A 144,179-nucleotide genomic window follows, 5' to 3' on the forward strand; every position below is an offset into this window, starting at 1 on the left:
CATGGTGTATTGTTACGGGTGCAATGAGAAACCAGCTCCTATCAGCCCAAGCCAGCTTGGCCAATGGTGAGGGATGATGGGAGTTGCAGTCCCAACAACATCTGGAGGGCCATAGGTTCCACATCCCTGCAGTATGGTCACAATACTCTCATGTACACATGCAGCACCTTTGTCCCAAAGTGGTTTTTTTTTTCATTTCATCCCTGAGTATAAGCAGTGTGCACATTGAATCATGAAGGCATACGTTTGCACACACAGAACATTGGATTGCTTTGGTTATTTTTTTATAGGTATGACTGATGGTATTAAATTTTTCACAAAGATGAAAATGAACATACCTTGTAACTTTTGTGTGTAGGTTTTTTGGTTTACATTATCCCCTGTTTACATTGCTTTAAGATCTCTAAGATAACAGTCTGTAGGGCTCTTCCAATAAGTTCTGCTGTCACCCATTGGGATAGGGGAGGTACATGGATAAACGCTGCTCTTCCATTACCATAGTAAAGAGAGTTATAATAGATGTAATCACAAACGTACCTGCAGCATGGAGGAAAGGTATACTTAAAACTACACAATATGTATGCTTAATTATATACTTTTAACAGTTAACTCCATCTTGGTATTGAGGACTAGCTTTCAGACAACTCATCAGAAGAGGTAAGGTTGCTAACTACTTAAAAGCATCTCAGTACAGCAAACAATTTCAAGAATATTTGCACATCTGTGGTTTATCTAGCACCAGAAAATTTGCATTATAAAAATAGTATTATAATCACAGTAACCCAAATTCAGTGATGCATTAAGGCACAGAAGTGCCAGATACCATTCAATAAAAGATTCCCTACATCGTGGATGGAGAACCTTTGGCCCTCCAGATGTAGCTGGACTAAGATTCTCAATCCTGGCCATTGGCCATTCTGGCTGGGGACAATGGGAAGTCCAGTAACATCTGGAGGGCCACACGTTACCCACCCCTGTGCATTTAGGTTTGCTCCCAACTTTGAGACTAATGGAGAAGCTTCAAGAATCAGGTTCTCTGCATGCATGGGCCAAGGTGCTAACTTGAGAAAAAGCTGCATCAGATCCACCTTGTGGTTAAGTTGGGGTCCTAAAAGTTTAGATCATGTTCCATTAAGTATTGGCCGGTCTACACAGAAGATACTGTTTTCTCATATCTTTCCAAATTTTGATGTTTTTGTGTTTCGGGAATATTTCCTAGTTGAATCATGTCTCCCACAACTGACATGGTTTCTCAATACGGCAAGTAATTTACCTTCCTGCATCTCTGGAAAAAATTACATCCATCCCTTCCACCTGAACGTTTTTCCAGACACACTTCAAATTAATTGTAGAGTCTATTCTTTCCGGGCCTTCTAAGACACAACAACCTTTTTCTGGACAAAATCCACAAGCATCCTTTTCTTTATAGCCTTTGTTCTTCCCACACTGCTCCAGAATGATGATTGCTTTAGAAGTAGAAACCAGGCCAATATGAATCATAACCTGTAGGTTGCCCCAAAAGAGAGAAGTTGGGAAATAAGTTATGATATACAATATATAAGGAATCTGTGCCCTGGCCTTCTGTGAAATACAGACTTGCTATAAAGAACCTTGTCCCTGGAAATGTATGTTTCCACTGTGTTGGGGAGAAAGTTGTGGGTTTTTTTGTTTTTTTGTCTATTTATTTATTAATTCAAACTCTGTATGCTACTTTTTAGGGCCAGGCCCTCACAAAGTAGCATGCATGATATCAGACGCATTAAGGACATCAGATAGATATACAATTACTATGAAAAACACAAGTAATTAACACTCCTGAAGGGCAGCAGTGAAGAAAAAGTTTTTCTGAGCCCTGTTGCTGAAAAGATGAGATGTAAATTAATCAGAAGGAAGTTGAGTAAAGGGGAGGGGGGCTATGGGCAAGAAGGCAGAACACTGCATGTCTGCTAATGGGGGTATAGGTATATGGGTGAAAATTGTCCTGAAGGCAGAAATGGAGAGCCTGTGGCCCTCCAGTTGTTGGACTACAACTCCTATCGCTTCTTCCTGTTGGCCATGCTGGCTGGGACTGGTGTGAGTTATTTTCACTTACTTGGGGCTGAAGGGTTGCCCATGCTTGACAGACAATTTCTCTTGCTTTTTTGTAAGCCACTGGCAGTTCCATGATGTGTAGGTCTACATCACTTCCAAGACCAATTCTGGCCAGTTCCTGTGTTGGAGTGAACAACCTAAGTTGTGTTAAAAATATTTGATGTTTCAGAGGAAGCTGTACAGCTGAACTTTGTGGCCCAACTTCTTCTAAACCCCATTTCTTAGATATGGCTGATCAGCATGCAGAAGGAGGAGATGGCCTAAGCAACCATGCATTCATCATCCTTTTTAAATGCGTAAGAGCCTTGTCTGATAGAGCAGAGCTGTTCTCAGCCTTTGAAGGTAGACATAACCATGCTTGTATAAGTTAGCGATGCAATGTTTAGGAATTCCAAATGCGTAACAGAGAAACCCGCTCACCTGGGACTGCGGGTGAGCAGCCGTTGTCACATGGCACAGCTGCAGTGGATCCAGGGAGGCCGCCATCTTCTGGCACAGCCAGGGGAGGAAACTGCTGGCACTGCGAATCCTCCAGCTGCATCGGGCCCTTGGGTAAGGATGGGCAGTGCCCGCTCAGCCAATCAGAGCCAGGGGCTTGGGGGCTATGAGCAGCCCACCCCCAGCCTATTTAAGGGGGTGGCTAGGTGTTGGCCACCCTGTTGGCCAAATGTATGGGCCTCCAGGTGGTCTTGGAGGGTCATTGCTGGCTGGGACTGATGGGAGTTGCATTCCAAAAACCTATGGAGGGCCACAGGCTCCCCAACCTTGCCCTATGGGGAAGCTGCTGCCATTTCATCTTCCATGTTTCCACAATCTGTCTTTCCTGTGTACTAGCTACTAAAACTCTTGTCCAAGCTCTGTTGGCCCTGCCCCCCCCCAAAAAAAAACCTACTTCCTGTTTTGATGATTTAATGTGTGTCTTTTAAGGCACTTCCCAGGGACCTGTCCTTGTTTGGAAGGATCTGTATCTTCCTTTGCAAGTTGGAAGGTCCCAGTGTTTCATTTATTGCACAGAATCCAGGGTGGCACAGAAGGAGCCACAGACTTAAGATTTCCCTGGTACTGGTGTGTGAATGGGACAAGCTTGTTCTTGAAGGTCGGCTTCCTGAGTAAACTGTTACAATTTCCTTGTCAGCGGAAACATTGATTAGCTGTGCTCAATAAACTGTTTGACATAAACAAGCAAACAATTCTTGCAGGCGAAGTAAACACATTAGGAGAACACAGCCAGCTGTGTTTTTCCTGTGGCACGAATGGTCTTGGAGAGGCTCTTGCATCATCTTGCATAAGAATGCAGCATTGTGTGCCTGTTTTTTCCAAAAGTAGATCCATGCCAGCTTACAATTAGCATTTTATTTTCTCACACACATTTGAATTTCTTTGTGTTTAATGAGACACTCTTCTGTGACTGGTTAGGCCAGGGTCAGATGGCCGCATGTAACCTCCCCCCCTCCCCTTTTCCATGCAAGAAACAGAGGCCAAAGAATAGATTGGAAAGCTGCTGCTACTGTTTGCTGTCCATGGTAAGCAAGAAGAAAGGTTATTTGATAAAAAGCTGAGGACAGAAAATAATTTGTAAACTAGATACAACTTGAATGCTTCTACAGCAGGGGTCAGCAAACTTTTTCAGCAGAGGGCCGGTCCAATGTCCCTCAGACCTTGTGGGGGCCGGACTATTTTTTTTGGTGAGGTGAACAAATTCCTATGCCCCACAAATAACCCAGAGATGCATCTATATATATAAAAATGTAAGCATTGTGCATGCTAATGAAACAGCCTTTCTCTGTAACTGCTGAACCGTAATGTAACAAAGTTGGCCACAACGTTCCATGCCAATCAGGGAGGGATCTGGCATAATTTTTTCCCAAAAAAACCACACCTTTCACACCTAAAATAATGATTAAACACACAAAAAAGTGGCGCCCAAATTAGACGTCACCACCAGAAGCTCTGAAGACTCCAGCAGCTGCGCTGCCAGATGACATCACAAAATTCCACAACAACCAACTGAAAACAGTCCTTTTGCAGCAACAAGGCCCAGCTTTTTCAATAGGCCGCAGCATTTCCAAGCAGGGAAAAACAAACAGAATAGGGCCTTTCACAATTGGGGGGGGCACAGGGATGAGGCACAACAAAGGGAGGGGGAAAACACATAGCCATGGGGGGGGGGACCCTGAGTCAGCCAAAGCAGTGGGGGTGGGTGGGTTGGGACAGGGAAAACTGAGTAGGCCGACTGCCAAAACGGCCATTCCACCTCCAAAGCCCAAGCCCAAAGCCTCTCCCGGCGGCTGCATTAATAAACGCCTGGCAGCATTAGGCAGTCGTTCATCATTTCCCCTAACACGCACTTGGGGGCATGGTGAGGGGTTTTTGCTTTTTAATTTAGTGGGTGTTGTGTCACATGCAAGGCTACGGCGGCCATTTTAAGTAAGGGCAGTCGTGCCCCTTTTAACCATAGCTGCCAAGTTATCCCTTTTTTTAAGGGATTTTCCCTTATGCTGAATAGGCTTCCTCGCGAGAAAAGGGAAAACTTGGCAGCTATGCCCTTTTAACCCAGGCTTTATACTATGACTGATTGCCAGCCTCTGCGTCTTTAAAAACAAACAAACAACCATGCACTTTCTCTCCCCAGTTTAAGTCCTCAGGTATTTGCAGTGGCCAATCCCCCCCCCCCCGATTTACAACCCCCTACCTTCCCCTCACCACTTCCTGGGTTTTTTATGGAACCGAACAGCTCGGGCGCTTCAGAACGTGCCTTCTGTTGTGATTTTTAAAGTAGTTCTCTGGGTCCCAGGGTGCATCATCACCCCCGATACCCACCAAAATAAATGACAACCCCAAAAATAAACTTAAACAATAGTAACTTCTGCTTCTCATGTTCTTATTTCAAAAAAATAATAATCTCTATATATATAAATGTTCATGATGCGTGTGCAGTAGCCAATGTATGGAGATACAGGGGGGAGGGGACAACACTCCCCGGGGACAACAGAGGGCTCAGACAAAAGTAAATACTGGGAAATAGAACCCAGAAACTGACAGTTCCTTCTCCAAGGGTGGGGGCCAAAGTACCGGTAGGAAGATACCAGGGGGAGGGGCCAACACTCCCCAGGGACAACAGAGGGCTCAGACCAAAGTGCATGCTGGGAAATAGAACCCAGAAGCTGACAGTTCCTTCTCCAAGGGTGGGGGCCCAAGTATGGAAATACAGGGGGAGGGAGCAACACTCCCCGGAGACAACACAGGGCTCAGACAGGGGGTGGGGGAGGAGAGGGCTTGATAGCTCATGGGTTGGGACAGAGTGGGGCCAGTAAAATGGATGTGCCACGTGGGTGGGGAAAAAAGGGGGCTCAATAGCTCATAGGTCAGGACAGAGTGGGGGCAGTCACAGGGATGAACCGGGGGGTGGGGGAGGAGGGGGCAGGATAAGTCATGTGTCCGGACAGAGTGGGGGGAATCACAGGAAAGAACCACAGCAACGCATGGCCGGGCCAGCTAATTTTAAATAAAAAGGGCACATTCTATTCATGTAAAAACACTGGGCAGGCCCCACAAATAACCCAGAGATGCATTTTAAATGTAATGCATATTTAAATAATAAAGACACATTCTACTCATGTAAAAACACCCTGATTCCCAGACTGGATTTAGAAGGCGATTGGGCTGGATCTGCCTCCCCGTATTCTACAGTGTTCTCTCATCTCCAAAACATGCAGAACATAGTTATTAGCAGGCATAGAAATCTTGGTTTGCTTGGGACAAATATGGATGACATCAATATAAAGAGATAAGAGGTTAGGGTTGGTGTGTGTGTGTGTGTGTGTGTGTGTGTGTGTGTAAAAAACCCTATTATTTATGGAATCCGAACCTATCGAATTGTTTTTCAAGCCTGAATAAACCACTGCCTTAGTCCTCAACAAGGACCAACATCTTCAGCTACACTCAAAAGTAATTTTTTCAGCCAAAGAGGAAAGAGACTTTAATGTGTCTTCTACTGCAGGGCTTTGGCATGTTTAATGATATACCGCTTTCACTTATCTTATGTCATTTTTCAGCACTGCAAGAAACCAAAAATATTCTTCAAAGAAACCTCCCATACTCTATTTCATTAGTTTATTTTGGCTTTAGACTGCACTAATTTGCAAATAAATGACACTTAATTTTCCTCCTGTACTCTAAAATAGGGGCCAAACACTACCAGAAAACAATGTGTAGAGCTATTAAGTGATTCTTGTGGTTTCAGGCACATAGCAAGCTAGGGCTGGGATAAACAATTATTATTAATTTATTAGATTTCTTACCCACCCTTCACACCAAGGCCCCAAAGTGCATTACAACATTTTAAATACAATATTAAAATCAGTTAGAAGAAATTATAATCAAGAGAATAGGGTGGATCCTAAAATAAATATCTCAAGTGTCAAAAGCCAGGTTAAATAGAAGTGTCTTCAACATATGGCAAATAACCACATAATGAAGGTGCTAGGCTTTCTCTAGTCTATGGGGAGGAAATTCCACAGCTTATGGACTGCTACAAATAATGTGCCATTCTTGGTTGTCACCTGGAAGTACCACTGATCTTAACACCCAAGAGCATCTGTAGGGAAGGCGGCAGTCTTTCAGATATTTGAATCCTAAGTAGTTTTAGATCACTTGGATTGCTTGATCAGGATTGCTTGAAATATTTACAATTTAGTAAGGAACTTCTGGTTCAGTAATTTGGGTTATCTACTGCTTCAAAATTTCACTGGGTGTACAATAAATTTCCTATCTAGAACACCAAGTTCTTGTTATTATTTTTCCCATCTCTTTTCTAGTACCGTAGCTAATTTCTGAGAAACAAAACTTGTGTAAAATTTGGTCTGTGAGGGGAGGGAAATAATGATTCCAATTATCAAGAGCTTGCACTACATAAAAAACATACTTAAGTCTTTGATAACTATTCCTGTAACTCCATGATGTACCTGAAACCTCAAAGTAAATAATTTATTGTGCCTTAATAGAACTCTGAACTGATTATGCAATGCAGGCATCCCCTAACTTTGGCCCTCCAGATGTTTTGGACTACAATTCCCATCATCCCTGACCACTGGTCCTGTTAGCTAGGGATCATGGGAGTTGTAGGCCAAAACACCTGGAGGGCCGCAGTTTGGGGGTGCCTGATGTAATGCTTTATTAATACCATAATTTCCCCACTTAAAATTTCATACCTTTAAAATTTCATCAGTTTTTGCTTATGTTTTGATTACAAAGAAATAATTTCAGGTAGTGAAAAATATCCTACCTTTGAGAGCAAGAGAAACACAAAGCTAAACCTGAATATTGTTCCTTTTTGTACTTCAACATGAAGGGCATTCTTACCTTTGCTGCTTCCCAGCTAGAGTTAACAAGATGCTGACGAAAAGGACCAAAGCCTGAAAGCAAATAAGTATAATTGCAACCTTAAAATTCATAGGTTCCTGATCTTGTCACAATTTGTTCCCTTGGCTATCTTCTGCTGTCCGTTGTTTATTGAATAGTTATTGAGATTTTTACAGTAAAGGGTTCCCTTATCTCAGTTTCTCAATGACAATTAGTCTCTATTTCCTATGGTCTCCACAGACACCCTCACTTCAGGTTACAGGCATGTGTTCAAGTTCTGTGTCACACAAATTTAACTATTTACAATTAACACTTAGCTTAATCACTTAACTTTTGCTATTTTTTTCTGGTAATATTCCTGTAATATTCTTCATAGCAAATTCAAAGAATACAGTTAATACTGTAATTCTGTTCTGAACAAGAATTTGAATCTGAAAGCATGTTTTAGTTGCTGTATTTTAATAGTTGCTGTGTTTTATTGTTAGATTTTATGTTGTAAGCCACCCTAGGAGCATGAATTCATGAAGAGCTGGAATGGATGGATGAATAAAGAGATACAGAGGTGTAAGTAGTATAAGGAGAAGAGATCTATCCTCTACTCCACAATCCACATAGATGTGTAAGAAATGTGAAATTTATCCTTTTAATGTAGACTCTTTGTTCATGAACTGCAAAGATCTAAAAAGTATTTCACCCATTGATCCTCATTAGGAGACGTGCCCACTTTTCATTTGTGCAGGATTTAGCTATAGGCTTAATTTTGTATTGAACTGGTGGAAGGATTTTGTCCCTTCTACTCCAGGGATGGAGACCCTTTGCTCCTCCAGATGTTGAAGGACAACAACTCCCAGATTCCTGGTTGCTGACCATTCAAAGTAAGGCTGATGGGAGTTAAAAATCCAGCAATATCTGAAGGGCCACAGGTTCCCCTCCACTGTGCAATAAAAATAGAGTTGCAATAGTCAGAACCATTATCAATTATCTAGCAGCTTTTGAAATAATGCTAGTTTTAGTGCAAGACTCTATCAGGGAAGAAACCTAAGATGGTGTCTCTTCTGGTATGATACATAAATCCATCATCTAAAGACAAAGTGTGCTCCTTGCTTCAGAACTATGTTGTTGTTGTTTAGTCATTTAGTCGTGTCCGACTCTTCGTGACCCCATGGACCAGAGCATGCCAGGCACTCCTGACTTCCACTGCCTCCCGCAGTTTGGTCAGACTCATGTTGGTAGCTTCAAGAACACTGTCCAACCATCTCGGCCTCTGTCGTCCCCTTCTCCTTGTGCCCTCCATCTTTCCCAACATCAGGGTCTTTTCCAGGGAGTCTTCTCTTCTCATGAGGTGGCCAAAGTATTAGAGCCTCAGCTTCAGGATCTGTCCTTCCGGTGAGCACTCAGGGCTGATTTCCTTAAGAATGGATAGGTTTGATCTTCTTGCAGTCCATGGGACTCTCAAGAGTCTCCTCCAGCACCGTAATTCAAAAGCACCAATTTTTGGCAATCAGCCTTCTTTATGGTCCAGCTCTCACTTCCATACATCACTCCTGGAAAAACCATAGCTTTAACTATACACACCTTTGTCGCCAAGGTTATGTCTCTGCTTTTAAAGCTGCTGTCTAGGTTTGTCATTGCTTTTCTCCCAAGAAGCAGGCATCTTTTAATTTCGTGACTGCTGTCACCATCTGCAGTGATCATGGAACCCAATAAAGTAAAATCTCTCACTGCCTCCATTTCTTCCCCTTCTATTTGCCAGGAGTTGATGGGACCAGCGGCCATGATCTTAGTTTTTTTTTTATGTTGAGCTTCAGACCATATTTTGCGCTCTCCTCTTTCACCCTCATTTAAAGGTTCTTTACTTCCTCCTCACTTTCTGCCATCAACCTCAGCATATCTGAGGTTGTTGATATTTCTTCCGGCAGTCTAACAGAAAGATATGGGACACAAAACATCACGCTGCAGTGTGACGTTCTCCTGTTTAGGGTTTTACTGATTGGGCTGTTTGCCCTCCCCCCTTTTAGGTTTCCTTGGGGGGCAGTTTCCATATGCAAACCTTGGGGCTCCCCAGACCTGCTGATACCACCCCCTTCTGCATGGGTGGTACTGTTTTGGATTTTAATTTGTTGCTGGTTATTGTGGTTAAGGAAAAGGAGGAGGAGGAGAAGGTGATCTCAAAGAGCAAAGGTCTTGGCCTATAAGAAAGATCCCAAAGTCTATATTGGACTTTTCCGGTTCATAAAATAGCATGCAAGCTTTTGAGTTTTCCCCAGAGTCTTCCATCTTAAAACTTACCAGAATCAAACATGGGTGGCTTAAAAAACACCACCAGCCTTTTCTTTTCATGCAAGTTAAGGCTATTGATGACTACTAGCCATGATGGTGTCCTACCTCTACCTTCAGAGTCAGTGTGTATCTGAATACAGTGGTACCTTGGTTCTTGAACAGATTAGTTGTCAAACAAATCGGCTCCCAAATGCCGCAAACCTGGAAGTATTCCGGTTTGCGAATGTTTTTCGGAAGCCGAACGTCCAACATGGCTTCCGCTTGAGTGCAGGAAGCTCCTGCAGCCAATCAGAAGCTGCGCCTTGGTTTTTGAATGGTTTCGGGAGTTGAACGGACTCCCAGAACGGATTAAGTTCGAGAACCAAGGTACCACTGTACTAGTTGCTAGGAATCACAACTGGGAAGAGGGTTGTTGCATTCAAACCCTGCTTTGCAGGCTTCCATAGGTATAAATCTGGCTACTGTGGTAGCAGAATGCTAGACTCGATGGGCCTGTGGCCTGATCCAGCAGCGCTCTTCTTATTTTCTTATATTCTCTTCCCTATATGTTTTTTTAAAATCTAGTCTGATGTTTGCATACGATTTTATGACATTTTGGGTGGCCAAATAAATATATTGCCCTCATATGGACATTGAAAATGGATATGTATCCATCATGTATGATTTTGTTCAGATTATGGTAACACAGGGGGTTGGACTAGATGACCTTTGGGATCCCTTCCAACTCTACAGTTCTACGATTCTACACAAAGCTTAAGTGGCTTTGTCATTCCCACTTCCTCATCCAAGTCACCTAAAACTATGGAGCGTCTGGAATGTTTCTGCCTAGGATGCCTGGGAGCTATTTTAACAAACACAAAAATAATCTTAAATTGTATGCTAATTGAAAATGGCTAGATTCAGATTCTCTTTGATGCCACTTCATTCTCAGTCCTGTGTCCTCAGATGGCCTACAGTGGAAAACTATCCAGCAACTCACATGTCAAGCCTATACGTAATGATTGCCTTTAGAGCAGCTAGTGGCGTAACAGTGAGCAAGAGTGTGCAGTGGCATTCCAGGAGAGTTTCAACCTTTTAAAGCTCAGTCTCTCTCTCTCTTAACTGATTGCATCTTCACTGGTGATTCAGCATTAACTATAACTGAAAAGAAAATATCCAAAATTGGCTCCAGGGACTTGGATGTTCCAAAATGCTATTTCAACGCACTGTTGATATATTATAGTGTTGGGGTAATAAAACAATATGTGTTATTTCCTCTGATTTTTATCTCCTTGTTTTGAAACTGAGAAGTTGAAATTTGACATGTGTTGGCTCTAATTTTGGACCTTGGTGTGAAACCAGGAAGCAGTCTTGCTCTATAGCTGCTTTTTAGGCAACACTTTTCTAGTTTTACCCTAGAGGCTAAATATCCAGCACAGGAAAAGATATCAACAGATATTTTCGGAAGTGACAGGAATAATGACCGGCAAGCTTTCTTGGATTAAGGATAGCATGCATTTTCTTTTACCCCACTGACATACCATCTGATCTTTTTTAGCAAGTTGCAGCAGCGAGCTATTTTCCATTTGGAAATGTTGGTATGTCCAGTTGCTAGTTGTTTGTGTGTGTCTGTGTGCCTTTGGAGTTGTTTATGACAAAGAGCAGACCAATGTATGCACATTCCATGAATGGCTAAAATAGGACTAAAAAAATTGAGCCTTACCCGTGACAACCACCGTGTCAGAATTGATGTCCATTTAATTTAAATCCTTTACGTTCCAGACACCAATAACCACCTCACTCTTCAGTGGTAACATGCTTGATCACAGCTGACCTTATTATATTCTTTTACCATCTGTTCCAAAATGTCCATCTTCCTATTGGTCAGTGGAAAAACACTTCACCAAACTGGGACCGTTCTGGTTTCACATGATGTGGGATAATTTTAATTACACAAGCCCTGGAATATTGATAGTTACAAAGATCCTTATGCTTTTTCCCCTTTCAACTATGCAGAGTGACTTAACTACATAATCTTAGCTATTGATTTCAAATCTAACCTGATTAGAAATAATCCAATCACTTTTATTTTTGTATGTCTCTGTTGCATGGTGATGTTGAATTAATAAAATAAGTCTACCTATTACGTATAAATTTGGGCTTTTATAGTCTAATATATACTTTGTAGAAGCAATTTTAGTTATCTTTTATTTACCTATGTCTCTATATCTTGCTTTTCCAGGCAAATAGTCTTGTCAAAATGGCTTACAATATACAGTAACGTGCCTCTCTGAGGCTTTCATGCCCCTCTTCTTTGGATAGCAGGGTGGCATACCGTCATCATAAAATAACATCAAAATAACTTAAATCACAGTTAAAAAACCCACAAAGACACATAAAAATACAGTATAATAACAACCATTTTCCATTTTAAACTGAAGCATCTAGCTACTATAGCAGTGATGGGCAACCTCTTGAGCTTGGTGTGTCAAAATTCGCCAAAAAACCGAGCATAACTTGGGTGGGGGGTTCTTCTCTCTCCTCCAAGGGCCCCCTCCTCTCCCTTGAGGCGGGGGTGACGGGGACGGCAATGGAGCGAGCGGACCCGTTCTCCTTTGCCTTGTTTTTCTTTCTTTTCTCCCTCCTTTTCACGGCGGCAGCTGGGCCGGGGATTCCTTTTTCCTCCTCCGGCCTTTGAAGTGCCTCAAAACCATAAATCAGGTTCGCAGGGTGGGGGTGGGGTCCGGCAGCTCCCCAGTTGCTGCAGTAGTGGCCCCCAGTGTCCGGGCGGAGGCGGCAGCGGTTTTGGTAGCTCGGAAGCCTGCCCGGCAGCTCCTGCAACGCTGGTCACTTTCAGGAGCTCCGCGGCTCCGTGCCGACCACCATCTTGCCTCGCCGGAAGTCCACAAGGCCCCCAGAGATGCGTTGCCTGTGGCATTCCGCCGCCAGCCGGAAGTAAGGTCTCGGCATGCAGCCGCATGTCACCAAAAATGGCTATGTGTGTGAGTGCTGGCACGCGTGTCATAGGTTCGCCATCACTGTACTATAGGATTAGAACCAATGGTTGCAAATCCAATGAAGCAGATTTTGGCTAAACATTAGCAGAACTTTTCCAATGGACCTAAATTCAGCCTCGTCCTTTTTAAATGGGTCTTGTTGCATCTGGCTTAATTTGAAACCATAGTATCCCACCACGAGCCATCCCCATAATGCATCTGGTTGTACGTGGGTTATGGTATTGCTAATGACTCCTATCTGATGTATAGGGGACTAGAAGAAGCTACAGTGGTACCTCTACTTACGAATAACTCTACTTATGAATTTTTCTACTTACAAATGGAGCTCCGTCCGCCATCTTGGATGCGGTTTAGATAGGATTTTTTCTACTTACGAATTTTTAGATAGGGTTGCTTCTACTTACGAATTTTTTCTCCCAAAGCATTCCTATGGGATTCGACTTACAATTTTTTTCGACTTACAAATGTGCGTTCGGAACGCATTAAATTCATAAGTAGAGGTACCACTGTATTTTTTAAGAGCATAAGAAGAGCTTTTAAATCTGTTTTAGCTGTAAGCTTTTACTCTGTGGTTTGTGTTTCTTTGCCACAATATAAGAATACACCCCCCCACACACACACAAAAAAAATCCCTCCTAGTTTTGTCTCACCGGAGCCTATTTTGTGGTGAATACATGCAAACCTGTATGTATCTGCACATGTATATATTTATTTTTAAGCGTTTTTTTTGGGGTGGTGGTGGTGGTTTTGAATTAAAAGTCAAATACAGTACCAATAGATTTGTTTCGCAGGAGGGCATTTTGTGGGGAACATACACGGCTTCCCATCCAAGAGCCGGTAGATTTGTCGCAACTGTTTTTGAGAGGATTTATGGAGAATAGCAATTGCCTCACGGGAGGCTATTTACCCCGCTTCCCGCAGAAAACGCTAAGATAAAATACATGCACTCCGTGCGCTGTCTGAGATTTCGACGGTCGAAGTGGGTGTGAACGGCAGAAGCCATGAGGGAGAGGCAGGCGATGGGCGGCTCTGAGGGCCGGCAGAGGAGGAGCAGAAGGAAGGCTTTAGAGCCGCACCGCAGGAAGTGATGATGGCGGCTGCGGTGGCCCCTCAGAAGCGGGCGGGAAGCGCTGCCTCAGCCCGTGCGGGTAAGAGGGACTGCGAAGCGCTGGCTTTCGCTTCTCTCGGGGCTTCATTCTCATACGGCTTTCAGCTTCGGGAAAGGGGTGTTTTTGTTTTCGTGTTTTGATTTTTTTTCTTGAGGTGTGTGTGTTTCGTTGTGTGCATATTTTAATCCGTTTACAGCAAGGGCAGCGACTAAAAGCTCAGCGCACTTCCCTCTCCTTCTGCACTTGAGGAATCAAGACCGCAACTGCATGCCCAACCGTACGCTGAAAACATATAATCGCTCCCCCGCAAAGAACCATGGGTTCTGTAGTTTATCCACACCGGGAATAGTGCCTAGCGCCCTTAACAAACTACAATTCCCAGGGTTCTCTGCGTGAAAATATAGGTTTGTGTTTCACGCACAGAAATCTTGCGCCCCCTTCCCCCCCGCACCAGCTTCTCGGCTTGTAAATGCTGAAAACCCCTAATTTCTTGCCTCCCTTCACCAAAGTGTAGCATTTTATGATTTGAGAATCTTTACCCTCAACAAGGGTAAAACAAGGGACCCAGGTGGTGCTGTGGGTTAAACCACTGAGCCTAGGGCTTGCTGATCAGAAGGTCGGCGGTTCGAATCCCTGTGACGGGGTGAGCCCCCGTTGCTTGGTCCCAGCTCCTGCCAACCTAGCAGTTCGAAAGCACGTCAAAATGCAAGTAGATAAATAGGAACCGCTACAGTGGGAAGGTAAATGGTGTTTCCATGTGCTGCTCTGGTTTGCCAAAAGCGGCTTTGTCATGCTGGCCACATGACCTGGAAGATGTACGCTGGCTCCCTCGGCCAATAATGCGAGATGAGCGCACAACCCCAGAGTCAGTCACGACTGGACCTAATGGTCAGGGGTCTCTTTACAGGTAGGTAGTCCCTCCCTCGTTTTCAGTCAATATACAGTATGCAATAGTTTATTGTTACAACAGTTTTTTCTCCAAGGTGTGATGTACAGTACAGTACGTGGTTCACCTCTTCATTTTATCTTCACAGTCCTGTGGTGCAGGTTAGACTGAGATGCAGCAACTGGCAAAAGTAGGCATCATAGCTGAGTTAGTCTTTGAACCCTGGCCTCCCAGGCCTTAGTCCTTTTCTCTCTAAGGGTTTGTGACCCACAGAAGTATTAATGCTCTGGATGTTCTCCTATTGTGGTAGGAATCTTCTGTATCCTCCTCCCAGTAGTTTTTGACCCCATATATACAAAATGTCTTTCATATACCACTGAATCCCATTTTAAGTTTTGACCCATTAGCATTAGGGCTACTTCCAAACTGTATTTTGTGGATGGGATTCAGTTCTCTTAACCACAAATTCAGGTTTTGCAATCAGAGTGAATTCGGTACCCTTCCTGGACTTTGTGGGATTAGGAAGGTGTTTTTTTGGGGGGTGCAGTAGAAAGAGTGAGCTAATAGTTGCTTCATATAACCTCCCTGGAAACAAATTGGATTGAATCCTCAGTAAACAGCCACATTATGTATTCTGGTTGCCAGTTCATTTCTTGGCTCAACTGAAAGTGCTCACATTGCTGCTTAACACCCCACATATTTGAAAGATTGTCTCCTTCCTTTCCTACAGAGCCTCTTGGGTGCCCTCAGAGACTCGGTTGGTGGTTGTCTGGAACAGGGCATTCTCTGTGGCAGCCCCTAAGTTGTGGCAGCATCCCCACAGATGCCTGGCACCTATACAACTCTTGGTGAATGCTGGTGATGGTGCACCTCTTTACCCTGGCTTTTGGCACTTGAGGTGTATATTGTAGAATCATAGTAGAGTTGTAAGGTACCATGGGGACGCAGGTGGTGCTGTGGGTTAAACCACTGAGCCTAGGGCTTGCTGATCAGAAGATTGGCGGTTCGAATCCCTGCAACGGGGTGAGCTCCCGTTGCTTGGTCCCAGCTCCTGCCCACCTAGCAGTTCGAAATCACGTCAAGTGCAAGTAAATAAATAAATAAGTACCGCTCCAGCGTTTCCATGCACTGCTCTGGTTGCCAGAAGTGGCTTAGTCATGCTGGCCACATGACCCAGAAGCTGTCTGCAGACAAACGTCGGCTCCCTCGGCCTATAGAGCGAGATGAGCGCCGCAACCTCAGAGTCGTCCGCGACTAGACCTAATGGTCAGGGGTACCTTTACCTTTAAGGGACCATGAGGGGAGGGCCATTCATCTAACCACCTGCAGTGCATGGATCTTCTGCCCAAAGTGGGGCTTGAACCTACAACCCTAAGATTATAAGAGTCTCATGCTGTACTGACTGAGGTATCCTGCCTTATTTTTTGTGATTGTAATTTGTTTTAAACTGTTATAATATGTTTTAATGTTATAACCTGCTCTAAGATCTTAAGGTGAAGAGTGGGTAATTAGTAATAATCATAATAATCTCCCTGTTACGGAAGAGGGGGTTGCCTGGGGGGAGAGGTAGAGAAGGAGGGGGGTAGAAGGAGAGAGAAACATGGAAGACTCCCCACTTTCAGGATTATTTTTAAGAACATACACACATCCAGGCAGACACTCCACCAAGCTACTTTCTTGCATTTCTCAAGCTTTCTGTGTAAAACTAAGGAACTGTTAATTACAGAAGCTGGGGAGGATTTTTGGTGTGGTTTTTTTTTTTTGAAGGGGGCTGCAAGTTAATGAAAGAACGGCACCCAGGGCTCCCCTGAACGTTCCTCAAGTCACCCCAGGGTGCCACAGCACACTGGTTGACAACCACTGGCGTAGGGGATAAAATTGAATGCTAAGTAACCCCACATTGAAAGCTCCATGGGGCTAAAGAGCACTCCCCAAGCATCACCCTCTGGAAGCGACCATCCAAGTAGGACCAGAACTACTCTAAAGCGTGCTACCCACACTTAACTTGGACAGCTGCTCCAGAAGGGCTCCAGAAGGATACTATGGTTGGTGGTTTGTAAAACTGCTGAGAGGTCGATGAGAATTAACAGTGACACATTTCTGTTGTCCCTCTCCCAACAAAGGTACCTAATAATACAGGGCGAGCAAAACAGTTTCTGTGCCAAAACTGGGCCCAATTGAAATGGATCTAGAAAATCATTTTCCTCCAAAAGTTTCTGGACTTGGTCCATGACTACCAGCTTAAGAACCTTGCCCAAGAAGGGGAGATTGGCAACTGGCCAGTAGAATCTACCAGTTAACTACTTTAACATGGGTCCTACTTTTAATTTCTTGACTTTCTTTTGCTTACTGTATTTCTGTCTTCTTCGGTCTTCTTGGGACCTTTCTGTGTGATTGCCTTTCTCTCCCCCGCAACCTGTAATCCCCAAAATGTGCAGCATAGCAAGTGAATTGTAAGGGTGGTATTCAACTAAATACTGTATTACTCAGAGTAGACATTAAAATAAATGAGCATGAGTAAGTTAGGTCTATGCATTACAGTATGTCAAGTGAAACTTAGTTGAATGCCACCCTAAATATTTAGACCTGGATTGAGATTATTCCTATTTATTTTCAGCATCTACAACATACATTTTCAAATGTAATTCACATATAATTGAGGGTATTTTGATCTTTTCGTTTTGTAGAATTTGTATGAAAAAACTTCATGAACACAATCTATTTTAAAACATTGTGCTTTTATAGTACATGAGCAGCATGTATTCTAAATAAAAAAACCACCACTTGCGGAAAATCCTTATAATGCTTTGTGGTGAATTTGCCAAGTGACTTCCGGGTTTTAGGTCCGGCACACACACAGCCTTCTGCTTAGTTACACATTTAAAAGGTTGCCTTTTAAACTTACAAAACTGCAGTCTGGTGACCAGTTTTAGCAAGACAGCATTGCTAACAACAGATGGCAAATAGCTCTGATGTAATTCTTATTTGCAATTCATTCTTGTGAAGCTTCACAAACATTTTCATCCAATTCGCAAAAAGTGCCTCCCTCTACATTTGTTGTGCTCTGAGACTTCAAGCCAAATTAAAACTAAAAAACATTTTGTATTGTTGGGATTCCTGTGGGCTCATGTGATACTTTTGGTAAAGATTGCCTTGTGGCAATTTTGAATAAGTGCATGTTTGGAAGCAATTAAAGGTCTGTGTCCTTTAAATAATGCTTATTAGTACATAACAGATGCTGTTTAGAAACATCATGCTTTTTAATAGGCTCTGCTTTCAGACTGAATGGTTGTTTTTCAACCCTGACTGTCAGTCAGAATGCTTAAAGGTATGGCATTGTTTACGCAAAGTCTAAGTCAATTTTCTGCTTTGAAATTATTGGTAAATTGCTAATCCCATACCCCCCCTTTTTTCCTCCACCTCCAGTTTTCTATACAGTCATATTTTGGAGATATGTCAAATCCTCACAATTGAAACTTTATGTCTCTGCTTTATTATTAAAATTGATTTATAGTACTTGTCTCTGATTGATGCCTCAGAATTAAAGTTGGTTGCATAACACTATACCACCATAAGCCTTAGTTGGTCTATTTTTTAGAATTGTTGGTTGTATATTTTTCTTTTCTTTCTTTCTTTCATTCATTTGTGAGCTGCCCTTTTGCCAAATGATATTCAGGACTGCATTATTTCAGCCTTATTTTCCCATCTTTAATAAATAAATCAGATTTATTTCCAATCAGGTGTGACTGTTCAGACCTTCTTCCTCTCTTTGATGAAAATAATGATGGTTCTGCTTCATATTCCTGTTTCAGTTTTGGAAAGCAAAGATTGGAGTAATTTTTCCTATGATATTGCTACAGCTTGAATTCCTTCTCTGGTTGTATGCAGATTTTTATTTTTAAATTATTATTTTATTTATGATTTTCAGTTTTATACATTTCAATAATTTTACAATCATTTTAACATTTCAAAACTCGACTTCCTTTCCCCCTCATTCTGCGGTTCCTTAAATTTATTTTTTATATTTTCTGCATATTCCAAATTAACTTAATTTACTCATTTATTCATCTACCTTATAAAACTGCAGGTTGTTACAATAATCCTGCCATTGTTCTTATATGTTTGCAGTTTATTTGTAAATATTCAATAAACCATTTCCATTCTTTTATAAAAAGTTTGTTATCTTGATTTCTTATTTTTCCAGTAACTTTTGCTATTTGCATATTCCATAAGTTTTTGTATATTCTTCTTTCGCTGGGACTTCTTCTTTCCATTTTTAGGCAAGTAACATTCTTGCTGCTGTAGTCACATACATGAATAAATTTCTATACAGTTTGGGTAGTTACATCCCTATAATTCCCCAAAGGAAAGCTTCTGGTGTTTTTTTTAAAAAACAAACAAGCGTTATTTTAAACATCTTTTTCAATTCATTTAATATATCATTTCCCAGTAAGCTTTAACCTTACTACAAGACCACCACATATGATAAAAAGAGCCTTCTTTTTCTTTACACTTCCAATACAGTACTTATTTGTTTTTGATTTATGCATTTTATACATTTTTGCCAATTTACTCGGTGTTAGGTAGGTACCATCGATACAACATTTTCAAATAATTTTCTCTTAAACCATAGCATGTTGTAACTTTTATATCCATATTCCATAATTGTTCCCATGCTTCCATATCTATATTATGACCAACATCTATTACCCAATGTATCATTGAGGATTTTACTTGCTCATCCTTTGTCTCCCATTCCAATAATATCTTATAGATTTTAGGTAGCACTTTTACATTACATTCCAACAGATCTCTCCAGTTGTGATATTTGTTCCCCAAACCCTTGTATCCTATCTTTCTTAAATACATCATTCAAATGATGGTATTGTATCCATGTTGTTAATTTTCCTGATAATTATTTCAGTTGATACTCCCCTTCCTTGTTTTAATAAATTTCTATAAGTTGTCTACCCTTCTATCATATTCTTTTTCTTTACCACTATAGCTTCCAATAGTGGGAGCCAAAGTGGTGTTTTGCCTCTAATAGATTTTTTATTTATCACATACTCCATACAATCGTTCCTAATTATATGATTTGTAAATCCTTTATGTACGTTCACCTTTTCATACCATAAATAAGCATGCCAACCTAAAATATTATTATGGCCTTCTAAGTCTAAAATATGTGAATTCTCCAATGTCATCCATTCCTTCAACCAACAAAGACAAGGTGCTTCATAATATAATCTCATTTTTTGTTTTTAATTCCAGTTTTTTAAAACATACCACATTAGTATGACATCAGATTTGTAATTCTTTAGCAAGCAAGCAAGCAGATTTATAAAACTTGCCAATCCAGATATTTTCTTCTATGTGATACAACATTCTCCTCCCACATAGAATTATTTCATTGTGTGAGATAGGTGTGTAGTTTTAAAATATAACATAGCTACAAAAAACTGTTTGAATTGGAAGTAAGGAATTATAAACTATTCAAATACTAGTAAAATCTACAATGCTGGATAAATTCCAAGTTAACCGCAAAAAATATGGTGTGTAAAAAAACAAGCCACAGACAGCGGTTTTCTGGAGTTTATCCAGAAAACCTCTTTCTGTGGCTTGTTTTTTTTACACACCATATCAACACAATCTCATGGGCCAATAATTTGCTAAAAAGTTAAGGAGTCTCCTTCATTGGTTCTTTATTAGAGGAGTCTCTTTGATAATACTTTGTAGTATGTGACAAGTGGGATCTGCAACAAAATATTGAAATATTCACCATTCCAGTCAGTCAGCATTGGCATACTACATAAGACTGCCTTTCATTTCCCCTTCCACTCAGTTTTCCACTTCAGGCTGCCCACCCCCCAATAGTTAGCATTCTGGTTTTTTTATACTTCTGCAAACCCATTTTAACTCCTTTAGCCTTCCTAAACATGCTTGATCGAACCAGTAAAGGCTTTACTCGGGGACAGGCATGATCTCTATTTGAAAGTGGGTAATTATATCATTGATGTACCCAGTGTGGAAATAATTTGATTATTCATCACTTTAACACCACTGATGTCAGCTGTAGGTTGATATAGTAACTGAAGGTTATGAAGGTCAGGAGGGAGTTTAGAGTGGCTGGAACCTCATCTCTCAATGACAACACAAGGAACATGGGATTCTTATTACAAATAAATCCTTTAAAATGCCATGTGAGTCATAAGTGGGTAACTGGCAGAAGATTAGTAGGAGTACCATTCATCATACTAAAAAGTGGCAGGTGTCCCCTTTTCACCGCAAATCTTGCCTCTTTTTTTATTGCTTTGGTATTCTTTCCAAAACCTCTCTTTTGGGTCATTGCCCAAAGGGGGCAGGATTTAACAGTGAAAAGGGGGCAGGGCACCTGTCACTATTTAGTTTGATGGGTTGTAGTCTTACCAGTTTACCAATAAGGATGAGTTGCCCTCTGTTTCCCACATCTGCCGCTACACCAGGAGAATTTGAAGGTTTTCTTAAAGGCCCTTTCATTTGGAGAGTTGGTAGCTTCTACAACTTGAAATTCCATTAAGAACAGCTTTAAGTAAATAAACTTAAGTTTGTGCAATAACCTATGGTCAGTTCTTGAAAGAGATCTGTCTTGCTTGCCGAGGTTTGGAGCAGAAGAGGGTTGAATTGGCTAAAATACATATATGACAGCTTGACAGCCTTTTTATTGAACTTTCAGGATTTTACATAAAAACATTGTGTGTTTCCTGTTGTACTGGGGAGGCTAATTTCTTTTGGTTATGGAATAATAATATTTCCTGCTGGCTTCAGGCCATGCTGAATCAGTAACGAGGTGATCTAGGCCTGTGGGTTTGAATGACCATAATTTTAGTTCAGGACAGTAAATAACTATTCTACAGTTAATCAGAACTGTGGTTTTATAGTGGGATTTACATGATTAAGCAATCATGTCAACATATGCCATTTCCATCCATCTTAAATCTCAAGCAAAGTGAGTTTGGAGGCCACTGTAATTAACTTTGGTGTGTGTCCTATCTATTTCACAAAATTCATTGTAGTTTGATTGGCAGTTTGAATACAAGTCGAATCTAAAATCAAAGTTGTGATTGGTTTTTTCCCCAGGTATCTTTGGAAAGCAAATATGTTTATCTGCAAAGTTTTTTCTGGCATGCTAAGCATTGTTATGCCAACAGTTTTCTTTTTTCCTTTCTTTAAAAAAATACTGTTTTTTCCCATGTTAGAGAAGATAAATATTGAGAAAACAATTGTTACAACAGTAAACAACAAGTAACTTGTCAGGATAAAATTGCAGACTTTTATCATGCCATGTGTTAAGTTTCATTTGATAACTCTAAGAGATCACACCACATTTTCCCATGAGTGCTGGGTAGATTCCTACCACAGTATGCATTCAATAAAGAGTTGCTACATGCTATAAAAGGAATATGGATAGTGTTTGCCCTTTGCTGCTCTGGCATGTTTAGTTTCTCAGCCAATGCTATTGACCATAGTCTGTTATACCAAGAATCATTGTTCAGCCCATCACTGGTTTTCCCTTTGTGGCTTAGGGCCCTCGTATTTACGGAACCGCCTCTCCTGGTATGCCCCGCAGAGGACCTTAAGGTCCATGAATAACCATAGTTTAGAGGTCCCGGGCCCTAAGGAAGTCAGACTATCCTCCACCACGGCCAGGGCCTTTTCAGTGATGGCTCCGACCTGGTGGAATGCTCTGTCCCATGAGACTAGGGCCCTACAGGATTTAACCTCCTTCCGCGGGGCCTGTAAGACAGAGCTATTCTGCCTGGCCTTTAATTTGAACTCAGCCTGATCTTTTATTTCCCCTCTCTTCCCCCCTCCCCCCTTTTATGAAGATTACCTGCTCTGGGACCCCACAGCTAATTCTCCCCTGGCCTCCTCGCTGGCCCAAGTAAGTCTAATTTAGCCAGCTAGCCCTGGTGACTATCTAATGTTTATTGGATGGATTTCCCCAAAATTGGTTCTTGAACTTGAATTTTATTGTTATTCATGCTTTTATACTATATTTTATGCTACTTTGAATGTTGTATTACAATTAAGTGTTTTAAATTTGTTTTTAGCCGCCCTGAACCTGGCCGGGTTTCTGAACTGGGAAGGGTGGAGTATAAATAAAAATTTATTATTATTGTTATTATTATTTCAAACATCTGGCTATCTCCATACGAGCAGCAGTCTTTAGGATAATCATGAGCAGACAGGATCCTAAGCCCAAGTGGTGCTAGTACAGGGGACATTTCAATTGTTTTTTTGTATATCAATCTTATTTCTTTGAAGACAGCATTCCAGAAGGGTTTGATGATGTCAAAACACCACCACATATGTAAATATGTACCTTGGACTGCGCATCCCTTCCAACAATTTTCTGAGCCATCATGTCTTCCTTTAAAATCTAACGTTAGTGAAATACTGTATATTCCGGCGTATAAGACGACCCCCAACTTTTCCAGTTAAAATATAGAGTTTGGGATATACTGTACTCGCCGTATAAGAAATACGACCCGGAGTATAAGACAACCCCTGACTTTTGAGAAGATTTTCCTGGGTTAAAAAGTAGTCTTATACGCAGGAATATACTGTATATGCTATTGAGGTGTCATTCAGTTCAATCAAATTAAAATGGGATACCTTTTAAACAGTGTAACCCTATGCATGTCTATTCAGAAGTAAGTTCAATTGAGTTTGGTGGTGCTTACTTACAGATAAGCAAGTATAGAATTGCAGCCTTAGTTTTGTTTCCTAAATATAAGTCAAGCATGCTGTATCAGTTCTCAATTAATTTAGGGCAGTGAATTTTTTCCCTGGATAACCAATTTTATTGTCCAAAGTTAGGCAGATGTGTTGCAGAGGCTTAGGATGCTCAGCAGGTAGATAGATAAGTACAAAATGTCCTTTTGTACTGGAAGGTGGAAGGTATTGTAGAGTTTTGTATTGCAGAATAAAGGATATTAAAAACAGCAACTTGTGAATTTTCTTCCAATCTCGGTCTTCCAATCTCTGTCATGAAGATGTGATTTCCTATACCTAAAAGCATTATTTATAGATCACCCCTCCTGCCTTTCCTTGAAAGCTTTTAGTATTAAACAAGTTTGCAGTTGTTAAAATCAGTTAAATAAGTCATCTCAGAAAGGAAATTGGGTGATTGCTTTTAAGATCTCTCTGTTAATTTTAATTAAAGAGAGGACACATTATGGCAGGCATCCCCAAACTTTGGCCCTCCAGATGTTTTGGACTACAATTCCCATCTTCCCCAACCACTGGTCCTGTTAGCTAGGGATCATGGGAGTTGTAGGCCAAAACATCTGTAGGGCTGCAGTTTGGGGATGCCTGCATTATGGGGTGCCTTAGACACGGAGCTTTTTCTCTTCCTTTCTGAAACTGGTCTTTTCATGATTAACAGAAGAATCCTAGACAGGGACATAAACTATGTATGTTATTTCCTTTAGATTCAACAGAAATATTTTACTTTTGGTGCAAATGTAGCTAATTACCACGTGTAAAAGGCCTGAGGCTGCAACCTGCTGGTTTGAGACCTCTGTTGACATTGTTGCTGTAGAATCAGCCAATGTGATGTCATGACCTTGTTTACCAGCTTGGGTTATTTAAGATGGCAGTCCCTTTCAGCTCTGCAGAAATGCAACGGCTAGAATGTCTGGAATCTCTCAAATGCAAGAGGCCTCTTCTTCTAAATATACTCTCTGGATGGTTGCACCGTATCTTTTCTGCGGTTGCAGAGAACCCCTCATATTTTATTACTCTCATTTCCCCCCTTTGTTGATGACCGTCATATAAGTTTGTTCTGTTTTAAAGAGATTCAAACTGGTTTATTGTAGCTTTTCTGGCTCAATATTCTCTTAACACGTAGCTGTAGATGAATAGCTGTTTTAAATGTAATCCAGCAATTTAAATTGGCTACAAAGTTCTCCTTGGAATTTTGGAATCTCCAGTTACAGAGCTGTTGAAAGAGACACTCCATAACCCAGGCATTTGCAGAAAACAGTATCTAAGTAGAAAAGGGAAATTGGCAAATTTTATCCTGCCCCCAACTTCTTCTTCTTCTTCTTTACTTCTCTCTCATCACTCTGTGAGACAACAGCAAGAGTTGTTTTGTCATGTATGAAAACACTTTGGGTTTATGGAAACAGAATATCTATGTGATCTGCTTTTGCAGTTCAAAATATTTTAGAAAGAAGAGTGGCAGGTGTCTGTATCTCATCTTACATTTGGGGAAACAGACACGCTGAAGAAGTTGAACAGCAAATGAAGCACCATCTCGCCTACTGAAAAGTTACCTACCCAGATTTGAAAGTAAATAAACTTATGGCACTATATTTTCTGCTGGGTTAAACAGAACATGAATAAAATTCTTGCTGATAATGCCAAGGTTGCAGATTTGATTCCTGTATAGGACAGCTGCATATTCCTTCATTGCAGGGAGTTGAACTAGATCAGGCACCCCCCAGACTTCGGCCCTCCAGATGTTTTGGACTACAATTCCCATCTTCCCCGACCACTGGTCCTGTTAGCTAGGAATCATGGGAGTTGTAGGCCAAAACATCTGGAGGGCCGCAGTTTGGGGATGCCTGAACTAGATGATCCTCAGGGTCGCTAACAACTCTACAATTCTATAATTCTATACTTTGAAGATGCTGCCTAGTGCGTTGGGTGGAAGAATATTTAGCTGAAGATTTTGCCCTGTGATATTTTCTGTGCTTTTTATGTATCTATATATTGATCATCATCACACAAGTTCAAATGAACCACTATGAAGAATACTGTACTTGCTAAGCGATTTTGAAAGGTTAAGCGATTTATGTTGCCAGCATTTTTACAGTAGGGACAAACAAAATGCTGTATCGATAATTCAAGCATTACTGGGATAGAATACAGTGTGCTTTTCAGCTTCATAGATGGAATGCCACACATCTTGCTGTTTATGGAACACATACCCAGAACTTAAATCTGTGCATAAAGACTTTAAAAATAAGATTGGTATTAATCCTGCAAAGCATTCCTCTATTTAAAAATATCTTATTAGCGCATTAAATAATAATGATGTCTCATTTTGTTCCTAATGTGGAGTGGATCCCCTTTGCCTAATATGGTTGTTTGACATACTTCTAGGAGGGCCTGTTTACCTCTCTTATATCCCCTCACCCACCCCATGGTTTCTTTAGTACAAAGTGCTGACTTATGCTTTGCAGTGGAAATTAACCAGTGTTGTATTGCTCAGTTTGTGATTACTCTAGTATGCTATATTCCAGTATGCTTGCACTCACAGTCTCAAACACAGACGTTGTTGATATGGCCTGCCGTATTTTGAGGTTCGCTACCCACCATTTTATGGAACACAGGTGGGTAGCTTATGCTGTGGTCTAAACCACTGAGCCTAGGGCTTGCCAATCAGAAGGTCGGCGGTTTGAATCCCCATGATGGGGTAAGCTCCCGTTGTTCAGATCCAGCTCCTGCCAACCTAGCAGTTCAAAAGCACATCAAAGTGCAAGTGCCACGTTTCTCCGAAAATAAGCCATACAGTACTCCGAAAAAAAGCCATACCCCGAAAATAAGCCATACCCCCAAAATAAGCCATAGCGATAGGCAGTACCATACTTAATTTTAAAAAAAGACATCCCCTGAAAATAAGCCACCGTGTTTTTTTTTTTGAGGAAGAATAAATATAAGACGGTGTCTTATTTGGAGAGAAACACAGTATTTAAATAGGTACCACTCCGGCGGGAAGGAAAACGGCGTTTCCATGCACTGCTCTGGTTTCACTAGAAGTGGCTTAGTCATGCTGGCCACATGACCCGGAAAAACTGTCTGTGGACAAACGTCGGCTCCCTCGGCCAGTAAAGTGAGATGAGCACTGCAACCCCAGAGTCGTTCATGACTGCACTTAACTGTCAGGGGTCCTTTACCTTTACCTTTTACCCACCATTCCGGCTAATATTCCTAGGAAATATTGGGCCTTAAGAAGGTAGCTTGAGAAGGCCAGGAAGTAATTTTGAAGCCTATCCTGCTGAATGGCATTTTGTAGTGGCAGGAAAATGGGTGTAAAGGTGACACAATAACCCTTTAAGATAAAGTTTTCACTTGGAGCAGTTGGGAACAGAGCAGTTTCGGGGCGGGGTGGGGGCCTTTAACACTTGCCCCTGCTCTCGCTGCCTAAATCTCCCTTCCACCCGACTTCCCCACTAATCTTTAACAGATCTGTTTAATTAGTTAAATAGATATAATATATATATTGCATTTCTTGCAAAAACATTTATTTTGTTTAGAAAATGTCCATAATCAAAGACTTTGAATCAATAGTGGACAAATTATTTAATGTGCAATGTATCTCAGTTGCAAGGTTGAAAACTTTGAAAACCAAAGGGATTTTAATCAGTGGGGCACGTTTGAAGGAAACAGCTCTCAGGTTTGTTTTGCCAATTTGGAAATTCTCAATTCTTTGCTTATGCAGAAATCTAAGAAGAGACCATTTTGAGCTAGTTGTTATTGCTGTGGTTTTGTTATAACATAAGAAATTAGGTAGATACATTTTTCTACCTTTCCTTTAAAATGTTATAGTTACTTTGTGGTTCTGGCTACTGTGGTGGAGGAAAATTGTTCCTATAGTTTTGGTGCCACTTTGTATACTCTCGTATATATTCTCATTTTAGGCCCTCCTATGTGAGACGGAATGATTGATCCTACAAAACATTGTACACCATTGTGGTGAAAGTTTGAGTTTGGAGAGAAGTAGGGCTGTCACTCAGTTAAACAAATTTTAGTCAATCATACTCAGTATTTTTTAAAAAATCATTCTGTAGCAAAATATAATTTCTTTTGTTATTTTAAATATAATTATTAACCATCCTATAATATAGCTCTCTGGGTGAAATGCGTATTTTATGAAGCATGTGTATGTATATAGCAGTCATTCTCTTAGAACAGGGGTGGCCAATCTGTGGCCCTCCAGATGTTGCTGAATTGCAGCTCCTGTGTCCAGTGCCCTGGGATGATTGGAGTTGTAGCTCAGAAACAACTGCAGAACCAAAGGTTCCCCACATCTGCTCCAGGTGTTGTTGGACTCCAGCTCCCATCAGGCCAAGCATGCATAGCGAATGGCCAGGGATGATGGGAGCTGGAGTCCATCTGTGGCCACAGTTCCCCATCCATGAGTAAGAAAATGAAATAATATATTTTAGGATAGCACATGGCATATGAAATTTTTATAACTATTTGTAAAAGGTAATGGCAAAGGTACCCCTGACCATTAGGTCCAGTCGCGGACGACACTGGGGTTGTGGTGCTCATCTTGCTCTCTAGGCCAAGGGAGCCAACGTTTGCCCGCAGACAGCTTCTGGGACAAAGCCACTTCTGGCGAACCAGAGCAGTGCATCCATCCCTGTGATTGTCCCCACCCTGTCCCGACCTATGAGGTTTCATTTCCCTTCCTCCCCCCACCCCCTGGTACATCCCTGTGAGTGGTCCCAGTCCTCTTCCTGTACCCCCTCCTCCTCCCACCCTTCAGATCATCCCTTTGACCCTCCCAACCCTCCTGGTTCTGTAGGCGGCGGCGGACGGTGGATTGGGGCGAGGGTTGGCTTTGTAGGTAGCGGCAGGGTGGTGGTGGTAGTGGATCGTGGCCTGGCCTCGGTCCGCAGTCGGTGGTGGCGGGTGGTGGATCTTGGCGTGGGCAATACTTGTTAGTAGAGATTTTTCCAATACTTGTTGGTAGATAATATATTTTGTTTTTCATCGATTGTGATGTTTTTTGTTGTTGCTGTTGTGTATATTGTTGAAGATGCTCTGTATCTGGGCATGCATTGTTGTGGGTAAGTGTGTTAAAATTGTGCTTTGCCTCGCAGGGTTAGTGCGGTGGTGGTGGGGTTTGGTTTGTTTTGGGGTTGGCGGCGGAGACAGGGACTGGACTGCCCTGTGGTGTTTATGGTTTGTTGTCACTGTGGGGAAATGCAGAATTTTAATTTAATTTTTTTTTAAAAAAATAATTGACTAAGAGAGATTATTGTATATTATTATTGTATATTATTGTCTGTTTAAGGCAGGGGACTCCATTGGGTGTGTGTGTTGGGGAATGAATGAATTCCTGTATGCTTTTTTATGTTTTTGGGGTTGTTGTTTTTTTGTTATGACTAAGTGTTATATGGAGTTGGGAAAGGGTTTGAATGTGGTTGTTGTGTTTGGTTGCATAGAGGTTTTTTAATTAGGTTTTTAGATGTTTTGTTTTAGCTGGATTCTTTTCTGTGGATTTTTTTTGGGGGGGGGGTTGCAGGGGCTGGTGTTGGTGGGTGGTTTTGTGTGTACAGTGGTGTTTTTTTGTGGTTTGTGGTTTTGCGGGGGCAGCGGCAGGAACGGGTCCTGGCCTGTCGCGGGGTTGGTGGTTTGGCGGGGAGGTCCGGCTTATGGTGGCAGCAGGGGCGGGCACGGGTCCTGGCCTGCCATAGGGTTGATGCTTTGGAGGCGGCAGAGGCGGAGGGTCCTGCTTTGGCTGACGTTGTTTTTTCAGCGGTGGCGAGGTGCGTTTTTTTGGCGGCATTGGGGTTGGTGCAGGCTGGGTTGGCTGTGGCAGTGGGGGCCGTGGGGTATGGCCTGCCTTGCGGAATTTTTGTTTGGACAGCGAGTTGCGGTTTGTGGGGGTGGCAAGGAGTTGTTGTTTAGTGGGGTGTTTGTGTCGGAGGTCCGGTTTGTGGGTGTGGCGATGGGGGTGTGGGTTGGCTAGTGGGGTGTTTGCAGCATTTGTTGGACTCGGCGTATCTCCCGTTGTCTTGCTTTGAGGGGTAATGCTGTTTTGGCGGTTATAGCATGTCGGGGGTATGTGACGTTGTCCTGCCCTCAAAGACAGACAAAGAAAGACAACATCTTTCTATTGGATGAGGTTGGAGTCTTCAGAGTTTTTTTGCTGATGATGTCTAATAGGGGTGCCACTTTTTTGCGTTTAATCATTATTTTAGGTATGGAAGGTCTGGGTTTTTTAAAAAAAACATTATGCCAGATCCCTCCCTGATGGGCATGGAACGTTGTGTCCTAATTTGATGCAATTCTGTTCAGTGGTTATGGAGGAAGGGTGTTACATCCGCGCATGCAGTGTGAACACACACACACACACACACACACACACACACACACACACAGATAGATATAGATATATAGATAAAGGAGAGTGTGAAGAACTTCATTGTATTTTCTTCACAAGGCAATGATGATACCCGACAGCACAATTTGACACTCATGTTGTGTTTGACCAGCACACATAAACAGGTCAATATTTAACATTCTCCTTTCACCTAGATCAACTTTATCCAGTGGATATTAAAGGTGAAAAACCCGAGGTTCTGGAAGAAGATGCTCATTCATATTTTACAAAGATTTTAGAAGAGCCATCATCTGCTGTTGAGTTTTTATCTATTCCAGGAAGAGGAAAAGTAAGTGTAGTTTATTTCTTCTTTCTAGATAGTAGCAAAATGGAATCACCCTTGCCCAGAATTCTTTGTAATGATGACTTGGCTAATCCCATGGATTTAAAAATCACTACATGTTTCAAGCCAAACTATGACTTTTTAGTTTTTTTTATGAGAGTGAAAGAGTCTCCAAAGCAGAAGTGGGCAAAATGCAACTAAATAACTTAAATTCATATGGGCTGAAATTAAAAACAAGCAAAAACTACTTGCTAGGCAGGGCAAAGGCCATTATTGGCCATATCCATTTAGAGTTATGGTAAAGTATTTCTCCAGTGGAGAATCTTGAGCTTGAAATGAAGCAGATATAATTTATTTACCCTGTTGATCAGGAAGGGACAGAAGCTCAGTTTTCCAATATGTAAATCAGTTCAGATCAATCCAGAGTTGTGTAAATGCCTGCCAGTTGTAGGTGTTAGTGTTGCCCATGCCTGTTTTCCTCGCCTTTTAAAGAGGGCTTTGAAACATGAGCCCATTGGTTTGCCTACAATAGCTTACTTGACTTAATCCCACCTCAGCAACTGGTTTCCTGGAGCAGTTGCTTGGGCTTCAGCACCCTGTCAAGTCTTATCCCACAAATTGTAGTAATGGCCACCAACTTGGATGGCTTTGAAAGAGTATTCATGGAGGATTAAGCTTATCAACGGTGTAGTGGGAATAGACTACACCGAGCAGGAGTCAGTTGATTTCTTCAGAGTACAGCAGCTGGCTGGAGAGAAATGCTGAAACATGGGGCTCGTCCATATTTCTGCTTTCCCCACTCCTTTCCTCCAGGGAAATATTGCTTTTTACTGCTGAAATGAAACCAACATCTGTTGGGTTTTCTGCAGCTTGACGTTTGCTCTGATTCAGTGGTAAGGAGCAGGTTTTCAGTGGGAAAGCAGCAGGGTGAATGAAAAACCTCTCAGACCTGTGCTTTCTAGGCATGGGACAAGCGTGGACAAGCCCGTGGTTGCTGCCATTACTAAAATCAAGAGTATTTTTACAGTATTCAGTACAGCTGAATAAGCAATTTCAGCTGAAACAGGTCCCAGGATACATTTGGCAAGAAGGAGCGAGAGATATAAGCTTATTGACACACAGCTTCTTACAAGGTTGCGTTCTTACTTGGCAACATTTCCTTTTTCTCATGCTTGACTAATTTTCTCACACAATTCACCTTCATCAGAGGCTACTAGCTGCAATGACTATCCTCTACCTATGCATGGGAGGCAGTATGCCTCTGGATACCAGTTGCTGAGAATTGCATTTGGGGACAGTGCTATTGAATTGATGTTCTGCTTAAGAGCCTGCTTTAAAGATCTATTTGGTGAAAGCGGATGCTGGAGTAGATCAGTCTTTGACCAGATCCTGTAAGGCTCTTCTTATGTTACTATGGCTCATTCAAGCTGAAGCCTGCCCTGCTGCCCTGCCTCAGCTGCAGTCTTGCAAAGCGGCAGCAGCAGGGAGCAACAGCAGCATGGACAATCCCCTGGTGAGCTTTGGGCTGGATGTACTTACCCATTTCTGCATGGGGGTGGATCCATTGGGTCATTCCTTTCTTGGAGAATGATGGAATCGGGGGGATTTTCCACTAGACATGGCTGGTGCTCCTGTTCTGTTGAGGCTTTTTTCTCACTGTGGAATGGTGAGATCCAGCTGGTGACACATTCACTCCTGCTGAGTCCCCTCACCATCACTGTGGAGCATGTAGATCACCTTGGTATTCCAGTGACCTGCCTGCCTGCAGTGAAACAGTTGCACTGCTTGCCTGTTCGTTTTGAGGCCCAATGCAAGGTGCTCACGTTAGTGTTTTAAGCCTTGAACAGCTCAGGACCCAAATCCCTGCAGATTTTATTTCCTCTTAATCCTGATCTGGGAGGACATTAACATTGTAGATTGAAAGTTGTTATTGCATGATCTGCAACTGCTTGGATACAGTTTATTTGCTTTCAGTGCCAGAGGTTGTTTTTGAGTCTAACAATTGCATTTTCTAATGTGCATTGGGTTGTCATGGAAAGTTTGAACAAAAAGGGTTGATGCAGACGAGATAAAATGCTTAGAGATTGAGTCTGCAATGCAGGCTGTTCCCAGCTAGAAGGAAACAGGGTGTTTAAGTCTTTCTCCCATCCCTCAATCCTTTTGGCACCCTTTCACTGTGTCACTGCTTCACAGTGCAAGAGAAGTGGATGGGGGAGGCTTCCATAAATGCATTAGTTTATTGAGCTGCTGGAGCAACTGAAAAAGCCAACTGAAACCATGGCTTCATGCAGTTTTGGAACATGGTTCATAGTCATTTCCATGGGTGAGTGGATAAACCAGTGTACCTAAGGTGAGTTTTTATGTAGTCTGAGAGGAAAGGATGCCTGGCATAATAAAACATTCTTTCAATGCCCTCTAGCGTCTCAAGAACGGAACTGCTTCCAAAGCTAAATAAAACACAAGGCGGGGTGGGTGGGAGGGACACACACACACACACACACACACACACACACACACACACACAAAAGGGTTCAGGCTGTTGTTCTGTCCTTAGCTCAACCTGTCATGCCTGGATGCAGAGTTAGCATCCCATCTGCTGCTCAGTTGGGGAGAGGGGGAAGGGGGACTGAGGAGCTTAGCACGCTAAGTGATGTTGCATCCTTACAAAAGTGAGACACAATAGGGTGAGCTAAGGATGCAGTCTTGGCTGTGATTTATAAGTATGCTGGTTTCTGTGGTTTATAATCAGAACCTAAATGTTATTTTAATTTTCTGCTGCATTTGGGGGTAGAGTTAAAACAGACCTCTAAGGAACATCATCCCTTTGTTTCTTTCAGCCCTGTCCCCCATCCCAGTTATAACAAACACTTGGATTTGGCAGTCTGCTAATCAAGTTCTGTGATGAAAAATCAAAATGTTCCCAATTTCAGTGGCAAAGAAAAGTTAATGTTATGGTGGAAGAGATAGATGAGATGATGTTCACTGAGATTATGTTCACTCCAAGCATGAGATGAGATGCTTGTAATTAAACATCCCCTTTCCCCTCATTTCTACCACCTCACCAGTTTGGGCCTGGGTATTGCCCTCACTTTTTTGAATTTGGGTGTTGTTTGTTTTTAATTAAACTCAAGTATCTTAAGCAGTTTTAAACTTTCAGAATTTCTTTGAAAAAAAGTGAAATAATTGGTACTGTAATGGCTTTTATCTAAAGGAGAGTAGGTATGTCTATTCTAGATTATTCAGAGAGTGGAACTGAATTGATCATATAATTACTTGAGGTGTGTGTGGTTTTTTTTGGGGGGGGGAGCTCAGGGTCAGTTCCAATACCCAGAATGCTAACTTTTATTTGGTTGCCCAACCACCTTAAAATCACAGGATACTTCTTTCATACATGATTAGGAATTACTACCTCCCCCACTCCCTGCCCCACAAAAAGTGACACAGAGTGTTACATAGTGGGACAGCCTAATCTTACTGATTACTTTATAAATGCTATGATCCATTTATAGATACTATTATTATGCAGTGGTAATAATTTTATAGTGTTCTAAGGTGTTCTAAGCCGATAAGACACTTAGGCTTGATTCAGAATAGAACAGGAAACCATTTCCTGCTCGGCAGGCGGTTGGACTGGATGGCCCTCATGGTCTCTTCCAACTCTATGATTCTATGATTCTATTTGTTTATTTAACTATTTACCTTTCTATATTTGTTTACCAATAACAAATGTTTTCTGGCCAGCAATTATTTACTGTGACAGTGTGACAAGGCTTGTGTTCATGTGCTTCTCCCTCTTTCCAGAATGAGGGAAGGAAGTTTAAAGCTTCTGTTTGTGGTTTGAAAGAAAACTGCAGCCTCTTTTATGTAAAAATACAGGAAACTGGTTTGTCTAAACCATAGTTAACAAACCAAAATTTGAAACTGGATTGATCCTGGTTTGTTATAACAATTATGTGCTTGTGTAGTTTTGGAACCTCAATGCCATTTCCCATAGAAAGATCCCAAGTTTATACAGTTGGACTTTTGCTATTAATTTTTTTTAAAAAAAATTGCAGTCCTACTTTTTGTTGCAGATTATGAATGCAAATAACTGCTTTGATTACAGGTTAAACTTGAGGCTCCATTGATGCACTTCCTTCCTCTGTATAAAGAAGACAGCAAACATAAGCTTCTGGTTTTAATTGATCCACAAGATAAGAACACAGGTGAGTGGCTTCCCCTATTCCTTCAGTTTGCAGCATGGCTCACAGAATGATCTGAAGGCATATGACAGGCATCCCCAAACTGCGGCCTACAACTCCTATGATCCCTAGTTAACAGGACCAGTGGTCGGGGAAGATGGGAATTGTAGTCCAAAACATCTGGAGGGCTGAAGTTTGAGGATGCCTGGCATATGATATGATTCAGCTGCTGAAGTGAGCCATGAAAAGGGTCTGGATGGGAGGCCATGTGAAACTTTTTGTAAACTGCTCTGACCTTCTTGGATGAAGAGTGGAATATAAATGTAACTACTACTACTGCTAACGAATATATGAAAAAACTTGTTCATTTATTTGATTTCTTACCAACCCTTTATCATAATTGTTGTGACGTGGGGTTTGTGATTTCAGCTCTCTTGACATAACATGCTGGAGACAGTTCTCTAGTAACAGTTCTTTATTAAAGTGAACAAGACTGAAGACTGAGGGCAGGAAGCAGGGCCGGCCCTACATATAGGCTGGGTGGCGCAGGGCACCATGGCGCCGGCCTGCCAGGAGAGCGCCGCAAGCTGTGCCCGCCGCGCTGGGAAACGGGGCGGGAGGGCGCCGGAGAGATCGCGCTGTGCCTGCCCGCCCACCCATCGCGCTGGGAAACGGGGCGGGAGGGCGCCAGAGAGATCCGCCGCACCATGGTGCGAGGGGCGCTTAAGACGGCCCTGGCAGGAAGGCTACATTTATAGGGACAGGGAACTAGCTAGAAAGGGATACATTTTGGAGGGAACAATATCAGCATAGCTGCCAAGTTATCCCTTTTTTATAGGGATTTTCCCTTATGCTGAATAGGCTTCCTCGCGAGAAAAGCGAAAACTTGGCAGCTATGCAATATCAGGCAATCACAGTGCTGCCTTTTGGAGGGAACCAATAAGACAGAGGATCCAAATACAGCAGCTTAAATGAACCAATAGTAGCTGTACCCTCTAGAACCAAAAGGCAGTTACTTTATCCTAATGCAAATACAGACAATAATAATACAGATATAAAATCCTTTGACTCAATACACAACACCCCTCCCCCCCTAGTGAGCACAGCAGACGTAATCCCTCAGGTACTGTGGGGTCCTACAACTTCTACTTGATCTCCTGACAACAGGTGTTGCAGGTTCTGGATTGGGTGTTACCTGTGGTGGAGGGGCTGCTATAGAGGTTTCGTTAGGAACAGATGGAGTCCCAGACATCTCAGGGTCCCCTACCTGTACCTCGTCATCATGAGGACTAGCAGACCCTGGTTCATTTGCTGAAGCCCCTGGTGACTGCACCTCTGGGCCATTTTCACTCTGGTCTCGCAGCTGTGCGTCACTAGCCAGGGATGAATTATCTGACTCCTCCCTGCTGAGCGCCCGGCGCCTCAGCTGATCTATATGTCTCTTCCAAACTTGCCCATTTTCCAAGGTCACATAATAGGACACAGGTCCACTAGCCCGGGTGATCACACCGGCCACCCACCGCGGACCTCGTGAATAGTTCCTCACCCAGACCAGATCATAATGTCCTGGGACAGGTTTCAACAATAAAATACCGCACAGTACATGGTTATTTTTATGCCTTATCCTGAAATCAGGCCATTGAATCATCTAGCTCAGTATTGTCTTCAACAGGCATCCCCAAACTTCGGCCCTCCAGATGTTTTGGACTACAATTCCCATCATCTCTGACCACTGGTCCTGTTAGCTAGGGATCATGGGAGTTGTAGGCCAAAATATCTGGAGGGCCGCAGTTTGGGGATGCCTGGTCTACAATGAATGGCAGTGACTCTCCGCGGTTTCAGGCAGGAGTCTCAGGAATTTGGAACCTTCATGCAAAAGTATGGAGAAACTGGGAGAAAAGGTAGTAGTGTCTTTCCCAGGTTCTTGCTGCTACTGCAGATCCAATTTCAGTGGGTAGGTAAGCAACATTACTTTATGTTACTGTTTAAATGAGCACTGAAACAAATGTCTCTCAATAGTTTTCAGATATTGAAACGTGGCAAATCCATTTTAACAATGTGTTTCCTATTTAAACTGAAACTTGGGTGTTGGCAGTGGGTTTATAACGTATGCACTCTCATAAATATTCATGAGCTTTGTGGAATTGCTGTAAGAATTCTTACTTAAACATTATACCATTTTTAACTTCCCTCCCACTACAAATGCTCTGAATAACTTTTTGTCTGCAAATATTTGTGTTCCGCAAAAACACACACAAACCAATCACAGGAGAACATTTCCCTCTCTATGTTTTATCTTCTTATTTTATGCATATATTTGAATTTTAATCCACAACCCAATTTAAAAACACGGTCTTACTTCATTACTAAACTCTTCCACAGTTTCTCTCAATTGTCTACTGATTTGCCATTACTTGAGATTTGCTAACATTGAGAACCAAAGTTTCAGCCTTCCGCCAAGTACTTTATTATCACTGTTTCTAGACACCTTGTGATTGAGATCTCCCTTAAGCCTGCTTTAATATGATTTCAGGATGGTAATGGTTTGTGATAAGGTATAAATGGGAACAAAAGAACAAACTGTTTCCTGACATCAGTCTATAGTAAAGGAGAAGAGTAAACTTATAAATGAGTTTTGGACTCAAAACGTTCTCCTTGTACTTCTGTGGAACACTGTGTGCCATAATACCTTCACATTGAATTACAAAACTAGGTGTAAAAGTTTGCAGTCCATGCAATAGGTAAGAAGTTTATGTTTTCCACTTCAGTTTTTGAAGGCACTGCAGTTAAGTTTGCAATAGGAAAATAAAGGCTGGGAAGACTTCCACCAGCGGAAACTATGGCCTCCTGCCTCTTCTAGGATCTGTGAAAAACTAAAGTCCTTAGACAGCTCCCACCTGCCTGCCTTCTTGCAGCCAGTCTAGTGGATGACATTGGCAATCCTCTTCCTTCTCCTCCTCCGCATTCTCAGTGTTGCCTTTGTGGACCTCAACAGGTAGCAGGAGGAGGAGGAGGGTGGAGATAAAGCCAGACCTAGTCGACTCCACCTGTCCTTGGCCTCCTTGCCTCCTGCTGCAGCAGTCCCAATGGGTACATTCCACCACTTTAAATTAATGGTGCATATACCTTCATATGGGATACGGAGGAGCCTTTCCCTCTCCTTCTGCAAAGAGATCTGTACAGGCAAAGTAATCCAAGGAATATGATGTGACAGTTGCTTTGTCAGCTTTACTGGACTACTTCCCCCCTGTTCCTTTAAATTATTGAATAGCACAGGAAATGTGCCATAAAAAGTCAAGTCGTTCCATGTATTTTGCATAGAGTTTCTTTAGGCAGAGCCAAACCCTGCTTGCTTTTAAATTGACACAGCTATCATCGACATTGCGCATTGGACATTGGATTCCTATTGTCCCATTTGTCTGGTGCTTGTTCACCATTGCTAATTGTCTATTTCTTGGCTAGTGTGGGAAGATGGAGTTCTGGAGCGGTACCCAGTGCATTCATTCTATTAGTACAAGTATTAATGCTTGGGCAATGGTATTTTCATACCCACCCCCTGTGCAAACCTCATGCCTTCTCTGCATCCGCTCCAGAGGCTTGGGGGAGAACCTAGAACACATTTAGGCAATGCACAGGGAGCGGAGAGGATAAAGTTCTGTTGAGCAAGCATATAGCCTTGCGCTAACAGAACGAGTTATGTAGAGATACAATTGGATACAACCTTTTGTGGGCTGCTCATGCTTCATAAAGAAAACACATGAAAATGCTCTGCAAGGGAGTGTGAAATGTGTAATGAAATAGGCCTAGCTGCAATTATGCATCTGCAGCTTCCCCTTTTTTCTTTCTTTCACAGCTTGCATGTAAACACATTTTGGTGCATGCTTTAATAATTTATTCAAATTATAGGTTAACTAACTGATTGCACTTACCCTTCAAGCTCACTTGGGAGCTAGTGCAGTGAGACCAGCCTTATATATGTGCATTAGAACATTTGTACAGTCCCGGGGCTAACATAGGCAATTGATGACATTCCTGTTAAAGCTTTTTGCGGTTTGAAATGCACCACTTCTTCCATTTCACTTACTGGTACATAAATTCTGCCCTCCACCATTAAATGTCGTGTAGCTTCTGTTCCCTGGTGTGTTTTATCTCACTCAGTAATGTAGATCTTCCATTGATGCACACAACTGTATTTTTCTTCCTGGAAGTATTCTTTGATTGAAGTGACAGTTAAGAAGAAAACAACATTACTCGCATTGTTTCCCTGTTGTCTTCTGTACTCATTTCAAGGTGTTGGAGATCACCTATGAATAGTAATGGATGGTCTATGACAATTTTGCATGTGTTCAGCTATAAGTTTATTTGTCCTCTTTCTGAGTTAAGATGCATGTTTTAAAAAATCTGAACAAAACTGTACATTGAAACATATATTGTATTTAAACGTGTAACCTATTTTACACATTTCTAAGTGTCTTTTATACTGGAATATGAATTTTTTAAATGTATGTGCTTTGGAATGAGAACTTCATCTCAAAATTAGGAAAAACACAGAATGTTGACATTTGGCTGATGCTTGCAAAAGGCCTGCCTGGTCACCCTGGCATTGTAGGTTGTAAATACCCAATCTGTGTGGCTTGGATTGGATTATGATGTATTGCAATGCATTGATTTTCTTGGAATTGTGTTTTATTGTTGTGAGCTGCCCTTGGATTATTGATGAAAGAGTGTTATAAAATGTTTTAAATAAACAGAAACAAGCCCATGTCTGTATTACATGACTGTTATGACCCATTGTAAAATGACTTGAAAGAGGGTCTTCCCTGTGGTGATAAATACTTCTGGAAGTTCTTTTGCCTTCCTTGGTGATTATTTTCCATTGTCAACAGGAACACATCAATTTCCAGTGGCATTGGGGGGGGGGGAGGAATGGTTAATTCTATGTATGCTGCTGAATTGGTTTTATAGTTGCTGCTGTGCTTTACTTTTGTTATTTATGCTGATTTGAATTCTTTCATCTGTATACTGCCCTGGTATCCTACAGTACAAAGGGTGGTTTGATGGATAGTTGATGATGATGATGATAATAATAATAATACTAATACTACTACTACTACTAATAATAATAATTTATTATTTATACCCCGCCCATCTGGCCGGGTCTCCCCAGCCACTCTGGGCAGCTTCCAACAGAAAAATAAAACACAATAATATATTAAACATTAAAAGCCTCCCTGAACAGGGCTGCCTTCAGATGTCTTCTAAAAGTCTGGTAGTTGTTTCCCTTTTTGACATCTGTTGGGAGGGCGTTCCACAGGGCAGGCGCCACCCCCGAGAAGGCCCTCTGCCTAGTTCCCTGCAACTTGGCATCTCGCAACGAGGGACTCGCCAGAAGGCCCTCGGTGCTGGACCTCAGTGTCCGGGCAGAATGATGGAGGTGGAGACGCTCCTTCAGGTATACTGGACCGAGGCCATTTAGGGCTTTAAATGTCAGCACCAACACTTTGAATTGTGCTCGGAAACGTACTGGGAGCCAATGTAGATCTTTCAGATAGAAATAACTGACAACAGCAACAGGAAGATAGCACAGATATGTCACCGAAACCCTGTATGAGCTCTTGGTATCATGGTGGCAACCATTTAAATGAAACTTCTTCATTTCATTCTTTTTTTAGTATTAGCAATTTATTTGCATAGTTCCTGGTGGCTTATTGAAGATGTAATGAAAACGGCTGATCATTCCCGGGAGGGGTTGAAACAGGTAGGTATTTACTTAAAAACCTTATCTCTCAGCAAGATGGTCTAAGTTGATTGTGTGCTGGTTTTTTTAAATAGAGTAGTGATGCTTAGTGCCCCCCCCCACTTCATACATTATGGAATGGGTTATATGAAACATTCACCTATACATGACTTGATTTCCTTAATATCTAGCTTTTCAGAGAAATCGGAATACTTTGGAATGGTGTGGAGTAGTAACAGGAACAGACTCTGAAAACTCTCCTGAAGGCATAACATGTTTGAGTTTTCAGCACATGCTGGTGGTACCTTGATGCTAGGACTGTCAACCATTTATGGAATTGTTTATTGATAAGCACATTTCTGATTAATTAGACCCTATTAAAGCATCCAGAGAACATGGGAGGGCGTAAAATGTAGTGGGACTTAGCATGCCAGTCCCATCCCTAGTGTGGCCATCCCTGCCAACTCCACCCTCAACCTTCCGACTAAGTGTGGGAAGGTTAGGGGTGGAGCTGACAGACGGGGGCAGAACTGGCACACATGCCACCCCATACTTTTAGTCCCCATACATTCTTTGAAAGTGGTTATAGGGCTTTGGTTTATTTAGCTATAATTTGCAATTTCCATTCATTGGCCTTGGCCGCCCTACTCCAGGAGAGGCAGGATGGAATGTGGGAATCTCTTTTTGTTTCTGTTAAGTTTCGACCCCATTCCCATGAGTGGTTTAATCCCATCACTTGTGCTGGAGGAGCAGTCTTCCTGGGGTAACAGTGCTTTGCCTGTATTTTAGTACCTGGGAGAACTAATGCCAGCTTCGGGGGGTTGATCAGCAGTGCAGATGGAGGAACGAATAAGCCAATCCTCTTCCAGAGCTTAGAGAATGGTCTCTGAAGGCTCATGATGCTGTTTAACTAAGCAGTTCTTGCCGTAGGCAATGCCAGGATGGTAACTACATGCATGGGCCAAACTAGGTACAGTATGTTTTCCACTTGCCACATAGAGCAGTGGTCTGCAGTTCCTCATTAAATGGCACAAGAGAAAGGTTTAAGTTCACTGTGCACCTTTTCTCACTCCCACCTGCAGCTCCATTGAGCCAATCCAAATTGGGGATTCTTGCAGCTGATTTTAAGGCTAAGAAAGAGATGTTGGGAGATCTGATCATAGATCTTCCATGTCACGTGCATTTTGGCCTGAAGCAGCTATTACCTTGGAGGAAGATTAGGGTGTGTGCATACCGGTATGTATACACATATATACATGCAAACGCACAACTCTGTAGGCATTTCTACCCTTTCAGGGTGCATCTTTCTAACTGTTTTTCCATGAATAATTCAACTTTGCCCAATGCCATCCCTGCCGCCATGTTCCACACATTATAAAAATTAGTAACCTTCCTCAGCCCCATTTCCATTTATCTGCTGGTTTGTCCTTTTCCATTTCTGTCCACTTTGTCTCCTTTGGCCAGGTACTAGGCGAGACAATCAGATAACGGAGTTATTTCATTTTCAATAATAGCCCAGCACCATTAGCGCTGCTTGATTGGCCATCTGTTGCGAAGAGCCAGCCTTATTAACCTTTGGCATAGTGTGTTACTTACACACCATTTACAATTGCCTTCTGTCTTGGACCATTTAAACATATATTGCATTTATTTTATGGAGTTCTTGTTTAAAGAGATTTCTCTCATCTAAAATTCCTCCTGTGCTTTCCTCTTAATTTTAACGCCGGTTGACATACCTCTCTGACTAACTCTTTATTTTACATATTCCCCAACTGATTTGATACAGTAAGTCTATTATGTGCAAATGTCTGATAACTTTAGAGCAAATTAGTTTGTTTTTTTATTTAAAAGCACTTAAAATGCTTAATATTTAAAAATCTCTGAGTGGCATACAAAAGTACAATCAAAAGGCAATAAAATGGTTTCATAAAACAGTGGTATAACATAAAAGCCAGTAAAAAGCATTATAAAAAAGATAAAAAGAAGAATTCAGAATTCTTCCTAACCACCCTTTCCAGCAGTTTTTTTCCCTGATTCCCTCTGTCATAATTTTACTTGTTTTCCAACCATATTTATTACATGTGTAATCTGGGAATATTTCCTGTGCAAATCCTATATATTTGGGCAAATTTGTGTTCTTTTTTGTCATCCTGCTGAACCTTACCTCCTTAGATATTTTAACATCACACGAATCACCAACACAACACCAACAAATGTAAAGCCCTTTTACTGGAAACCAGAATGTTTTATCTTATTTTCTTCCCTCCCCTGCCCCTATTTGTTTTGTAAGGTCCAGACATTTGAAGAAAGAGTTGTCCTTTTTGTGCTTAACGTCATTATTTTTGGAATGCTTGAGAGGAGTTTGACTCATGATGTGCTCTTTGTGCCTCATTCTGAGAAAGAGTGTGCCAAAATATTTTGGAGGAGTGGAGATGCAGCTGCCTTCTACACCATAAAAGTGAAAGGTACACTTGTTTTATTCATGCAGGCATTCTGAGGAAAATGAAGGGCACCATTTTAGATGGTTGGCTTGGTTTGGAGAATCCTATCTCAGCTTAATATGCACAACAACCAGACCCAGAAGTCTCCAATTACTCCTGCTTTTCCACTTCATGCAAACCGAGAAAGCATTGTAACAAGCCAGCATCTCAAACCAACTTCAAACTGTGTTTGAAAATGCTGGGTTTTTCTGAACCTGGTAACTGTAGTTTCCAGGTTTGGGTGAAGTGGTTAATTGGAGACTTCTGGGTTAGATTGCAAATGGGCTGTTTGCTCGGGCAAAAGGCTCAAACATATCTTGACTTAATAAGCCCAAAATAGGGTTATCTAAACCAGGGGTAGGGAATGTGTGGCCCTTGTGGGACTCCAACACCCATCACCCTTACCATTGGCTGGAGCTGATGGGAGTTGCAGTCCAACAACATTGCTATAGTCACACAATCCCTGCCGCTGATCTTAATGTAGCTGGTCTTTGAAAATTGTTAAAGGCTTGGATATATTGCATTAAAAAAAAGCTTTGTGTTTTAAGAACATGTGTTGTGGTTCTTTGGCTTTTCTTTATAATTCATAGTGCAGCTACTGGCTAGCCATTCATTCCTTAGCTAACTGTGTGAGCTAATTGTTAAAAGATGGTTTCTTGATACAGAGATCTCTCTTGAGTGCTTTGGTTGGGATAGCAATAGGAGCTTGAGGATGTTGACTTCCGCTTCCCCAGCAAGAGGAGCTGATGTGTGTGTACAGTATAAAGAAACAGCAGTCTTGTCATAGAACATTGTATATGATGTATTTTTAACATTGTTTTATTCATACACCTCCCTGGGAATATTAGTTGATGGGCAGCTTAGCTGGTCAGTCATCCATACCCTTTTCAGGATACTCCATTCCATTTACCTTCTCTCTGGGTTTTTGTTTCCCCTGCTGACAGAGGGTAGGGAGCTTGGTTTAGATGGCTATAGGGGTTCCATCAGATTCCAAGCGTCATCTTTTCTTTCTGTCTCTTTCTACTAATGCATGCATTTTTATTTTTGCATTAGATACAAAGCTTCAAATATACTAAGAATTAAACAAATATGCAATGTGTTTTTGTTTGTGTATGTGTATCTACACACACACCAAGCCATGCCTTCTTAGTTTTATTTGAAGCTGGAGATTTTGCTCTCTCTTTTGGGTTTTGTGTAGGCGTGTGTGTGTCTGTACACAAATCACACAATGGGTTGACTTTGGGTACCATTCAGCAGAAACATTCTCTCCTGTTACACAAGGGCTCTGTCTGCAGAAGGTCTCTCTGGACAAGTGTCTGCCAAGCCAGCTTGTTAATCAGGGAACTAACTGGAATGTGCAATTTTGTTTGGTTTGAGTCTTTCAGATGTGGGGCAGGATGGGGTTGGGCTTTTCCTGAGCTTTTGGATGTTTGAGAGCGTTAATGGCTGTCTCTTTTCTCTGCCCTTGTAATTGCTGTTTACCATTCTGCTGGCTCACAGGTTAGTCATTTAGCATGCGTGACCTAACCAAACAGATTAAAGGCCCTGAAGAAGCAGACTTCACAAAGGCTGCCTTCTGTGATGGCATCCGTTGACTCTGCTTGTCATTTCCCTTGCCCATAACACTCAGTGTGTACACCCAGAGAGTAAGAAAAGTCGTCATACCACCTCTCCCCTTCCTGTGTGTTGGGGAGCATGAATGTGCTCAGTGGCCATGCCTTCTGATTCTGATATGCCCAATGTTGTGTTGTGCCCTTGTCAGCTGCACATTCACCATTAGTGAGGGGAGTGTCTTTAAAATGTGTACAGAGTGATTGCGTTGGGATGTAAGGGCTCAGGCAGGCCTTAGGGCATCTTGTACCCCAGTTGTTCAGTGTTTGGTATATCACCCCGATAACCTTTAACCTGGACTAGTAGTATATGGGCAGCCATTGCAGATGTTTTAACAGAAGTGTCACATGCTCTTGGCTGTCTGCCAGTCAGCAGTCTAGCTGCTGCATCCTGCACCAGCTGGAGCTTCTGGACCAGGGACAAAGGCAGCCCCATGCAGAGTGAATTGCAGTAATCAAGTCTTAATGGTACCAGTGCATGGAAGATGGTGTCTAAGTTATCACTTTCCAAATACAGTTGTAGCTAGTGAATATGACAGATGATAAAAGGTGCTCCCAGCCACTGAGGTCACTTGGGTCTCTAATGACAAAGTTGTATCCAGAAGCACCTCAAGCTATATCCCTACTCCTTTGGAAGGAATTTAACTCCATCTAGAACCTCTGTATAGTAGCCTCCTTTCCAGCGGCAGAGCTAGCCGCTTGGGTGCCCAGAGCGGCATGCACGGCGCACCCTGCAGCCGGGGGCAGAGTGAGCCGCCCATGGCAGACATTCGGCGCGCTGCCTGCCCGTGACTCCCAAGCCTTCCCCGAGCTGTCAAAACTAAGGGGAAGGGGGGAATGCTGCCGGCAAAGCGGCTCAGCTCCCCGCTCCCCCCGACGGCTTGGGGTAAGCTTGGGAGTTGCTGGCGGGTGGCGCGCCGAATGTCACCCCTTCCGTAATGACACCCGGGGCGGACCACACCCCCTTCCTACACCCCTGCTCCTTTCTACACACACACCCTCCAATCTCCATCCAGAAAAGCAAGAAGATTATCAGAACTCAAGGGTGCATTTTAGCCAGAAGAAAACACTCAAAAGGATGTGAAGTAAAGTCAGTGAGGAGTGTGGCCTAGGGAAAGAGTCCCAAGAGCCAAACAGAGAGACCCTGAGGGGCCACATTTCATCCTTGGCCTGCGGTTCCTTATCCATTCTAAAGCAGGATGAGCAACTATTCAATTGAGCTGATTCTTTTTTGGGCTGTCTGTGCTGGTCCTTTAGCTTCCCAACCTTATTCCAGGTGTTTGCAAGATTCTATCAAATTAAGAAGTGAAATAGTAAGAAACTCTATGGGATGACAACAGGATTGGTGAGCCTGCTAGCAATTCTACAGTCCCCTTTTAAGGTTATTGCAGATCTTGTAGCAAAACCTTTGTCAGCTTCCCAAAATGAATGGGCTCATGTTGCCAGAATCTGACATCTCTGCCGGGCTGCTGGCCAGTCCAGGATGTGCTGGGTTTCTTGGCTCACGCAGGGGCCTAATGCTTTTATTAGCTGTGCCCATATGCTTGATCTTATGAGTAATTGGAGGGCAATGAGTCCCACCCTAAGGGAGCCTTATGCAGCAGGATTCTTGGACATTCAAATAACTGGGCTGTCCTCATAAACAGAAAAGAGAAGATGGTGCTATTCATGGCTGGTCTTGAAGGAGAACATGGTTGCCAGTTAATCTGCCTGTGAGATCAAGGGAAGAAATGGGAGCTTGCTTCTCATGTCACCCACCAATCTCAACATTGTTCACAATACTTGTTTTGTGATCGGCTGTGTGTGTGATTGCAGCAAAACAGGAGGGGAGTTGTGGCTCTGATGGGCATGAAAGGGGTCACATGTTGTTTAGGTCTGATTTTAGCTGTTGAAAGGCCTGAAGGGGTCTATGTTTATTCCTTTTTAAAAAGCATTTTTATACTGCTACATATTTCAGAAATCTCTTAAGTGGTGTATAGTTTGCAAAAAAACTAAACACTAAAATAAAAACACAGCCTAAAACCAGTAAAACAGCAAACATAAAGCAAATAAAACAGGAATTCAGAAGGTTCAGACATGCAGAACAGGATGCAATGTCAGGAAAAGTCTGGGCAAAAAGATATGTTTTTTTACGAGATATCTGAAACCACTGATAGTTGCTACTTCACATATGACAGAGGGGAAGGTATTCCACAGTACAGGGGCAACAACTGAAAATTCCTGCTTCTGGGTCACCACCCTATAATACTCTGTAGGGTGCTGTGCCACATAAAGAGTTTCCCCAGGTGAACTAAGTGATCTTACAGGTCTACATTGGGGCAGGCAGGCAGTCTTTCAAGTAACCCGGTCCCAAGTTCTTCAGGGTTTTATATGTTAACAAGATCTTGAACATGGCCCGGTAGCTGATTGGCAGTCAGTGTTGTGTGTGAGCAGCGTTTTTCAAAAAGTAGTACCGTAGGAGTGAGAAGAAACAGACTGTTGTATAATAGAAAGAAGTATACTGTGTATAATGTACACATTGATTTTCAAAAACCACACACAGAGAGAGAACGCTGCTGTGATATATTTCATATGGAAATACTGCTCTTTTGCCATATGTCAGAGCCAGGTCAAGGTCAAAGAATCCAGACCTGGGATGGGGCTTTTCCAACTCAGGATCCTTCCCATCTATTACAGGAGCTGCAGCCTGGAACCAGAGCTGTGTTTTGAGCTGGAGTCTAAAGGGCTGTTTCTTGGTGTTTATACTAGTCCACCCAGCAAGCTGCATGGTTTTAAATCCAGCTTTCTGTCTACAGCTTCATAGTGATTTTTAATAAACTCATTCATGAGCTGTGTTTGGAATTCAGTTTAATTACAGGCAATGTTGTTTTCTGCTTCCAGGAAGCCTGTGTGATGGGCACTCCAGCCAATGCTACATGCTCCCAGTTTTGGACACAATGTTTGTCCGAAAAAAGTTTAGAAGAGGTGGAGTTGGTATGAAAATGCTGCATGATTTTTGTCAGACCTTTGCAGCTGAAGTTGCCCTGGGACTCAGCTGTCCTGTTTCTGATGTCATGTACCAAGGTAAATGACTTGGTTTAGAAATGTTTGGCTTAAAAGGTCATGATGGTTTGCAGGAAGCATAAAGAGGCTTTCTGCCTGTGTATCTATAATGCAGTGTTTCTCAACCTTGGGTCCCCAGCTGTTGCTGGACTACAATTCCCATCATCCCTAGCTAGCAAGACCAGTAGTCAAGAGTGATGGGAGATGTAGGTCCAACAACAGCTGGGGACCCAAGGTTGAGAAACACAGCTATACAGTGGTACCTCGACTTACGAACGACTCAACAACCGAATTTTTCGATTTACGAATGGGGCAAATGGCTGCACGCTTACGAATTTCTCGACATCCGAACGGAAACCGCGGCGGTTTTAGATAGGGTTTCTTCAACTTACAAATTTTTAGATGGGGTTGCTTCAACTTACGAATTTTTCCGTTTCCAATGCCTTCCTATGGGAAATCGCGTTTCCAATGGTGCTTTTCGACTTACGAATTTTTCAACCTACGAAGGTGCCTTTGGAACGGATTAAATTCGTAAGTCGAGGCACCACTGTAATGTTTTGTATATTTTAAGTGTTTTTATTTTGCAGGCAGAAATCTCTCACATGAATATGCATCCACTCTGCTATGAAAACATTAATGTACGGTCAGGGTTTCAACAAACAACTAGCATGTTTTGTGTTATCTAATGTCATAAACGATACGTCACTTTATGGGAAGGCTAGGCCCCAGGGATCATTTTGGTTTAGATCAGTTCATTTCAGGGTGCGGCTGCAAAAGTTGGAAGACAAGAAGTCTGTAGTATACATTTAGGTGTGAAATAAATACATAAATGAGATGGTATTGGTGGTTCCTAGGCTTTAATCTCAATAGTGCATTCTTTCATCAAACCAATACAATCTATTTTAACTTGTCCTTATTGAAAATGGTATGATGTGAGGCCAAGTCTATTGAGTTACTTCTCATTATAAACAGCTGTGCAGCATCTACTGAGGCAAGGAATTAATTTTTTTATTTTAAAAAAAAAGGCCCTGGACACTGCTGTAAAGAAAAACTTAGTTTGAGGGGAAGACATAAATAAGCTCTTTTTGACAAGGCTGTTCACTGGTTTCCAGACATTGTTATAGAACTAATTGTTGCACAAGAAACTTCAGAATTCCCAGACTGATCTTTACATTCTTTCAGACTGCTCCAAATGCCCAGATACACATAAAAATACTCAAATTGTTGTTCTGTAATGGTCCATTACATATGTAAAATGATAGATTTCCCCACCTTGTCTCATGCAATCTGTAGAGCAGTGCAAGTCCGTCCCAAGATAGAATGGAAGATAGAATGGAATTTCCTTAACTTGCTTGATACAAAATTCTAAATGCAATTTTGACGTGCTATTTTGAGGAAAGAGGAGACATGAAAGAGGTCATAAAGTAGATAGAGAAAAGTTTTTCTCACTGTCTTACAAAAATAGAACTCAGGGACAGGCTTCCTATAAGCATCTGGTTGGCCACTGTGCAAACAGGATATTGAACTAAACGGACCTCTGGTGTGATCCAGCAAGGTTCTTCTTCCGTTCTGAATAAACAGGAGGCCGTTCAAACACAGCAACCCTGGCTTACTATATTTTGAAGTCAATGAAGTCATATAGTTTGCCATCTAAGACCCTTAGGTCCAGAATTGAAACTTGCTGAACTGCACTGCTGGCTAGGATGCAGTAGCAATTAAGAGGCCTATATATAATGGAGGTCTCGTACACCCCAGGTAGTGTGGTTGCTGACCTTGAGCCAGACATCTTGGAGAGTGAAGTGAAATGGGCCTTAGAAAGCACTGCTAATAACAAGGCCAGTGGAAGTGATGATATTCCAGCTGAACTATTTAAAATCTTAAAAGATGATGCTGTTAAGGTGCTACACCCAATATGCCAGCAAGTTTGGAAAACTCAGCAATGGCCAGAGGATTGGAGAAGATCAGTCTACATCCCAATTCCAAAGAAGGGCAGTGCCAAAGAATGCTCCAACTACCGCACAATTGCGCTCATTTCACACGCTAGCAAGGTTATGCTTAAAATTCTACAAGGCAGGCTTAGGCAGTATGTGGACCGAGAACTCCCAGAAGTGCAAGCTGGATTTCGAAAGGGCAGAGGAACCGGAGACCAAATAGCAAACATGCGCTGGATTATGGAGAAAGCTAGAGAGTTCCAGAAAAACGTCTACTTCTGCTTCATTGACTATGCAAAAGCCTTTGACTGTGTCAACCACAGCAAACTATGGCAAGTTCTTAAAGAAATGGGAGTGCCTGATCACCTCATCTGTCTCCTGAGAAATCTCTATGTGGGACAAGAAGCTACAGTTAGAACTGGATATGGAACAACTGATTGGTTCAAAATTGGGAAAGGAGTATGACAAGGTTGTATATTGTCTCCCTGCTTATTTAACTTATATGCAGAATTCATCATGCGAAAGGCTGGACTAGATGAATCCCAAGCCGGAATTAAGATTGCCGGAAGAAATATCAACAACCTCAGATATGCAGATGACACAACCTTGATGGCAGAAAGTGAGGAGGAATTAAAGAACCTTTTAATGAGGGTGAAAGAGGAGAGCGCAAAATATGGTCTGAAGCTCAACATCAAAAAAACCAAGATCATGGCCACTGGTCCCATCACCTCCTGGCAAATAGAAGGGGAAGAAATGGAGGCAGTGAGAGATTTTACTTTCTTGGGCTCCTTGATCACTGCAGATGGTGACAGCAGTCACGAAATTAAAAGACGCCTGCTTCTTGGGAGAAAAGCAATGACAAACCTAGACAGCATCTTAAAAAGCAGAGACATCACCTTGCCGACAAAGGTCCGTATAGTTAAAGCTATGGTTTTCCCAGTAGTGATATATGGAAGTGAGAGCTGGACCATAAAGAAGGCTGATCGCCGAAGAATTGATGCTTTTGAATTATGGTGCTGGAGGAGACTCTTGAGAGTCCCGTGGACTGCTAGAAGATCAAACCTATCCATTCTTAAGGAAATCAGCCCTGAGTGCTCCCTGGAAGGACAGATCGTGAAGCTGAGGCTCCAATACTTTGGCCACCTCATGAGAAGAGAAGAATCCTTGGAAAAGACCTTGATGCTGGGAAAGATGGAGGGCACAAGGAGAAGGGGACGACAGAGGACAAGATGGTTGGACAGTATTCTCGAAGCTACGAACATGAGTTTGACCAAACTGCGGGAGGCAGTGCAAGACAGGAGTGCCTGGCGTGCTATGGTCCATGGGGTCACGAAGAGTCGGACACGACTAAACGACTAAACAACAACAACAATATATAATGGGTGGTTTATTTAATTCAGTCCTTATTTAACGTGTTTCAAGTCTAGGGTTGCCAGACTCAATAGAGGACAGGACTTCTGTGCCTTTAATTGCCCTGCTCTCTTTTGAGTCTGGAAACCTTAAAGAGAAACCAGCAGACCCTTTCCTTGGAAATTAAACAAAGGGTCTGCTGGTTTCTCTTTAAGGTTTCCAGACTCAAAAGAGAGCAGGGCAATCAAAGGCACAGAAGTCCTGTCCTCTATTGAGTCTGGCAACCCTATTCAAGTCATGCAACGAACCTTGCAAATTTTTCAAAATGTGTTTTCTACATATTTGCTTTTAATAGTACAGTGCCTAGTACAGTGTTTGGTGCTTTATAAATAATATGTAATAATATAAATAGTTACGGGAGGGCAGGTTAAGATAGTAGGCATTCTTAGTAATAGGTTTCCATTGAGTTTCTACTTGTTTCACCTTGAACAGTTCAACTTTCCTGCTTAGTTTGTCAGAGATTCCTGGAGACTCATCCAGAGGAGCAGCCTCGACTGTGGGAAGTAGAAGCCCCGGGAGACTGGAGCCAGCGTGTTAGTATCTGGCTGAAGATTCAGATGGAACAAAAGCTTCAGAAAAGTGAGTTAAAGAGCAGTGAGGGCCGTGCTGCATCACATCTGTTAATTTTAAACTTAACGGACAAAGGTAAAACTGAGGAGGATTTCCTGGGTGATGTTTAAGTGGTGTGTTAAGTGGGAATTCAGAGCTGCTTTCTGTAACTGGTACAGAAATATGATACAGAACCTGTGATGGTTAGTCTGTGTGCTAGAGTCAATTGACTAATTCTACAGGACCTATAAGTGTATGAATAAGGACCAGATTAGACAAGACACGGTTCACTCATGCAATTAGCAGCTGCATGACTGTGTGTTTTAAATAAGTAGCAGGCATTGGGAACCCAATCAAAATTGGCCCTCCCTTGGCTATTGTTTGCTCTAAACATCCGAGATGGATCTTATAATCTGGGCAGCCTAGGACCTCCATGCTTCTGCCCCAGGGAAGTCACATAGATGCTGCTTACATAGCAGTTTGCCTTCACCCCCAGAGGCCAACAACAACAGCTCAGTGTCCCAAAGGCAAGCATGAGATACCTCGTGTGTAATACATTGCTGGTTTATTTAGGGACGTACCGGTATATATTTCTGTTTCACTTAATACCTCTTAAGTGGCTGCACAATCTTAGATCCAGCTGAGTTTAAACTCTGATGAGAGCAAAGCTTCTACTACTGTGAGCAGAAATCCATGCCTTGATTGCATTGCATGAAGTGATATTCTTTATGTAATGTTGTAGGAATTCTAATATGTTCCTGAAAAGCCCCCACCTCCACCCCACAAACCAAAATGTAGTTTTACATCTTGCAGCACTAGCTGCATCTAGTGGTGAACATGTAAAATTGCACCCTAGACAGAATGTGGAGAGTTTTTACTGTGCAATCAATCATTGATATGAAATTAAAGTAAATAATTCCTTCAGTAGCACCTTAAAGACCAACAAAGTTATTATTTTGGTATGAGCTTTCGTGTGCATGCACACTTCTTAGCTCATACCAAAATAATAACTTAGTTGGTCTTTAAGGTGCTACTGAAGGAATTTTTTAATTTTGTTTCGACTCAGACCAACACGGCTACCTACCTGTAACCAAATCATTGATATGTTTATTCAAAATTAAGTCCAACTGTATGCAGTGAGGCTTGTTCCCAGGTAAGAGTGCTTAGGATTTCAGCTTTAATTATGCATACAAATGGATTTGCCTAGGTTATGAATCATCACATATACAATAATGCCCAGTTAATTAAATTAAATTAAATTAATTCAGTTTTAAAATTCCTTCTGCTTTCAGAATCCCCCCCAAATGTTCATGTAATCCTATGAAAGGGATTAATGTTGTTCAGTGATGTGGAGTGAAACATTTTCCACCACAATCTTTCTGCTGTTATATTTTTCTGTAGAAAATCTCCCATTTTTAGAAATGTATGGTTTTATAAAATTAAAAAGTAACACTATGAATGAATACAAAACAAGCCAGATTGAGTAACTGGAATGGATAAAATAACAGTCAACTTAAAATCAAAGTTGTAATTAAATTTAAAGGTGATTTTCTCTAGCATGCTCTATGCTCGCAGATGTTGAGTTATGCTAATATGTCATGCTAATATTCGTATGTTAAGTATTCAGTCCCTTCATTTTTTTTCCTTAAAAGCTAAATGGCACAAGGAAAGTGTGTGCTATTTAGTTATCTTTCCTTACAATATTTACAAGTTTTCAAAAATAACAATTTCCAGGTAAAACTTTGTATTTTGAATAAAACATTTAAACCACATTAAATCATATGTTAAAAATGAAATACTTGTAACTATTGTGAAAACACTGAAATATTTATACACCATGAAAAATTAACATGAAAACTATTGGGGGGGGGGTTGTGTACTAAATATAAGTAAAATAAACATGTTAAATCAAAATTCAATCTGTTTAGGAAAATTGATAACCCCTCTCTTCACCAGTAATCCCACATAATCTCAGCTGGTGAGAGTATCCTATTAGACAAAGTTCTAAATGAGCCATAGTCACATTATACAGCCAATTGAGATACCCACCTATTGATAACAAGCATGCATCTTCACTCTATTCTTTTCTGGTACCTGCTTGAAACATTCTTGTTTAGGCCATCCTACCCAGGTGCTTATAAATGCCGATATGAATTTTAATCTGTTTTAATATTTTAGGTTTTGGTGTGTTTTACAGTATTGTAATTTTTTCTTGATTTTCTTGTTTTATCTTTTTACAAACTGCTTTGCGTTCTGTTTGTTTGCTTGTTTACAATCAAGCAGTGAGTCGAAGTTGTTGAATGCATATCAGTTTGGAAGCAAAACAGCGCCACCTACAAATCAGATAGGGATTCACCCAGGCACTCTGTAGGTATGCAGAAATATACGAGCTTGTAAATTAAAAGGAAAAAAAAAAACAATCTGCAAACTCCTCAGTAACTGACTTTCCAGGGTTTCAAACCAGAGTCTTTCCTAGCCTGCGATGCCAGAGATTGAACATGGGACATTTTGCATGCAAAGCATGGTTCTACTACCGAGGAGCATATACCCTACCTAACATTTAAAGGAGAACAATGTTGACACTTTAATGCCAGGGAGGGTATTGCATAAATAAGGTGCCACTCCTGAAAAGACGTTTCCCTAGTTGTCACCATATATCTAAAGGTGAAGGAACAGAGAGAAAGATTATATGAAGCAGATTTTAAAGATCAGGCAGGTTTATCTTAGTAACCTGGCCCTAAGACATTTAGGTTTAAAGGTCAAAACTAACACCATGAACAGTGTGTATTTGTCAATATGTTGCTTAGAAGCTCAAGCAGATTGCTTGCAAGTTAAGCAACAGAGAGTCTCGAACTCAGCCTTCCCCAACCTGATTCACTCCAAATGTTTTGGACTACAACTCCTATCAGGCCCAGATGGCCCAGCCAAGTCATCACACCTGGATATGGGTTGTGGTTTCAAGAGCATGTGTGCCTTTTTATAAAATAAAATGCAATACCCGTTGCCATGGAAGAGCTACTAACCTCCTTCTATTATGATTTTGCCCTGGGAAATGGATTATGCCACTCTAGAGTCGGATGTGAGCTGCTACATGAAGAGGCTTCAAAATGATAAACCTGGGCAATCAGATGAAGGGCAGATGAATCAGGTGCGCTGATGAATTAGTTACTTTATAATCTGGTTTTTCATAACTGCTGAAATCCTGATTATTTTAGCAGGAGGCCTGAATAGGGGAACTTGTCGCCCACAGTCAAGGCTGGGGTTTTAGTGTTAGGCCACTGATTTATATGACTACAGTGGTACCTCGGTTTAAGTACACAATTGGTTCCGGAAGTCTGTACTTAACCTGAAGCAAACTTTCCCACTGAAAGTAATGGAAAGTGGATTAATCCATTCCAGACAGGTCCGCGGAGTACTCAACCTGAAGCGTACTTAACCTGAAGTATAAGTGTAATTGGTTCTGGAAGTCCGTACTTAACCTGAAGCGTACTTAACCTGAAGCGAACTTTCCCATTGAAAGTAATGGAAAGTGGATTAATCCATTCCAGACGGGTCCACGGAGTACTTAAACTGAAAGCGTACTTAAACCGAGGTATGACTGTATTGTAATTAAGATATATTTTTGTCTTTTCTTTAATTGAGACACATGAACAATTGGCCAATATTATTCATGGTTCTCTGAGTTGGAAGTGCAACAGCAGGGATCATTCAGTTTGAAACTTAAGAGTTAACTCTATTAGTGTTAAAGTCAACCAGTCAAGAAGGGGATGGCATGACGAGTTGTTTTGCGTGTGTCTGTGTGTCCACTTTTTCCAAACGTTCTGTGTTTTTACAAACACGTTTGCATCTCTTTTGCCATTTCACTAAGAGCATACATATGAGTGATTAGTTCAAAGTGTGTTGTTTCTTTCCCACTAGCCCCCACCTTATTATTATTATTATTATTATTATTATTATTATTATTATTATTATGCCTGTGTGTGATAACACCTAAAGGCTATATCATGGTAGCCAGTCCACATGTATCAGACTAAGGAAGCCTTGCTATAGGTTGATAGCCTTGTTATCCAAGTCTTGCGGTCTCTGTATTTTGACTCCAAAACCTTGTGGCCTGTGGCCAGGAAAGCCGAGCTATTTCAGACTATTGTTTATTTATTAAATTCATATCCCACCCTTCTTCCCAAAGGATCCCAGAGCAGCAAATACCACAATGTTAAAACAGTATGATTTAAAATCAAATTAAACCAAATTAAAGGCTTAAAGACAGTTATAAACCTTGAAGTTCACCTCCCTCCTATTTGTCATCAGCGACAGTGAGGCAGCAGATCCCTTTAAAATATGACCTTATTTGGAAATGTTTATGATTTGGGGCTGTACAGGTTTTTTCTCTGCTTTGTATTTTATGTTATTGATTTATGTGCTACTTTTATTCAGTGGTTAGCATCAGTTTTTTTTCCTTGCCCATCTTTCTCAAGTTTGTCTCTATCTAAATTAAATTTTTTAGAGCATCTAAAAATATTTAAAAGCATTCACACACCCTCACAATTATTGATCATGATTGCCATGCTCAATATCTTTCAGCCATCAAAAACTTGGGCAAAGAGGTATGATTTTAAATTTCTACTGAAAATCAGTGATGAGGGAGACAGATGCACCTCACCCAGGGGGGCATTCCACAGGCTGGAAGCCACCACTGAGAAGGCCCTGCCATGGGTCAGTGCCAACCATGCAGCAGCCAGAGGGTGGCACCAGCAATAGGGTCTCTGCTGCTGAGCCTAATGCCTGAGATGGTTGATATCAGTTTGAGGATGCCTACTCAGGCTCCAGAGTTCAGACACATAGCGGCAAAAGCTTGGCCTCTGTTATATATCAGTCAGCTGTTGTTCAAAGTGTGTGTAAACTGACCACAAACAGAAGGAAATTTTTCATGAGGAGGATTACATTTCATCTGTAATGTAGGGATTTATGTCTGTCTTATTTTAGAAAGTTGCTCACAGTCCTAACAAGGCGTTGCCATATGAGGCAGAGGAATTTAAAGATGACCCGGAAGAGGTATTCAACCCTGAACCTTACAGTGAAGAATATGCTGAAGAACATCAAACTCATAAACAGCAGTGGAAAGACTCAAAGAAAAGAGCAAGCCCAGGAGAACCTTCTGAAGATAGAATCTCTAAGCAGTTCAGAGTGACGTCCTAACTTTTGCACATAGTGTAAGCAATACAAGGACAAGGTGTGAATGAAAGAGGCAGAATAGTTTGAAGACTAAACAGTGAGACAGAAGGCCCCTGGTTCATATCTTCCCATAGCCATGGACTTGTTTAGGCAGCCCTACCCTTCTCTAAGTTATGCATCTGCAGTGTGAGGATTGTAAAAGTAGCCTACTGTGCAGGGTTGTTGTACCAGAGGGGAAGTCCCTTGGCGCCGAAGGCTCTACCTGCACATCTTCAAGTGTGCATGGAGGTCCTGGGCTGCCCAGATGACAAGACTTCTCTCCTGTTCTCATTGATGTTATTTAAAGGAAAACAGAGCAATACATTTGGCACCAGCTGGGCTTCAGGAGTTGCCAGAAGGAGGCATACATGACACCATCCAATCGTCCTAGGGACTCCACTCCCAATTTGTGTAAGGTTTACTCCAGGCATCCCCAAACTTCAGCCCTCCAGATGTTTTGGACTACAATTCCCATCATCCCTGACCACTGGTCCTCTTAGCTAGGGATCATGGGAGTTGTAGGCCAAAACATCTGGAGGGCCGCAGTTTGGGGGATGCCTGGTTTACTCCTTAGCCTTTTCTTCTCCCGAAGATTTCCCACAAAGCAGTGGGTACAGATTTTTCCTCAATGTTTATTCCTGAAGCCTTTCTCATGAATGAGTATAGCCACAAGGCAGTGAAGGTTTTGGAATAGAGCTTTTCTTCTCCTAGATGGACTATCTTCCCAGGTTGACAAGCCCCCGCAGTTTCCTCTACAGCTCACATGCAGAAACCACTTTCTTCATCGTTGGACCCACTATTGGCCTCATCCGTTCAATCTGCCAGAGCCTGTCTTCACATGCAAGGGAAGTCCCTAACTCACCAAGGATTTGAGATCCATTGGCTATTTTCACCTACGGTAGTTTAGTTGGCTAGTTGAAGCTGTTTCCCAGGATGTGACCGCTGTTGCATGCTGACAGCTTCTAGGAGCCAAACTACCCCAAAAGGAACATGACATATCCCCCACCAGAGGTACTACCCCTCCCCTAATACCACATACACCCAAAATACGCAGTTGTCCTTTGAGATTGATGTCGGCTGTTGCTGTCTTTTTTTCCATTGCTACCACCTCTGCCCAGGAGCCTTTATGTGGTCTGCTGCCAGACTCATGTAAGTGCCTTATGGCCAAACACACTGTAAGACTGTGTGCATTCTATCTATCTATCTATCTATCTATCTATCTATCTATCTATCTATCTATCTATCTATCATCTATCTATCTTGCTGCTTACAACTGTGATTGTTGCATACACAGCAGGAAGCCACTGTACATCCCAGTTGTGTGTGTGAAACAGCCATATATACAGAAATACAATAAGAAACAATAATACAGAGCACGACTCATAATTGATTTGAGGCAGGCTAAAAGAAAAGGTAAAACTGTGTTATGTGCTAATGTTATGCTTTGCTGTCACCACAAGATGGTGCAACTACACAGCTTAATCATGAGTACAGCACTGCCCTGGAGAGGTCTGAGCCAAAGGTTCAAGCATGCACTGTTGTAATTTCCTTAACTTTTTAGCAGGGATGCAAGCAAGGAGGCAAAGAAAGCTTGTCTCTAATATTTGCTAATCAGATTCAGTTTAAGGCTCCAGCTGCCAAAGTGTTTGTACTTTGGGAACTTAAGGTGAAATCACAGATACGTTCTGCATACAAAATGTGCACAAATGATGTTCTACGGAAATCAAGGAGGCTTCCATGCGAGCTATTGATACCGATTTCTGAGGTCTCTCGACAGCAGGCAGCCAAGCCTCGAAATACCCCTTTGATTATTTATAGCAAGTCTGCTTGTGGAGTATTAATAGATGTCACTCTTTCTGCCGTATAGTTGACTGCATTCCAACCGTGCAAGAAACGGATTTCTATAAACACATGCGTTCTCTCCACCACCACCCCCATCCAGACAAGACAGAGGCATTATCACAGTTCAAGAACACATTCCAGCCATGCAAAAGCACTTGAGGAGGACATGATGTAGGACCACTGAGGAGTATTAGCCCCAAAAGTCAGCTAGAGATGCCTGGGGGGCAGGAGATATTTGGCAACCAAGCCATAGCTCCGCCCCCCCTGCTCTCTGGAACCTGCTTTCTGGACCAGGAGCTGCAAGTGGGGACATATATGTATATAAGCAATAAAGGTGTCACAGAGTTCTGCATTTCCTGGTTTGGAAATAGTGCTCCCCTCAACTGCAGGCACCTTCAGCATTTGTTTGAGCTGTCATTTTAGGGACCAGGAATTGTGGGGAGCACCAGTCTAATATAGTGCAACCAACAGCGCAGGTCAATTTGGATTTTTTTGACGGGGTGGGGTGGGGATAACATGAGATTTCTCCCTTCTCCACACCGACACTTTCCTAAAAATGCTCAAAAAACGCTCTTGCTAAACAAGGACAAAGGGTAGGGCCTTTCCTGATGCTTCTGATCATAAGTTACTGGGATATTCCTAACATGGAAGCATAAGGTGTGTTCCAGGTATGTCTTTGTGTGTGGATCATTTTCAACAATGGGAAGAAAGAAGAAATGTGCCAATGGATATGCTGGCGCTGGATATGTGCCAATAGGCTGAATCTAGAGACGAGGGAGACACTCTGGCTGAAAGGGGCTCATGTCTGGGAATTGGTTAGGCTAACCTTGGGTGTTGACTACTCTCCCACTAAATGAACACGTTCATAGCTAGGGGTACTTTTGGATCCAGGTATGTTGCTAGAATCTCCCGCTTCAGTAGTATGGAATGCTTGTTTCCACTTCCACCTGGTTCACCAGTTATGGTTGTTCCTGGATCAAAATAGCTTGGCCACAGTGACTCATAATCTAGTAACCCCCCATTTGGATTGTTGTAATGTGCTGTTTGTGGAGCTGCCCTTGAAGACATCTACAGCTTGTGCGGAATGTGGTGATCTGGATCTGGAATGTCACGTTACCAGGATCACTCCCAATTCTACAGTATCTGCACTGGTTTCTTGTACTCCACTGAGCCCAATTCAAGAACTAGCTTTTATTTAAATGGGACTTCAAGGAGCACCTCTTGACCCACCTGAGTGTTAGGAGTGGTCGGGGAAGCCCTTCTCATCATTCCAGCAGGAATGGTATGTTATGCGAGAATGCTAGATAGGGCGTTCTCTGCAGTTGCGCTCAGGCTTTGGAATGCCCTCCCCTTAGATGTATGGTTCACACGTATGATATTGCTGCTTTGGTCCCTGTATCAGCCGCCCCCACCCCCCTTGCTCACACGGACAAGCCCTTTGCACCACTCCTCTGTTCAGAAGCCCTGGGAAGGTGGGCATCCAATCCTGGCATCCAAGGAAATGTTCAAGGAGGAGCACCTGACATTGGAGAGGTAACTTGAGCCCATGCAAACAGGAACTGAGCAGGATGATCAGTCTCTTCTGCATAGTGGCCATTTGGAGGGATATTGACCAAGACCTTCCATAGATGCCCTAGGAAGTAGTGGCAAGCACACTGATGCCTGTGGGTAGATTTGGAATTTTCACAAATAATGTAAAGGAAGATCTGAAATCTGCAATAGGACCCAGGAAATTGGCATTAGGCATATGGAGGAGATGGCAACCTATATGGTTAAAAAGGATCTCTCTGTGGGCACCCTTAGAAAGCATATACGACCCCAAATGGTGGAAAATTCTTAGTGCTAAGGGATATCACATAGTCCAAGATACGTATAGAGGAGAGTCCTTAAAGTCATTGCAGGAAGTAACAGAGAACATAGGTAACCAATACTGGTTAAAAATTGGAGGGTTATATAATAAAATTCTTAAAGCCCAAGAGATAGGAAATAGGAGATTAGAAGAGCCAATAGAGGAACTATATAAACAAATAACTATATAAACAAAGGAAAAATGGTACAGGAAATTAAAAATTTGAAGGAGAGAATATAATGTATGTAAAAATTCTCGTACTTCAATAAAAATCTTTTTTTAAAAAACCTGATGCCTGTGGGTGCCATGTTTCCAACCCCTTAGGCAATTAAGAGATGGGGGCAGGTGCCTGGCATGAGCCGGGATTTCTGGCTTCATTAAAAAGAAATCAGGAGGTCCTCTGGATTAAGTGTGGAGAAGACTGGTGCCTGAAGAATTATCCCACAATAAAAGGCAGTATTTCACAGGAGGGTCCATCAGCAGTGGGCTGTGCCAGGGCATTTAAGCCAAACAACTTCTTGCCTGCTGGCACTAGCTTTGCTTAAATGCCAGCTCTCCAAGCTGTGTGGTTACTGAATATGTAAACATGGATTGAGAACATAAGAAGATCCTACAGCCCCATCTCATCCGCAGTGGCCACCCAGATGTTTGTATGAACCCTTCAAGCAGGGCATGAGTGCAACAGTGCACTTCCCCACTTGCAAGTCACAGAAATTCGTATTCAGAGGCATGCTGCAGCTGACGGTGTTAGAACGCAGCCATTGTGGTTGGTAACCAATGATAGCCTTAAGCCCTCCCCTCCTTTGATGAAAAGAGTTTTTATTGTCACTAATCATGGCACAAAATGTTCTTTCCTTGATTGTGACATTAAGATAACAGCATAGCAAAATAGCTGTGGGGAAAATGTTTCCTTGATATGTGTATCTATATCTATATATCTATATCTGTATGTATATATATAATTACCCCATGCTCAACTGCAGTAAAATATACACCTGTGCATTTGGTAGATCAGTGGCTCCATCTTGTCGGAGCAGCCAGTGTTAAAGGTTTCTGACCTGCGAGAAACCAGAAGCTGGCCGGTATTCCTGCCCTCTCTTTGGGCAGACTGACCTGCTGTTAACAGCATTAGTTCCACGCTGCCTTTGGAAAATACAGATGCATGACATGCCCATAAACCTCCCTGTATGGAGACAATAATCCCCTCCCAAGCTTTAAGCTACCTCTCCAAAGAGATGGGGGAACTGCATATCCCCCGAAATATAAAGCCTCCTAACAGGATTATTTAGACTGGCTAATTTACCGTTTAGAAATTCTTCATGCTGTATCCTTTTGCTTTTGAAACTTTTCGGTTGAATTGCTTAACCAAGATTGAATCTGAAGCAACTGTCCCCCACCCTGCCCAGATTTTCACAATATGAGGAGAGAGGGGATTCTCTGAAATCTCAAAGTGCCTCCAAATTCTGGGGCTGGTTCAGTCTCCTCCTTCCACCCAACCTCTTTATTTTCTCTTACTGCCTTCCTAGCCCATCTGCTGCAAGGCTGCTTGAAATGCTTCTTTTCTTCTAGCTTTGCTGAGGTCACTGGCGGCGGGGGGAAATCAGTGGAACTGAGAGCTGCGTATTGTCCTGGCCTGACCTATGTCATGAGCACAAATATCTTTATTTGAATGCTTTGCTCAGAGGGCTCCAGAGCCCTTTGGCACAAGATACCTCTGTTACCGCGACCTCCTGGGTGCCCAAGAAATGGAGAGGAGGGGCTATCGGGGAAATGCAGAACAAAATACACCCAGGCAGCTCCAAGAGAAAAGGTCAGAAAGGAATCCCTTTCCCCGTGGACATCAGAAGGGTCTTTAAGATGGTATTTAGCATGGCCTGCCCTTCATGGTTCGAGCATCAAAGGCATTAGCAGCACCTACTCAGGAAGGCAAGATTTTCCTGGAAAGTTAGATGCAACATTTTGAAGATTGGCCAAGAGGCCTTGTGGGCTGCTTTTTGTGGAAGGGCGAGAGGGTTAGGCTGTGAAGTTTGCAAGCTCTCAGCAAAACAAAAAAGCAAAAGCAAAGAAGCAATGTGTTCTGTTTGATATGTGGCCAGTATTAAATTGCACTGTTATTATTTTCCCTCTGGGGTCATAGAGATGATTCAGACGCTCAGCCTTATACTGAGTCAGACTACTGCTCCATCTAGCTTGGTATTGTCTGCAGTGATGAACTGCCACTCTCCAGAGTTTGGTCAAGTCCTACCTGAAATGCCAGGGATTGAGCCTGAGACCTTGAGCTGGTGAGGCATGTGCTCTACCAGTGGAGTTTTGTGGTTTTGCTCCGGTACAGAGTTGCAAACGTGCAATGGCAGGCCTGCCTCTGAAGACAGGTGAAGTTAGGCACTGGAGGGAAGGGGTGATAGCAATGGGCCTGCCACCTCAGCAGTGTGGTGTAGTGGAGCCAGTGTGGTGTAGTGGTTAAGAGCGGTAGACTCGTAATCTGGGGAACCGGGTTCGCTTCCCCGCTCCTCCACATGCAGCTGCTGGGTGACCTTGGGCTAGTCACCCTTCTCTGAAGTCTCTCAGCCCCCCTCACCTCACAGAGTGTTTGTTGTGGGGGAGGAAGGGAAAGGAGAATGTTAGCCGCTTTGAGACTCCTTCGGGTAGTGATAAAGCGGGATATCAAATCCAAACTCTTCCTCTTCCTCAGCAGCACCACTGTTCACACGTGCACAGAGCATCCAAGATGGCACCATGAGAAAATTCACAGTTGCATTTTCAACCTCTTCTGGAGGTGCTTACTGTATTTCTGCACCACTACCACCCCAAGATTCTGGGAGCTGACACAGTGCAACGGACTCGCGTTTCAAATTTCCTACCTCAGTAGAGGCACCGTTCCCGCATACATGCAGCATCCAAGATGCACCGTAGGAGGCTTCACAGTTGCACATATTTCGTCTCTCCCAAGATAAGTCAGTGTATGAGTGTGCCATATCTGAACCCCCCTTCCCAGATCTCTGGGGAGCCAGCAGAGCACAATCAACTCATGTTTTGGATTTCTTGCTTCTGACGTAGCATCCAAAGGATCTCATGCACCGTGAGCATGATGTAATGGACAGATCCCTTTCCTCTTCCCACTTCCCTCTTGCCAAGGCACATCCTTAAAATCTGCAGCATTCACCCTCCCGCCCTCAAAGCATTGTTGCATCAAGGCACATAGTTGCCGCAGCTCTGTGTGGTTTGTCTTGGTAGTGCCTTTTTATATTTGAGTGTTTATATTTGAGTGGTTTGGGTGGTTCCTCAACCACTCAGTTTCCCCAAGCCTGTGTAGCCTTGATCGTAGGTAGACAGCAGGCCTCCGAGCTAGAGCCACCAAATATCTGATCTCAACTTTTTAAAAAAACAGGAGTAATTGTCTGTAGTCAGCGGGCTTTGAAAAGCTGTTGTAACCAATGTGTAGCGTCAACTTTCTCCTCCCCCTCCCCCTCCCCCCGGCCCCACTCTCCCCAATTAAGGAATGTAATTTAGGATCAATGGATGGGTCACTTGCGCTGAAAGAATTAGATAATGGTAGACAGAAGCAAGTCTTGGACTTTATTAGTCTTTTAAGCCTTCCTGATTGTTAGCAAAGATCCAGGCGACCTTTAAATACCTTGTAGGCGAAGGGAAGGATAAACGCCTTGGATATGGGGGAATTGGGGTAGTGGATTAGTAAGTTTTACACTCCCATAACCTTTTGTGAATCTGAAAAAAATAAATAAAATGAATGCAAGTATGTCTGTAGTTCAATGTAGTGGGCCTCTTCCTAATTAATGATGTTATTTTCTCTATACTGAAGTACAGGTTGGGCTTGCCCTGTCTTACCAGCGCCTGCTAATCAGCAAATGAGCAATATACTCAATATGTACATCCCAATATTGATTAAAACAGAAGAAGCCAGAGGTGGACAAAGCTATCTAAGAATCCTGAGCTGGGGTGGCAAAAAAGCAAGAGGGTTGGGTCAGGGAGGAAAAAGGATAGTTTTGCTTTGAGGTTATTTTTGAAAACCATAACTAAGTAGGTCAAAGCCCTTAAGGTTTTTTGGTCATTAGTTCTTTGAACGGTATGGCGGCAAATCATTAATTGTATCACTGCAAAAAGCTTTGAAGACTGCATTAATTTAATGTGACCTTGGATCAGCCAAGATCACACATTCATTATCTCAAAAAGATTCCTTGTCCTGAAACATTGATCTCGGATGGCCCTAAACGTGTTGGACAAGAAGGAAGCCATTCTTAGTTTGAACACAAGGTGGCAGTGTTGCTCTTCCCTTGGACATTCAATCCACCATTCGGCCCCCCTCAAAAATTCACCTTAAACAGAGGCCATGAACTTTTCCCCTTCGCTTCCCAGAGTGTTTTTTTCACTCGCATGCTGCATGCTCAAAATTTCTTTGGTGTAATAAATAGAAATTGTGGTCTCCACCCAAAGCTGCTTTTTTCACAACTGCCACAATGCGCCTGGTGTTCAAATGGGAGCATCACAACCCAGAAGATGCAGAGTTCTGTATTCAAGGTGCTGGAGATGTGAGGGTGCTGTTTGGGTGCTGGGAACTACCGCAGCTGCATTGCAGAATGTGTACGGAAGTGAAGTCACAGAGATCTTGCCAGTTTTCAGTCGCCCAAGATCTTTTGCTACCTGATGTGATGGCCAAGGGCACATTCTGGCCGACTCTGGTTGCTTGTGCCCCTAAATAAGAATAAGAATAAGAATAAGAATGGCAGTGCTCAGCCAGGCACTGTGAAGAAACAGCTTGGGAAAAGCAGCTGCAACCATAATCCCCACCTTCAGTTTCCTAGAATGCCTCTGAGAGACATATTGGAGTGATGGAGATGTTGGCTGGCCAGAGCTGCTTCTCTTCACAACACTCAATACTGTCAGCCATTCCCATTTGCTCCCCCATCCCCTGGCAAACTCGTTTTGGGGTGGGGGACAGGGGTCACCTTGCACAGGGCCCATGCAAACCTGGAGTTGTAGTTTCTTAAGCGGACAGAGAGTTGTTAGGAGATCCATTTCCCCCTCGCAAATTCCGGGAGCTGTGGTTTGTAAAGGGGGCTGAGAGTTGTTAAGTGACCCATCCCCCCCCCCCCCGAGCTACAGTTCCCAGAGGTCCCTGTGAAAGTTGGATTGAGTGTTAAACCACTTTGGAAACTGTCACTCTATGAGGGGGGTAGGCGACCGCCCAAACATCTCCCAACACCCTTAACACACCACAGCTCCCATAATCCTTTGGGGGAAGCCGTGACTGTTTAAAATGGTGTCATAGTGCTTGAAATGCATGGTGTGAATGTAGCCTTGTAGCAAACACAATCCAAGAGTTTTGTGTGGCAACTTAAGGCCTAACGGATTTATGCTGGCATAAGCTTTTGTGGATTCAAGCTCACTTTAGCACAGGCACCCCCAAACTGCGGCCCTCCAGATGTTTTGGCCTACAACTCCCATGATCCCTAGCTATCAGAACCAGTGGTTGGGGAAGATGGGAATTGTAGTCCAAAACATCTGGAGGGCCGAAGTTTGGGGATGCCTGCTTTAGCAGATGCATCTGAGGAAGTAGGACAGGGATGGGGATAACCTTAGACCTGAATCTGGCTGTCCAAGCTTCTGCATCTGGCCCTTGGGACTCCCCCCCCCCAAGCCATACCCCTCTCTCGACCTGCTTTGCACCCTCCTTGGGTGTTTTTGCCTGGCCAAAATGTATATATATATTTGAACTCTGATACTTCCCTGCATGGAGGATAGAGAAGGGCATGCCAGTGTGTAGAAACAAGCTTACTGTGTAAAGGTAAAATTTACATTCTTTGCTCCACCCACTTTGGGTTCTGGCCCCGCCCACTTCTGGGCCATGGTCTTGGGCTGAAAAGGGTCCCCTGCCTCTGGCTAATGTCATCATAAACCTGCCTTTAAAACTATTTTTTGAGTAGAAGTAGTTTCCTGGAGGAAATGGAAAGCTATAAGAGGAGCTCTATCTCCCCCCCTTCCCCCCCCATTCCTTGTTTCTAGAGCTCCTACAGACCATGGCACAAATGGTGTGGGTCACAAGGCCTATTGATTATGTGTCAGACCCTTCAGTGTCAGTGATCAATAACACTAACCTGTAGAAAAATGGGCAGGATTTGCTAAAACACCTTAAGAACAACATCTTTCACTGTCTGCTTTTGGAATTTGCTTCTCTCTCTCTCTCCTCTCGAGCACTGTGAAGCAAAGCACAATGAACGCATGCATGACCCAAGATTTCTTTTAATTTTTAAAGGAAATCTGTCATTTATAGCCCTGGGCTGTTTGATTAGCACCTTCAAAACACAACACAGCAGTTAAAATAGATGGGAACCTGGAGGAAGGAAATCCAAATTTAAAAAGTAAAGGATGGGAGACATATTCTTATTTAGGACTTTGGAATCCAGTGAAGATTTGGATCAGTGCAACTCCCACTTTACACTCAAGCAAGCTAATACTTAAATCAGGTATTCCTCACCCCCCCCCTACTAAATATGTATTTTATTGGTTTTCAACTGTTAACACCATGAACATAAGATAAAAACAAAAACAACACATGGAATACGTATTATTGGATTTCAGTTACACTGACCACCGTATTCCTTGTTTTTTTTACTTCTTTTCCAAATTGTCAAAGATAGCTTTGAATTCTTCTCTAAATCCAGTCCTTCAAAGTGCTCGCAGTTCCTTGATGGCTTTGTGTCACCTGGACGTTTGAATTTGCAGTGGAAGTTGGTCTCTTGGGGCAAATGGGGCAGTGCCCCACCAACCTCAGCCAGCTACCCTCTTGCAACCAGGCTAGGGGGTGGCAGCACTGCCTGTCTGCTTCCTCCTCCTTATTCTCAGTGTTGCCCTTACTCAGTAGGGAGGAGAATGGAGACGAAACTAGAATTACTTGGCTCTCTGCCTGCCATTGGCCCTGGCTCCACCTACTGTTGGTCTCCCTCCCTTCCACCCTACCATTCCTCAGTTGCACCAGCTGCTGTTGGTTGCATGTGATCTGAGAAATCCAATAGCCTGGGATCCTAATCCAGTGATGGCGAACCTATGACACGCGTGTCAGATGTGACACACAGAGCCCTCGCTGCTGGCACGCATCCCATCGGCCCATTCACGCTGTTGTTGTTGGTTCCCCCCCCACTTGTTCTCCCGCTCCTCCTACAGCTTGCCTCCGCTAGAGCTTGTCTCTGCTACAGCTTGTCTCTGCTGTTAAAACCCGGATCCTTTTGTTGTTGTTGCTGGTAGCCAGAGATTGGTTTTTTAACCCTTTCTGTGCTGTTTTTTTCTGGTGCTTTGGCAGACTATGTTGGTGCTGCGTGTTAGTTCCAGCGAAGGTATTATTCGTCATTTATTTCTGTTCTCTTCCCCCCCCAAAAAAGTGCAGGAGCTTTGGGACACCCCCCCCCAAAGCAAAGCAACTTTTGCACCCCCCAAAAAAACCTCCAAAACTTTGGTCAGCAGCTCCCCCCAAAAAGCTGAACAACTCTGGGCACTTTGTGATAAATAAGGGTTTTTTGGTTTGGTTTGGTTAAATAATTAGTTTTTGGTTTATTAAATATAGTTATATATTACAATTATACATTTTTGTTATTTAAACTATAAATATCGCGAAATTATGGGTTTTTCTCTCGAAGTGACACACCACCCAAGTTATGCTCAGTTTTTTGGCAAATTTTGACACACCAAGCTCAAAAGGTTGCCCATCACTGTCCTAATCCATTCATGGTTGCTTCTGAGTTTGCCTCCCTTTTGTAAAACTACGAGTGGTTCATCCCCCCTCCCTGCCTTGCTGCTGCAATGCTCTCTGAAATTTATGCTAAAGTTGCTGCATCTCTGGTGATGATGATGGTGATTTATATGCCTGTTCTCACTAGGCTAGCATTTAGCTGGTGGCAGTTTATCCTTTCTTCTTGGTAGGGGAACGAAAGCAAAAGAGAGAGGAGCCCATGACTTTTAGCTCTCTTTTCAGGGAGCGAGGCGAGATTTTAATTATTCATGTGCATCCTTTTCATGTTGTTTTTGCTTTTGGAAGAGTTGTCATTAGAGTTGTTAAAGCTATAGGCTCTACATATACCATTGAATAAAGAATAAATAAATCATACCATTAACTAACGAGTTGGTTTTCTTCTTCTTCTCCTCCCAAGTGTGCAGATGGGACAAATAATGCTATAAATGGCCGCTGAGTTTTAATGCTGAGGAAATAAATGCCTACCTTAAAAACAGCATCATTATTCTCATGCACGAGGCTTTGGTGCAGCTTCTGAGCCTGTGAGGTTTGCGCCGCATTGTCCATGTGGAAATCTCCTTGCATGCTGGAGCCAGTGGAAATCTTACATCCAGTGGTCTGACTCAGTGGCTGCATTCACTTGGCAGTTTATTCTGGAAAACAAAGGGGCAGATACCACTTGTTTAACTCTCATTTATTTGATCTCAGAAGAAAAAAAAACACCTAGAAAACATCAGGAGTAAAGTGAAATAGGGACCATATACGATCATGGCAATCATGGAGAAAGTGGGTAGAGGAAAGTGTTTTCCTCCCTCTCTTACCTAACACTCAAACTCGCGGACATCCCGCGAAGCTGAATATTGGGAGATTCAAGACAGAGATAAGTGGAAAAGGCGCTTCTTCACGCAGCACAAAGGCCAGCAACTCTGAGAAACCGTGTGTGTGTGTGTGCCAGAGGGATCTTTGAACCACGGCGCTGGATAGGCTGAAGACGGCCCTGCCTGGAGCAACTGGCTGAGTTTTATGGCAGGACTAGGTAGATGCTAACTAGAGGTCCTGCCAACTAAGTGCTACCTCCTGGTTGGTTAAAAGGTTGGTGCTGCCTTCTGCTGTCATTGGTTCGTTCTGGAATAATAGGATTCCCAGCTCTGAGGATCTCTCCTCGGGACTCTCTTGATCTTAATTAATTAATAAAGGTAAAGGTAAAGGGACCCCTGACCATTAGGTCCAGTCGTGACCGACTCTGGGGTTGCGCGCTCATCTCGCATTATTGGCTGAGGGAGCCGGCGTATAGCTTCCAGGTCATGTGGCCAACATGACAAAGCCGCTTCTGGCAAACCAGAGCAGCACATGGAAACACAGTTTACCTTCCCGCTGTAGCGGTTCCTATTCACCGTGTTTCTCCTAAAATAAGACACGTCTTATATTTATTTTTCCGCCAAAAAAACACACAACGGCTTATTTTCGGGGATGTCTTTTTTTTTTTAAGCTTCTTTACTTTTTACCGGTATTAAGCTTTCAGAGAGTTTTGCTGGGTCGGGGCTCGGCGCGGCGCGCACTGCCGCTCTTCCCGGGTCCCGCTCAGTCCTATAGAATAACGTAAAAGCAATCTGAAATTGACAGGAAAGGATTTCCAGCTCCGATGGGCGGACCTCGGGAGTCCTGTCGGGAAGGAAGCAGAGCAGGTCCTGCTACTACCCTGGGAGGCTCGGCCCGCCGCTGCCGCAGCCGACGTCGCAGGTTCCCCTGGAATCGCTGCAGCCGAGGCTCCGGCCAACGCAGCTCCTCCATGCCAAGGGGCTCCTGCGGGGCCTATGCTCCCGCCAACAAGGTAGCACGGCCCGGCCTAGGCCTCACCTTGCCCTCTGCAGTGCTTTGCCCCACAGCGAGCCCTTCAAGGCGCCGCCGCTGCTGGCCACCAGGTGCTGCTGCGGATGCGACTTCGGCTCCTCCTTCCGCCGACCACCGCTCATTGTCCTCTTCTGCCGCCGCCGCCTCCCTCCCTCCCCACCGGGCCGCCACTGGGTCGGGGCTCGAGCGGGAGCCGGTCACCGCGGCAAGAGGTGGCTTCACGGGAGCCACTTCGGGGAGCACAGCGCAGCGCGAAGAGCCTGGTGAGAGGCAGCTGTGGCTGCAGGTGAAGCCCGGGATCTGCGTGGGCGACTGGGGACGAGCGCCCTGAGCGCTGCGGCGGTAGTGAAGAGGCGTCCGATCAGCCCGCTTCTCAGCTGATCGGGCGCCTCTTTGCCACCGCCGCAGCGCTCAGGGCGTTCGCCCCCAGTCGCCCACGCAGATCCCGGGCTTCACCTGCAGCCGCAGCTGCCTCTCACCAGGCTCTTCGCGCTGCGCTCCCCGAAGCGGCTCCCACCCCCGGCTTACTTTTTGGGGATGTCTTATATTTATTCTGCTAATGAAAAGCCTGACATGGCTTATTTTTGAGGACCGTCTTATTTTAGGAGAAACACGGTATCTACTTGCACTTTGATGTGCTTTCGAACTGCTAGGTTGGCAGGAGCTGGGACCAAGCAACGGGAGCTCACCCCATTGCGGGGATTCAAAATTTAATATTTAATTTAATAATTTATTTATTTATTTATTAATAAAATTATTATTATTATTATTATTATTATTATTATTATTATTATTATTATTTGCCAAGGCGTCTCTAGACTAGCCAGTCTAGCAGCAGTCTGGGGCTCAAGAGAAGTTCCATTATCCACAGACCCCCATGGGATTGACTGGGGAGTAGAACCAATCTCCTCTTCAGAGTCACGGTTGTCTCTCAGAAGTCTTGGCCCAGGGCCATGATATGGACTGAGCTATCTGGGTTGAAACACCTTGCTTGGCCTTTAAGCTTGCTGCGTGGCCTTGGGCCAGGTCATGGTCTCTTCAACCTAACCTGCCTCACAAGGTTCTTGTGAAGCTAAAATGGAAGCAAATCCTGTGTTCTCTGCCCCTTGGGGAAAATGTGCCTAATGCCTTATCAGGTAGACAGATTGCCCCTTGTCTTGCACAAATACATTGCTGCAAGGCAGTTTCCCCTCTTTCCCTCCTCCCCACTCCACAGATATTTAGCTTGATCTTTGTCCATTTCAGAACCAGCCTGGCTTTGCTGATGTGGAAGAAGCTCAGCGGTTTTCTTTTCCTTCAGGGTACCACCCATCCATCCATCGCATGGCCACGAGAAATGCTACTGCATCCATAGGACGGCAAGTTAAAGAACTTACTGATGCCTTGACTCTCTGGGCAAAGTTCCCCAGATAGAGCTCTCCTTGCTCATTACACTCCTGCAAGCAGAGAGAGGTCACTGCACTAAAACAGTTAGTGCATTTATTCAGTGCTGCACACATGCTTTCCTGACTCTCCTCCTCCTTCCTTCCCCTCTTTCTCCCCTAGCCTGCAAATGCAACCTGCTCTTGCTCAATCTGAACAGCATGATAAATGCACTCCCCCCTTTCAAAAGCATGATTCCATCTTGGACTCCCAGTCTTCAAAATGACTAATTTGTAGAGCCATCATACAATTAAACTCAATTAACTCCAACTAACCCTTGAATTTTTTCCCCTTAATGCCAGCCTTTGGCCCTTCTTTAACTGATTTAATAATATTGCTTGCCTTAGGAACAGAGGAAGCTGCTTTATATTGAATCAGACCATTGCTCTATCTAGCTCAGTATTATCCATACTGGTGGCAGCTTTCCGGGGTTTCAGATAGGACATCTCCAGCTTTACCTGGAGATGCCGGAGATTGAACCCGAGGCCTTCTGCGTGCATAGCAGAGGCTCTGCCACCAAGCTATACCTCTTCCTCAAAGCATTGCGGATGGTAAGCACTGAGATCAGAGACAAATACAAAAAGTATCTCTGTCTCGAGAGAAAACGCAAGTGGGGGCATTTTTTTTGGGGGGGGGGTTATTTTAGGTGGGGAAGATGAAGGGATCTGGTTTTGCTGCTTCGGGTACACCATGGCATTTCTTCTCTCTGTGCTCCTCCCAGCAGTCATTCCTCCTCTGGTCACTGCTACAAATGCACGATCTGACCAGGCCCTGCTATCATCTGCAAGGGATTCCCATAGGGCGGGGTTAATAACGCCAGCCTTCATGTCATGTTTACAGACATCTTTTCAATGCCAACAGTGTAGTCAGTGACAGTTCAGTTTTCATGGCAGTATAAGTTCCTTTCCAAAAAGCATTTCACCAGCACTTGATATAGCCTCCCTGACTGTCCACACTTCCTGAAATGAAAGTGGGAGGGGGAAATCTTTCCTTGGGCAGCCAGAAAGGCTCCAGAGTGAGATGATTTCTAGAATGTAAGAATGGACAGTAACAAATAACCCTTGGGCACCTCAAAAGTAAGTATACGAAAAATTCTCCTCCCCGCCTATGAGAATTTCATTGAAATTTTCTCTCAATTTTTGCACTTTTGAATGCAAGTTATTTTCTTGTTAATTGATGGAGAATTGGTTGGGTATGGGAAGGAATGCAGGAGAGGCTTTTTGTGCAGTGGTAGTTTTCTGTATCTAGCCAAACGGAAATGACTCAGAAGCCACACCAATATCATCCTGTTCTAATGTTCCTATGAGTACAGGGATGGGTAACCTTTTAAAGTCCAAGAGCCACATTCCCTTTTGGGCAGCCTTCCAGGGGCCACATGGCAGTTGCTGTTGAGACTAGAAGGAAAAGTGGTGGAGCATTGGATGTCAGTTTTGTACCTTGCTCAGTAAGTTCATTTCTACACACTTGCAAACCGTCCTCTATCCTCTGCCCAGACAAGCAAGAAGCATTATCAGAGTTCAGGGACACATTCCAGTCATGTGTCATGGACGGGTTGGATGCAGAGGAATGGTGGGAGGAACCAGCTGGGGAACTACAAAGGGAAGAAGGTTCAGAGCCCTTGGAGTGGTGGTGGGTCAACAGTGAGAGGTCAGAGGGAGAAGAGGGAGGGAGACTGGGAGAAGCTGTCGGAAGCTGAAGATGTAACAGGGTTTAGTGAGCAGGTAGAGTCTGTGGCAGAGAGCAATCCAGAATCAGAGACAGAAGCTGAAACAGGAGAGTGGGAAGAGAGAAGCCAAGAGGCAGGCTGGTGAAGAGTCATGGGTGTCCCCGCCTCCTGCTGCGACTAACTCCCCTCCCTGCTTGTCTCCCAGAACCAGAGGAGGCATGAAAAGGGCTGAAGTGAGATTGGCTTAATGCAGGCGCAGTCTCCGATTCCTTGGAGAAAAACCCTGGAGAAGAGGGGACTTAAATGGCTGTGGGGAGGCAGGTACTTTCCGTCTCAGCAGCTGATTCATGGGGCAAGGCCTACCAGGGATGAGCTGTAGTGCTCATTAGGCCTGACACTCCACCACATCTGCGCAGGTTGTGCTCTTGCTAATAAAGAGTTAACTCCACCTTGCACAGTGTGATTTACTGCTGGCTCTCTCCTGACACAATGCAAAAACACCCAAGGAGGCTGCAAAGCAAGGCTAGTGAGGGGTGTGGCCTTGGGAGAATTCCAAACAGAGATGCTTGGAGAGCTGCATTTGCCCTATAAATCTGAGGTTTTCCATCCCTGTACAAGAACTAGCTGTTTCACATTTGTACATTAATTTACTTTCCCTTAGGTCAATTTGCCTTCTGTGTCTATTACTGTATGTTGCTACTTGGTGCTAACATTTAGGCCCCTCACCATCCTCTCGACTCTTTCCGCTTTAAAATAGTCTCTCTTCAACATAAAGCCAGAGACTTAAAAGTGACCTGAACCCATTCTTAAGCACATACATACATAAATAAGGGCTTCCCCCTTCCTGGCATTTAGCTCCATAAACATAGTTTGTCAGAGATGTCTTTATCCCCTTACATTTAAGCGATTAAACGTTGGTAAAAATAGCTTCAGAAATAAAACATGAAGAGAGCTTCTGGCAAAGTCCTGTCCAGTTTAATTCGTACATTAAATATTTGCTAGTGGGGTCAAGAGCTTGAATGCTTAGATATTTTGCCCTTTGAATGAACCTAAGCAGAAAAGGAGAGGCAAGGAATAAATATCAGTTCTGCAAAACATCTCTGAAGAACATCATGGCAATCAGTTTTACACCTCAAAGTTTTGATAGCTTGTAGGTACCAAGCACCACATCTTTGCAGGCAATTAATGTTTGTGGATGTCTGTTTTCTCCTCTTTCTCGTTGTTGTTGCTTTAGCTTCCAACAGTCTTGCACAGAGATGTGATTAAAATTTCAGAGATTTAATGGTGTAAAAGGCCATCCTTGATCTTTCACTGCAGCAAAATAGAAGACATTATTTCGTATTAATGAATATAGAATTCTCTTTCCCCAAGATTGTTCCCGCAAACCTTTGCATCTTTCTTTCTTTTCAAAATACAGTCAGATTAGCATTTGTAGTTTAAAGGTAATTTTTAGAAAGCGCAATAAATAAATCACCGGGTGGTAACCTCCGTTCTAGAGGAAAAAGAGACTTATGGAAACTATATGGTGCTGCAAGATTACATAAAAGATTGGAAGCGCCTGCTTGTGGGTGCTTTGGATTGGTGAAGAAAAACATTGAGGATGGATTTACTCTGGGGCCTTAATCTTTTCAAACGCATCCATATCTCAGTGGGTGTGATAAAGGTAAAGGTAAAGGGACCCCTGACCATTAGGTCCAGTCGTGACCGACTCTGGGGTTGCGGCGCTCATCTCGCATTATTGGCCGAGGGAGCCGGTGTATAGCTTCCAGGTCATGTGGCCAGCATGACAAAGCCGCTTCTGGCAAACCAGAGCAGCACATGGAAACGCCGTTTACCTTCCCGCTGTAGTGGTACCTATTTATCTACTTGCACTTTGACGTGCTTTCGAACTGCTAGGTTGGCAGGAGCTGGTACTGAGCAATGGGAGCTTACCCCGTCGCAGGGATTCGAACCACCGACCTTCTTATCGACAAGCCCTAGGCTCAGTGGTTTAACCACAGCGCCACCTGGGTCCTAGTGGGTGTGATACTGTGTGCTAATTGGTGAGTTAGTGTGCAAAGGTGATTTAAGATATTTTTAAGAATGTAAGAAGAGCCTGCTGGATCAGGCCAAAGGCCCATCTTGTCCAGCTCCCTGTTCTCACTGGGGCCAACCAAATACATGTGAGAAACCCACAAGCAGGAGGATTCAGTCACAAGAGCGCCCTCCCCTCCTGCATTTCCTAGCAACTGGTATTCATAAGTGTTATTGCCTCTCACTGTGTAGGCAGGGCATAGCCACCATGGCTGGTAACCCTTGATAGCATTACCCTCCATGAATTTGTCCAATCCTCTTTTAAAGTCATCTGGATTGGAGGCCACCACTGTCTCCTATGGGGATGAGTTCCATAGTTTAACTATGTGCTGTGTGAGGACGTCCTTTCTTTAATTTGCCCTGAAACTTCCAACATTCAGCATTATTGAATGCCTATGAGTTCTAGTGATATGAGAGAGGGAGAAGAACTTTTATCTATCCACTTTCAACATGACAAGCATAGTCTTACGAATTTCTATCGTTTCAAATCTCACTCGCCTTTTCTCCAAACTGAAACGCCACAAATGAAATGACCCAGGTGGTGTCACAAAGGGGGTCCTGGCTGAATAGTTAGTGCAAGGAAGATTTGGCTTATGATCAGATGCGATCATAAGGGGGTGAGGGTCCTGGCTGCAGCTGGTGTAACAGGTGGTTATTTTTTACATTTATACCCCTCCTTTCCTCCAAGGGGTTCAAGGTAGTGTACATCGTTCCCATTTTCATACCCTCCAACATTTCTCTGATAAATATAGGAACGTCCTATTCAATAATAATACTAATAATTATAATTATACCCAACCCATCTGACTAGGTTGCCCCAGCCACTCTGGGCAGCTTCCAACATGTATAAAAATATAATACATTATTAAACATTAAAAAACTTCCCTATCTAGAGCTGCCTTCAGATGGCTTGGGGGGGGGGTGTCGCATAACTCCATACCCTCCAACATTTCTCCGATGAAAATAGGGACGTCCTAAGGAAAAATAGGTCGCTCTGGGATCAAATCAGAAACTGGGATGGCTTCTGTAAATCTGGGCCTGTTCCTGGAAAATAGGGACACTTGGAGGGTCTGCATTTTATCCTCACAACAGCCCTATGAAGTGAACCCATTGGCTCAAAGTCACCCATGGTTGAGTGCAGATTTGAACCCTGGTCTCCCAAGTTTTAGTCCAACACTCCAGCCGCACTGCACCAACACTCACCCAGAGATCTACCAGTAGATCCCAATTTACATTCTGACCACTTCCGTATTGGACTGTTCTTTATCACGTCAGAATCACAGAGCACCTTCCAAAGCGTTCAAGAGAGCGACATACCATTAAAATACTCAATAAACACAATTCTACACTGTATAATTAAAGCACGCATATGCTGTTTTAACAGTCACAGCTTCCCCCAAAGAATATTGGGAACTGTAGTTTGCTAAGGGTGCTGAGAGTTATTAGGAGACTCTCACAGAGCGACAATTCCCAGCAGCCTTGACAAACTACAGAGAATCTGTCAGTTTTGGTTTTTTCTCTGTTTCTAATTGTTCCAATCTTATGTTCAGTCATCCACATTTTCACGTCAATTTTAGATTTTCCTTTTTGAAAGCCCTCATGGAAATTCATCAACATTCTAGTGCCATTGTCTCCAAATAAATACATTTTTGCAAAGTAGTTTCCTGCAATGTAATGCAATTTTGAATATCATTTTCACTAATATGTGCACTTTAACCTAGTGTATGCATTTTGTACATACATATTACTTGGCTGCAGAGCTGCATTGCAATATTCGCAGAAATGCAAATTTCAAAGGATGGCTGTTTGAGTTTGCATATTGTTTTGGAAAGTGAATTAGGTGGGCTTGCCTTGAAAAGCAAAGAGACTCAAATTCCACCCACCCACCCACCCAATGCTTGTCTGAGAGGGGTCCCAAAGCATAGGTTCTGCAGCACTAAATTGCTTGTGACGTTTCTGAGAGAAGTTGGTGAGACAAAACAGACGGCCCTCCATGTCAGCAACAGCTGCCAATTTATCGTTATTATAGATCCAGCCTCCATTTATACAAGATGCAACCCTTCTACCTGGAGGGATACCTATAGAGCCCAAATGAGCACTTGTATATATCAGCAATCGAAACTGCGTAAGGGGTGGGAGAACATAACCTTCTCACAAATTCAGGCAGGAGGGGGTGGGGGGGAAGCTCAGAAAATAGCTCAAATGTAAGGTTAATTGGAGCTAGAAATGTCAAACTAATGTAGCAATTTACCCTGGGAGATCGTCCTGGCCTTTGAGTATAGCAGTAGTATACACTACAGAATAGAATCGGGAAGAAATATAATAGGATTTTATGTACTCTCCTGTCATATTAACCATCCTTGGCAATTAATTTCTCATTGTGATGATACTTTGTGGTTTCTTTCTCTCTCTGTGTGCATATAAAACATGGGTCCAGGATATCTTGAGGGCTGTCTGATCCCCCATACCCTGGCCTGATTACTGAGATCTTTTTTTGGGGGGGGAGTCTCTGTTTGTGGTCCCCTGTGGCTCAGGTGCATAGCTCTTAACTACCAGAAGCTTATGCATTCAGTTTGCTCAAACTCCTTCCCAAATGAGATTAGACAGGCACCCTCCTTGATGAACTTCAGGCACAGCTGGAGTAAGACTTTCTTGTTACAGCAGGCATGTTAATGTAGTGCTCTGTTTCATGATACATCTATATTGTTTCATTGCCCCATTTTCTAAGGATTGTTTTTATGCACGCTGCTTAGACATGTGAATAGTAAAGTGGTGTTGAAATGGGATAGAACTTTTTTTAATAACATTTATATACCGTTTGGTTATATTTTTAAAAGTGTACAAAAAGAAAGAAACAATGAAATTACCAATTAAAGCAGTTGAAAATAATTATTTAAAACACTCAAAAATAATCAAAACAAATGATAACCTAAAAGCCTTAAAAATCTTTTAAGCAGACATGGGGGAAATGTGTGTGTGTCTTTAACCTATTTATACACCTTGCATGTCCTTTCAAGTTACTAGGGCTGGGCAATACCGTGTTTCCCACATTTTAAGACACCGTCTTATATTAATTTTACTCAAAAAAATAAGCCTATGGCTTATTTTCAGGGGGTGTCTTTTTAAAAAAATATTATTACTGTAAGTACCCCTCCTTACCGCGGCCAGCACTGCTGCTGTTGGGTCCCGCTGGCTCAGGCCGCACAGCAAGGAGGACGCCTCTGGCCAAAGGTTTAAGGGTGTGTGTGTGTCGGGAAGTTTCATTTGGCGGGGGGGGGAGTTGGAGGCACAATTTTCCTCCATTGCAGGGCCTTCGTGGTCCCTTCCAATTCCACAATTCTGTGAAACCGGAGGACATCATAGTCAATGTTGGCATATGACAAAGGTGACCCTAAGCAAACCAAGCCGAGAACGGATGGCACAGGCAGAAAAGTCCCTCCTCCCCTCCTCCCCTGACGCTGCGGTAGACCTGCTGGTGGTGCTGAGCGGGGGCCCGAGGCCGTAGAGCATGGCTCGCACAGGTGGCTGTAGCGGGAGCGCAGGGGCTGCCGTGGGGCTGAGCTGCAGCATGTGGGCGTCGCTGCTGTTGTTGCTGCTGCTACTGCTGAGGCTGGCGCCGGCGGGGGACATGCCCCCGTGCCTGTGCCCATGGCGAGGGCGCTGGCCGGCTCGGCGCGCTGCGCTCGGCTGCTGCGCCGCACAGAGCACCGGATCAAGGAGCCGGTCCGCAGAGTTAGCGTCCAGCAGCGCTGCACGGAGCACCGCCTCCTCAATCCAGCATGGCGCTGCTGGGCGCTGACTCTGCAGACCGGCTCCTCGATCTGGTCCTCCGCGCAGCGCTGATCAGCGCCGACCCGACAGGCCGCCAGATCAAGGAAGCAGCCTGCTGGGTCGGTGCCCAGCACCAGATCGAGGAAGCTTCCCAGGGTTGGGGGGGGGGGAGAAAGAGGGAAAAGGTGTCGGCGGGGAGAGAAAATGTGCGAGTCCTCTCCCCTTTCTTTCCTGCTTAGCCGGCTTGCAGGCAAGCTGAAGCAATCGAGCCGACGTCTCTAATGACAGAACAGCCGTTTTCTCTCCCTGCCGACACCTTTTCCCTCTTTCTTTCCCCCCTCCCACCACCCTGGAAAGCGACGGAGGCGAGGATCAATTGCTTTGGCCCGGGGGTTGCCATTTTACAGGAACAAACGTGAAAAGAAAAAAGAGGCAACAAGCCCGGTCAGCGGCGTCTCCCTCCCTCACCCAAATGGAACTTCCCGACACCCCCCCTTAAACTTTGGCCAGAGGCGTCCTCGGGCCCCGTTCACACCTTCACTGCTGGGCACCGACCCTGCAGGTAGACCTATGTCTTATTTTCGGGGTATGTCTTATATTTTAAAAATCTTAAAAATCCTGCCATGGCTTACTTCATGACTACGGCTTAAAAAGGGGGAAACACGGTATATCAATATATTGCCAAAACTGGTTTGAACTCTATATTGTGATACTGGTTTCATAATTTTAGGCTTGGCGATATATCACAAACCAAGATATGTCTGTGTGGGTGTGTGTGAGAGAGAGCTAAGCAAAAATCATGATGGGGACGGACGGACCGCGAAGCCAGCCAGTGCCTCTACATAGCTCCATCCTTATTTCAGTAAATCATGATGTTATCTGCTGGATATATCGCAATGCTGAAAACCAGACATCGCCGAGCCATAACAGATACCACAGACAGGTTGCGGTATTTGCAGGATGTGATACCACAGATAGGATGAGGTGATTGTAGGTCACACAAGGGAATTCAGTTTTAAAATCGTTAAGCATAGACATTTGAGGCAGTCAGGGCTTGTTTTTTCAGCCAGAACTTTCCAGAAACTCAGTTGCGGTACCTCTCAGGTGGGCACCATTGCCATTCCAAGAGAATGAGGGAGGTGTTCATGGTGAGTCCAGCACTTCTTTTTTCCTAGAAAAATAGCACTGGGAACAGAGGTACTTATAGAGCATCTTGAGGGCTCCACATATTGCATGTCCTCTGCTACTCAGTGTCAGCATTTGAATCAATGGCCCGAGGCACAAGAAATGGAACTAAATTTGTGACCATCATGTTGGGCTGGTACTTGTGCTGCTTCAATCAAAGAAGTTGAAGCAGCTCAAAGAAGTTGAAGCAGCTGATTTGCATGGAGAAGCCCCCAGGCTCAATCCCTGCCATATCTGCGTAGGAATGGGAAGACACGCTGTCTGAAATCTTACAGGAGGTGCTGCCAGTCAGTGTCGACAATACCAGGGTAGATGTACCAAGTCTGGCTCAGTATAAGGCAGTTTCTTACGTTCCTAAGTTCTTGGCCACATCCTACTAGGAACAACAAGGAAATGTATTATGGCACAAGTTTTTTCGGGCTAGAGTCTGCTTCATTGCATACATGAAGCTGCTTTATCTTGAGTCAGACCAGTTGGTCCATCTAGCTCAGTATTGTCTACATTGACTAGCAGCAGATCTCCAGGGTTCCAGACAGGGAGCATTCCCAGCCGTAACTATTGGAGTTGCCAGGGCTTGAACCTGGTAACTTCTGCATGCAAAGCAGAAACTCTATCCCTGAGCTACATCCCTTCCTCCAAGTGTGTGTGTGTGTGTGTGTGTGTGTGTGTGTGTGTGTGTGTGTGTGTGTATGTGTGTGGGATGGGGATTGAAAACTGTGAGGTCAAGGGGAAATTGGACTCAAAAAGGATAGTGACAGTTCAATTAGAGCTTGCATGCTGAAAAATAAATACCCGTCACGATAGCAGTGATAGGTGATAACACAATCCGCTTAGAGATGTAGATTTAGTTAGTATCTGTAGATAGAATCCAACTTGATAAATGTATACATTGAGTAAAAGCCACTACCCCCCATGAGCAACCTAATCTGGATTATGCATCCCCGCTCTGACTGGCTGTTTATGAAAACAACAGCCCTGCACTTAGTGGCTGAGCTACACTACTAATTCCTGCCCACAGCCTTGGTGGGTGAAACAACTCATGCTGGCCTGCCAGCCATGCCCTGCTTTGCGATGCTGCAGGGCTGTGCGAGAAGGACGCAACAGTCATGTGCCCTTCCTGTCCAGGGTGCTTTCCCGTTGTTTCCTCCTCACGCAGCCCTGCTGCTGGGCAGCATGAGTGCGCCCTTCGGGTGCATGCCTGTTACACCCACCAAGGGCTGTAGGCATGGGCGCATGCAGCACCCCAGGGTGAATGCACACACATGCCACTCTACGCCACTGGCCTCAAGAGATCTCAGAACCCAGAAGCTGCCACCACAGCTGCTCCTGCTCGCTTCCCCAGCAGCAATGGGAGCATGGTGTGTGGGTGGGTGTGCTCCTGCCACAGGAAAAGTGAGGGGAAGCGGACTGTGGCAGTTTCCAGTGAGAACTTGCCAGAAGTCACTGACACATCATGCCTCCTTGCTTCTTTGGTAGTGACCTAATCAGATGAATAGGAGATAACAGACCATAAATTATAGCTAGGCATATCTTCTGGTGCTCAGAAAGGCACTGGATGCCAACCAGAGGATAGCAGTGGGCTGGCCCTCTTGCAGCTGTAAGAGTCTGGTGCACACTCCACATGGACTAGTAACTTTGAAACCATCCATCTCATCTGGAAATGCTAAGGAGCGATTTTTCAGTTTGCATTCAGCTGTGCTCAGTGGCATTCAGATTCACAGGTGGTACAATGTACTCTCAGATCGCAATTATTCCATTTTCACAGATTAGCAGACATTTATTTCAAATTGCACCCTTAATGCACAAGAGCATGCCAGTAATTTTGCGGTGTGCTAGGTGTTCTCAGAGCCTCAGTGGTTTTATGACATGTTGCCCACCCTTGTTTAATGGATCTCAAAGCACAGATTAAGGATAAATGTGCATTTTGGGGGTCAGTTGACTTGCCCCTGAAACACAGTGGCCCTCTCAGGTGGAACTTGTTCACAGTTTGACTTCAAGAACACACTTTGGTTGTTAGGAGAGGAAGTGAAGAAAGCAAGTTCTCCCAGGGGGGATTTTTAGTGAGGCAGAAAGCAATTACCCCACCTGGAATGGAGCCAGTATCCCAAACTTCATAATACCCACTCCTCTAGCAAAAAGAAGTAATGCTGTGAGAAATTTAACGGCAGCCAGGGTCTGTGTTCAATATCTTTTCCAAAAGTAGCAAGATAACTCAGAGCACATCATACTGGTACTACTTTAGTCTCCTTAAATTCTGCTATTTGGAACCACAGAGTGAGAAAGAAGCATCTAACCAAATTAAGCACAATGGCATAAATCATCTTAACAATCTCCAAGATGCAGCCACGTCTGTCCTGGGACAGAAATTGATTGGAATGGTGGTTGAATCTTGGGCCACACCTGCACTTCGCATTTAAAGTACTATGATAGCACTTTAGCAGCCATGCCTTCCCACTAAGAATTCTGGGAACTGTAGTTTGTTAAAGGTGCTGAGATTTGTTAGGAGGTTCCTGCTCATCTCGCAGACCTCCAATTTCCAGAGCTCCCTAGGAAGAGGAATTGATTGTTAAACCGCTCTGGGAATTGTAGCTTTGTGAGATTTCCAAAGGTGTCCTAACAACTCTCAGCACCCTTAACAAATTACAGTTCCCAGCAGAGAAAAATGCAGAGAAAAATAACTAACTAACTATACTAATTCTAATAATAATAACCCTTCAGAGAGAGGACTGTCCTCTGTAAAAAGACACATAGTCACCCTTTTACACATTCCTTCCCCTCTTTACCCCACTTTGAGTGACCCCCTGGAGAAGCTGAGTGACAAGACCAGTAGGGAAGGAGCTTTCAAGTGGCAAATTCCCCTTGGTGCATAAAACAGTGGCCACCTATCACAAGGTGGCGGGGAGCGAGCAGCCATGCGCATTGGCCATATTGGCATCTCAGCCACCTGAGCCGCCTTTCGGGACCTGCTTCTTCTCCCGAGTCAAAGATGTTCCCCCTGCCTGAGATTAATTTGTGACAAAATGTCATATTAATAGAGCTCAGCATCCCGGGGATAAATATGGCCTTTTGTTGAGCTATCATGGCGGCACTCTATATAGAACTGCAGAGAGTTATTGAGAAGGTTTTGTTTTGGGGAAATGTCATGCCACTGGAAGAAGTGTGCTTAACTGGTGACTGTGGAGCAAAGCATTATGATGATGAGTGAGGGGTTGTGACATTTCCCTTTTTCTCTCCTCTACCCCATATCTCATCCCTAATTACATTGGCGCCTTTGGGTGTCATCTGATTAAGAAAGCAATGGGGAAACTGTCAGGTATCTATAAATCTGATTCATTTACTAACAGAGGATCGTGCTTCTTTTGAGGAGGAAAGCTCGTCTCCTCTCCAAGGTGTGAAGAAGATGCACACCATCTGTTCGTTTAAGGGTGGGGAACCTCTGGCTTTTCAGATGCTGCTGGACTCTTACACTTCACATCATCCCTGACCATAGGCCATACTGGCTGGGGCTGGTGGTAGTTGGAGTCCAACAACATCAGGGTGGGGGTGGGCTTCCAGTCCCCTACGCTAATATATTTGTGTTAGGGTAGGAATAGGTAGCTGGCTGCCCGAGGGATTAATTTTTGCACCTGGCCACCAGCACAAACAAAGATGTTATGTACCCACCTCCCTTATGATGCACTAAAGCACTTTTCACCATGCAATTCAAGGTGAAGAACTTTCCAATCCCCTCTTTCTCAACTAAACAGCAATGGATAAACTTGTAGATCAGTGGTAGAACACATTATTTGGATGCAGAAGGTCTCATGTTTAACCCTGTTATTTCCAGGTCGGGCTTAATAATAATAATAATAATATATTTGTACCCCACCCATCTGACTGGGTTGCCCTAGCCCTTCTGGAAGGCTTCCAGCATATATAGAAACACAGTACCCCTGCCTGAACATCCAGTAGGGTAGATGTTATTCAGGCTGATCCTGAATGCAATTCTACCTCCCATGTTGAATCCACGGCCTCATCCCCAAAAGATGAGGAGTATTATCTCAGATCATGAGAGTCAGAAACTGTGTGCCCTGCCAAGGTGCTGGGGGAACTGCCCAAGGATGCTGGTTGACAACATCAGCCCTCCTAGTTGAAGTGACCAATCAACTGTGTTTTTTCCTGTTAGCAGACTTGCAGCTTGGGTGAATTAGATTGCAATAATCATTTATGGTTCCTGGAGTTCAAAGGCTTTATTCATGCATGAACTGTTTACAGGATGAGTGAAGCTGAGAGGGAGGGAGGGAGCGATGGACAGACAGACAGACAGCTTGTCTGGAGAGAACAACAAACAAGATATCTCAGCTTTTAGGGAAGGAGTTAACTTAGACAAAGAGGCTACAAGCAAGTTCTGGCCAGATTACTAGACAAACAATGCCCTTGTGTTGTTTAAAGTAACATATGCATTAAGTACAAACTCAAGAGAGAGAAATGTATTTGTTTTTCTCTAACTTGGTGTACTTCCACAGGTTTTCAGAAGGGCATGCATTAGAGGAGCACTGGGGAGACTGTGTTGTGTTCTAGAGCTGAATTCAGGAGAACATGAGGGATAAAATTAAAATATGTCTTTTGTTTTATTGCTGTAATAGGACTCTAATATAATGTGCCTTGGACTTTTTGTGAAGATGGTAACCTAAATGTCACACTAAACTTTTAAACAGACTTCTAGAGGTAAGCAAAGCAAATGATTGCGGCACATTGGGGAAAGAGAGCTTTACAGTCATTTTTTTTTACATGACACCATCACAACCAGAAGATTTGGGATAGCGAAAATGGGACAAATGTAAATATGCTTGGTTTTCAAAATCTGAGATGTTGCCTGGGCATTCTAATCCTGGATATGTGGGTGTGTGACCTTCTCCTTAGTTTGAGGGCTGCTTTCCTCAGTTAGATTTCTGTACATTTGGGCAGCTATTGTTCCAAGTACTCTGTAAAAATATAAATAAAGTAAGTGCTGGAAATATGAGCTGAAATGAATTTGCTTCCCAAAATTCTGCTTTGTGATATTTTTTTCTAATGTCACAGAAAGAAAAGGATAGTGAATGGGAAAATCTGCCAACTTCAGTTTCCCTCACTTTCTCATTTCTCCAGTCTTAAATTCATTTCTCTGCATTTCAATATCAGTTTGTGATTTAATTTTTTTTTAAAAAAATCCACCAGAATTTTAGTGCTAATTCCTTCCAGTCGGTGTTGTCCCCCCCCCCCCCGGGGGTATGCAGAGCCGGCACCTTTTAAATGGATATGTTAAAAACGTGGCACTTACTGTAACAACTTCATGGTGAGTACCTGCACCTTTTTGTCTGGAATAAAAACATTGCTCTCAGTAATGCACATTTTTGTGTGTGATCCTGATTATATTTTGCAAAGCAATTTCCCCTAGAATAATGTGTTTTTGTAGGAAGCTCTCACCCATATATGTGTTTTTATTGACGTACTGCCCCACTATACATTTTTGTACACATTGTTTGAGAACTGCATTGCAAAATTTGTGGAAGTGTGAATTTCGAAGGGTTGCTGCATTTCTGTTCTGTTTTGGAAAGTGAAGCTGAACGTTGGAAGATTCAAGAAAGATAAAAGAAGGTGTGTGGATAATGCAGTGAATAATTAAACTGTGGAACTTACTGCCACAGGAGACAGTAATGGCCACCAGCTTGGATGGCTTTAAAAGAGGACTGGACAAATTCATGGAGGAGAAGGCTATCAATGGCTACTAGTCAGGATGGCTTTGCTGTACCTTCACAGTTAAAGGCAGAAATGGAGTTGGCTTCACCTGTTGAGCAGCAGCCTGAAGGAGCAGAAGGCAAAGTGATTCCACCTGCTTCTGATCAGCCTTCTTGCTCCTGATGAGAACCAGCTGGCTCCAGCTTTTTAAAGCAGGGGTTCCTCCTGCTGGAAACAACATTTGTCGTTCCTGACCAGACCTTGCTTCTTCTTGATTCTTGTGACATTGGAACCCTCGGCTTTCTTGACCCCTGAATTGTCTGACTATGTGAACTGAGATACTCCTGACCTTAGGACTGAACTGGACCTTGTATACAGACTCTGCATCCAGGCAAGGACCTCCCTGAGACTTGGTTGTCTGTCTGTCTGGCTTCTCCCTCCACTGAGCTCTGCCGTGGCCGGCAGCAGAGGACTACAACAATACCAGTGGAGGGGAGAGTGCTCTTGTGCTGACTCCTGTTTGTGGGCTTGCCACAGGCATCTGGTTGGTCACTGTGAGAGCAGGCATGCTGGACTAGGTGGGCAATTGGCTGTTTTTATGTTCTCCTTATACTGTCGGACAACCACCATCCCAGTTGGTCATACTGGCTGAGACTGACGGTAGTTGGGAGTCCAACAGTGTCTGAAGGCCCACTGGTTTCCTGGGCCTGCTGTAATCACAACACTTTTCTGGAAGTGCCAAGTTAGATGCAAAAGTGAAATGTGTTGAGAAAGAGTTAAATAACAGGTTCTGGGATCTGTTTGTTCTCCCTCTCTGGAATATTTCTTTTAAATTGCAAAAAAAAGTTTCCTAATGCTGGGAAAAGATTGTGCTGCCTTACTTATTAGGTTCCCTTACTTATTAGGTTCCCGCTGAGCCCAGTTGTAATTGGAATGTACCCTTTGTAAAGTTTATTGGGTCCTGGGGCACCTTGTTACCGAACTGGTCAATTAATCTATTTTTTTTTAATGAGTTGTGGGATTTCCTTTTGCAGAAAAGCACTAGGAAACCTGACCAAAGGCCCAAAGCTTGGGGATGAAATGAATGGCCTGGAAGTGTGTTGGGGGACTTTTCCTTGGCAATTAAGGGAGGGAACAGTTGCAACCCACCCCCACCCCCGGCAGGAGGACCAGTGAGGAGACAGAAGACATTGATAAGATCTTTGCATTGACTTGAGGGGTCATGGGGGAAGATGACCATGTAAACAGATTACTCGACAACAGCTTTTTTTGGGGGTGGTGGTGGTGGTGGAGTATGTGGAGAGTTGTAAGGAATAAAACTCTGGAGTTCCCCTGCTGTGAGACAAATGATTTCTATTTAAAAACCTGTTTGTTCCACGCTGAACATCCCAATGTGAGGCAATAATTAATGATATCGCAAGGTTAAGAAAGATGTTGCGTTGTGCTCCGTTCCGTTCTTGGGCGTGAAATTGGATTAGCTGTAAAGGCAGTGTTAGGTTTGGAATCAGCCGAGGAAATCAGCAATTATGTCAAAATTTACAAACGTTAAGCTGTTTATGAAGTGAAGTTGAGTTAATGCTTATCTGTCAGCCTTAACCTCCCCCCCCCCCGGCTTTAACTGTGGTCCATAGAAATCGGATTTACAGAAATTATTTTTGTTGTTAAGTGAATGCTTCGGAAAACTTACTTCTGAATTAGGATCCAAGACTTTCTTAGATTCCTGGCTCTTCGAGGATCAGCAATTGCAGGCCCTAGGATGAAAATCAGCCCTTCCAGGCGTGCTGGTTTGCACTCTCATCACCAGCCAGTGTGATGTAGTGAGCTAGTGTGGTGTAGTGGTTAAGAGCGGTAGACTCGTAATCTGGGGAACCAGGTTCGCGTCTCCATTCCTCCACATGCAGCTGCTGGGTGACCTTGGGCTAGTCACACTTCTCTGAAGTCTCTCAGCCCCACTCACCTCACAGAGTGTTTGTTGTGGGGGAGGAAGGGAAAGGAGAATATTAGCCGCTTTGAGACTCCTTCGGGTAGTGATAAAGCGGGATATCAAATCCAAACTCCTCCTCCTCTTCTTCTTCTTCTTCTTCTTCTTCTTCTTCTTCTTCTTCTTCTTCTTCTTCTTCTTCTTCTTCTTCTTCTTCTTCTTCTTCTTCTTCTTCTTCTTCTTCTTCTTCTTCTTCTTCTTCTTCTTCTTCTTCTTCTTCTTCTTCTTCTTCTTCTTCTTCTTCTTCTTCTTCTTCTTCTTCTTCTTCTTCTTCTTCTTCTTCTTCTTCTTCTTCTTCTTCTTCTTCTTTCTTCTTCTTCTTCTTCTTCTTCTTCTTCTTCTTCTTCTTCTTCTTCTTCTTCTTCTTCTTCTTCTTCTTCTTCTTCTTCTTCTTCTTCTTCTTCTTCTTCTCTTTCTTCTTCTTCTTCTTCTTCTTCTTCTTCTTCTTCTTCTTCTTCTTCTTCTTCTTCTTCTTCTTCTTCTTCTTCTTCTTCTTCTTCTTCTTCTTCTTCTTCTTCTTCTTCTTCTTCTTCTTCTTCTTCTTCTTCTTCTTCTTCTTCTTCTTCCTCCTTGTGACATGACAAAAGGGGTGAGATTGAGGACAGAATGATAACCCATAAGCACTTTACTTTTAAAGCAGTTTCATGTCACTTTGAACAGTTATGGCTTCCCCGGAGGGCTGCTGGGAAGTGGAGTTTGTTAAGAGTTTGTTAAGGGTGCTGAGAGTTGATAGGATACCGTATTCCCCTCAGACTTTCAGTTTCTAGAGTTGCCATGGGATGATCTTTGCCACTCCAGATCCCTCAGGATTCACCACCTTATTGTCATTCCTCAGGATTTACTGACTCTTTGCCACAGCTGTAGCTGTTGTGCTCCATGGTCAGCTTTTGAGGAAAGCCCTGAGGGCCAGATAGAGAGTCCTAGAGGGTCACATTTGGACCTGAGGTGCTTCATTCCTGAGGTAAAGGAAGGAAATGGAGACACCAGACTGTGTGTACTCACGCCAGATGTGTCTACAGTGATGCAGGGGGCCGCAACTTGGAATATGCAAAATCGACAGCACTGATAAAAGATACAAATTTAGATTTTTTTAAAGAAAAGACTGGAAACTATTTCCAGTCTATAGAAAAAGTTATCTCCTATGCAAAGACCACAGCAGGGTTTTAAGTGAAGGGAATCAGCATAATATATTAAGAAATACGTTAGAGAGGAAGAAATTAGATAAAACAGAACCTTAAAATGCAATCGAAATTTGGATTAAGAACATTGATGTTGGGTAAGTGGGAAGTCACTGGTTTTGTTGAATTAGAATTGTTGAGGAACAAATGTAATTGTCTATATGGAAAAAAGAATGATATTATTATATATTAAAAGAAGGATGCCACAGGTTGCTCATCCTTGCTCTAGAACCAGAATTGTAGGAGAAGCCTGGCAGCAGAAGCTCTGGCTAAAGTTGAGTGGAACTGCCTGAAGAGGGAGCCCAGAAGAGCTCTGCACCCTTGTTCAGGGACACTCCTGCTTATTTCCTAAACACCAGCAGTGGGGGACTTTTTTCAGCCTAGGGGCCACATTCCCTTCGGAACAAGCTTGTGAGGGGCACATGCCAGTGGTTGGCAGGATCAGAGGCAAAAGTGGCCACCCCTTTATCCTCCACCCAGGTAAGCAAAAGGCATGATGAGAGTTCATGTAAAAACACTTCAGCTTCAAAACAGGAAGGGACAGGTGTGGCCTGGGGAGAGTTCCGAGGGCCAGGTAGAAATGACGAGAGCGCCACATTTGGCTCCCAGGCCTGATATTCCCCATACTTGCCCTACACATTTATCTGGGAGTAAGACCCAGTGAACCAGCTGATTCTTATTTCTGACAACCTAGCAGTTTGAAAGCATACCAGTGCAAGGAGATAAATAGGTACCGCTGCTTCGGGAAGGTAAACAGCATTTCCATGTGCTCTGGCACTCGCCACTGTGTCCCATTGCTCCAGAAGTGATTTAGTCATGCTGGCCACATGTCCTAGAAAGCTGTCTGTGGACAAACACTGGCTCCCTTGGTCTGGAGCGAAATGAGCGCCGCACCCCATAGTCACCTTTGATGAGACTTAACTGTCCAGGGACCCTTTACCTTTTTACCTCTTATTTCTGCATAGACATATATATGATTGTACTGCATTTGACTCTCCCGGTTTCTAGATTACATAAATAATATTTTATTCATATAGTTGTTGACATGGCACCATTGATATACCCTATTTATCTTTCGATGCATAAGCTTAGGCCCCCTTCAGTGCTTTCATGCTCTCATTGGAGTATGGAAATACTTGTGGTGTTCATCTGCTCTTGAGATCTGGAAGGAACGCAAGCAAAGTTCATGTCGGAGTGAGTACGCCTACTGTATTATTTACTAAGATGAAGGCATGCTATCCTCACTCGAACTCTTAGCCTCAGAGAGGAGGGGTTTGCTTTTTTAAAAAAATTGAGAGAAGAAGCAGATATCAAGTTCATCTGCTGCTTCCCCTTAAAATTCAGGCAGAACAAGGCAGAAAAGCAGATACAGTGCAGCCCAGAACTTTATGATGTACCAAAAAAGCTACCCTTGCCTCACTTGAACTATATGAGAAAGAGATCTTGGAAAGAGAGAGACAGGAACAGCCACATGGTGGCAGAGTGCCAAAGGCGAATCATAGGGTGGAGTTGGTGAAGGAGCTGAATATGTGGTGATATTCAGAGGGTCCAGAAGGATAAAAATCAAGTCTTGAGATGCTTGCAGAAGGCCTGTGACTGCATGCAGAATATCCCAGGTTCAATTGCCAGCATCTCCAAGTAGGGTTGGAAATGTTCCTTGCCTGAAACCCTGGAGTGGCGCTACCTGATGGTGTAGACCGGGCACCCCCAAACTTTGGCCCTCCAGATGTTTTTGACTACAGTTCCCATCTTCCCCAACCACTGGTCCTGTTAGCTAGGGATCATGGGAGTTGTAGGCCAAAACATCTGGAGGGGTGCAGTTTGGGGATGCCTGGTGTAGACAATACTGAGCTAGATTCTTTGTGTGAGAAGGTCCCAGGTTCAGTATCTCCATGCAGGACTAAGAAAGACCTGAAGCCCCTGAGAGCAGGTGTGAATCATGCTAGGTGGTCTGACTCAATGTAAGGTAAGACATCTTCCAAAGTTCCTAAATATTTTATGAGGAATAGCAAGAGGACCTGCTCTGCATGCAGAAGGTCCCAGGTTCAATCCCCGGCATCTCCAGATAGGTCTGGGGATGTGACATGTCTGACATCCTGGAGAGCTACTGCTAGTCAGTGTTGGCAATACTGAGCTAGAGGAACCAAAGGGTCTGACTTGGTAAAAGGTAAAGGACCCCTGGACGGTTAAGTCCAGTCAAAGGCAACTATGGGGTTGCGGCACTAATCTCACTTTCAGGCCAAGGGAGCTGGCGTTTGTCCACAGACAACTTTCCGGGTAATGTGGCCAGCATGACTAAGCGAAACTAGAGCAGTGCACGGAAGCGCTGTTTACCTTCCCACCGGAGAGGTACTTATTTATCTACTTGCACTGGCATGCTTTCAAACTGCTAGGTTGGCAGGAGCTGGGACAAAGCAATGGGAGCTCCTCCCGTTGCAGGGATTCAAACCGCCTACCTTCTGATTAGGAAGCCCAAGAAGCTCAGTCGTTTAGACCACAGCGCCACCCATGTCCTGGCTTGGTATAAGACAGCTCCCAAGGGTTCATAATGTTGTTCTATAAATCCATAGTTTAGCCACATATGGAATACCGTATAAAGTCCTGATAGTCTGCTTATTGTGAAACGACACCCCCCACTCTGCCATGATCCAGCAAGGGACTACGTCCATAGCTGTCAAGTATTCCCTTTTCTCACGAGGAAGCCTATTCAGCATAAAGGAATTTCCCTTAAAAAGGGGGAGAACTTGACAGCTATGACAGTGTCTCGAGGGGGGCGAACACCTGACCACCACAACAATAATAATTGGGTCCTCATACTGGCCGGGGAAGTGGATTGCAGCCTGCCCCAAACTGGCTGGCTTTGCCCCTGGGGCAGACTGGACTGGAACCTACAGGCTTCACTCAGGTCCACCTCTTGGGCCTTTAAATAGGGCCAGTTCTCCACAGTCCTGATAATACGTAGCGTGGAATTTGTCTGTTTCACACCTTGAGCTGCCTGCTGTGACCGCAAGTTCTCTTCAGACCCTACCCACGTATACACAAAGTTAGGGTTGTTTGCCCCAATATCTATCACTTTACAATGACATTTGCCATTTTCTTGCCTGTTCATCCAGTTTGGAAAAATCAGTTTTCAGAGTTTACTAACAGACCATCCTAATTTTACGTAATATTGAGAAGTGGATGTTGATGAAATATTAGTAAGGACCATGTCACAATGTCAGAGGAAGGCGGCCTCTTTTGCAGAAGACTTGCAATTAATCGTCTGTGGCAGAGCATCTACTCTTCATGCAGAAGGTCCCAGGTTCGGTTATCTCAGCAACTCCGAATGTCTCAGCATTGGGAATGTCCAGTGCCTGAAACCCAAAGAGGCACTGCCATAAAATTGGATCCAGAACATGAAGCCGAGCGGCCTGATCTGGAAGGGAAGGTGTTGTCTCTTAAAGTGTGGGGAGAGAGAACACACCCACCTCACAAAAGCGTGAGTCCTTGCACACTGTCAGGGTGAACGAGACCTACAGTTCCGTGCTGGGAAAGAGCTGCTCGGGCAATTAAGGGAAGAACATGAAGTACTTGGAGGTTTGGAAACCAATTTAGGGCTGAAAAGTGGAATTTAAAGCACAATGATCTGACAAGGTAAATGCTCATGAGTCACTTGGGCTTCCCCTTGTCATCTTGGTCCCCTGCCGCCTCCTATGGATGGATTCAGAGTTGGACTATGTGATCAGAAAAAACTGCAGCACGCAGCCTTACCTGGACTGTATACCTATCCAGACAGATCAGTTTCACAAATGAATAGCCCCCTCTGTATATAGAAGACTTGGAGTAAGGCTCAGATGCAAACTTTTCCCTGATATGCTCAATTTCCACATGCTGTTTGTGTGTGTGTAAGGGAGCGCATTCAAATATGTGATCCCCCCTCATGCATTGTACACTCCAGGAACAGCTGTGCCAGGCTTCCACAAACTTGGCCTTCCAGATGTTTTGAGACTACAATTCCCATCATCCCTGACCACTGGTCCTGCTAGCTAGGGATCATGGGAGTTGTAGGTCAAAAACATCTGGAGGGCCAAGTTTGAGGAAGCCTGAGCTATACCTTGCATTTTGGCACAGCACTGCTAAACAACATGGCATCGTTAACAAGCCTGTCCCTTATTAACGGGTCCTGTGGCAGCCTGCTGGAGTTCATTTGGATAAGTTCTGTTTTTGCTGACTTCTGGCTCCAGAACACCAAAGTCAGTTGGCGGTAGCAAAATATGCAAGGCCCACATCTACCCTGATGGAATTTTTAGTCTGCTCCTGCTGAGCAACCCTCCCCCTTCCCCACAGTCCTACTTTGCTTATTCTAGGTAACTTTTGCTTTAACATCTTTTGCATAATGCAATTGACTCCACAGCAGGAGGTCAGTATTTTCCCTTCTTCCCGGTGTTGTACATTTGCGGAACTTCGATGATCTGGACAAGGCCCTAATGAGGAGGCAAACTCCCCCATGGATTTGATGCAAGAGGAGCTTCTACCGGTAAGAGGAAACACAATACTAAGGTTTCCTTTTTATACCCTAGTTAACTGACCTACCATACATCTCTCCAGCTGGTGTCAGCCTTAGGGTAAAACCTTCAGCTCACTGGTACAGTGATTCCAACAGTGGCAAAGTGTGGTACAGTAGTTTCAACAAGCCCTTGTTGTTATTGGGTTTTTTTTTTGGGGGGGGGCTGAAATATCAGGAGGAAACTGTGTTTCTTATTCAAAGTTTCCAACTCGGGCATCTTTGGGTCTAGAAAAATCCCATGAGTTAGGAAATTCTGTTGCATTAAACTCTTTGCTATTTAGCTTACTATTTTTTTTTTACTTTTTTTAAAACAATATTTTTTATTAAAGATTTCTTGAATTACAAAGGTGTGTGAAGTGTCACTCATATTTTAACATGTATCATTTTTGCAAATCAGTTTCATTTGTTAAGACACTAAGAAGAAAGAGGGAAAACGAGGTAGATAGGGGATGGGAGGGTGGATGGGGATGAGAGTAGGTGACGATGTTTCTGTTTTGCTTAATATATGTAGGGCTTGATGTCAGCTTTGTTTGTGTTGGTACTCCTTTATTCACTTGTGTTCTTTTGATGGTGAGAGATATTTGGGTTGGCCAAGGGTGTAGTTGTTCATTTGTGATGGTCTTTGTTTTCATGTGTGAGTGGGGTGGGTGGGTGTTTTTGGGTCAGGTTAGCCATAGTGATTTGTACGCTGGTGGTAATTTTTTGTCATTATCTTGGTGGGCTGCGTGTGTGATAAAGGGGAAGGCATCCTCTTCTATTTGTCCCCGTGCCAGTTTCAGCTTGTTGGTTAGTTTTTCTAGTAAGGCTATTTCCCATACTACTTGGTACCACTGGTCCATGCCTACTCCCGATAGGTCTCTCCAATGCCTGGTTATGATGCTCCTGGATGCTGAAAGTAGGTGAGTTATGAGGTCTTTGTGGTCTAAATGGGCATTATTATCTTGAAAGATGTTCAGTAGGGCCAATTCTGGGGCAATTTCTGTTTCTTGTCTGGTTATTTTACATATTTCTCATATGGTTGTTGCCCAGAATAATTGAATTTTGGGGCATTCCCACCACATGTGAAGGTACGTACCTGCGGAAGTGCATCCTCTCTAGCATTTTGGTGAGGTTCCTGGGAGTATCAGTGCCAGATTTCCTGGTGTTAGGTACCACCTGTAGATGAGTTTTAGGGTGAGCTCTTTTCTTTTCATTGATATAGATTTAAAGGGGGGTTTAGACCACATTCTGTTCCATTGGGTAGGGTTGATTTCATATCCTATGTCATCCTCCCATTGTCTCCTTATTGTATCTAGGGGGTTGGTGGGATTTTGGAGTAGTATTTTGTATATTGCACATACCATTCCTTTGCCGTGTCCTTTTGCCATTAGGAGGAGGTTTTCAAAAGCCGTCAGGGGTCTAGTTGTTGCTGATTTTACTGTTGGGTTATTTAGAAAGGCATGTAATTGATGTTGTGCTAACCAGGGCATTGGGATGTCTTCTAGTTTGTCCTGTATTTCTTGTATTGGCAAAGGTTTGTTGTTTTTATAGAAGTCTATTAGGCGGTGTAAACCTTTGGTTTGCCAGGTTTTTATCTGGAGATTTTGTGCTGCATGATGGAATAATGGATGGCATGCCAGGGGGAGTAGTGGGGATGGGGTTGGGAAAAGTTTGCTTATTTCTGCTTTCCATGCTTTGAACATGGTTTGTGTGTATCTGTTGAGTGTTGTGGGAATCTTTCTTAGTTTGTTCGGGAGGAATGGCTATTTTTTTTACTTCTTACGAAACGAGGGTGAAAATTGAGAATCTCCAGTGTATGCCTTGTTTTCACAATCCATACATTAATTGATTTAAGCAATCTTATACACCTCACGTCCCTCTGTTTTGTCCCCAAGACTCTCTTCAGGCCACACCCCTCACCAGCCCACATCCCCACTTCCTTGAGTGTTTTTGCCTGGCTGTACTCTGTGCTGTACTCCTTGTACGTCCCTACATGGATGGCGATTAGAGGTGTGTGCACATGCAGAAAATAGCCTACAGTACAAAAGATGAATTTATGTTTGTTACCCCACCCACTTCTGCGTCGACACCACTTACTACTGCCATGTCACCTCTTTAAGGTTTGGAATGAGGGTGGAGGGATGATAATTGTGTTTTTCCATCCATTTCTGGGTTCCTTAAGAAAGAAAAAAATCTGCCTTATTGGAGTGTATCTAAATTGCTCCCCAGTTTGAGAACATATCATGGGACTTGTTCATCTTTACATCCCAGGCCATTTCCTGGTTCTCCCCAGCACAGCCCCTTTCGTTGAGCCAGGGTGTCAGCCTTCAGCAGGAATGAGGAGGGGAAATCTGACGCCACTCTCTCTCTCACTCTCTTGCCAACATCTCTCTGATGGCAAAATATCCAGATTTAACCTTGAATATCCACCTTGATTTAACCAATTAATTGATTTTAAATGTTGCTGCCTTCTTACAGAGGCTATTTTAAGGCTGCAACATTCCACCCATCTCTAATACAATCAGTTGTCCTGATCAGCTTTGGGAAAGAAATGAGTGTTGCCTGATCTCTTTCATGCCTGATTAATTAGTTGCCCATCTCTTCCGCTTCTGAAGACTGTTTATTAAATCCCTATAATTTTTCTGGACACTTCCTTCCTGGACTTATAAGCACCCAGTGCTGGAGAAAAGAGTAGCCAGGCTGTGTCTGTGTGTTTCGTTTTTCTTTTCTTTCTTAAACTGGGTACTTTACCCCATAACCAAAGAGAACAAATTCCGCCAAGGCATCTCCCTGGAGTGCATTTAGCTCTGTGGGGAATGTGATACATGCCTGCAATTAACCTGTGCTTAACTGGCCAAGGGTCACAGAAGCTCCCTACAGTATGCACAGATGGCAGGCTGTTTTGTATCCAGCACACTGGGGAAGCTCAAAAGCAAAGCAAATGGAACAAAATCTTCCAAACCTCCTCTTCTCATAGGAGCATAGAAAGCTGTGTTTTTCTGAGAACAACCATTGGCCCATCAAGCTATGCATTGTCACCGATTTCAAACCTGGAGTCCCTCCCAGACCTACCTAGAGATGCTGGGGATTGAACCCAGGACCTTCTCTAAAACTGAACTCTAGCTGTTTCTCCAACCATGGACTGCTGTTGCACATTACTGGTTGTCACAGCTGACACACTGGTGGGTTTTATGACACAGGTTCCCTGTGCTCATTTGGGGCATCCTCTCAAAGAAAGAAAGAAAGAAAGAAAGAAAGAAAGAAAGAAAGAGAAAAAGAGAAAAAGAGATAAAGAAAGAAAGAAAGAAAGAAAGAAAGAAAGAAAGAAAGAAAGAAAGAAAGAAAGAAAGAGTTTGGACTTGATATCCCACCTTTCACTCCTCTTAAGGAGTCTCAAAGCGGCTAACAACCTCCTTTCCCTTCCTCCCCCACAACAAACACTCTGTGAGGTGAGTGAGGCTGAGAGACTTCAAAGAAGTGTGACTAGCCCAAGGTCACCCAGCAGCTGCATGTGGAAGAGCAGGGAAGTGAACCCAGTTCACCAGGTTACGAGTCCACCACTCTTAACCACTACACTATACTGGCTCATAAGTTACCACTTCTCTTTGGCAGGCAAATACAGACGTGGGCGTAGACAACTGTATGCAAATTCTCCATCTCGTGGCTAACACACATTGCCTTCTTCCTTGAAGTTGACTTCTGCATGTGAGATTCTATTCCTAGAGCTACTGTGATTGTAGGCTTCCCTCAAGCCAGAAGTGTTGTGCGGAGAAAGTGAAGGAGAATTTCCCCTGCCCTCACAATGCTCAATAACCTGGGGTCATCCAATGAAGCTGAATGCTGGAAGATTCAGCACCAACAGAAGAAAACACTTATTCACACAGCATATGGAACTCGCTTCCATAAGAATGGGAGTGATGGCCAGCGTTGGCTGGATAGCTTTAAAAGAGGATTAAACAAATTAATGGAGGACAAGGCTTCCAGTGACTATTACCAGTTGCTGGCAATTGCAGATGAGGGGAGAGAGCTGCTGTGCTTCACATGGGCTTCACTTGGTTGGCCATTGTGAGAATGCTAGATCTGCCTTTAGCCTCATCCAGAAGGGCTCCTCTTATTGGTGGTGGTGGTGCTGGCCTTTAAAGGCCTAAATGGCTTTGGCCCAGTATACCTGAAGGAGTGTCTCCACCCCCATCGTCCAGGGCCTTCTGGTGGTTCCCTCACTGCGAGAAGCGAAGTTACAGGGAACCAGGCAGAGGACCTTCTCGGTGGTGGCACCCGCCCTGTGGAACACCCTCCCATCAGATGACAAAGAAATAAACAACTATCTGACGTTTAGAAGACATCTGAAGGCAGCCTTGTTCAGGGAAGTTTTTAATGACTGGTATTTTAATGTATTTTTAATCTTTTGTTGGGAAGCCGCCCAGAGTGGCTGGGGAAACCTGGCCAGATGGGCGGGGTAGAAATAATAAATTATTATTATTATTATTATTATTATTATTATTGTTGTTGTTGTTGTTGTTGTAGTAGTAGTATCTTGCCTGTGGGTATCCCATGGGCATATGGTTGGCCACTGTGGAGAACAGGATGCTGGAATAGATAAATCTTTAGTTTCTTCTTATCCCTACTATTTCCCAGAAGTGATTGGTGAGGCAGTGTGAGTAGGGTGGGGCTGTGCACACTGAGTGTTGCTGTTGTTTACCAAGGGGGGGGTGGTTCAGAGACATGCCATTGAGGTGCTGATGGACAGGGCTGTGTCTACCACATGCCCCGTCTTGCACCTTCTAAGATGTCCTCCTAAGGCCCAGTGGAGGATGCAGTGTGGTCCCCATTGCTGAATTAAGATTTAACTGTCCGTTAGATCTTTTGTGGTCACCAACTACATTCAATCCTCACTGAGGGTTTTTATTCTGGAGGGGTTGTCTCCTTAGGTTCCCCCACAAATAATTTTTGTGCTTCCACAAATGTTGGGATTCCTCCCAGCTTGCTGATACCTGCCTCCTGTGTGTGTGTGTGTGTGTGCCGCGGCGGTGCCCTGCTTTTGCATTTCCCTGCCCTCCCTTCTGAGGTGAGTCTGCTGCAGACCTTATTAAATTTTCAGCAATGGTTAAAGATGCACTTCTTTGCTCATGCTTTGGGAGGGGATTAGGCACCAGACTCTGCGACCGTTGCTGTATCACCTGCTGGATAATTAATTGTTTCTGCAATACTTTATACCACACCGGGCCTGTTTGTTTCAGGGTCACATGTGGCTGCAATGCGCCTTGGATAAATATGATGAAGACTCTCAAACTCTTAAATTCGGTGAAGGCTCTTAAACTCGTGGTCATGGGTTCGAGCCCCACGTTGGGCAAAAGTCCTGCATTGCAGAGGGCTGGACTAGATGGCCCTGGTGGTCCCTTCTTCTAACATTACAATTCTGTGATTCTATAATCCGAGGGGAAAAAAAAATAAGGAACACCACCTGAGCATCAGAAATAGAAGGAACTGTAGAAGAAATAGCAAGTGTGTGTGTGTGTGTGTGTGTGTGTGTGTGTGTGTGTGTGTTTTAAATAAATAAATAAAAGCAGGCAAGAAGGCTGTTAAGTTTAAAGAAATTGAGCTAAGCATACAGGAAAAAGTATCTGCCACCAGGGTCAAACTGGATGCCATGTGTATATATATATTTTTTTCATTAAAGGAGTGCAGATTTAGAGGCCTCAGCTATTATTTCCGGTGACTTGAGGCCCTCGGGGGCAGCAGTGAAATGGAAAAGAGCACGGCAGCCCTGCTCCCGGAGCTGATGCTCACTGAATCTGAAAGGTCATGTCATGTTTTCTGGCAATTGACTCAATGGGTTTGGATTCTACAACATAAGGTCGGGCTGTTTTCACTCAGCACATGTTTACTGGGGAATGTGCCTTCCAGTTGTTTTCACATTGACCTTATTACCCTGCCACACTGATGAGGCTGGCACAAAACCTACTTTTTGTAATGCGGTGTGTGTGTGTGTGTACGTACGTATTGCTTGAGACGCTCTCTCTCTCTCCACCCCAAGCATAAACCAGAATGCCACCAGCGGGATGGGTGTGTTGCTGTGTGTTGCCCTTTTTCTCCTCCACCCACCCACCCACCTCCAGATTGAGAAATCTGGCTCCCAAAGGGAGATCAGACTTAGTGCTCCTTTGCACCATATATCCCTAGATACTGGCCAAGTTCTCCAAGGACTGCCACCATGCGCATGAGCTGGGGGGCTAAAGCCAGAAGGCAGAGCCACCACAGGTGAGATGGCAAGTGGTGTTATATTCAAGGACACATTCCAGTCAGGTAAAGGAACTGGAGGAGCAGGAAGAGCAGAGCCAATGAGGGGCCTGAGGAGGGTGTGGGTGTGGCCTCGGGAGAATCCTGAGGGCCAGACAGAGGGACCTGAAGGTTCACATTTGGCCTTGAGGTTCCCCACCCCTGCAAAACTCTTTGCTGTTTTTTTTAAATAATGTACAAGATGAACATTTATACTTGAAAACATAGTGTCTGTCTGTCTGTCTGTCTGTCTGTCTGTGTGTTTTGAAATAAATGCAGCTGCCTGAAGCATGAGGAATGTAGCAAGTGTGGTGGTCAAACCAGCGTTTGGTTCGCTGTCGGGTAACCTGCAACGGCAAGCTCAGACTTAAAGGTGAAAGATCTGGGTCCGCCTTCCCCCTAACCTTTACTCAAGTTAAATCCAGAAGCAAAAACTCTTGCCTCTCACCACCGGTCTTTGCCCTTGCCTCCAATTCCATCCGCTTCACCACCCCTGCACCCCCTCCCCTTTGTTGTTATGTCCAGCACACTGAAACACGATTTCTTTGTCTGGGCGAAAGCATCGGCCTGTGTCATGATTTGTCAAATTTGCCTCTCTCCCGAGACACAATGCAACGCCAACTGAAAGTATTATGTAGCCTTCAGTGACATGAAGCATCACACAGAAGCTCTGAGGCACACCGTTTGGCTGAAGACTCCAGATGGCCTTGGTCTCTTCATCCTGCTGTGGAAAACATTCAAGACCTCAGATGCCCTGTGCTGAATGCAAAATGCAAAGACAACTTTGCTTCTACCTATTTGGCAGCTCTTGTGCTCTTCCAGGACATTCCCCATCTGGCGGTGAGCAGGGGCAGTGAGAGTGGGGTTGCGCTCCTTGGCCTCCTTCCCTGTTCTGTGGCCACGACTGCCTCCTGTGTGAGTGAGTTCCATAGTTTAACTAGGCACTGTGTGAAAAAGAACCTCATTTTATCTGCCCTGAATCTTTTAACATTCAGATTCGTTGGTTGTCCACATTTCCAATGTTTTGAGAGAGAGAATTTTTTTCTACCCACTTTATTCAGGCTATGCATAATTTTATATAGTCGTAAAGGGTCATATCTCAGTGGTGAAGCATCTGCTTGTGTACAGAGGGACTCAAATGCAATCTATGGCATCTCCTCATAGGTCTGGGAGAGACACTGTCTGAAATCCTGGGAAACCTCAGTAGGGATGTAAGAAGGCATCATTTTCCATTCTTCCCTGTATTTGTCATGTGCAGCTTTGTTTCCATTCTGCTGCAGTTCATCTTATGCCAAAGCTTACATTCTTTGTCTTGCTATATACTGCAGGGAAATTACATCACTTACACAGCTTACGTTGTTGTTAGGCTATTCCACCCCATTCATTTCAACGCAGAGGAAACGCAATGCAAACACTGAAAGCAGTGGCAACAATGAATGCCAACCATACTCACTGCTTTGAGTTCCATCCCAAATACAGAACAAGTAAGCGAACACCAGGAACTTCCATTTCCATCGGATTTTTCCGACAACTCTGCCGGTCTGTGTGGACATTACTGAGCTGGATGTATCCCATCTTCTTGAACCTTCAGTCCACCTTGCTTCAGAATTGTCTGGCTGGAGTTGAATCTACCAAATTCATTTCCCTGTGTAGCCATGTCTCTTTCCACCCCCCTACTTTCCTCAGTTGGTGTACCATATGTGCTGCATTGGTTCCTAATGCCCGGATCCCCTTTTGCTTGGCATCGGCCCTCCCCCCCATCCCAATTATCTACCAAGAAAAGGATAAAGCGATTCTTAATCTTCCGACCTTTGCTGTCATGTATAGTGAGAGCAGTGAGCAGATGTACAAGAACAGATTGCTGCGCAGCACCTGCAGGGCAAAAATAACACCTTGCACTCGCTTCCTCTTTTAGGAGTCTCTAAACTCATCTTTGATTGCAAGGGAAGAGAGGTGAGGTTGGAGTCACTTCTCTTAAATAGGCATGAGAAAGAAAAGAGAAGTGATAGGGGAATCCCATCCCTTCAACTCTGACATTTATTTTATTTAAAAAACTGTTGCTACTTTTTATGTGTTTAATGTTTGACTGATACATATAAAAGGGACCCCTATTAGCTCAAGGGCTGCATTCCCTTTCAGTGGTGGGTGTGGCCAGAGGCAGAAGTGGGAGGAGCAATGGATACAACTCTTTCCCTTTGTTAATAGAATCCCAGGCCTTGAGATTTCAGGGCCCAAACCTAAGAGCTATGGGTGGCCCCAGTGATATCATGGAAGGCAACCCCTGGGGATGTCGCAAGGGTGATGTCATTGAGCACGAAGCATTAACCACAGTCACTCAGAGCATGTCATCCAAATATCACAAAGTCTAACCAATGAGCAAATATGTCACTGGGTGAAAATTAAGGTAGAAACCATAGCTAAAGGGAGTGTTTCCAGGTCGAATTGAAGGGAATCATGGGAGGAAACATTTAATCTAGTCTGGGAAACCTGGAACTTTTAGGTCAGCTATGGAGGTCAGGAAATCCTATTTTGTGCAATAGGCTACATTCCAGCCTGGCCAAAGCCAGAGGTTTCTAGTCCTCATCTCTCCATCTATTGGCAAGGAATGCAAATGACCTGATCACAGTTCAAAGACAAGTTCCAGGAAGGCAAAATGTACTTGAGGAAGGGGCAGACCATGCATGGGGAGAGGTATGGCCCAGGAAGAGTTTTGAGGATCAGATAGGGAAGGGAGCATCCAGCTGTAGAGCACACCCCAATGACGGACGTGACTTGCTGGGTGCGGCAGAAGCCAGAGGGGTACTCCCTTCCCTGCCTTCCTTAAATGACACCTCCCAGTGCTGGAACAGCTTCCAGATACGACAGGATTAGGGAAGGGGCCATAGCTCAGCAGTAGAGCTTCTTTGCATGCAGAAGGTCCCATCCCTGGCATCTCCAGGTAAGTACCCTTGCCTGAGACCCTGGAGAGCTGCTGCTAGCTGATGTAGACAGTACTGAGCTAGATGGAGCAGTAGACCTTCCAAGTGCTGCTATTTTCCAGGGACACCCCTGATTTAGAGAAGCAAAATCCCGGTTTCTGATTTGATGCCGGAATGTCCCACTTTTCCTTAGGACAGTGATGGTGAACCTATGACACACGTGTCAGATGTGACACGCAGAGCCCTCACTGCTGGCATGCGCCCCATCGGCCCATTCACACTGTTGTTGTCCCCCCCCCATTTGTTCTCCTGCTCCTCCTCACACTACAGCTTGTCTCCTTAAAATCCGGATCCTTTTTTTGGTTGTTGTTGTTGCTGGTAGCCAGAGATGGGTTTTTAACCCTTTCTGTGCTGTTTTTTCTGGCGCTTTGGCAGACGATGATTGGGTGTAACAGCGTTCATTTTTTAACCTGTTCTGTGCTGGGTTTTTTGGCGCTTTGGCAGACTATGTCAGTGCTGCGTGTTAGTTCCAGCGAAGGTATTATTCGTGTTTATTTTTGTTCTCCCCTCCCAAAAAGCGCAGCAGCTTTGGGGCACCCCCCCAAAAAAAGCAAAGCAACTTTTGCACCCCCCAAAAAAACCTCAAAAACTTTGGTCAGCAGCTCCCCCCAAAAGCTCAACAACTCTGGGCACTTTGTGATAAATAAGGGTTTTTTAGTTTGGTTTGGTTAAATAATTAGTTTTTGATTTATTAAATACAGTTATATATTACAATTATACATTTTTGTTATTTAAACTATAAATATCGCGAAATTATGGTTTTTTTCCTTGAAGTGACACACCACCCGAGTTATGCTCGGTTTTTTGGTGAATTTTGACACACCAAGATCAAAAGTTGCCCATCACTGCCTTAGGATGTCCCTATTTTCATTGGAGAAATGTTGGAGAGTATGGAGTTATTTGACCCCCGAGCTGTCTGAAGGCAATCCTGTATAGGGAAGGTTGTTTTAAAGAATCTTTGAAGTTTTATTATGTTTTTACAGTGGTACCTCTAGTTACGAACGTAATTCATTCCGGAGGTCTGTTCTTAACCCGAAACTGTTCTTAACTTGAGGCGTGCTTTTGCTAATGGGGCCTCTTGCTGCCGCTGCGCCGCCAGCACACGATTTCTGTTCTCATCCTGGGGCAAAGTTCTCAACTCAAGGTAACTCTTCCAGGTTAGCAGAGTTTGTAACCTGAAGCGTTTGTAACTCGAGGTACCACTGTATGTATGTTGGAAGCTGCCCAGAATGGCTGGAGCAACTCAGTAAGATGTGTGGGGTATCAATAGTAAAATGATCATTATGCAATGGAACATCCCTATTTTCATTGGAGAAATGTTGGAAAGTATGGACCAGTGGGCAGCTTCCTATGTATGGAAGGAGCTTTCTCGGCCATTTGGGGGTTGGGCGGGGAACCCCTTTCTCACAGCTTTGGCCCTGACTTATTTTAGTTTATTAGGCCTGCTGTGAAAATTGTTGAGCTTTTTTTCTGATAAATGCAATTTTTAGATTGACTTGCCTAAGATCCGGGACAAAGTGCTGCCTTTCGGGACCCACCCACCCGCCTTTGAAATCCTGGGAAAATCCGGATGTATGGCAGCCCTATCCATGACGTTGTGCCAAACATAGTACAAACTGCAATGCATGCTCAGTGTTGGCTGTAAAAATAGCCTTCCTGATTTAGCACACCAGCAGCAGACAATATGCTAGGGATGACCTTTGTATGCTGTGCCTGTTCTTCCTATTCCCTGAAGGCAGTTGCCAAATCTTGATCTAGGTCTATGAAATAGAACATGGGATGAAAAGCCATCGTTCCAAATAGGTGGTTCCAGAAGCAATTATTCCATGTGCCAGAAGGATTCTTCCTTGATGCCCATCAGTACATGTCATTGCTTAGATGTCAGGAAATCAGGAAAACACACTTCCTTAGAGTTGCATGTTGGAACAATTTGATCACTCTACAGAGTGTTCTTTTTCCGGCCTGGCAGGGTATCCTGATAACAATGAGAAAGCACAAAATCGCACCCTTACACTTTTGTAACATCTGTCACCATAAACTGCCTGGCATGTTTTGAATCAAGGGTGGCTAGTGTCAAAGAGTTGTCATCTGCGCTTGTTGAGTTTAGGGATGTGTGAAACCCACGTAAGATGACAAATGTGTCATCATCAGTTTTGCTTTTCCTAGCCATAAGGGACAAGTTTCTTTTGGGAAAATCCGCAGACCTGTTTAAAATTTGTCTGGTTCCATTTATGCTTTCACTGTTCTACTGCTTTATCATTTGTTCGGGTAAATTTTGGCCTTGGAGGATGATGTAGACTTTTTATTTTATTTTTACTCATTGTTATATTATACTGTAGCTTTTGGTAAGTACGGTCCCCTCTACCCAATTCAGGATCCAGAATAAACACTGTCCTGACCCGGGATACACCCGACTTGGACCTGGCCCTTAATCAATTAGGGTGGGGCTAATGTTTAATTAGCATATTATATGTAAAAATCATGAAACTGTGTGTTCCACTTTTCTCCATAACCGCTTGACCGATCGTCCTGAAATTTTGACACAACGATCCAGGCCACTCCACGAGCGTTGTTGGGGACAAAACTCCCTCAAATCACACACCTGGGCAGGTATAGACCTGGTTTTCCACCAAGTCAAACAAAGCCCTCAAGTGGTGTTATACCCTCCTCCACCCCTCCCTTCCTGTGAAATCTAAGCCACACCCACAAACCAAATGACATCATCAACCAAGCTGGGGGGGAAGAGGGCGAGTGCCCGGATCGCAGGTCGCAGCATGGCCTTTGTTTTATGTAGCCCCCTGCCAGGCCCCCACTAGGCCCGGGGAGGGGGGAGGACAAGCCAGGCTCCCACTCCCTCGGCTCCATTTTACAGACTAGGCCTCAGCTCTACAGCCCTTTAAATACTATCCCGAATGGAGCCCTGGGTGGGGGTAGGAGGAGCCCAAATAGGTCATGGGTTGACGTAGGGTGGGGGGAGCAACTGTCCAACAACCACCAAAACAGCCATTCCACCGCCAAAGCCCAAGCCCAAAGCCTCTCCCGGCGGCTGCATTAATAAACGCCTGGCAGCATTAGGCAGTCGTTCATCATGTCTCCTAACACGCACTTCGGGGCACAGCGAGGGGTTTTTGCTTTATAATTTAGTGGGCGTTGTGTCACATGCGAGGCTCCGGCGGCCATTTTAAGTAAGGGCAGTTGTGCCCCTTTTAACCTAGGCTTTACCGGTATATACTACAACTGATTGCAACCCTCTGTGTCTTTTTTTTAAAAAAACCAACCATGCACTTTCTCTCCCCAGTTTAAGTCCTCAGATATTTGCAGTGGCCACCCCCCACCCCATTTACAATCCCCTACCTTCCCCTTGCCACTTCCTGGGTTTTTTATGGAACTGAACAACTTGGGTGCTTCAGAACGCGCCTTCTGTTGCCAGGGCCAGACAGAGGCCCTGTTTTTAACCCTTTTGTTACTTTTTCCATTTTTCTGATTGTGAATATGCTGACCGAGGCCCCCTTTGGATTCGGAGGCCTGTGCCAAGTGGCCCATATGACCCCCTCCTTCTGTCTGGGCCTGTCTGTTGCTATGGGGCTGTGGGGCTTCACTATTTGACCCCCCCTCCCCGTTCGAGATTCTTTAAGTAGTTCTCTGGGTCCCAGGGCGCATCATCACCCCCGATCCTTAATCTAAATATATAGAAATGTTCACGATGCATGCGCAGGAGGGAGGGGACAACAGAGGGCTCAGACAAAAGTAAATACTGGGAAATAGAACCCAGAACCTAACAGTTCCTTCTCCAAGGGTGGGGGCCAAGGTATGGAGATACATGGGGGAGAGGCCAACGGTGACGATGTGTCCCACTCTCTCTCTTACTGCCACCTCCCTGCCTGAGGTGAGTTTTGCCCTCTCTTGAGCCACCATGGCTGTGAGTCCTGGTATCTCGCTGGAAAAATAAAGACGAACCTTTTTGGCAAAACAGAGATGAAGTTTTATTGTCTTAAAAGCATAAGTGTTTCTTTAACGTGTCATGTACCCTGTTTCTCATATTTTAAGACATACCCATAAAATAAGCCATAGCAGGATTTTTAAGCATTCAAGGAATATAAGCCATACCCCGAAAATAAGACATAGTGATAGGCGCAGCAGCAATGCCGGCTGCGGCAGGAGGAGGAGGAAAAAAATAAGACATCCCTTGAAAATAAGCCATAGTGTGTTTTTTTGAGGAAAAAATAAATATAAGACATGTCTTATAATATGAGAAACACGGTATTTATCTGCCTTGTTTCAGTTGTACAAAAAAAAACTCAGTCAAACATTTAACTTCACAGTCTCCTGACCTCTCCACTTTCTTCATATCACACCACACACCCTCCTCCCTCTCCCTAACTGACCAAACCAAACCGACACTCCCTCTTATTTGAACCGGGCACAGTCCCGCCCCCATCAGAATTCTATGTCAGTCAGGCTGGAGGTGGATTAACTCTTTGCCAGCCAGGTAGGAATAAACATTTCAAAACTGCGTCAATTTGTCACACCAACACTCCCCAGGGACAACAGAAGGCTCAGACAAAAGTGCATGCTGGGAAATAGAACATAGAAGCTGACAGTTCCTTCTCCAAGGGTGGGGGCCAAAGTATGGAGATACATGGGGGAGGGGCCAACACTCCCCAGGGACAACAGAGGGAAGGGTATCCTACCGAAACACAGGGATGAGCCGGGGTGGAGGGAGGAGGGGCAGGATACGTCATGGATCAGGACAGGGTGGGGTGGGGATCACAGGAAAGAACCACAGCAACGCGTGGCCGGGTCAGCTAGTACACACACACCCTAATTAAACATATGTTTGGGAGCATGCAGGGCAGCGGAAAGCACTTGTGAAGAAGTACACAGCACCCTGCAGGATTCAATCCTGCTGGGGGTTGCTCCACCAGTGCATTCCAGGGTGATCCAGAGCTGTTTTCCAATCCAGGGTGATCCGGAGCTGTTTCCCCCCAACTTGGGAGAAGCCTGGATCTCCTGCACAGCTGTAGCTTTTGTAGTCTCAGAGCTGCATAAATATCATTTTCTCCTAAGCTTATTTTGTTTGAGGTGAGACTGCATCACAGGGCATGTGGTTTCCTTCTCCCCCATTTCTAGTGGGTAAGAAAGGTTTTTCCCCCTATCAAAGCTCATAATGCACTCTTCCCTATTTTTGCCTGGACTGACTCTTAATTTCCAAGGCTAGCCAAGCACTGTGCATCTTGAATTCCTCATGGTGCATCACACTTTGTATCTTAACTTAGTATATTTTAACTATTTCGGTGATTCCATGCGAATATTGCAGTCCTACAGCAACTAAGACCCATTAATTGGGACTGCTTCTGTTTTGACTGCCCTGCTAGTGTTATTGGCATACACTTGTCCTTTTCTGCAGTATGAAAGCATTCATATGTTGACATCTCAAGAGCCAGGACTCCAGGAGTTTGCCCTGTGACCCAAATTAGTCTTCCAGCTTTTGGAGAAGTACAGACCCTCAGCTGGTCTCTCTCCCCTTCTGTACGCAACACATCACATTCAAAGACCCCTGAACTGTGAAGAAATTGGCTCCACAGAGACCGTGTTTCCAAAGTCTGTTCCTAACACGATGGCCACAGGCATCAGGGAAACTTCCCCCTCCCCACCCTCCCCTTACCCAAAAAAACCCCCTCTTCAAACAGCAGCACTGAACAGTTGGCTCAGTCCATTACAGATTTTAATTTTTCCTCTTTTTGGCATTGTTCTGAAACATCAGGCACTGTTGCATGCCAGAGTCAACATCCAAAAACTGTATTCCCCCCACCCCCATGAGCACAGAAGCAGAATGGTCAATTTCGTGCTCTGGCTCCCACTTCCTCACTTTATAGCACCCAGTGCACTAGCCACCTTAAGAGATACAGTTTTTAGATCCCCTCAAATTACTCTTCTGCCAACTGGGCAGTGAGAGAGAACACCTGTCTGTGGTCCCTAGGATAGATTGTGCAGTGGAGTATGCTCAGCTCAGAAGGGCGCACTCATAACAGAGGACATAGGCACACATTTCTTCATGTGCCTGCAATTGGCAAGAGCCATGTGAACTGTAAACTCATTACCCTTGCTATACAACCCTCTCTCTCAGCCCCCTTCCTCCAAACATTTCTTCTTAACTGCCTACCAAAATGTAAATAATTGGAATATTAGAAATCATGTTCAAGAGCTGATGTTGGAATTACTTAGCACATCTCTGTGTCTAGTGTGATTTCCCCTCCATGTTCTCTAAACTATCGTGATCCCATATAAGCTATCCTTCCATGACCTCAAGTTTCTTTCGCCCCCAGGCTCAGCAGTCTCTATTATTTAGTGAATCACAGTAAGTCTTGGATAACTGAACATGATTCCCCTAGTAATGTACAGTGCCGTGCTTTGCTATTTTAATCATGAACAAAATACCCACTCTCTTTGCCACAAGAATATGCAGAATATGTCCATTTAGGGTACATGCACATCACGAGAGACCTGCTAATCTCCCTGCTGTGAGAAAATGCCTAACATATTTCAGATGACTCTACCTACTAAATAGGTCGGGGAAATTGCTGGTCGGATTCAAGTCTTCAGTTACAGCAAGACTCAGGTCTTCATATGGAGTTTCACTCTTCCTGAGCCCAATGCCTCCAAGGGATGAGCCCTCTACCATTGCCTGGCACCTTCCACTCTCCAGTGCCTGTTTACCAGCACACACAGCATCATAGGCCGGATGTGATGGAGAGTTCCTGTCCAAGAGGCTGCCCCTTTAAGGACCTCCACTTTCCATAAGGGGTGGAGCCTTGACTCCATTTGGAATACTGTGTACAGTTTTAGCTGCCTCCCCTCAAAAAGAATATTGTAGAGTTGGGAAAGTTTCAGAAAAGGGCAACCAAAAGAGGTGGAGGTGACTATGAGGAAATTTGGGACCTTTTAGTTTACAGAAAAAGCAAGTAAGTGGTGACATGATAAAAATTTATAAACTTATGCATGACATTGAGACAGTGGATAGAGGTAAGTTATTCTCCCCCTCTCATAACGCTGTAATTCATGGACATCCAATGAAGCTGAATGTTGGAATATTCAGGACAGATAAATGAAAGTCCTTCTTCACATAGTGCATCATTGAACTTATGGAACTTGCTTACACAGGTGGCAGTAATGGCCACCAGTTGGGATGGCTTGACATGGGGATTGGACAAATTCAAGACTATCAGTGACTACTGGCCACAATGGTTGTCTTCTACCTCCATTATCAGAGGCAATATGTCTCTGAATCCCAGTTGTTGGAAACTGCTGGAGGGGAGAGTGCTGTCATGCTCAAGTCTTGCTTGAGGGTTTTGCACAGACATCTAGCTGGCTGAAAAGAAGATACTGGACTAGATGGGCGATTGCCTGATTCAATAGGCTCTTTTTATGGGCGATCAGGGCCAGGAGAGTTACAAGGGCTAAGTTGGACCTGGGAGTCAATTGAAGCAAGTTGCTCATTCCCAGAGATCTGTCCATGGTCCTGTTATACATCCTTTTTCTTCATACTCTGCACCATTGTCTCTGTTTTGTGCATGTGTGTCTGAAGTCTTTATGGGCTTATTTTATTGCACATGTTTATTTTACTGTTTTGAGGGAATTATTTTAATATGTATTTTTTAAAAAGTATTTTTTTAAAAACATTTTCTTGATTTACAAAAATATATGCAATGTCTCTCGTAACGTTTTTACAAATCAGTTTCATTTGTTGAGACATTGGGAAGAAAAGGGGGAAAAGGTAGATGGGGGAGGGTGAGTGGGGATGGGGTCGGGTGGTGATGTTTCTATTTTGCTTAGTATATGTGGGGTTTTTTGTCAGCGTCGCTTGTGTAGGTTCTCTGCTGTTTGCTTGTGTTCCTTTGGTGGTGAGAGATGTTGGGGTTGGCCTGGGATATGGTTGTTCATTTGTGGTTGGCTGTGGTGTTCTTTGTTTCATGTGTGAGTGGGATGGGTGGGTGTTTTGGGTCAGGTTAGCCATATTGATTTGTATGCTGTTGGTGGATCTTTGTCGTTGTTGGGCTGTGTATGTGATAAAGGGGAACCATATCGGGGTGAATTCATCTTCTTCTATTTGTCCCCATGTCAGTTTTAGTTTATTGGTTAATTTTTCTAGTAAGGCTGTTACGTATTTTAATTGTGTGTGATTTTTTGATTTTTTTTTGTAATTGGTTATAAGCCGCTTAGAAGCTACTTCGGCAATTAAGCAGCATGTTTGCAAATGTGACATGAAGACTGGCAACATTGCCCCTGACATGTAGGAATCCCTTGCAGATGACCACACAGCACCTGGAGATATTCAATCAGGTCATGTATCCACAGCAGTGACCCGAGGAGAAATGACTGTTGGGACAAAAAAATTCTCTTTCCACTTTCTCCATGCCTAGGGTTGCCATATTTCAAACAGTGAAAATCTGGACAGAAAAGTCGTTGAACTGATTTCTGCCCGGACACTGCTGCTGACTCTAGTCTTCCATCTATATCCAGGAAAATTCGGACGTATGGCAACCCTATCCATGCCATGCATAATTTTATATACTTCTATTGTTTTGCCTATTTCCCCTTTCTCTGAAATACAAGGTCCCAAATGCTGCAACCTTTCTTCACAGGGATGTTGCTCCATCTTCATTTGTCATTTTCTGAGCTTTTCCAGCTCTTCAATATCCTTTTCGAGGTGAGGTGACCAGAACTATACACAGGATTCCAAATGCCGTCACACCTTAAATTTGTGTAATAGCATTATAATATCAGCCATTTTCCTTTCCTTTCCTTTCCTTTCCTTTCCTTCTGATTCCTAGCTTGGAATTTGCCTTGTCTACAGCTGTGGTGTGTTTGCAGTCTAAGGGCTCATCTACACTTTTGCTTTCGCTTCTGCTTTCCCCAGGGAAAGCCCACTGTTTACCATTGAATCGGAGCAAATGTCAAACGGGTTTTCTTCTGATTGATGTTTGCTCCAGTTTAGCACTGAAGAGTGGATTTTCCAGGGCAAAGTGGAGGGGCAAAGGAAAAACTGCTTGGGCCCATGCCTTCTATACATGGGACAAGCGCAAGTGTGGAAAGCCCTAAGTCTACTTTCTTCCAGTCAGGTTTACTAGAATGAGGGGCTGCATCACTCTAATTGAGGTGTTAAACCAAGAAATCCTAATTGTTAAGTCTTCTCTAGATTTTAACCTGACTCACCTAACACCTCCCCAGGAATCCTGGGAACTAAGGGTGATGAATGTACTCTAAATATATGGTGTGTAGGCAGCCTTAAATTTCATCATCTCATACCACTGTATACTAGAGAGGAAGGCCTCAAAAACTTTCCATAATTCTGAAGCCCTTAAGTATTTCTTCGTTTAAACAACAACAACCACCATGGGGACATGTGAGTGTTTAGGGTTATTTAGTCACTGATAAGAAGAAGCCATGCCACAATACATTTGTTCATTTTTAAGGTGCTTTTGTTGCGACAGACTCGCACAGCAACTTCTCTGAAATTGACAAGAATAGGTGTTTGACGGTGTGCCGCTTTCTATGGGCAGGCCGCAGCCGAGGATGTCAGACTTTTGGAGCTCATGCAAACTCAACCTTTGAACCATGAGAGTCGCTCTCGGCTGGAACGTAGGCCCTGAAAAACACCAAAGGCGCCTTTCACACCTGATGCGACGCTTTCGAAGGACACAGGTCTTGCTGTAGTTCAGTGGCAAGTCGGAGATGTTCTAAAATGGCCCTGATTAAAAACAACAACGGCGATGTACAGGGTGAATCCTGAGGTGGCCATTTAGCTTGGGGAAAGCTGACACTAATTAGGGTGGCTATGAGTTGTGTAGGGGCAGAAAAGCTCCTGTCCTTGTCCTCTCCTTTTGTCTAATGTGTTGTGACAGAACCTAAATATTTCTCGGGGAGAAAAACAAACAAACAAACAGGTTAGCTGACCTCCTTCGTGCATTTGTGCACAACTGTCAACCTGTGAAGATAAAATGAAGTTCCAGCTACTGTGGAGTGGTTTGAGGCCTTTCCCTCCAGGCTCAGCTTGTTACCTCAGCGAATGCTCCCAAGCAGAGAATGAAGAAAAGGCCAACATTTGCAACAGGCAAGCGAGGCTTTCCCTGACAAAGCTGAGGTAGAATTAGGAAAAGTTATTTCCTTGGTAAGCGCAAGGTCCTCTTCTTGCCCAGAGAAACCTAAGCTTGCTATTCCCTGTTGCCAAATCATGAAACTCTTTCCAGCTTTAGCAGAGGCATTCAAAACATGGGTAGGTTGGGACTGGCAGGGCAGAAGGCAGCAAGAGCAAAAGTAGGCAGAGCCAATGACAGGAAGAGCCACCCTCTCATAGAATTAGAAGGGACCAAAAGGGTCATCTAGTCCAACTCTCTGCAATGCAGGGATCTCACCCAACATGGGACTTGAACCCATGATGCTGAGCTTAAGAGTCTCATGCTCTACGGACTGAGCTATCCTCTGGAGGCTGAGACCAAACAAGGCAACATGAAGACCAATGACGAATCAATGTTATATATTTCTGGTATCATATGCAATAACTGCAAAAATATAAGCCAGGCAGAACAATTTTTGAAAAGCCTATTAATGCCTATTGATGCACGTCAATATATGTAACTGGAAACCACAAAAATAAAGCTAAGGTGATTGGACAGCGATCCGGTATTAACACTGTTTCGAATAAATCTTCCTCAGCATATAACCTGATCCTGAGTTTGAGAGTCTCATGCTCTACCAACTGAGCTATCCTCTGGAGGCTGGCTGAGGTTGGTGGGGCAGTGCCCCATTTTAGCTGCACTGAATGGGTTGTTTTTCTGTGCCATCTTACTGCTAAAAAGGAAGTGGTGATGGTGGTTCCAGCCACCAAGGAGGAGGGAGAATGGTGAGCCACAGTCACTCATTGGGTCGTGCTCTTTCAAGCCTCCTTTACTTACAGTGTTCAATGTGATGGAGAACTGATGACTGAAGTAGCCTGCATGTCTAACCCATGGGGACTGAAAGTGCTGAACTCTTAGATTCAAGAACATAAGAAGAGCCTGCTGGATCAGGCCAATGGCCCATCTAAGTCCAGCATTCTGTTCTCACAGTGGCCAGCCAGATGTCCATGAGGGCTTTTTATTGTCCAGGGGGAGACTTTCAGTTTCATTACAGCCACTTCTCAATTTTGACAGAAGAGCAAACAGTTTGGGCGGCTGTCAGTTCCATAGCAACATCACCTTAGCTGTTGACCATTGTTGGGTTCACAAGGTAGATTAATCTGGCCTCGGTACAGCAAATAAAAATAAATGAGAGAGAAGAAACGCAAGCATACAAAATGGTCAGGTGATGCATGAGGAACCTGAAGGGTCACGATCCGGTTCCTGCTAGCTTTTGGGGAACCAAGAGAGATTCACTAATCCTCAATAATTAAAGGGATTCTCTTCCCTTCCTCCTCTCCAGCGAATAGCAAATGAGTGAGGTTTCAGCTCACGCCTGTTAACGATGCCAGTGACATGTTCATAATGCTGTTATACATTTCCTTGTGCATTACGGTTGCAAAAGAAGAGGGGGGGGGATTGTGGCACAGGGCCAGAACCACTTAGATCATTTTACCAGGGGCACACCAGGGAGCAGAGCACCCAATCAAGGAGACTCTCTTTCCGGTCCACAGCACCCCGTGTTGTGACATTCCTCTCGCAGTTGTCCCCCTGCATTACCGCCACCGACGTAAGAGACGATTGTTGTCTTTGGATATCACAATCAGTTTAGCTAAAGCAAGGGTCAAACTGCTGTCAGGGAATTCAGATGTATGTTTCAACTTAGTTTTGTCACCCTCCTAGATGAGGGGAGGAGGGAAATTGCAGCTTTGGGTAAGGTCAAACCAGGGGCATAAACTTTTATTTGTGAGTGGCTGAGGATGAAACAAAATCTGATTTTGCTCAGATACAGGTGTTTTGGTGGTGGGTTCATCATCAGCATCATCTTCTTCTTAATCATCATCATCATGATGACTATCATTTATTTATTACTGTACTGTTTTAATATCTCCACACCACTCCCTTCTATGGAATTGGAGAGTTTGTCCATGCTAGGGTTAAGGAATTGTGCCACGTTCTGTTGCAAAGAGGGCCTAGGAAATTTTGAAGCTGAGGCACACTTAGGTTGAATTCCCTTTCTTTTTAAAATATTGCCAGCCTGGTGGAGAATCACACCTCTTCGCACACCCTGCATTGTACAACTGTGTATAATATATAGATACAGTATATGCTGGCGGTGCTACCCAGGTATTAAACACATCTCAGGGCTTTTCGTTTGCAATGGCCAAACATGGGTATCAGCAAAAGGGTCGGTTGCAACCCCCTGATGACCATAGCCCCCTGATGATTCTCAGCTTTCATTTTCAAAGACTTAAGTTTCTAGCACCTGTAGATACCGAGATATAAGGCAAAATGTACAGGCATGAGTCTTCTAATTTTTGTGTGTGAGAAACTAGCCTGCTCCCCCATTTCAGTGTTTTTCTTCCACCTTACCCCTCCCCCTCCAATCCTGTGCATTAATATAAATTAACACAGGTTCATAGCTGCCAAGTTATCCCTTTTTTACAGGGATTTCCCCTTATGCTGAATAGGCTTCCTCGCGAGAAAAGTGAAAACTTGGCAGCTATGCACAGGTTACCCGTGTCTCTTTATTTGTAACTAGTGTAATTCAGCCCGTTCAATAAACGGTCGCTAGAACATCCCGGGGTTCGGAGAAGCACTTGCGCAGCGCTTCTCCGAACCCCGGGACCTGTCCTTCCTGTCGGCGGCAGGGGGACAGGAACAAAGGAGGAGAAAGGGCTGCTTTATCCTCCTTCGTTCCTCTTCCCTAGCCACCGACAGGAAGGAGACATCCCGGGGTTCGGAGAAAGGGTTTTATTGCCCTTCCACAGGTAGATGGCATGTCACAGGGAAGGAGATTGCCTTATGACTCCTGCACAGAGACAGTTGCGTGTCAGTGATCTCAGTTAGTCCCTACCTGGGCTTTAGGGATGTAGATTGTCACCTTACCCAGGTGATTTTGCTTTCCTTGAAAGGTTAGAGCTGGGAAATATCAGCTCCTGTACAATGACACCCCTCCCCCTTTGGATAGAAGGGATAGGGAACCTGTGGCCTTCCAGGTGTTATTGCACTGCAACTCCCATCAGATGGTCATGGATGATGGGAATCGGCTCACCACTGCATTTTGGGCTGGGGGAATTCAGTTTGATTCCTATGCACATTTAAATCACTTGACTTGCCCCAAGGACTCCTGGGATTACTGTCATTTGCTTAGGGTGCTGTAGTTGTAGTTGTGTGAGGGGAAAACTATGGTTCTTGGGGTTTTCTGAGGGGGGGGGAAAGAAGTCATGTGGTTTCAATGTGGGTTGAAAGTGCTTTAGACACACTGTGTGGATCTGCCCTATGTTACACTTCCTGAAACAATGTGTGAACTGAATGGAAGCTATCCTCTGAAATTCACACTGCCCCTTATTTTGCAATGCAGTTTTCCAACAAAAATGCATATATTGGGGGAAATGCATAAAAAGATGCACACATTCATGAAAATAGCATATAAGCATGTATTGAAGTAAAGAAGATTATTTGCAAAAATATGTACATGTGCTTTCTTTTTGGGGGGTGAGGATTTAACGCCCCCCTCCAACTCAAATAGAACTAAGTATTGGGGAAAATGAGCAGTGGAGAGAAACTGAGAACGACAGCTCTAACCATCCCTAATTTCTTTTTTTGGGGGGGGGGGTTGCAGCCCTTCCTGGGGGAGCTGATTGCTGTGATGCTGCTGATGTCACAATACTCCTTAAATTCTGCCTTGAGCAAATCTCTTCCTGCTGTTCCTAAAGCGGAGGGGGCATCATGCTCATGTTTCTCTCCCTCCCAGGTGACACGATACCCAAACTCACATTTCCTGACAGTCTCTCAAGTTTCTCTTCCCCGCCCTGGTTACGTGTTTCAGGATGTGGTTGACAAGAGTTGGCTGCTCGTCCACAGGCATTTGGAACATTATCATAGATGATGTCATGAAAACAGAACATTCCCAGCTGGATCAGCCCATCTAAAATCCAGCATCCTGTCCTTGAAACCAGCCAGCCAGATGCTTCTGGGAGCCCCACATGTCCTACATCTGTAAGAACCTGTCTGTCTGAATTCACTTCCTCCACTGTCTGTTGGCACAGAAGGGAAGGCAACAGAGGCCACATCTGCACATATATTTAAAACACAATGCTACTACTTTAAACCAGTCATGGCTTCTACCAAAGACTCATGGGAAGTGTAGTTTAAGGCTGCTGGGAGTTTTTAGGACACTGCTATTCCCCTGCCAGAACTACAATCCTCAGAGTGGTTTAACAACCAGTCCCTCTTCCTGGGAAACTCTGGGAACTGTAGCTCCTGTGAGAGGAATAAGGGTCTCCTGAGAACTCTTAGCAGCCTTAACTCACTTCCCAGGATTCTTTGGCGGAAGCCATGGCTGCTAAAGGGGCCTCACAGTGCTTTAAATGTATGGTGTGAATGGGACCAGTCCCCCTTTGTGATATTTGTAGGCTTTCAAACTTGTGACACCGGCAATCATTATATCAGTTCCAAACCACCTCTCACATATATCTGCAGGCTTAGCAACAATGCAGATCTCACAATAAGGAAAAGGGGAAAGACTGCTACGGTATGCTTAGCAGGCTTAGAAGCAAAGGGTCAGTAATGGATCTGGTCACAAGTGAGGACAGGTATTCTTTGTAAATTCAATTGAGGAAAAGCACTGCAGGGCTTGGAAAAGCTCTAGCACATTATTCAAAGGTGAAGTGAATTTGGTCAGCACCTGGGTGTAAGGCACCCAGAGTGGTCTTGAACCGAGGTCTCTACTGCCAGGCCTTGGTGCATTACTTCCTTCACCACAAGCACCCTGGTCCCTCAGAAAGCAGCTTCTATGGATCAAGGGAATCATCTTGGCAGCTGTTGTGGCCTGAATATAGTCAACTTATTCCCCCCAACCCCCCCCCAGCACTAACACCTGATACTTAGACAACCTAGATGTGGTACAGAACATCCATGAATAGGACTTTCCATGTTGTTATTGGTAGGGGTGTGTAGCAACCACATCATTTACCTTGTAAATGTAAGGATATATCTTCCTATATACATAAAATGTAAGACTGTCATCACGCTGCAGGTTGGTGGCTATGCCAACTACAGCATGATGAATTGCAGGTGGGCAGGGGAGTAAGCAAGCAGCATGGGTAACAGGTGGCCCAGGCAAGCTGTTTAACAGAGGGGCCCCTTTTAGTAAACCTATCTGCAGTGAGGTTTAACGGGGGAGGGGGGGATGCATTTCACAGTCATTTAGCAAGCCACAGTGTGAAGCACCTCCCCCCTCTGCAAAATGCAGCTGCAGCTATGTTGAATAGCGGTGCGGGGAGGCATTTCACACAGCATCTTGCTAAACTGCTGTGGGAAGTGCCTTTCCCCCTCCTTTAAAATGGCATGGGGTGAGCTGGGAGGCAGGGAGGAGAAGCATGGGGGAGAGGTGAAGGAAGCTGTGGGGATAGGTGCAAGTGTGGGAGAAGTGTAAAGGGAGGGACATTGGCAAAGGGTTGGTGAATGGAACAAGCAGGAGGAGGAGCAGCCATTAGCTTAATCACTTTTAAACAGTCTCTAGATGTCTTACAAGCAGAAGAAAAAAACAATACAATGCTGTACATATATCCCCACCAGGGGGTTGTAGTTTGGAGGGTGCCTGGCAGTGGTGACTGGTGCCCATTGAGACTGGTGGGGTGGAAAGTAGGAAGGCCAGCAGTAGGCAGAACCTCAGCCAATGACAGACAGAGCCAGCTAATTCTAGTTTTGTCCCTATCCTCTTCCCTGCTGAGTTCTACAAGGGGCCACGCTGAGACTAATGAGGAGATGATAGCAGAGAGAGTGCCAAATGGGGCACTTCTGTAAGATGGTTTAAGTTGATTGACTCCAAATTGAGATGCGTACCTATCTCTCTGTGTGTGTGTGCATGGGGGGGGGGAGACAGACAGACAGACAGTAAGAGAGAGAGAGGGATGAGTATAGCCCACCGTGTACATTTTAATTATACTGCCCTTTCTTTGGCTCATGTAATCATGAATAAGTGAAGCACGCTGCAATCTGTGGTATGTATTTTGCAAAACATTACCATCTGGGTGAGTTTTTTGACTGCCCTTTTGCAACTCTCTTAGTTGGCTCAATTGCGAGATGGTTTTTAAAGAGGCGATTGGCAGCTACGTTGTCAACTGGTGCCTGGATGTGGTCCGTTGGCCTCCGTTCCCCCAAATTCTGCATTCCAGAGTACTTGTCACTATTAATTAAACCAGCAGCTGGCTGTGTCAGCAAGCATGTATTTGGGGTGGGGTACAAGACCTTCAAGGCAGAAGTCTGGGGCCATGTCTGAGCGATTGAATGCAGAATTGCTAACTCAGAAACCCTGTTTATGTACCAGTTGTAGGAACATCCTGAAATGGGAATGGTCCTGAGCTGGATAACTGGACCAGGGGTAGGAAACCTGTGGCCCCCTCCCACTTTGGTTGGTCTCCAGCTCCCATCCAGTCTTCTTTTTAAGCCATCTAAGATGGTGGCCATCACTGCCTCCTGTGGAAGTGCGCTATGTGAAGAAGTTCTTCATTTTTTTGTCTGTCCTGAATCTTCAGCTTCATTGGATGTCCATGAGTTCCAGTATTGCAAGAAAGAGAGAGAAATTCGACTCTGTCAACTTTCTACATGCCATGGGTATGCATAAATAGGTTACTTCTCAAACATACAAAAACCTGAGTTTTCTACACAAACATCTCTTGTGTCCTCAATCCAGGTAAACAAGAAGTGTTATCAGAGTGCAAGGGGACATCCCAGCCAGGCCCAAAGGGCACAGAGTGGGGCTGGTGAAAGATATGGCCTAGGAAGGGTATCAAGGTCCCAGAGGTCCACATTTTAGCCTTTGATCTATGGTTGCCCACAACGATTGCTGGTTTTGAGTAGAATACAAAACGTACCTGGCTTTCAGCCTGTACTGCCCCCAGTATCCTGCTGAAGAAATGTTTATTATCTTGGTTTGGGGCCAGAAGCCCCCCAAGTGCATTTCCCCCCTTGCCGGTGTGAAAATGCCTTCCTGCAAGCTCTAATCTCCAAAGAACTCTCCCCACCTCACTCTCTGCAGCAGCTCCTAGTACATTTCATCAGCTTGAGGACTCAGATCAAGATCTCTACGCTGGGAAGATTTTCGCGTCAAATAAGAGCTGACAATAGTAGTCACGTTGGCATAAAATCCCGGCCTGCAGGATTACAAAGGGATCAGAGTGGATTCAGTTCTTCTCTTTCATTCTATTCTACCCCGCCCCCTTTTTTTCTGGGAGACAGTAATGGATTGCAAAGCACACAGATTCCATCCTTTTTATAACACCAGAGGTCACTGTGTGATCGCACATTTGAGGTTGCCACAGGGTTCCTGGGAGGTCAGAGATGCTTAATCCATATTAAGGGCCCAAACGAGCAGCAAAACATGTACTTCACAATTTCTGTCTTTGATACTGCTTCCTGCCAGTCAAAACTTTGCTTTCAGATGATTTCCCTTTCCCTCCCTACCTTCCGGTGTGTGAAATGAATGTCACACATAAAGAAAAATTTCAGAAGAGCAGCTGTGAAGAGCAAACTATTGCAGTGAAAAATACAGAGCTCTACTAACAGAAGTGGGAAGGGCCATAGCTCCGTGGTAGAGCATTTGCTTTGCATGCAGAAGGCCCCTGGTTCACTCTCTGGCCATTCCAGGTAGGGTGGAAAAGACCTTACACTGCCACTCAGCGTAGAGCGTTACTGCCCTGTGTGCATGGCTGGAATCTCCTTGAAGGGAACCTGAGCAAAATCCATTCTCTTTCCCTTCAAATCTCTTCCCTTCTCTTTGAAGTCCTTGCTTAACCCTCCTTGCTTCTCATATCCCAGACCCTCCAAGTGTCCCCATTTTCCAGTGACAGTCCTGGATTTACAGAAGCTGTCCCGGTTTCTGATTTGATCCCAGATTGTCCCTATTTTCCTTAGGACCCTCCATATTTTCATCGGAGAAATGTTGGAGGGTATGGAGTTATGCAACCCTTGAGCCAAGGAGACAAGTAACTACCTAACCTTGTTTAGAAGATATCTGAAGGCAGTCCTGTACAGTGGTACCTTGGGTTACACAAGCTTCAGGTTACAAACTCTGCTAACCCAGAAATAGTACCTCAGGTTAAGAACTTTGCTTCAGGATGAGAACAGAAATTGTGCTCCGGCGGCGTGGCGGCAGCAGGAGGCCCCATTAGCTAAAGTGGTGCTTCAGGTTAAGAACAGTTTCAGGTTAAGAACAGACCTCCAGAACAAATTAAGTTCTTTACCAGAGGTACCACTGTATAGGGAAGTTTTTAAAATGTCTTATGCTTTATTATGTTTTTATATATGTTGGAAGCCGCCCAGAGTAGCTGGGGCAACAGAATCAGATGGGCAGGATAGAAATAATTAACTTCTTCTCCTTCTCCTTCTCCTTCTCCTTCTCCTTCTCCTTCTCCTTCTCCTTCTCCTTCTCCTTCTCCTTCTCCTTCTCCTTCTCCTTCTCCTCCTTCTCCTTCTCCTCCTCCTCCTCCTCCTCCTCCTCCTCCTCCTCCTGGAAAATGATATCCCTTCATTGGAGAAATGTTGGAGGGTATGATAGCCTTCCCTCTCCCAAATATTCAGACTAGAAGTTCCAGGGATTTTAATTTTTTATTTTTTGCTTTGTTTATACTGCATATACAGTGGTACCTCGACTTACAAATGCCCCGACTTCCGAAGTCCACTAACCTGGAAGTGTGTGTTCTGCACATGCGCAGAAGTGGTGCGTGCGGTCTGCACATGCACAAAGCATGAAATCACGCTTTGCGCATGCACAAAATGGATGCTTCAACTTCCGAAGGTTTCGACTTCTGAAGAGCGCTGCGGAACGGGTCGCCTTTGTAAGTCAAGGTACCACTGTAATGGCATGCACATTAAGGATGGGGAACTTGCAGCCTTCCAGGTGTTGTTGGACTACAACTCCCATCAGCTCCAGCCAGCACAGCCAAAGATCAAAGATGGAAGGAGTTGTAGTCTAGCAACAACTGAAGGGCCACCGGTTCCGTACATTGATGCTGCTTTATTAAATAATAATATTTAGAATGCCTCTTACTCCTTCACCTTGGCGGTCATTCCTGCAGTATTCAACAGAAGACAGAAATATCTGTGGCATACAAGCTCTTTCTCATGGCACCAACTGCAACCTAGTTTTCACAGAAAGCGCTCAGTCGTTCTGTCTCACAGTCTGACACCTGTCCCTCATCTGCCCCAAACATTTGGGGATTTAAGACAGTGCCTACTATCTGACAAGTCCTAGGTAAAAGCGGATTTAGAGCAGCCAGTTGATAGCAACGAGCTGTAATCGCTCGCACTGAAGAGAGATAATTCTCTCCCCCTCCCCTTGTTCCTTAATCCCCTTTTCTCTCAAATGCTACAGTCCAAAGAATCCCGAAATCTTTTTTCTATGGCCACTTTCTGATGCAGAAAAAGCTCGTGAACTGTTTTGAGGGAGCAGTTCTCTCTGTGTGTCTGTCTGTCTCTCCCTCTCCTTCTTCCACAACATAGGAAGATGCCTTCTACTGAGTCAGAGCACAAGCCCATCTAGTTCAGTATTGCCTGCACTGACCTGCAGCATCTCTACAAGGTTCCTGACATGCAGCATCCCACCATACTTGGAAATGCTGGGGATTGAATCTGGGACTCCCTGCAAGCAAAAGCCCTGAGCCCTTCCCCAGATGTCTCCCCCCCCCCATTATACTGTACTGCAAGAGTGGAAAACTTTTTCCAACCCAAAGGCCACATCCTCTTATGGGGAACCTTCTGGGGGCAGGTATGCATGGCAACAGAAGTGATGGCCCTGTACACATTTTTGACTCTGTTACATTCTTCTGAAGAGGACTTATGCTCATTGGAGCTTACTGCCAGCTAAGTGTGCCTAGGGTTGTAGTCTCTACACACTTTCCTGGGAGCAGTGCTTTTTTCGGCCTGGGGGGGGCAGGGGTATGCATACCCCAAAACATTTTGTGAATCTAAGTTTGGCCTCATTGAGGGGCAGCATTTCAATATGAGTAGGGAAATGAGAGTACTCCTAAACTTTTTTTTTAAAAGAAAAAAAGCACTGCTTGGGAGTAAGCTTCATAGAGCAGGGTGGGGCTTACTTCTGAGTAAACATGCATACGTTTGCACTGCACATCCTTGGTAAACGTGACATCCCCTCTCTCTTTGTTATTTTCTGTATGATCAAAGTTCAGCTAGAAAGCTGAATGATAGTTGCAGAATATAATACGAAATATAGGCAGGGCCACAATGGTGGCAGCACCCCAGTGATGGAATTCACTCCCCATGGAGATCTAGCTGCCTCTCTGCCTTTGTCACATAGCTGGAAGGGAGTTTGATAGTCTAGTCCAGGCATCTCCAAACTTCGGCCCTCCAGATGTTTTGGACTACAATTCCCATCATCCCTGACCACTGGTCCTCTTAGCTAGGCATCATGGGAGTTGTAGGCCAAAACATCTGGAGGGCCGCAGTTTGGGGATGCCTGGTCTAGTCATTGGCTAGGTACTGCATTAAACTTTATTGCTGCTTTGTTATTGTATATTGGCTTGAACTATTGTTTTATGTTTTTTTATTTATTAAAGGTTTTCTTGAGTTACAGAAATATATGCAGTGTTTCTCATAACATGTTTACAAATCAGTTTCATTTGTTGAGACATTGGGAAGAAAGAGGGGGATAGAAGTAGATGGGGGGGGGGAGATGGGGGTCAGCATCGCTTGTGCAGGTTCTCTGTTGTTCCCTTGTGTTCATTTGGTGGTGAGAGAAGTTGGGGTCGGCCTAGGGTATGGTTATTCATTTGTGGTTGGCTGTAGTGGATTTTGTTTCGTGTGTGAGTGGGGTGGGTGGGTTTTTGGATCAGGTTAGTCATATTGATTTGTATGCTATTGGTGGATTTTTGTCATTGTCCTGTTGGGCTGTGTATGTGATAAAGGGGAACCATACCGGGGTGAATTCGTCTTCTTCTATTTGTCCCCATGTCAGTTTCAGCTTATTGGTTAAATTTTCTAATGGGGCTGTTTCCCATACTATTTGGTACCATTGGTCCATGCTTACTCCTGACAGGTCTTTCCAGTGTCTGGTTATGGTGCTTCTGGTTGCGGAGAGTAAGTGGGTTATGAGTTCTTTGTAGTGTAGTTGGACATTATTGTCTTGGAAAATGTTTAGTAAGGCCAATTCTGGGGTCATATCTAATGTTTGCTTGGTTATTTTACTTATTTCCTGTATGCTTGTTGTCCAGAATAGTTGACTTTTGGGGCACTCCCACCACATGTGGAAATATGTGCCTGTTAAGGTGCACCCTCTCCAGCATTTTTGTGAGATTCCTGGGCGTATAAGCACTAGTTTTCTTGGTGTTAGGTACCACCTGTAGGTGAGTTTTAGAGTGAGTTCTGTGTTGGTTTTATTTGATCATTGTTAGCTGCCCTCAGCTGCCTTTGGAGGAAGGCTAGGATATAAGAATAAATAATAGGAATGAATTTTCAAAAGAATTTTCTCATGTATTCATGTGCATACACGCAAACATATAGGTACATGTACAGCTCAGAAGCCTTTCTGTTTCTTGTAAGGGAGATAACATGACAAAAATCAGGCCCAGGGAGGGTGGGGGGAAATAGCTCTGCAGTCACTTATTTCCCACAACCCCCAAGCCACTGATTTCCAGCTCCCCACTTAAAGATACAGATCAATTTAGCAGCACTGAATTTGAATTAAGTGTGCCCTGTAATTTGAATGATCAGCGGCTCATTTCCTGATAGCCTGAGCTGACCTAGTCATGACTTCTCTGTGCTCAGAGAAAAGATCTGACTGTAGCTACATGGGCTGAAAGGTTTTTAAATAGGATCCAATCAGATTCCTTGCTGCCTTGCCTGGGATGGGCTTAAATCTACCCGTGGTACTCTGGAGTTAAATGTTTTCTGCAGTCTCCTCTTAGATATTGAGTGCATCTCCCTTCCTTTGGGTTGAAAGTAAAAACTCAAAGTAGTCTCCTGTTTTCCACAGCTCCTTGCCAGCCTTTAGCTCCTCCAAACTGAATAGGAGGAAAGCAGTCTGTCTGTCTGTCTGTCTGTCTGTCTGTCTGTCTGTCTGTCTGTCTGTTTCTCTCTCTCTCTCTCTCTCTCTCTGTGTGTGTGTGTGTGTGTGTGTGTGTGCGTGTGTGTACACAAGCCCACACATAAGGCATAGGGTAAGGGATGGCATTTGGGAAAAGCTCTATTTAGAAAGCAGGTTTTTAATTTAATAAAAAGGGGATCAATCAAATCGATTAGCATTCCGGAAGGCTTATAACTCCTCCTCATCAATTATACTTCATGTGTGCATAGGGATATTAGCCATCTGTCTGCAGGATCCTTGTCATTCACCCTTATCACAATCTTCCATGGCACCCCAAAGCACATTTTGGGGCACTGTGAGAGCAGAGCACTGAAAAAGTGCATCCTTTGGGCTCTGTGATCTCATGTGGACCATATGACTCGTGCAGGAGGAGCATGGACACGAAGATTTGTGTCCTGATTTGGGGACTCAACATGTTGAAGGGTATGGGATGGCTTCCACTAGAACTCTGAGGGGACATCTTGCCCTTTTGGGTTGAGGCATAAAAGACCCCAGGGGCTCACATTTTAATATGAAACTCCCCAATTCACACTTCCTGAAACTGCATGGGCCCCAAAATACAGCTAGCCTTTGAAATTCACACTGCTCTGAATTTTGCAATGCACTTTACTATATTGGGGGAAAGTCTGCATAGATGAGTAAAAATAGCATGCAAAAATGAAACCTATCAGGGGGAAATCACTTGCAAAAATGGTTATACCAGGAAAAGCTGCACAAACAGATGTGTATGCCAGGAAAAATCTGCACCAAAATCTGCACCAAAAGAATTTCCATGAGAACACCCACTTTGGAAAACAGTCCCCCTAACTCCCCCCAATTGAAAAGTAACCTGGTGCCCAAAATTTGTTCATTTAATAGCTCCCTTAAGATTGATTGATTTTTTAAAATTCAGCCAGGCCTTTCTTCAGGGTAGCATTTTGGGCTATTGTTCATGCTGGCTTTACAGATGTAAAGGAAAAGGTAAAGGGGCCCCTGACCATCAGGTCCAGTCGTGTCCAACTCTGGGGTTGCGGCACTCATCTCGCTCTATAGGCCGAGGGAGGCAGCGTTTGTCCACAGACAGCTTCTGGGTCATGTGGCCAGCATGACAAAGCTGCTTCTGGCGAACCAGAGCAGCGCACGGAAACACCGTTTACCTTCCCGCCGGAGCAGTCCCTATTTATCTACTTGCACTTTGATGTGCTTTCGAACTGCTAGGTGGACAGGAGCTGGGACCGAGCAATGGGAGCTCACCCCGTTGCAGGGATTCAAACCCCTGACCTTCTGATCAGCAAGCCCTAGACTCTGTGGTTTAACCCACAGCACCACCTGGGTCCCCCTGGGTAACAGATATAGATCTGGGTTACAGATGTAGTGGATGTAAACTTATTGCTCAACTTGGCCATGTTGCGTTTATTTCTTTGTTTTGGTCCACTGTCACGATATTTTCAAATGGTGGACAGTTGATGAATCCTTGAAATGAATGAATGAATAAATAATATGCAATTCAGACTGCAAATCTGATGAAGACTTACCTGGGAGTAAAAAAAAACCCTTAACAGTAATAAACATGCACAGGATGGTGCCATTCGTTTTAATCAAATAAATGTGCAGCTTCTGTCTATTTAATCTCCCCTGCTTACCTCGATCATTCCCATAGAGCCAGAAGAGTTAAGAAAACTCTCAAGATTCATTCCACATGCTGCAACTCTTCCCCAGTTGCCTATAAATGTGATTACGGGAAAGACAAATGGCAGTTTTTGCTCTGATCTTCCGAGACAAGGGTTAATTTCCATCATTGTCCGACGTCATGTTAATCAGCCACCGATTGCTCTCTTTGTATGGAAATATATCACCCTGGATTTAGGATAACTGGCCTCTGCTGTTATCTTTGAGTAATGAAAGGACGCAGCATGCCGGCTGACTCAAGGGCTGCGACACACGGAAGGCCACTCTTCCCATCGATTTATCATCTATTAAAGGTGTGCCAGTTTTGCAAAGGAACAGCACCTTTGCGCTCCACCAAAGCCAAGAATGGGATCCTCATTTGTTTTCTGGGTGGCTTAAGGTGGGGGCTAGACCCACCTTGCGGTTCTGAAGGTGACAGGTGCCAAAGAAAAAAGGGTGCTAATTGAGACGTCTCAAGGGAGTGGCAAGAAGGAAACTGGCAAAGGTAACTGGATGGAGAGGATTTGCAGCCGTGCACAGACAAGCATTTCAGGGACTGCTACAGAAGAGACAAAAGTACTTGGAGGGTAAAGGAGAAACATATTAGAGAATAGGACACCATCATAACACTTGAGGAAGAGAGGAGAAAAGTATGTTAATCAAGAGAGGAAACTGCTATGTGGGGGGAAGGAAATAGCAGCTATAAAGGAAATAAAGGAAATAAAGACACTGCAGGAGGGGAGCGTCATGATGTGCTCAGATCCTACTTGCAGGCTCCCTGGTTGATCCCTGTGAGAACAGGATGCTGTTGGTCTGATCCAGCACGGCTCTCCTTGCATTTTTAAGCAAGTCCCACTGTGTTCAGTGGGTCTAACAAGCCACAACGTATGTGCATAGGATGGTAGCCTTAGCATGTGCCGCCTTCTGCGTTTGCAACATGAATTATGTTGCAAAGATACGGCTCTAGTTAATTAATAATGCCGGGCTTTATCAAATGTTAGCTTTCCTCTTCCTGGACTATCTGCGAAAAGCCTTCCCCTCCTTTCTTTAAAGCAGTGGGTGAAAAAAACACTTAAATAATTCAGCAGGAACCTTTTACATTATGGAAATGATAATCAACTGGCAAAGGGTGAGAGATCTGATTTCTTTCTCTCCGCCACCCCCCGCCTGCCGTAGGACTTCAGCTCAAGTGTTACAAGTGTTGCATGATTAATGGCGAATGAAGAGAGGTGTGGAAGGGTCTTCGTTGGAAGATGCAATCTCAGCCGCCCTGCAGTAGATTACTTGCCCGTCGGTCCTCCAACCGCCTCTCCTGACGTGGCCCTATTTTTCAGGATTGCAAACGTGACACTGTCCCGGCGCGTGTGCCTTGAGGACTGCAAACTTGGAGAAGCCCTTTCCATTCCGCTGCATGTACCCTTGGCTGCCATTGAATAATTTAAACCCATTAATCGTTTTAAGAGGAAGACTTAGTGCTGCTTGACTTGCTACAGCCGAATGGAGGGATGAGTGCTTGTGTGCTTCTCCAACACTGCCTCAATGAAGGGTCTTCGGCCAGATGCAGAAGATCCAAAGACACCTGACTTTTCCTCCTTAAACAGCTTGATTTCCCCCCCTCTCTTAAAAAAAAAAATTAACTGAGGGTTCCTACGCCGAAAGCAGTTAAGCAAACAATAATCCTGCCGCAGTTGTAAGTAGACATCTTACGATATTAGCTGTTTATTTCACTGACATCCATTTGAAGAGTCTACAGGGGGCTGTTTCAGGAGTCAGGACCTCAATGTAATATACAAGCTCTGATTCTGATATTTCCCTTGATAACTGCGCTCTACCTTATTGGGGTCGGAAGTCAGGCAAGGTTCAGTGGCTGTTATAATGCTCACTGTCACCAGTAATAAGTACAAAGGACTTCCTCTAAAAGCAGGCTTATAAAACTTTAAGGAAAGTTGGATTGCTTAAGTGAACTTCCAAGGCTCTTTGGGAGGGGGTGGCTGCGCTTGCCTTGTCTACTTATATTAATTTCACAACATCTAAAGGGTCAAGCAGTGTAGTTGGTGATGCTGATTAATTCATGAAACACACAGTCTTTGAGCTATCCTATCTACCTACATCTTCCCCCCTTTTTACTCTCCTCCAACCTTTGGGGCTTTATTTTATATTTTATTTTTTAGAGAGAGAGAGAGAGAGAGGCGGTGGGAGGTGGAGAGAGAGTATCAGAGAGCCAGTAGGCAAGAGCTAGCCCCTTCCCCCTGCTACCAGGAGTTTAAGGTGCTAGTGAAGAAGAAGAAGAAGAAGAAGAAGAAGAAGAAGAAGAAGAAGAAGAAGAAGAAGAAGAAGAAGAAGAAATAGTTCAAACATCTCCCCCGCCCAATCCCTAGCCACACTGATCTGATTCTGCATGACATTCAGACATTCTAAATTTTGAGCACAGTGTGAAATTCCAATTAGAGGACTATCATGGTCAAGGTGGCTAATGTGCGTTTGCTACACTGATTGGAAGGTTAACCTTATTTTCATTCATGGGAGGCTGCATTTGATCAGAATGTGGTGGGTCAGCAGCTACCGCTAATATCATTTAAGGTGGTATAATGGAGAGCTCACAAAGCTGCAATGTTTGTGGAGTTTGCAGATGAGCAAAAATGGGCAGCGATTCTCTTCCTTTCTTCAAAGAGAGGTGTGGGGTTTTTTTATGTTCTTGTTTTTAAACGAGTGCTGAGGGTCTGCGGAGCCAGCCTGGATGATCCTATTCAAAGCTGTGATCCTGTGCATGTAAAGTTTAGAATCTAGTGTAAAAGGCCATTGAACCAGTCAGATAAGTTTCTTCATAAGATAATACCATTGGCTAGCCAGGTGAGCACTGTCATTTACAGAAGTTGCCATAGAGGCAAAAGGAGCTATATCCAGATTCTGATTTGTGTGTGTGTGTGTGTGTGTGTGTGTGTGTGTGTGTGTGTGTGTGTGTGTGTTACTTTCCAGGAGTTGCTGCCACCACCCTCCCACTTACTCCTGCAGCTGCAGATGGGAGGGAACCTGGGATGCACTAGAGCAGGCATCCCCAAACTTCGGCCCTCCAGATGTTTTGGACTACAATTCCCATCATCCCTGACCATTGGTCCTGTTAGCTAGGGATCACGGGAGTTGTAGGCCAAAACATCTGGAGGGCCTGCTCTAGAGCAATTACTCTTAAAAAAGGTTCTGAGCCAGTGCCCCAGCTCTCCTCACTTTAACCTAAACCTTTGTGATTTATTCGTAGAGTAAAGGCAGTCCACATTCTCTCTCAGTCTGTCCCAGACCTCAAAAGAGTGTGTCGGTCAATTACAGCTCCAATCCTAAACCTCAAGGAGCCTGAATGCCAAACGTCTAGGCACAGAGGGATTCTAAAACCCCGAGGTTGGCAAAGCTACATACTTCAGCAGTCAAATTAAGGAACTTTATTAGTTTGTTATTTATTTATTTATGAGGGAAAGTTGCAGCTTTTGGGACTTTTTAGCTTGGAGAATAATAATAATAATAATAATAATAATAATAATAATAATAATAATAATAATAATTTATTATTTATACCCCGCCCATCTGGCTGGGTTTCCCCAGCCACTCTGGGCGGCTTCCAACAGAAAAATAAAACACAATAATCTATTAAACATTAAAAGCCTCCCTGAACAGGGCTACCTTCAGATGTCTTCTAAAAGTCTGGTAGTTGTTTTTCTCTTTGACATCTGGTGGGAGGGGATTCCACAGAGCGGGTGCCACTATCGAGAAGGCCCTTTGCCTGGTTCCCTGTAACTTGGCTTCTCGTAGCAAGGGAATCGCCAGAAGGCACCTTAAACTCCTGGTAGCAGGGGGAAGGGGCCAGCTCTTGCCTACTGGCTCTCTGATACTCACGCTCACTCTCTCTCCACCTCCCACCGCCTTCTCTCTCTCTCTCTCTCTCTCTCTCTCTCTCTCTCTCTCTCTCTCTCTCTCTCTCTCTCTCTCTCAAACACAAGAACTTTATGGATACCCAAATTGAAAATTGGATGATTCAGGAGTAATAAAATAAAGTGCTTCCTTTTTCCAGCGCATAGCTGGGCTATGGAACTTGCTCCTGCAGGAGGCAATCATGGCCACCAACTTGGATGGCTTTAAAAGAGGATTGGGCAGATTCATGGAAGATAAGGCTATCCATGGACACTAGCCATGATGATGGCAATGCTCTGCCCTCCATAGTCAGAGGCAATAATGCTTCTGAGTACCAGTCGCTGGAAACTGCAGGAGGGAAGAGTGCTCTTGTGCTTGGGTCCTGTCTGAAGTTACCCATAAGCATCTGGGTGGCCATTTTGAGAAAAGGATGCTGGACTAGATGGGCTCCCTTGGGACCGATTCCAGCAGGCACTTCTTATGTTCTAATGTTCATATGACTTCAGATTCTTAAGTGATTGATCCAGGTCATGATCCACCTGGATCAGGTGAACCCGCTTTGGAACCTGAGCTTTGTGGATTCATCACCCATCCCTATTGTTATCTGGCTGCACATTTCACATATTGATAAAACACGGTTGCGATAAATGTGCTTCAGTTTGAGGTTCTACTAGTAGTGCCAACACTGTGGCATTTAAGATTCTTTTCATTTTAAATGACGATAACAGGCACGAGAGGAATGTTTTATCTAGCTCATGAAGTCCTTTTAATCAAAATTAATTGCACCCTGTTCTCTGCAGCTATAAACTCCTCGCTGTCTTTGTTGGTGCAGATGAAACTTTACCTGCCACAGCCCCTCAAAGGTGAACCCGCAGAAGTCCCCTTGAAAGCCCCGGTATCTATCCTGTACCACAGAGCCATGCAAAGCATTTCTCTCTATGACTTCCCAATAGGAGAACCTTAGGATCCTGCGACAGAAGGGGTTAAGAAGCATTGAACACCAGCCATTAAGTTGTAGCCTCTGGACATGGAGATATCAAATATTCTTTTTGTTATTTCAAAATCTTTGAACAGGACACACTTCCCTTTCGGTGGCTAAAGGATGCAGAAGTGGCTATAGAGGGCATATATCACAGCTGGAAGACTAAAAGCAAACTCCCTGATTTTCAGGTGTCTTTGGGATACAAAGGCATTTTTTTAAAAATAAATAAAAATAAAACAGAACCAGAGGCACAGACCTATCTGTTTTTGTTTGTTTTTAAAACACCACCCAGCAAAGATAATGAGCTTGTATCAAGCTGCAATCTTTGGATCAACCATGCTTGGAGCACCAGCAGATGTAATGCTTCCTCCTACCTTTTCGAGATGCCCAGGGTGCATACAAGGAGAAGCATCTGGAATATTCAAGGTGCCAGGCCGCTGTTATGGCCTTAGAGCAGGTGTGGGCCAGACTATATTTCGGAAAAATATATATGAACGAATTCCTATGCCCCACAAATAACCCAGAGATGCATTTTAAATAAAAGCACACATTCTACTCATGTAAAAACACGCTGATTCACGGACCGTCCGTGGGCCGGATTGAGAAGGCGATTGGGCCGCAGGTTGCCTACCCCTGCCTTAGAGCAAATATACAACAGCAGCAGATCATGGGAATCAAAATGTTCCTGGGCTACCCCATTTCAAATGCACATGACTACAGGGCCGTCTTAAGCACCTTGGGCGCCCTGGCGTGATGGATCTCTCCACCGCCCCCCACCACCCCGTTTTCCAGCACAACGGGCGGCCAGGCTCAGTGCGCAGCGCGGTCGCCGAGGGCCCCCTGGTGGGCCGGTGCCGTGGCACCCTGCGCCACCCAGCCTGGCCGTAGAGCCGGCCCTGCATGACTACATGCTTCCCCATCTTAAAAACAAGCAAACAAAAAGGTATGTGTGCAGTACACTAGAGAGGTGTTTGCATGTTACATTCAATGACTATCCAATCTGTGTACACAATAGAGTTGAGCAGTACACCCCCAGTTATTCACAGGCAACACCCAACAAGTTTGTGTACTTGCAAATGCAATCACAGAGTTGAACAAATGCCTGCAATTAGGGGGAAGTGTGCATGAAAATGACGGTGTTATTGAAAATAGCACACACAAAATGCATTATCTTGGGGGAAATTGCTTGCAAAATTGTGCCCATTAGTCTAAACTGCAAAAAAAATGTGTTGTTGGAGGGTATTCGAACTACAATGCTGTGAATTTTCATGAGGATTTTTAATCTTTAAAAATCTGTTTCGTTGTAAAATGTAGAGAACTGAATTTATGACTGGAAAAATGTGAAACAGAGAAAGCCAAAATTGCCAATCCAAAACATCTGCAGGGCACCAGCTGCCTTAGATCTTGAGAGCATTTCCTAAATAAATAATCAATCCTACTTGTCCCCATTGTCTTCTTGGACTGCTGCTCTTTCCCAGATGTGATATTTATGGATTTATTTGACTTGATTCCATTTATGTTTTGCTTCCCATTATTTCCCCTTGAAATCATTTCACAAGAACGACATCAGCAATAAAAACGATGAAAAACAATCCCATGTGTAAAAATGATTACAAACAAATCCACACATAAAAACTATTAATGCAATTTAATACATAAAAGCCACCGCTGGCACAGATTGGGATAAATATCATGTAGATTATTCCACCTACTTAAGCAGCACACAGCTCATTGTTGAATGAAGCAATAACTTGCAGCAGGGCAGTCTTGAGCAGGTCGGGCGCCCTGGCGCTGAGGGGCAGAGATCGCTCCGGCGCCCCCGCCCTCGCAGGGTGCAGCATGGTTTCCGCGCGGCTTTGCCGCACAGCGCCCCACCTACCAGCCCGCCGCCCTGGCACACCATGCCACCGGGACTCTACCTAGAGCTGGCCCTGACTTGCAGTTCCACTATCTTTGTGATGAAAACCGAATAGTTTTCTCAAATTGGCTTCTCGTTTGCTTAAATATTACACGAGAGTTAGGGTTGCCAGACTCAATAGACTAGAGGACAGGACTTCTGTGCCTTTAATTGCCCTGCTCTCTTTTGAGTCTGGAAACCTTAAAGAGAAACCAGCAGACCCTTTGCTTGGAAATTAAACCTTGGTTTCTCTTTAAGGTTTCCAGACTCAAAAGAGAGCAGGCCAATTAAAGGCACAGAAGTCCTGTCCTCTATTGAGTCTGGCAACCCTAACAAGAGTGGAGCCGAAACAAGCCAGGTTTTTGCAAAGCAAACATTTCACCAGAGCAAAAAAACACAAAACAAAACAAAACCTTTGATTGCCAGAAATGTTTCAGCACTCCTTGGGGCGGGGAGGAAGAGTTTGGTTGTTCATTTATGTTGCAGTTGCTCTTCTTCGGTGGCGTAATTGCATTGCCGTGGTTATATACCATGTTGAGGAAACCTGAGTTGTTCTAGCTCTGCTCAGATTGTCACATTTAAGCAAATTATGCAGCCAACTCAAAAGAACTATTCCGTTTTCAACACAAAGATGGGGGAACGGCAAGTCTGCCCGATCTGAATGGGGAGTTGCTGCTGCAAAACTGCTCATTAGTTCTGAAATTTGATGATTCCTGTACAGTCTTGTGTTTCCTTTGCACTCAGATCAGTCTTGGGCCTTCTCCCACAGGAATTTGGCTGTGTCATCACTTCCTTCAGCATTCTAATCCTATATAATAATGTCCATGTTGTCCCTGCGTCCAGATGTCCCGTGTGTCCCTGGGTCACTGCGCATGTGCCCCAGGGATACAGGGATTGGACAGCAGAGACTGCGCGCGCGCACTCTCCCCCCACTCTGCCTCCTCCAACCGCCGCTCCCGCCGGGGTGGAGGCCGGCGAAGGCCTCCTCACAACCCTCCCTGGCCGTGAGGAGCGGCGGTTGGAGGAGGCGGGGGGGGGAGAGTGCGCGCGTCCTTCCTGTCGGCGGCTGGGGGAGAGGAAGGAAGGAGGAGAAAGCGCCGCTTTCTCCTCCTCCGTTCCTGTCCCCCTGCCGCCGACAGTAAGGACGGGTCCCAGGGTTCGGAGAAGCGCTGCGCAAGCGCTTCTCCGAACCCCGGGATGTCTGCTTCCTGTCGGCGGCTGGGAGAGAGGAACGGAGGAGGAGAAAGCAGCGCTTTCTCCTCCTCCGTTCCTGTCCCCCTGCCGCCGACAGTAAGGACAGGTCCCAGGGTTCGGAGAAGCGCTGCGCAAGCGCTTCTCCAAACCCCAGGATGTCTCCTTGCTGTCGGCGGCTGGGAGAGAGGAACGGAGGAGGAGAAAGCAGCGCTTTCTCCTCCTCCGTTCCTGTCCCCCTGCCGCCGACAGCAAGGACAGGTCCCAGGGTTCGGAGAAGCGCTGCACAAGCGCTTCTCCAAACCCCAGGATGTCTCCTTGCTGTCGGCGGCTGGGAGAGAGGAACGGAGGAGGAGAAAGCAGCGCTTTCTCCTCCTCCGTTCCTGTCCCCCTGCCGCCGACAGTAAGGACAGGTCCCAGGGTTCGGAGAAGCGCTGCGCAAGCGCTTCTCCAAACCCCAGGATGTCTCCTTGCTGTCGGCGGCTGGGAGAGAGGAACGGAGGAGGAGAAAGCAGCGCTTTCTCCTCCTCCGTTCCTGTCCCCCTGCCGCCGACAGCAAGGACAGGTCCCAGGGTTCGGAGAAGCGCTGCGCAAGCGCTTCTCCGAACCCCGGGATGTCTGCTTCCTGTCGGCGGCTGGGAGAGAGGAACGGAGGAGGAGAAAGCAGCGCTTTCTCCTCCTCCGTTCCTGTCCCCCTGCCGCCGACAGTAAGGACAGGTCCCAGGGTTCGGAGAAGCGCTGCGCAAGCGCTTCTCCAAACCCCAGGATGTCTCCTTGCTGTCGGCGGCTGGGAGAGAGGAACGGAGGAGGAGAAAGCAGCGCTTTCTCCTCCTCCGTTCCTGTCCCCCTGCCGCCGACAGCAAGGACAGGTCCCAGGGTTCGGAGAAGCGCTGCACAAGCGCTTCTCCAAACCCCAGGATGTCTCCTTGCTGTCGGCGGCTGGGAGAGAGGAACGGAGGAGGAGAAAGCAGCGCTTTCTCCTCCTCCGTTCCTGTCCCCCTGCCGCCGACAGTAAGGACAGGTCCCAGGGTTCGGAGAAGCGCTGCGCAAGCGCTTCTCCAAACCCCAGGATGTCTCCTTGCTGTCGGCGGCTGGGAGAGAGGAACGGAGGAGGAGAAAGCAGCGCTTTCTCCTCCTCCGTTCCTGTCCCCCTGCCGCCGACAGCAAGGACAGGTCCCAGGGTTCGGAGAAGCGCTGCACAAGCGCTTCTCCAAACCCCAGGATGTCTCCTTGCTGTCGGCGGCTGGGAGAGAGGAACGGAGGAGGAGAAAGCAGCGCTTTCTCCTCCTCCGTTCCTGTCCCCCTGCCGCCGACAGTAAGGACAGGTCCCAGGGTTCGGAGAAGCGCTGCGCAAGCGCTTCTCCAAACCCCAGGATGTTCTAGCGCCCGTTATTGAACGGGCTGAAATACACTAGTATATCATACTAAGCTTTAAGCCAATTAGGAATGACTACTTACCATGCTGAATCATAGGTAGAGGAAAGGATAATGTGTCCTTCAGATAATGAATCCCCTCCCCAACTCCCCCCCCCCAAATCCTGGTTTATTTCAACAAGATGGATAGAGAGAGAGATTTTTGGCTTCACTCTTTTATTTTCACTGTATCCAATTAGGATGCTGCTTGCTATCAAGCCGCATCCATATTTTTTTATGAGATACCTCTCGAAGAGTGATGCTGAAATGCCTGACCTGATATTAATATACTTGGTACTTACTTAGCACCTCTGCTCCTTTGACATCCAGTGCCTTTGAAGAGGTGGATAATGTTCTTGCACTTCGATGGGCTGAGAAAGTGAGGCACAAAGGGAAAAGATGGAAATCATGTTTCTGGTGGTGTGACTCAGATCCAGAGGTGTTGTAAAGGCTGCGTGCTGAGAGCCAGTAGAAGACCTTGGTTCTATTTAAATTAGAGCATCTCTCTAACAATGTTAGATAAGAAATCGAATTATCTGCCTTCTCTGTCTGTGGGTCAAGGCCCAGATTGTGGTGTCCCTCTAGGTAGGGGAAGTCTAGTGCCAGCCCATACAAGATATGGGGGAGGGCATGTGGCCCTCCAGACATTGTTGGACTTCAGCTCTCGTAATCCCTCACAATTCACGTTGGTGATTGGAGCTGATGGACGTTGGTGGATATAAGAATATAAGAACAGCCTGTTGGGTCATCCTCCTCAACTAGTGGTCAGCCAGATGTCCATGGATAGCCTGGAAGAAGGACCCGAGTGCAACAGCACTTTCCCTGGTTGTGATTCCCAGCATATGGCATTCAGAGGCATACTTCCTCCAACAGTGGAGGGAGACCATAGACATCATGGGTAGTAGCATGCTATTGGGTGTATCTGAATAAACCAATCTGTGAATTAGTTGCATTAATATCCCACCCAGCAGAAGGCACTCGAACTCAGGATGCAAGGGAGAAACATGCTCAGAGGAAGGCACGCTTGGCAAATCCACACCATGATCAGCTCCCGCCTGGAAACCAATGTCCCCACTGTGAAAGACGTGTGGCTCCAGAATTGGCCGCCATAGTCACTTACGGACTCATTGTTAAAACCGTGTTTATGGAAGACAATCTTACTCGGCTACGAGTGATCACCAAAGAAGAAGACCATAACTTTCATGATTCCAAGGCAGGTTATAAGAAGATAATACATAAAACTAGAATCAATATTCAGGATATCACAGTAATTCAATACAGCAGCGGATACACACCAGAGGCAAAAGTGGGAGGAGCGATGGATGTGAGCCTCACCTTTGTACAGTAGGCAACATTCTACGTAGCCTTACAAAAGTCAGATAATTTATACACATCCATATCTCCATCAAGACAAGCAAGATGCATTATCACAGTTCAATGACATGTCCCGGTGGGGTATGTAACTGGGCCAATGGTGTGTGTGGCCTGTGGCGGGGGTGTGGCCTGGAGAGGAGATGTGTCTTTGGGAGAGTGCTGAAGGCCAGATAAAGAAGCCTGGGGCCATATTTGAATCCTGGTCCTGAGGTTGTCCAGTCCACCCCTTCTTGAATAGATCCAGTGGGGAAATGTGCTGCCCCAATTGCAGTGGGCTATCTCCCCTATTTAAACCTCTATTAACAGTTGTATTTTCTTTCATCCTCCTGACTCTGGAAAACTTAATATAATGGAAGTTACATAAATCAAATCTCAGCAGTAAGAAGGTTAATAAGTTTACATGGCATAATTGAAAGCCATCTTGATGGCTAAAAAGGATTTGATGTATCAGCTCTTGAGGTTACCCGCTAATTATTTCCAGTGGCCAAGCCAGCAGATATATGGCTGTATAGAAGCTTTAAGGGGTACTGAAATAAGTTTTTTTTTTGCTATATGTGTGTGAATGTGTGTGTGTGTGAAACCGAATTCATTTTCAGGTTTTGGAAGGTCTGCCTTTTATCTAAAATATTGGTGGGTGAATTTATGAAGCAAAATTAGCTTGCTTTAGCTGGCTAAATCAGGGGTGGCTAGCCCTTTTCAGCCTGAGGGCCACGTTCTATCATGTTCAGCCTTCCATGCCATAAGAAGTGTCCTGCTGGATTAGACCAATGGCCCATCTAGTTCAGCATCCTGTTCCAACAGTGGCCAGCCTTTGGGAAGTATGCAAGCAGGACTTGACCACAAGAGGACTCTCTCCTCCTGTGGCTGCCAGGTAACTGATATTCAGAAGCATTACTGCCCCCAATCGAGGAGGCAGAACACAGCTATTGTTGTTAGGAGCCATTGACAGTGTTCTCTTTCTCTTTTTCTTTTTATATTATTATTATTATTATTATTATTATTATTATTATTATTTAATTAATAAATTTACTTGGTTTAAGGAATAGCTTAGTTTATGAACAACTTGGATTAAGAACGCTGCAAACCCGGAAGTAGGTGTTTTGGTTTGTGAACTTTGCCTTGGAATAAGAACATGTTCCTCTTCCTGTTGAGTGTGTTCCATTTGTAAATTGAGTCCCCCCGCTGCTATGGGAAAGCATGCCTTGGTTTAAGAACGCTTTGGTTTAAGAACGGACTTCCGGAACAGATTAAGTTCATAAACCAAGGTACCACTGTATTTGATTTTCTTGGTTTACAAAAGTACATGCCTTGTATCTTTTTTCAGGTTGTACAGTCTTTCTTACAGATCAGTAACATTTGTTATGAGACATCAGCATTGAGTACAATATAAGGTTGGGGAAGAAGAGCGGGAAGAGGAGGGGTGGTGTGGTGAGGCTTATATTATTTGGTATAGTGTACGTGTGGGGTTTTTGTGTCAGCGACAACTGGGTAGTTTCTCTTTCTATTCATTTATTACATTCATTTATTACATTGGGGGGGCAGTGTGTGGCTGTTTGTCTGTCTGTGGTTGTCTGCAGTGGGGTTTGTTTGCATTTGTGATTTGTGACCTTGTTGGGTCAGGTAAGCCACATGGATTCATATGCTGTCGGCAGATTCTTGTTGTTGTCTTGTTGGGCTGTGTATGTGATAAAGGGGAGCCATACTGGAGTGAAGACGTCCTCTTATAATTGTCCCTGTGTCAATTTCAGTTTATTGGTTAGCTTTTCTAGTAAGGCCATATCCCATGCGATCTGGTACCACTGGTCCATGTTTACTTCTGACATGTCTCTCCATTGTCTGGCTGTGAGGCTTCTGGCTGTTGAGAGTAGGTGGGTTATATAAGCTCTGTGAGTGTTCATTATAATTTCAGAAGATGTTCAGTAGGGCCAGTTCTGGGGTGAGTTCTAATACCTGTTTAGTTATTTTGCATATCTCTTGTAGGGCTGCTGTCCAGAAGGGTTGGATTTTAGGGCATTCCCACGATTTTTTTCCCAATTCTCTTTTAAAGCCATCCAAGTTGGTGACTATCACCGCTTCCTGAACGAGTAAGTTCCATCCTTTTACTATGGGGCTCTGGGGTGCCCTTTAGGTTTGGCATGTGTGATGGGGTAATCACAGAGCGAGGAATAATTCCTTCCAATCCTTTGCTATGGTGTTGCTGATGGCACCTGTAACCATGCCCAGGAGTGGGGAGGGAGTTTATCCTTCCTGCATTAGGGAACTTCCTTGCAGGTACTATATTTTGATTTGCATGCTTTGCAGATACTCTTTATTGTTATAGTTTGAATACATGTAATCTTTTTTTTCCCCAGCACAGTTTATCTCACGAGTCTTCTTCCACAGAGAAAGGGGGAATTACATTTTTTTTTTTGTTTCCTTAAGTAGATGTGGCCAAAAAGATACACAGGCAAATGCAAGTTAAACTGCTTCTCATGTATATTTCTTTTACATCAGGGCCAATTTGAGGGGTGAACACTCTGAATATTCTATCAGGCTCTGGCTAAGTTATTGGAATGGGTTTTGATCACTCTCCCTTTCTCTCTCTTTCTCCTCTAAGCCCAGGGGAGTCAACCTGTCTCTGATGATGGAAAGGTTCTGCCAAGGGACTGAAGATCGGATTGCCGGTATAATTCATTTTAATGCATTCTCCACATACTAATCATTTGCAAAGGTAAGGTCTTCTCTAATAGGAACATGACTGTGGAAAGACATATGTAATTGATCATTTTTTGCATTAGAAAGGGTGATTAAAAACCAAATCCCTCATCTGTTCCAGAGGGACAGGCGTTGTGTATGTTGATTCAGAGGCAGATAGGTTAGGTTATAGATCTATGTCCCCAACTTTGAAATTTGTTGGTGGAGGCTGAGGGTGATGGTGAGTCTGGCTTTGCATGCTAAAATGTGGTACCCACACTTTAGCCCTTGGGCGTGCTACATTTGGAATTAAATCTGAATCTAAACATCTGCCTGAAAAAGGGAATCCCACGGCCTTGAATGTTTTGCTATTTGACTGTTTAATAGTGAAATATACTAGGATTCAGCTCAGTACATAACAAATAGGTTGATCAAGGGGATTGCATATATGGGTATCTCTTGATCTCTGCACACTTGGTGACTGTTTGCTGAAGTTGTGACTTGGTTGAAATGCATTGCCTTTGAAATGAAAGGGAGGTTCTCAAGTGTAATGCTATCCCTTTGGTGGCCTATTAGAGAGCCAGTGTGATGATGAGTATAATAATAAATTTGTTATTTGTACCCCACCCATCTGACTGGGATGTAGTGGTTAGAGTGTAAGACCAGGGTTGAAGCTTGCTGGGTGGCCTTGGGTCAGTTGCTGCCTCTCAGCAAAACCTACCTCACAGGTTGATTAAATGAGGAAGGGGGAAACCATGTATACCACCTTGAGCTCCTTGAAGAAAAGGTAGAATATAAATGCAATAAATAGATATTAGGAACACTGGAAGCTGCTTTTACTAGGTCAGAATGTTTGCCTAGCTAATGCACATGTGGGAAGCCTGCAAACTGATGATGATGGGGAAAGGGGTGTCACTTAGTGGAGGTGCATCTCTGTTGCATGCAGACGGTCCCATTTTCAACCATTGACATCTTCAGGTAGAGCTGGGAGAGACACCTGCCTGTAACCCTGGGGAGCTGCTGCCAGTCAGAGTAGACAATACTGAGCTAGATTGCCCAATAAGTCTAACTCTGTATAATAATAATAATAATAATAATAATAATAATAATAATAATAATAAATTATTTATACCCTGCCCATCTGGCTGGGTTTCCCCAGCCACTCTGGGCAGCTTCCAACAGAAATATTAAAATATAATAATTTATTAAACATTAAAAGCTTCCCTAAACAGGACTGCCTTCAGATGTCCTCTAAAAGTCTGGTAGTTGTTTTTCTCTTTGACATCTGGTGGGAGGGCGTTCCACAGGGCGGCTGCCACTATGTATAAGGTAGCTTCCTATGTTTACATTTGATCCTCTGATACCTTCAGTGCTATATAAGCCAAAGCTACCCTTCACTGATGGAGCAGAATTGGTGTGGGTGTGTGTGCGCAATTATGTTGGAAAGTAAGATGCATGTGAAGTTACATTCTCCCATGCCCATTTACCACCACATGTAACCCTCAGGAGTTTTGACCCAATACCTTAGGTGTGACACCTCCCCAGATGAAACAACCCAGACCCTGTGTTCCTTATGTGAGGCTCTTCTCCATGTGACCCCTATGATGGCAACACAAAAATGGGCCTTTTCAGTCGTGGATCCCTGCTTGTGGAATTCTATCCCCAAGGAGCCCTTGGGTCAGGCAACAAGTTAGTTACCAAGTATTTTGGCCCTTCATTTACAGGGTGAATATGTCCGTGGTCTTTCGTTTGTGCTCATCCTTTTGGTTGGTTGGGTTGGATCTCTCCTTTGTTATATATATACCAGCACCCTCATACACAATGTTGTTTGGGAATTATAAGAAAATAAAGACATAAGTTTTGACACCAGTGGTTAAAATCAGTGCAGTTTTCAATGGTTATCTGCCATCTTGATTCAAAATGGCATCCAATTGTATCCAAACATAGACAAAAACCTGCTCTTTGAACTCTGGTACCACTGTGCAAAGTTTGGTAGGCTCCCATGAAACCCCAGAGAGCCCCAGCAGTCAGTACTGATCTAAACGGGCCAGTGCTCTGGCTTGGAAATACAGTAACTTCCTGTCTCCCTAATAAAGGCCACACACTGGACTAGATAAACTGCCAGTCTCATTCAGCAGGACTGCTCTGAATCTCAGGGTTACGGGTCTGAGCCCCACGTTGGGCAAAAGAGTCCTGCATTGCAGGGGGTTGGACTAGATGACCCTCACATTCCCTTACAATTCTATGAATCTATTGTTATGTCTATGATGATATGATTCACACCATATATTTAAAGCACTGCTATACTGTTTTAAACAGTCATGGCTTTCCTCAAAGGATCCTGGGAACTGTAATTTGTCACAGGTGCTGAGAATTATTAGGTGAACCCACCCCCCTCAGAGAGCTACATTTCCCAGAATTCCCTGGGAAGAGGAATTGAAAGTTAAACCACTTTGGGAACTGTAATTCAGTGAGAGGAATAGGGGTCTCCTAACAACTGTCATCACCCTTAACAAACTTACAGTTCCTGGGATTCTAGAGGAAGCCCTGGCTGTTAAAGGGGTATCGTAGTGCTTTAAATGTAGGTTGTGAGCGTAGCCAAGATACTCTTTAATCAATTAGTCTAACCAATTTGTTGAATGAACCCTACAACCCTTCTCTGCAAACATACATGTGCAAAACAAGCAAACCTTCTAACTGAAAAAAAATAACTAATGAATGACCAAAATACCTTTTAAAAAGTAAGCAAAGCTGTGTCATTCTGCCACTCCATTAAATGTGTCAGGCAAAGGCCTTTTAGAAACAGGTTGGTAATTAGATGGGGATGGGCAAGCAGGAAGCAAAAAAAAAAGGAAGGAAAGAAAGAAAGGAAAGAAAAAGCATCGCTTTGCCATACAGTCAATCCATCACACCTTCCAAGGCCTAAATGTTACCAGCAATTAAACAAGTTAGTGGGGGGAAAAGTTGACAAGCGAGTTTCATCACAGCCTCGTCTCGCCAGCCGCAAAGTATGTGGGTCAAACCTATTAGACCATCCCTCCCAATTCAACGTAACAAAAGAAAACCTATCAAAACCAATTGTAATGTTTGACAGTAGACGAGGGTCTGCGTTTTGAGTGGGCGGTGCGGGGGTGCAAGGAGGAGCGAGTTTGTTGTTGTTTATTTTTTATTTATTTTTTTAAAAATGCTCAAATACCACAACCTTTCCTCCCTTTCCCATTCACCCTTCCAAAGTCAAGTGTCCACAGACTCCATTAAATTCAAGGGGGGGGGTGAGTTATAAATTGAACATATGGAGAGCAGTGTCTTTTCTTAAAGTGATGTTTCCTCCCGTTAATGGATTTGGCTGTGGCCAGGAATCAGGCACAAGCTGTCTTAACTAAATCTTTGACTGATTATGCATTTTCTTCCCCTCTCCCCCCCTCCCTCCTCCTTCCCACTATTCATACAAGATAGATTCATCATTCCAATTTGTCAAGCTGGCGAGGTTCCAATTAATTATGCCTAGGAAGGCTCAGCCTGCATTAGACCACTGTCAAGCCTAATCTAGTGCCTCATTCACTGCGGCCCCAAATGAAGAGATATCAGAGGTGTTGTTCCTCTTGGTACTTAATTTGATGAATGCCCTGGCAGGGACGACTGGCGGGCGAGGTATATGCGAGCCTGTCTTTGTATCAGCCACCACCAGTGAAGTAGCCTCTCTTTCTTCCGACTAATTTGAGGGCTCATCTGTACAGAAGATTTTGTACATCTGTACAGAAGATTTTCTTCCTCCTCTCTTTTGCTGGGAGAAGAGGTGAAGGGATTGGTGGAGGTGGGAACAGAACAGGTCTTCATGGGGGAGTAAGGTTTTCAGTGCCTACTAGCCATGGCGGCTATGCTCTGTCTTCACTGTTGGATCATAGCTGGCAAGTTTTCCCTTTTCTCGTGAGGAAGCCTATTCAGCATAAGGGAATTTCCCTTAAAAAAAGGGAGAACTTGGCAGCTATGTGTTGGATGCAATATGCCTCTGAATACCAGTTCCTGGGAATTGCAAGTGGGAGAGTGCTATTGCACTCAGGTCCTCCTCGAGGGTTTCCCATTGGTATCTGGTTGACCACTTTGAAAATGGGATGCTGGATTGGATGGACCACTGACCTGATCCGGTTATTCTTATGTTGACCTAAGAGACAGTAGTGTACTTGACAGGTGAGCCTTTCTGGAGAGGCCATTGATAGATGGGGCACCATCATTGAAAAGGGCCTCTCCCTGGTAGTTGTTTCCATCAGCATTAAAGGATTACATGGTGTTTAAGGATTTAGATTTGGTGGACAGAGTGCCTGAAGAACTATGGATGGAGGCTCGTAACATTATACAGGAGGCAGCAACGAAAACCATCCCAAGGAAAAGGAAATGCAAGAAAGCAAAATGGCTGTCCAACGAGGCCTTACAAATAGCGGAGGAGAGGAGGCAAGCAAAATGCAAGGGAGATAGGGAAAGATACAGGA

At 44.3% G+C, this 144,179-nt stretch overlaps 2 protein-coding genes across 10 annotated transcripts; one reads left to right on the forward strand and one right to left on the reverse strand.

Annotated features, from left to right (window-relative positions):
• Nucleotides 1-368: 368 nt before the first annotated feature.
• Nucleotides 369-11,468, reverse strand: PGPEP1L (pyroglutamyl-peptidase I like). The gene is made up of 5 exons (XM_088657241.1): nucleotides 11,435-11,468; nucleotides 7,453-7,505; nucleotides 2,093-2,209; nucleotides 1,274-1,503; nucleotides 369-537 (listed from the first exon to the last, which is right to left on the reverse strand). The coding sequence occupies exons 1-5, from the start codon at nucleotides 11,466-11,468 to the stop codon at nucleotides 369-371; spliced, it is 603 nt and encodes a 200-aa protein (XP_088513367.1).
• Nucleotides 11,469-13,657: 2,189 nt separating this feature from the next.
• FAM169B (Protein) lies at nucleotides 13,658-57,690 on the forward strand. 9 transcript variants are annotated; one of them, XM_088656721.1, is made up of 9 exons: nucleotides 13,690-13,876; nucleotides 30,045-30,178; nucleotides 34,278-34,377; nucleotides 40,026-40,111; nucleotides 42,381-42,555; nucleotides 47,061-47,243; nucleotides 51,014-51,208; nucleotides 54,184-54,260; nucleotides 56,096-57,690. In XM_088656721.1, the coding sequence occupies exons 1-9, from the start codon at nucleotides 13,816-13,818 to the stop codon at nucleotides 56,306-56,308; spliced, it is 1,224 nt and encodes a 407-aa protein (XP_088512847.1). In that variant the 5' UTR covers nucleotides 13,690-13,815; the 3' UTR covers nucleotides 56,309-57,690. The 9 variants fall into 9 exon arrangements, with proteins under 9 accessions (XP_088512849.1, XP_034987680.1, XP_088512847.1 ...); XM_035131788.3 differs by having other exon boundaries at nucleotides 51,014-51,142; XM_088656720.1 differs by having other exon boundaries at nucleotides 13,801-13,954; nucleotides 51,014-51,142.
• The last annotated feature ends 86,489 nt before the right edge of the window (nucleotides 57,691-144,179 follow it).

This window comes from Zootoca vivipara, chromosome 13 (assembly GCF_965207765.1).
Source record: "Zootoca vivipara chromosome 13, rZooViv2.hap1.1, whole genome shotgun sequence".
Classification (NCBI taxonomy): Eukaryota; Metazoa; Chordata; class Lepidosauria; order Squamata; family Lacertidae; genus Zootoca; species Zootoca vivipara.

Bases quoted from the DNA above. Each gene is read 5' to 3' on its own strand.
- PGPEP1L (XM_088657241.1), bottom strand. From the start codon at position 11,468: ATGGACATCAATTCTGACACGGTGGTTGTCACGG. The intron at 7,506-11,434 runs GTAAGGCTCAAT...ATTTGCTTTCAG, and splicing joins TGACACGGTGGTTGTCACGG to GCTTTGGTCCTTTTCGTCAG. The intron at 2,210-7,452 runs GTAAGAATGCCC...ACTCCAACACAG, and splicing joins CTAGCTGGGAAGCAGCAAAG to GAACTGGCCAGAATTGGTCT.
- FAM169B (XM_088656720.1), top strand. From the start codon at position 13,816: ATGATGGCGGCTGCGGTGGCCCCTCAGAAGCGGGCGGGAAGCGCTGCC. The intron at 42,556-47,060 runs GTACACTTGTTT...TTCTGCTTCCAG, and splicing joins CTACACCATAAAAGTGAAAG to GAAGCCTGTGTGATGGGCAC. The intron at 51,143-54,183 runs GTGAGTTAAAGA...ATGCCACTCTAG, and splicing joins GGAACAAAAGCTTCAGAAAA to AGTCGGATGTGAGCTGCTAC.